Source organism: Phaenicophaeus curvirostris, chromosome 17, assembly GCF_032191515.1.
Source record: "Phaenicophaeus curvirostris isolate KB17595 chromosome 17, BPBGC_Pcur_1.0, whole genome shotgun sequence".
In the NCBI taxonomy this organism is placed as follows: Eukaryota; Metazoa; Chordata; class Aves; order Cuculiformes; family Cuculidae; genus Phaenicophaeus; species Phaenicophaeus curvirostris.
In genome coordinates this window covers 6,953,628-7,097,806 of record NC_091408.1, presented here as the reverse complement: position 1 = coordinate 7,097,806, position 144,179 = coordinate 6,953,628, and the positions used below count along the sequence as shown (strand labels likewise).

At 46.5% G+C, this 144,179-nt stretch overlaps 1 protein-coding gene across 5 annotated transcripts; it reads right to left on the bottom strand.

Annotated features, from left to right (window-relative positions):
* Positions 1-28,840: 28,840 nt before the first annotated feature.
* Positions 28,841-112,438, bottom strand: TBX5 (T-box transcription factor 5). 5 transcript variants are annotated; one of them, XM_069870942.1, is made up of 9 exons: positions 112,333-112,438; positions 65,761-65,936; positions 64,077-64,171; positions 61,481-61,600; positions 60,420-60,567; positions 57,917-58,069; positions 49,796-49,887; positions 38,807-39,033; positions 28,841-30,257 (listed from the first exon to the last, which is right to left on the bottom strand). In XM_069870942.1, exons 2-9 carry the CDS (start codon positions 65,905-65,907, stop codon positions 29,674-29,676), a joined length of 1,566 nt encoding a protein of 521 aa, XP_069727043.1. In that variant the 5' UTR covers positions 65,908-65,936; positions 112,333-112,438; the 3' UTR covers positions 28,841-29,673. The 5 variants fall into 5 exon arrangements, with proteins under 5 accessions (XP_069727043.1, XP_069727039.1, XP_069727042.1 ...); XM_069870938.1 differs by lacking the exon at positions 112,333-112,438 and adding an exon at positions 73,926-74,036; XM_069870941.1 differs by lacking the exon at positions 112,333-112,438 and adding an exon at positions 70,677-70,909.
* Positions 112,439-144,179: the final 31,741 nt, after the last annotated feature.

Below are 144,179 nucleotides of genomic sequence, written 5' to 3'. Positions count from 1 at the left end.
ACAGTTCTTGGGAAGAAAAAGTAAAAATCATAGAATCATTTGGATGGAAAAGACCTTAGATCTGTGAGTCCAACTGCATCTATCCACAAAAATACCAAGAAGCAGATCAGATCTAGCTCTCAGAGCTACCTTGAGGATACAGGACATATTCCCTTACCATATGAAGGCCAAGCTGTGTTGCTCTGAAAGATTGGAAGCCCTTCTGTGAGCTGCCTACAGGATGAGGAACCAGAGGTAGACCTCTGTCTCCCATGCCTCAGGGTACCTCAGGTGAATGAGGGCTCATCCCAGCAAGTTCTTGCTAACCCTGGTTTGGGCAGAGACAAACAGGAGGTGGGTGAGGTTGGTCTTCAAAGCAAGTGCAAGCTCTCACCTTAAGGTAAGGTCCTAACCAGAAATTATTTTCCCAGCAGAGTTCTCTGACAGAGCCAGCCATTCCTCCACGGCCCGTGAGTAATAAACCCAAGCCTATGCCTGTTTTCACAAGGAAGCTCTTCCAGACCTATCCATAAGCACAGAATCAGTGGGCAGGCTCAAAACACAACTGCAGTGCAGAGCAGAATTGCTCCTCAAGCCATTGCAGATTCACAGGGAAGCATAAGTCATAGGAAAAGCATCCATTACCCTGACCTTTCTCCTTAAACAAAAGAGACCACAGCAGTCTGCAAAGATGGATAAACCTTTCCTGCTAACTGCGCTGGGGGAAAGAAAACAGATGGACAGCTCTGTATAAACCAGACCTACCAAAGAACATGCCATCAGGCAGCTGAGAGCTGAAGGATCCTGAATTACCAGTGTCTCTTCAAGATCTTGCCATAAACTAGTCATATGTATTCCCCACACTTGGTATGATGCTCCTGTTGCTGTAGACATAGTACATGAATGTTATTATGTAGACTTTATCCATGCTGGCAATCTTATCCAAATTCAAGGCTTTTATTATAATTGAAGGCTATTCTGATCTATGGTTAGGTTTTTAAACAACACATAATTAAGTGGTAGAACTCATTGTCATAGGACATTGTAGAAGCCAAAAGCATGAATGGGTTCAAATAACAATTAAAGACATTGAAAGATCCATTAAGGGCAATTTTACACAAGGGTGTGGATATGATCCCATAGCTCAGGAAGTCCTTCAGCTGCAAATTGCCATGAGTTGGAAGAGTCATATGAAGTATCACCAGGGGCTTGCAGCAGTCTTATATTGCCCTAAGCGTTTGCTACTGGCTCATTAGAGACAGGATACTGGGCTGGATGCATCTTTGATCTGAGCAAATCCACCTCTTCTGATGTCTACACAGCATGACCTCTAACAGATCCACTCTTTCCAAAAGGCACTAGGCCAGGGCAAGCCTAGATTGTGGTTTAGGCTCAAAAGATGCAGAACTATCTTACAAGCTGTATCTTCTCCATCTAGAAGACAGAGCCAGAACCTCAGGTCAGGAGACTGACACATCTTCCAAGCTCCAGTCTCAAAAAGTCCTTCAAAAGGGAGGTTTCATTGAAGGAATTTTCTCTAACTGGGAAGAAAACCTTGAAAAACAAATGTTGCGATGTTTTCTACAGTTTTCTGATTGCTTAAGTTGGCAATGCTTTAAAAAATAAGTATCAGGGGAAAACATCATATCATCCTAGTTCACAAAACATGCAGCTGAGTTTCCTGCAATTATGGTGACGGCAGGGACCAGCATAGCCAAAGTGCGAGAGATAAGCTTCAGCCTGGGGAAACAGCTTAATGTAGTGTTTAAGCTGAAAGAGGGGAGATTTAGATGAGATATTAGGAAGAAACGTTTTCCTGTGAGGGTGGGGAGGCCCTGGCCCAGGTTACCCTGAGAAGTCACGGCTGCCCCATCCCTGGAGGTGTTCAAGGCCAGGTTAGATGGGGTTTTGAGTAGCCTGATCCGGTGGGAAGTGCTCCTGCCCATGGCAGGGGGTTGGAACTACGTGGGCTTTAAGGTTCCTTCCAACTCAAACCCTTCTTCAATTTTACAATACTAACATTACAGGCATGGCAGAAAGTTGCATTGTTTTTGCAGGAGCATGGGATACCAGATATCACAGGTGACCTAAAGCACCATCACCACAAGTAGCAAAGAGTCATTCCAAAGGATGGTAAAGAAAAAAGGACTAAGAATTATTCTCAAAGCAAAGCTCTACTTCATAGTACTTCATTATGTCAAGGAGATCAAATCTTTATAGGGAAACAAGCATTTCAAATGGATCCACATTACCACAAAAGTGATATATCCATGCAACAACTAGGAGCCTGCTGAGACCAACCTTGACACGATACCTGGTTGGAGCTGGGTGGCAGGGAGCGAAGATCCACCTCACATTAAGATTATACATTTAGGCAGAGCTGACAACTATCTTTAATCTGAAGGAACCAGCTGTTTGCACTCAAAGATGCTTTAGATGAGCCTCAAATATATTTGAGCAACCTGGAACGTCATCTGCTTGAAATAAATGGCTAGAAAATGAGGTGGATTCCTCAGTAGTCACATTTGATTGGGTTAATATTTGTGTTGGTGCAGGAGATCACACAGATCTCTTGATGGCTTCTTGATATGGCACAAACCTGATGGTGAACTTCCAGCAGCAGCTAGAGAACAACACATCTGGAATTTCCCAGACCACAGCTCAGGGAATTCTCCATCCATTACAGGTACTCAGTTGTGTAATAAAAAAAGGGCTAACATGAAGCAAGCTGGGTACAAACCTAATGGTATTTAGGCATCTAACTCTCTGTCATTGGTGAAAATTAGGTGCCTTTGAGATCTTTGGCAAGATCTCTTCAGCCACACAGAGGCTGCGTGGGAGAATGGATTGTGAAAATGAATATATTTACAGGCATTATTCAGAGTTGTAAATGATGGCATCAAATAAAATACAAAGAACAATCTGGCCCTAAGATTTAGGCCTATGCCTTTTAGTGGGGGAGTATTTTGCAAGACCAGAGAGATGTCATAATCAAAATTAGCTCTTTAACTTATTCTTAAACGGAAATCAAAGGGACCATCATCTGAGAAGTCATTTAGACTATGAGGATTTTCCACCCACTGAATTTTTGGCCGTCCAGGGCCTAGAGAGAACTTCCCTGCAGTGTCTTGTACCGGCTCAAGAAAGCCTTAGCAATTAATAAATGTCAAGCTTGTGGGCATGGAGGGGCTGGATTACACAGCACCTCCCTGTCATAAGCCTGGGAGCATCCACAGTTGCATTAGGCAACAGCCCTGCAGCAGCCACAGCAGAGTAGCAGGGGAAGCTGGATGATCTGGAGGGTAGACAACAGCTATGGCCAAAGTGGAGCATCTTGCCAGAGCTTAGGCAGGGGGGAAATGGCACCTGAATTACACTGCAAAGAGCAGGGCTGCTACGTGGGACGGAAAACGCTCAGGAGCAGGCTGGTGGAATGTCTCACTCTGGTTTAGCAGCAACCAGAGTAGTAAGTCTTGGCACAGCCTGTTGATTTAATAAAGCCCTTAAGATCTCCCCAGGAGGGCCAAGCAGGTTCAGGACACTGAACAGACCTGAGAATCCCTACATGGTACAAGACACCTCCCTTGAATTAGCTTCCTAAATCCCTGCACCTCCCTGCTCCACTGCTGATTCTCCATCGCATCTTCACCTTCTATATGTCCAGGTGGGGCAGGGACACTTTTCCTCTGCTAAGGACATTGCTCCAGCCTGACCACAGCTGAGAACCCATATCATGAAGGTCCCCTCAGCCCACTGCAGCCACTAATCCACACTCATCTCTCCATCCCAAAAAAAACTACCTCCTTCTGTCCAAACCCCCTCCAGCACACCTGGGCAAATAACATGCCCTTATTTTTAAGCCAGGTATAGCCTGGATGGCCAGGTACTGCTGTAAGAACACAGCTGTCGTGGAATCATTTGGTTAGAAAAGATCTTCGAGATCATCAAGTCTAACAATACCTGTCCATCACTAAACCATATCCCTGAGCACCTACATCACCAACCCATTTTTTAAATCCCTCCAGCGATGGTGCTGTGTCCTAGCACAACACACCAAATACAGGAAACATATTGCCCTTTTGCCAGGGAGATTTTAAGAGGCCAGTTTTGTCAGCAGCTGCCAGATAGAAGCACAGACTAGAGAACAAACCTTTTGGCAAGTGAATGAACGTGGCACATAGCTGGAAAATAAGGTATTCCGGAGAAAGAAATATTTTAGGCTCAAGAGAGGGCGGGATTCTTTTCAGCTTTCCAGACAGACTATATTGGCCAGTTCATGTACCAGTTATCACCCTTCCCTAGCAATTTACAACCTGCATGGTTTGGTCTTTTTGTTGCTTTTTTTAGCCCAACAAAATGCTCTTGGCTTTGCACGCCCTGTTTGGATGAAGTCTTCAGGCTGGCACAGGTCAAACTGCTTTCTGCCCACATAGAAGTGTTTATGTAGCAGGACACTAATTACAACCAATTTGCTTAGGTAAATGAGCCAGCTAAGATTTCTTATTGCTGTCCATCCCAGGAAACAAGTGCTTTTATAGTCACAGCTTCAAAGCAGCTCCTGGATGACAAATCCCTGTTCTGAGAAGGAACAGGGGAGTTGGTTTTGTTTGTATGGTAATTTCCTTTTCTATTTGTGATTTGACTTAATGTGGGAGCATGTTCGGGTTGTAGGAGGCGACTTACTTAACCGTCAAAAGACTTCTTCAAAGGCACAGCCTTTCCTCCAAGCAGCCAAGCTGTGAATTTACCCACTCCTCTTCAGAAATCGATTGTACAGCCAGATCCCTTCAACCAAGAATGCAGACCTGTCAAATCTCAGGCACTGAGCAGGAGACACACAATCTGCTCTGACCCTCTGCTCCCTTCCAGCACAGCCCAGCAATCCCCTGCTCCCTGACCCCAGGTGCCAGACACGGCCCCACTTCTGTTTGGCAGAGCACCCATGCCTGGTGCTGGGGGTGGTCACGGTCCTGGAGAGAAGCTGGGAGCCTGCATCTTGCTGCTGGAGGACGCCCAGTGCTCAGATGTTTCAATAGCCATAGCTGTCCTCCGGCTCTCCCCTGGTGCCTTTTCCCTCTCTGCTGCATGACCAAGCACAGCATTATCTTCCATGTCAGTGATGGAGAAACCAGAGAATGGTCCATCTCCACTTTGTAAGAGCTTCCATCCTGGCTCGCGCAGGGTATCCCAAAAGAATGCAGCCATCTCAGTCCAGGATCACTTTTGTAAAGCAGGAGAGAAGATAAACTCTTTTGCCTGCTTTTTCCTGATTTATATTTTCATTGCCTAATGGCTTGTCCACAAACATCCCAGCTTGGTTGAATCTTTGACATGTAAAGCGTTTCCAGAAATTCTTGCTGCCATCCAACAAGAAAAATGGGCAGGTCTTGGCTTTTTTTTTTTTTTAAGAAAAAAAAATAAAAGAGACTCCTCACTTTTCTTCTGTTTTCTTCTTTCTAGTGTGACTTCGTCTCTGGCTTTCCCAAAGCAACGCGCTCATTTATCAGGCTTGCGAGTTCTTACGCATTGGCAGACTCCGCGGCTTTCTGCTTGGCTCAGAGCTTTCAGCCACCATATGGAATGAGTTGCACGTTTTCACTCCTTATCGGAGTTTAAGATGGAAATATTTCCTTGGTTCTTCTCAGGGTATTTCTGCAATTGCACACATGCTGGGAGTATTTAACCCTGACATTGCTGATGAGTAGCTATTACTGTTAAAATGCCATCAAAGATTGAACTGAAAATCTTTTACAGTGAACTATGCCAGCAGTTTGATTCTGTTCATAGTTACAAATAGTTCCTTTAATAGCTTTGGAGTTACATGCATATAACAGAGAAGAATCTGGCTAGCTGTCTATTTGTCTGTCTGCTTGTCTCTCTAAAGAGACAACTTTTTCTCCCTCTCTGCATATTGATCCACTTTTGCTTTAGTGCTGTTGTAGCTGCAAGAGTCTAAAGAGGTAAGAAAAGCTATTCCCTCTCCATCCTGCCTCTCTTATGTTAGATGACAGCTGAAGACAGACAATTTTTCAGGCAGAGCTCTTCTATACATGAGTTTACCACTGCTGTGCTGAGGAATTTTCTCTCTTCCATACAAAGACACACATCATACTCAGGTTTATTCAAGCCCCCTTTGTTAGCATAAGCTACCAGTTAGCACAGTTATGGTAAGCTGAGTATGAGCCCACCAAAGTGAGGCTCTCTAGGTTAGTGGTAGCAGAATTGAAAGCAGAATTGCCCTCCAAGATCACCTGTAGCCTGGGAAGTTCAGGACACGTAAGACTGGTTTGAACTCTTGCTCTGCCTTCCTCCCTCAGGTCACATCAACACACCAGTAACTACGCTGGGATGCAGCTTTCCTGCATTTCCAAGACACTTCAGGAGATAAAAAAGCCAAAGCTGATCCTGGTGCCGAGATCAGGAACAGCCTCCCCAAGCCCTGATTCACCTGTCCATAGCTCTGCTGAGGACCTCCAATGAGCAAGAACCTCAAAGCTCAGCAGGTGCAAAGGTCTGGCTGCCCCAGCACAGGTGAGGGGAAACAAGTAGGGTAAAAATCTTTCCTGCTCCTCCCCTGTGCTCTGCACAGCAGCAGTTACAATTTCTGTTCAAGCTGTCACTTCCAGCACTACAACCAAGGCATTGGTGTTTCCTCATTAGACATTCAAGCCTAAAAACTCTTGGATGGTATCAGTGATGATGGGTGCATGTATTTTTCTTTTACAAGTTAGGACATAATAATTTACACATCCTCAGTAAGCTGAGAATGAAAGATAAAGTCCTTAAATCCACTTGCAGAGAAGAATTGAGGCAAAATTTAGAGGGTAAATGTAATGCAAGACCTGGGTCTTAGACCTCAGTGTCTCTTCCTTAGGGTCTCTTTCAAGGAGGTGGGGAACTTCCATAATTTCCCACAACAAAGGCTAGAGTCTGTATCGATTCAGTCTTCATTGCATTTGACATTTTGTGGCAGCTCAAATACATCACTGGACACTGTAAAAATAGACTTGACACACTGGTCAATTCTTCTTTTCTCACTGTGCATGGTTTCTGGACATATTAAGGCCCATCCTCTGTTATCCCAAAACTTAGTCCGCAGTGGCAGAATATGTGGGTCTTCAGTGTGGGGGGAACAGAATACAACATTTAGGCTAAGAAATGCTGGAAGAAGGTTGTAAAGTGATATTTTTATAAAGAGAAAATAGGGTTTTATGTCCATATATCTAAGATTGGACATTAGCCCTCCATTTGATTGGTTTTGGTTAACTTTAATGTTTTGTTTCATATTGGCTTTACCTTATTTGTGTGGTTGGCCTTAGAACATTTCACTGCAAGCCACACTGTTTTCTACGTTAGATCCACTGGTTTCAGCATTAACTCAGTGAATTCCAGCACTAACTCCAGCTTCCAGAACTTCATCTTCAGTGAACATACATCATCAGTCTCCCGAATTGTTAAAAAACTCCATGGTTTCCATAGAAATCACTGTTGATACTAGTCTAAACGTCTGCTTGCTTGCTTTCTGTGCCTATAGTTAACAGAGCAGCAAAAGAAACATTTGAAGCCCTATTCTGCAAAATTTCTCTCTTTGTAATGGAAAAACAAGTATGCCTAAAAGATTGAGAAGAGGAAGGGAGTTTGATTTCCATGTCCAAGGTCCAAAGAAGCTGGCTGTCAGAATTTGAAGCCATACTGATGCTATAGCCTGGGCAGGAAGGTGCTGGTCCCCTGCGCCTCCTGCCTTTCGTGAGTGAGACAGGACAGTGGTTGCACAGCATTCATTTATCCATCCATGTTTTCATTAGTCTGGAGGCAAGGGAGCTAGTCAGAAACACATCGTCTGCAGTACGAGGTGGAAGATCTACCTGTGGTCAAAGAGAGACACTGAAGTTGCTGGCAGAGGATGGCTTGGGTAGGAATTATGTAGATACACTGAAGGACTAGAAAGCAAGAGCCCACTTGTACCATCCAACAGAGCACATGCACCACCTATGGTAGGTGTGACTGCTCAGCCTTCCTCTTTGGCTGCGAGTCTCAGCCAGCCTTTTCTACCAACAGCCAAACTGAGACAGCCAAAGAATTTTCCTTCTTTTTCCTTCTAGTGAACCTGTGAGAACACTACAACCAAAGACCTCTTTGGACACTTGGGCAAAGCAATACGAAAAAAAAATACAAAACCATTTACCAACTTTAACCTCCATTACAGGATGGCCAAAAATCTTCATGCGGCTTCCCACGTGCTTGTCTCCTCCCACACCAGCCTGTTCAATACAGAGAGACATGACCCAAGGGAAAGTTTGGGTTGAGTTCCTAGCAAGAAAATGACATTTCCCCACTGTGGTAAGCCTGGAAAGGCACCATGTTGACACTTTCCTAGTCAATTTTTTCCTTATGTTCAAAGGAAACCCTAGATATGTTTTCTAATTGCTTTCCAGTCCTTTCAGTGAGCAGGAGGCTTTGAAAACACATTCTGAAATCCTCTCCATGTCGATGCATCTGTTCTTTTTCTTCTCCATCTGGGCAGCAGCACAGGTACACAGACTAAACCCTGGCCTTTGGCCGACATGATCTTTCCAAGTAATTTTTGGACATGAAATGAAAAATCAGTCCAAAGCTTACTCCGCAAAGGGCTTTTATTTCCATTTGAGTCCACTTCAAGGGGCTGCAACAGGCTTAAGTTTTGATATTTTTCTTCCCCTTTCCAAAATAATAACCGACAGATCCAAAGTTTGGATTTAGAGAATTATTGGGCTGTTGCTGAAAAAGCAAATAGCAGAAGCTGCATCGCTTCGCTTGTATCTCTAGAGCCGAGTCTCCACCGCTAATTGTACATGAGATTAAGTCCTTGCTGTCATTCTCTAATTCAAGATCAGACTCCTGGACTGACTTCAGACAGTCACAATAGGCAGAAGTAAGGGCTGACACAGCCAAGCAATACAGTTATTCATCCTGCAGGAAAAGCAGAGCTCTGGAAGTGACATTGGCTGGTAGAGAGCAGGCACCTCTTGGAGGCAAGAGGTGACTGCTGGCTGTGAGATGGCACGCTCGTGGAGCCAGGACAGAGGGTTCAAGCTGAGACATCTGTCATAGGTAATCTACTGCCAATTCTGCAGTGAAAATGCAGCAAGGGGAGGGGTGGGGAGAGAGACATTGGCTAAGAGAAAGAAGAGATAACTAATGAGGCTGTGCGCCAGATGCTTCAGGAGAGAGACACAGAATCACATGTACCTGCAATATTTAAAAAATAATACCATGCCAGGAGGAGCATCTCTGCCAACTTCCCTCAAGGATCTGAGTTCACAGAGCAGGTGTTTTGGCTTCACACAAAGCACTTTGGAAACTCCTGGAAGCAGTGAGCAAGGCGAAGTGTGGGAAACCAAAGAAGCCAAAGCTTTGCAGCAGGGCAGCACCACAACAAGTTTGAGAAGAGGAAACCAGCTTCCAGCTTCACCCTCCTCTGCCAGGAGCTTCGCTGCCAACAGGTGACAGTGACACTGTGCTCTAGGGAGGGCCAGGGCACAGCTCCTCTTCCTCCCTGGAATGCTGGCCAGAAAGGCACAAAAGAAGAGGGAAGTGAAGCACATCCATGCACAGATGAGAAATTTGGAGCTTGCTTTTCCAAAATAAATGCTTGGCTTCCAGAGCCTGACATCCTGCCTCCTCAGGCAGACAGGACATGATTCCTCACATGTAACGAGCCACCCTTTCCATGCACAAAAACGCTTCTCTTTCTCCCTTTTCAGGGCCAGATGGGAGGAAGCCTTTAGTGCTGAATTAGAAATGGCCAATGGCTTTTCCATTTGTGGTAGATTCTATCGCTTCCTTGTGCGGAACACACAGCCCCTGCCATGACCTAGAATTAGACAAGAATTTCCTCTTTGAAGACTTTTTTCAACCACTTCCTTTTATTTTGTTCCCCCCTTCTTTGAGCTGGAAAGGGGTAGAAGAGGAGGGACGAGGTTAGGATTTTAGCAGAGATTAGCAAGCTCAGATCCAGACTGAATTAACTTTGATCAAACACCAGTTGTCTATTTGGTGAGTGAAAAGCTGGACATGAGCTGACAATGTGCACTTACAGCCCAGAAAGCCAACTGTGCCGTGGGCTGATCAAAACCAGCAGGGCCAGCAGGTCGAGGGAGACGATTCTAGCCTTCTAGTCTACTCTGGTGAGACCCTACCTTAAGCACTGGGTCCAGCTCTGGAGTCCTCAGCACAAGAGGGACACAGACCTGTTGGAGCACATGCAGAGGAGGCCCACAAAGATTATCAGAGAGACAGAACACCTCTCCTATGAGGACAGACCATGATAGTCCGGGTTGTTCAGCCTGGAGAAGAGAAGGCTCCAGGGACATCATATAGCAGGTTTCCAGTAACTATAAGGGGCCTACAAGAAACCTGGAGAGGGACCTTTTAAAAGGGCATGCAGTCATAGGATAGGGGGTAGTGGATTTAACAAGAAAGAAGTTAAATTTAGATTAGATATAAGGAAAAGTTCTTTACTAAGAAAGCAATGAGGCACTGGAAAATGTTGCCCAGAAGTCGTTGCTGTCCCATCCCTAGAAGTGTTGAAGGTCAGGTTGGATGGGCCTTTAAGCAACCTGGTCCAGTGGGAGGTGTCCTGTTCATGGGAGAGATGTTGGAATTTGATGATTTTTTTGAAGTATCCTCCAACCCGAACCATTCTATGCTTCTATGATTCCACTTGTTTGTCTGTCCAACAGTGATAAACCCCTATTCCCTGTCCCACAGTATGTGGCCCATTTTGTAGAGCAGCGGTTCATGCATGACTCTTGTTGACATCCAGGCTGCAAACCAGTGATTAATCCTAGCGCCGCAAGATTTTAGCCAAGTCCTAGAAAGCTTTTTTTGTGGTTTCTACAGACAGCCATTCCTCTTTCCCTCATGGATTGCCTTTCATGTTCATCTCTGAACTCAAGAAAAAACAAAAACATTTCGCTTTTTTTACTCTAAAGCAATGTTTTCTTTCTCTCAATTCACTTGGGTCAGCAAGAAAGTTTCCACAGATTTTCCCAGGTCTCTTTAAGAACAGAGCAAAATTATTCATGGAAAGCAGTCCTCACCTTTCTGCTTGCTGAAATGCTTGCTTTGGAGGGTAGAAGAATATATGTGTCAGTGGGGTGAAAAATGAGAATACCTAATTCTCATGCAGGTATCAATCTCTCTGTGAAATAGTTGAGCAGGTGCATAATTACCTAAAATGTAAATGCACAGTGAGCTTGTGCTGAATGAAGGACAACAATGCTGGTGGAGACGCAGTAGCCTGAGTTCAGCACGTGCCCAGCATCAGGCTTGGTTTGTAATTTGTGCAAGTGTGGTGGTCTTCACTGAGCTTGTGGATGACCTCTAGAGATCAATGGATCTAAACTAACAGTCAGTGTTAAGTATTAGGTGTTTTTTACTGGTCTGAGGCTTGGTGAAATATAGATGCTCCCTAAGGCTAGTCCTTAGGCAGAATTCTTGGCTTTATAGAAGCCTTCTCTGTCTCCTGCACACCTCATCAAGTACAGGGAAACCAGGGGATCCACCACTCTCCATTGGTCTTGCAAGCTCAAGCCCACATCTGCTGGAAAAGTTCCTCACTCCATCACCTAGCACGTTTGTCAGTCTCTGTAGATGTTGGTTTAGAAGGGATTTGCCATCTGTGGGAAAAACAGCAAGAAAAAAGCAACAGACTCAGTGAAGAACTGTAGGAGCCCAAGAGGGGCCAGATCTGATGAACCACAAGCTGCACAAAGCTCCTCTTTTCCAAACAGGAAGGAATTGTCTTCTATTTTATCATTGTACTTTGGTGATCCATGGAACTTTCTGCTAAAGAATCCATCATTTTTCTAACACTCAGAAGTCCACAGCTACCTTATACCTAAAGTGAAAAGGAGGTCCTAGACCAAAGGGCTTCAGCCAAAGCATGGTTGTGTCAGTGGTCTATGTTCCATTCACCTCGCTGATGCCTCAATCTCAGCATCTTTGGTTAGAGCAGAGATATTTCAGTTTTGGCTAGCAGATTAACTTACTGTCCATCAAAGAGAAAGGAAAAGTTGTCCTTGATTTGCAATATTGCATTGGGCTCCAGGGTGTTGAACCACAAAGTCAGCCCTGGGGAAAGCCTCAAGCCAGTCGGCTTCCTTTTGTAGGGCTGTATCTCTCTTTCTATTTCTAGTGCACTTCAAAGTACAGGAGGTTGTGTGCTTCTTATCGCTTCCAAGCAGTGCTATAACACAAGCAGCAAGCAGCAGACAGTCTGTGCCAAAGCATGAGCTAGGAAACAGGTCTAGTGGGGATTTTTCTGTTGTTGCTGCTGCGATTATTATAGTTTGTTGTTGACTTTGTCTCCGCTTTGCAAGAATATAAACACCAAGAGCAAATACCAGAATAGAAGCTGCATTTCTGTTGATCCAGCCACTGTTTCTTATTTCTGTTTATCTTTCTGTCTAGTCATACAAGAGGCTTGGAGCAGAATTCTGACTCTGTGCCAACACCATGTCCTCACCCAAAGGCAGAGCACCACCTCTCACGGCTGGGCCATCCCTGCAACCATGTGCTTTACCTGCCATACTGACCTGCAGCATCTCTAGGAGCCAAAGGACACGTGTGTTTCTTGAAGAAAAGCCTGGATGAATATCTTGGATTTGATGCCTAAGTTTTCAGTTGCTAAAATTAGATGATGAGGACACCCAGCCCTGACTTCAAGATCTCCTGATCTCTCTGGGAGGTAGAGTCTTCTCCCACAAGGAAAGCACACACAGCGGTTGGGTTACACTGCCAGCAATTCCACACTGCCCTGGAAGTGTGGTAGGTGCTGCTCTTGTCAGGATATTGCACATGCTGGTACAGTATATGCAAGGTGAATGTTCCCAAATACACTTTGGCAATTTAATTTTTTTTTTTCTCCAGCAGGTTGATGATTACAGCACTTGTAGGAACATTCTTCAGCTGGACACAAGTACAAGATGCAGCTCATGGGCTCATTCCCCCAGAAAACCGCATGGGCCCTGCTCCATTTGGATCTGCTCTACCCAGATCTTGGCTCAAGGCAGCCTCACGCACAGCAAGCCAGAGTGGGAGTTTGTTGGAAAAGCCCCTTTCTGGTAGGCATTAGACAGGTCAGGACACAGATCACAGAAGACAACCATACAGAGAGTTCTCAAGAAGGGCTGAGAGCCCCAAACACACCCCTGTTACAGCTTGTTGCACCTCACCCCTCTCCCCATTTTCTTTCACTCCCTTCCCTCTGAGCTCCGCATTCAGTTCTTTTTCTATTAAAATATCTAGCTGGGTTTTAAAAGCACATGAGGCCCTCATGGCCTTCTTGGCAACTGCCTCCATTTCACTGCCCTGTCAGGGAGACTTAGCCTGGAATTCCATTCTTACTAATAACCAAACAGTGACCCCACTGACTTTGAGCCTCCTCCCCAAGACCAGTACAAGACATTTACCCTGCTCAGTCCCTTCCTAATTTGGAAAACCTCAGTTTGGAGGTCGTCCTCTGCCCCAAAGGGTATGCTTTGAACCTGAGCTCATTCTGATTGCTCCAGTCCATAGGACAGTAACATCCTTCTTTCTGACCACAAGCAGAAGAATCATTGTTTTTAAGTATGATCCCTCCCACAGAGTGATGCCACAACTGTATCTTGTCTAAGTTTCCAGCTGATTCCTTACTAAAATGAACCCTAGTGTCCTATATCTTTTTCTGGCTGCGTTTTTTACCCCATCGTAGCTTTAGAGCTGAAGGCATCAAAAGATTTCTACGATTTATGAGAAGGCTTTATATGCCTTCCTCCTTTCCCTTTTGTTCTAGTCGTCTGGCCTCTCCATATGACCTTGCAAGTATTCTGACGTCTCATCGTATGGTTTCAGAAGTGTACATACTTGTGCCAAGAGTGATTATTGACCAGGAATTAAAGTGATCTTGTTGTTTGGACCCTAGAGAGCAGAGCAGAAAGAAGCTCCTTGGTGCCTTGTCTCATGTAAGAGCAGAAGCAAAGTCTATAAAGCTGTCTGTGTCTCTGCCTTACTCCCTTTTGGACGCATCTTTCAAAGCTTCACCTCCAAATCTGAAATTCCAAAAGTTACAACCTTATCAAAGGAGAGGGAACACAGCCCAGTCATTGTCATTCCCTAGAGAATTAAAAATTATATAAAAACAAATCAACACAAAAATTACATCATGAAAAATTCTACTGGCATATTTGAAAAATGATATATATATAGGGCTGCATATTCCAGCCCCTTGAGCTTTGCAAGCTCCAGGGATACTGAAATTCCTTCATTTTGAAAAAGTTAATAAGGCATATCTTGAGGTCATTGTTCACACCAAAAACCAAAGCTATCCGACTTCTCTTATCTGCTCGCCTGTCCTTATCCAGCTGGAAAGCACTGTGTATTCATTTAGCCATCTTTCAGACACAGTCTAGTTATTCAATTAGATCCCAAAATGGAGGCTCCAGTGCCTTGAACAGAATGTTAAGCAGTTGAAAGGAGAGGGATGGATTTATCCGAGCTGTGGCTTTCCACTTGTGGCCATCATTCCTTGGGGACTCTGTGGCTTACCTTCAAAGGGAAGGGCTGGTGCCAGTGGACTTGATGCTCACCCCCTGCATAGGAAACTTTTCAGAGATTCCAGACAGACAGCTGATCAAAATGATGGTTGTGAAGAGAAAAACAAAGGGGTGGAAGCCCCTCAGGAGGTGGAGGAGCAGAGTTGGGATGAGAGTACAGCCTAGATGTATTTTCTTTTGCTTCCAGTGTGATTTCTGCCACTGCATTTACTCCAAGGGGAATCAGCCTAGGTGTGCACCAGAGGAGACCGACAAAGTCAAGATGGACTAGAGGAGAGAGGAACTGAACTCGCTGGAGTTCAGGCCCCCAGGTCACACCCAACTTCATTACACAATTCCCAGCCTACATGCCCAATTCCCAGAGCACAAAGGGCTACTCACCAGCTGCTGTATCTCAAAACACCGTCCTCCTGCTTACAGCTTGAGCAGCCAACACACAGGACAGCAGTCCCTCTCCTTGCATGAGAAAACTCAAGCCTAAAGGGGCATCTTGGGAGTCCCTGAAATAATCTTCCCCCAGATGAAGCAGCCATCCCTCCACCACACCAAATTGCTCCCAGCTGCCAGGAAGGAGGAGCAGAAGTGAATGATGTTAACTGAGTAAATAGCTTGATGGACAGGCAGACAGAGATTTATATCTATGTACACATATATATACACTTATATATTCATAAATTTTGAGTTGAATGGATAAAGAGAATTGCAGCTTCTTGAGGCATGTTTCTACTCCACAGCTTATTTGCCCTCATATTCTGTTTCTCCCTTGCTAAGCTAATAATCTCACTTCTGGAAACTTATCAAGTTATGTTTGACAATCTAGTAACTATATTGCATCCAGCAGTTTTTTGTCCTGCTCCATAGCAGCAATATCTCCAAAGAACTCCTACTAAAGCCAGGACCACTCCTCATAAATCACACACACATATTGGCCGTCTCTTAATCAATCTTCCCCGGGTGTTCCCTCACTCAACCTTACCACGATCATCTTGAGGCTTTTCCTGGCAACCCTTTCCCTCCCCCCCCCCCAAAAAAAAGAAGCTGTCTGACCATGCTAAGGGTCTTTGGCTTTTGTGTTTTCTCCCTGGTAACATCCTGCTACCACTTTTCTTTCTGTGGAAGTCTCAATGGTATCAATAGATACCTTCTTCAAATGCCTGAAGAGGTTTAAACTCCCACAAAGATATTACGCTGGCATCTCTACTTTAGTGTTTTCTTGCCCACCAATCAAGCAGATTAAAAATGTTTTATAGAAACCTTACATATACTTTATATATACATATAAATCAGCCCCCTTCACTCCTTTTCCCTGTTACCACAGAATGAAGCTACAAATCTCCAGGAGCCCTTCGCTGGTACCCAGAGAAAGCCTGTCCTCTTAATATCTACTTTTCAAGAGGAAAATGTAACTTTTCAACAGAATGATAATTTTTATCTTGAATTACCCAATATACCTGAAGGCAGTTGACAAATCAAGGCCAGGTTGGATGGGGACTTGAGCACCCTGATCCTGTGGAAGGTGTTCCTATCCATGGCAGGAGTGTTGGAACTAGATGATCATTAAGGTCCCTTCCAACCCAAACCGTTCTATGATTAAAAAAGTGAAACACTTCTCTGCATTGAATCATCTTGTAATGAAAAAAGATTAATTTCGCCATAGCTTCATTTTTGGACAACTATTTTTTGGCTTTCATCTGAGTCTCACACGAAAAACCTGCTGTTTGCTAGTAAAACAGCTACAACTTCTAATTTATAAAAAAAATCATTTTCAAAAGCAATGAATTTATTTTCAATTCCTATTTTTGGTAACAGCTCAGGCTGAGCACCATCCTGACAAAGCTACATGCCTTCCAATGCCAAGCTGGCTGACATCCAGCCAGCTGAGGGCATGAGCAGTGAAGGTCACATCTGCTTGCAAAAGACCAAACAGATGTCTCCTGAAATTCCTCACAGGTTCTCTGCTTAAATGCACAAGCTGGCATCAAAAAATCTCCACCCCTGAGATAGCTTTGATAGTCTTTCACAAACAGAAGCTAAGAATTAGTCCAGGGCTACCTCCTCTCCATCCCTGGCTTTTCCCTACCTCCCATCGAGGTCATGGAGAACGCTTGCAGTGGTGAGATGCTCTGTGTGACACCACCAGGTAGGGGCATCATTGTCAGTGCATCTGAAGCAGCACAGAGCTAGTTTAAACTGCCTCTCTCAGCCAGAACACAGGTTCCCAGACCAGAGGGCACAGAGCTGCTCTGGGTACATAGGCCACTTCACAGTGGTATTTGAAGTGCTTGAACGCAGCCCAGAGAGCTAAGTGCCTTCTCCAGTGCAGCATGTGGTCCCTGTGCAGAGTGGGAGCTGCCGCCACTGTTGGCTGCTGCTTCCGACATGCACACAAGAAGCTTGCCAAATGTCTGTGCTGAGCTGGGGATCAAACATGTCCTTTACTGGCTGCAGTTTGGGGCTGGATAAAGCACAAATGTCACAACTCTGGGTAGAAAAGGTTTTCCAAGTAGTATTTCTCTACTGCTGCTCTGAAGCCCTCTGGGTCAAAAAAAAAAAATACAGAAAACTAGCATGTCTCAGCTTGATTTTTTTTTTTCCTTGCTGATAATAAAAGCATGATGTGCATAAAATTGCATCCTATTCTCCTTCTCCCGGGACCACTTATGTGAGATGCCTGCTCTGAACCATCACTGGAGATGCCCAAAAACCTTGGGTTGCCTCAGACATCTGAGTCAATTTGGGATGTTGGAACACAAAGGATTTCCTAGAGGAAAAAAAAAAAATGCTGTTTCTAAGCAACTTTAATGTATAGCCAAGGGAGACCAGTTCCTCTGAAATTGAGCCTGTTGTGTCTGAAGTGTTAGCCACTTGAGATAGCACAGAAGAGTCACAGTCCCTGCCCTTTTTATATCTATTGCCTAGTTCTGGAAACCATCCTCTGAGTAGTCACTTGGACTTTAATAGGATGAATCATTGTTAAATCCATCATGTGCTTATAAATGTTTACATGAGTGGGCCCTAAATAGAGATACCCTGGAGGGAAAAACCTATAAGCTGCAGCCAGAGCTGAAAGACACTTGTCTGGAGGCTTTCAAATCTGCTCTTTCTTGATTTGAAATCAAACTATCCCCCCAGGTACAGAATTACTAACCCCATGACTTGGGAGATGCCTAGAATTTCTTCTGCTAATAAACACCACCCATGAAAGTAGTGCCCAATACAGAGGTATTAGCAACACTAAAGAGGCAAATAATTCAAGTTAATAAATATCTCCTGGCACTGGGAGCCTCAGGACTATTCATGTTTTGGAATTGTCTCATGGAAGAGTCTAAACCTACAATAAGAAGTCAATGTTCATCGAAAAGAGGTCATAGAAAAGCAGCAAAGAGCAGCAGAGAAAGGACAACCTGACAGTGCCTTTCCCCTGAAAAGTATCCAAACCACACGTGCATACGCATATTTACTCCAGAGAATGATGCTGCCCTCAGCCATCTACCTTTATAAGAAATTCCTAACACATCATCCCCTCAGACATTAGTTTACTGTGTTTTTCTTGGTTTATCCTTTATTCAAGATATCACATTGTATATGTAAGATCAATTCTAGTCTTAGACCGAAGTTTAGGAAACTTTGAGACTGTTTCTTCCAGCCACATGTGTTGTTTCTAAATAACACGTACACACTGAATGCTAATACTGTCAGATAGGCAGGGTGCATTTAAAGGCATAGTTTAAAAAAAAAAAAAATCTCCTCTGGGTTAGTAGTAAGATTCTCACCAACTTCAGCAGCTTTCAGATCAAACCCCCTATGAGATAAACCTTAGGCGCTTACCAGACTTCTCTGGCATGGGATCTAGGAGGTTTGTCTTTGGCTTTGAGACTTTGAATCAGGGCCAAATGATTGCAGCTCCTGGTTTAAGGGAAAAGGAAACAGAAAGGAACTATGGGCTTAAAGGATTAGAAGGAAGAGCTAAAAATAAAGTAGCAATGCCAGACCCTAAACTTTTACAGCTTTTGTTGCAAAGAGAATGGGTTTTCCTGTTGTTTTACTGGGGAATCAGCCTCCTGCACAACTTAGAAGAGCAGGACATTGATGGAAATTTTGGTGATATTATTCTCCAAGGGCAGAGTTGTTCTGTTGTTCTTCCTACTTCCCGAGACTCATCCTCTGCGTAAACATTAAGAGCAACAAATATTTCAGCCTCTTCCTGGTGAGCATTTCTCAGAACTTCATCTGATTTTAATGAAGAATTACAGCCCATCAGCGTCAAAAGATAACACAAAAGACACTGGGCATTTCTACTCATGCAGCCTCCAACAGGGACCTAGGAACAGAGAAATATCCCTGCCTTTACTTCATCTTCTGTTACCATCCATCTCTTGCCTTTTCCTTCATGTCTATGTTATCCCTTTTATATCACCCAGACAGAGATGGGACTGAGGAAATAAGCGTGGAGAAGAAGTTGTGGGATTAATAAACAGGTAGATACCAAGCTGATTGGAAGGGTTGTGTGGTAGGAGGATAAAGAGGGAAGAGCTGCATAGATGCTGCTGCGCTTGAGATGGGGAAAGGCAGTCTCACAGGTACCTTGGGCTGGAGGTATTGCTGTCACTTACAAACTGGAAACTAGACATGATTTCAGCTGCAGAGTCAGGCAGGCTCCAAAATCACAGTAAGCCCAGCTCCTGCGTGAGCATCAGCCCAGTCATGGGATGTTAGCAGAGCATCTACTGCACTTTTGAGCTTCACTTGCTGCTGACATCCAAATCCGGTGCTGTGTGAGGCCGGGCTCACGGCTAGGATTACCAAAAATCCCACCAGAGCCTTTGGACCAAAAAAAAAAAATCACAGTTTTCAGTCTAGTTGGATCCTGCCTTGGGGCCTGGATGGCCTTTTGGGGTCCTTCAGATTGTGTCTCTGACTAGTCCCCTTGCAGGTCTCCCCACCACAGATGAACAAGAACAAAAGCAGGTGCCACCAGAAGACTGCTCAGCCAATTAAGGCTCAAGGAGGGATTTTTCTGAGAATGAAAGAATCGCACAGAACCACATTCAAACTTTTCCTGAGCAGACCGTTCAATCTTGAGAAGGAGCCCAACACTTGGACCTAAAAAAACTATACGCACACAGATACGTTACATATTTATTCAAGGCAGAAATTGGCCAGGAAATGGCTATAAAACACACATTTTGACTAAAAGGAGGGAGATTTATGGCTCTTTTGCGAATCTGAGTCATATCTTTCTGCATCCCCCAGGCAGGAATACCCTAATCACTAACATACCCCAAACATGTACACACAGTGGGCTGAGAATTGCTTCCTTCTGGCCGTAGCTCCAGCTAAAGACGTGATATGGATTGAGCTACTTTATCTGACAGTTGGTAAATGAATTGCCAATTCATTCTGAGCTCGGAGGGGGATTTTTTCCCCTTTAAAAAAAAAAAAAAAGAGGTTCTTTTATATACTTCTTTGATCAGTCAGGGCCTTGACAAATTATTTTCCAAGGAATTTCTTGAGCCCTAATGCCACAAGGAGGAAAAAAAAAAAAGCTTTTCGTTGAGAGCAAATCCATTTATGTCTCAAAAATTACAACAATGTAAGGGGTTTTCCTCCATTTCCCTTCATCTCCTCCACTTCAAGAAATGGAGGCAGGTAGCCTGAAGATTTTTCCATCCCACCTAAAGCTGGAAGGTGGATGGGGAGGAAGCACTCCCAGATCTCCCAGCCTGATTCCTCCCCAGCATGGGGGAGCACCGTGAACTCTAGCACAGACTGAACGGAAAGGTCATGGTCATCAATGACACTAATAAAGAGGCCCTTCAGCACTAGCATGAGCAATGGGAGCAGAGAACAGCTCAGGGTTGTGTCACTATGGAGCTACTTGCTTGCCGCAAACAGCAGCACTAAGCACTTGAGAAGGGTTGAGATACAAGGGAGCATCTCCCCACCGGCACTGCCGGCTGCTGGGGTTATTCCCAAGTGTGAGAATAAAGCAATGTTTAGTTGCCTTTGAACTAGAGTCTGGGCCAGGGGGGAGTTTTCTGGGTTTGCCCCTCTACTCTTTTTATCTTATCATTTAATCCCTCTTCTCCAACCAAGTATCCTGTCCTTGATTGAATCCCAAGCAGTGCAGACAATGAGCTGCACAAGCCAGCTCTGGGCAACAACTGCACTTTCTATCATCATTAATACACAAATAGCTAATCCCCCAGTTACTCCACTCATCTGTCCTGTGGGAGGACAGACTTCCAACCACACAGGATTCAATTAATACACTTCCAACTACACTTAACTTCACCAGGATGCCTCATGTTCAAAAAACAAATCACCACAAGACCTTATTTCCAGCCTAACCCTATATGCGCACATAAGTAACCTTCCTACAAGAATATTCCTACTGGAATCCCAATAGCAGTAGCACAAGACCAATGGATAAAACCCTTTGGTTAGGGTCCAAGGAGTACGTTATAGCTTAATTTCCTAAAGAAATGAGCCTAATCAAATAACTGCAGCTGTCTTTTGGGAGCTTTTCACCTTCATGAGTGAAATTCAACACCATTCAACAAAAAGAAAGAATTAACGATTTCAGGTTGAATATTGTTGAGGGTCCTCAGGAAGCAGACATTGAGCTTGAAGAGTTTTTTGAGCTAATTCGCTCTTTAAGTAGCACCTGTTAAACTTTTCCTGGCTCACAAAGCTTTCAGATTTGGCTTCAGATTAAGTCCTAATTTAGGTTCTATATAGCTACAATTACATCTCAGCTAGCTGCACTTCTCAGACATAGGATCACCTCTCCTGCTCTTGGAAGTCAGTCCTCTTGGAAACAGCAGCAACCAACCAGCAGGAATAGAGGACAGCGTTACAGACTGGACCCACCAATGGAACTGAAGGGGTTCTTGCCTCATCCATCAATAACCATTCAAACTGTTAAAGTTGTCCTAAAAGCTGCCACAATCAGATGAGAAAGGAGATATACAGAGCTTTCCTGTACTTCATTAACAGCTGCGTAAATACAAGTAAAATCCAAGCAAACCAACATTGAAAATAATCCCGTATAAGGATCAGCAATACCCTGTGATGGTGATAATCCTACTCAGGCCAAGAGCTCACTTCCGTACAGGCAAAAGTCTTCAAATGTCGATATAGACTGAACCACGATGTCTGGAATACAGACATTAGGAAAACAATTAAGACTGGTTTAGATTTTTTTTTTTTTTTAATGCTATAGCACAGCTAGGAATGAAGTGTCCCTCTTGCTTCCCAGTCCCGATTTTGCCATATTTCATTTCTTATTTTGAATAGCGATAAAAGCTTAACAACATTCAAGATGATAGGGTGGCACCAGACGAGAGTTCTCTTTTCCCCCCTCACCACCAATAAAGCAGACTAGATATAATTAGATCAGATTTTAACAAAACAGTTCAGCTACTGCTGTGAGAACTATCCTCATCTGCCATCCCAGCAATTTTTTTATGTCAAAGCTTAAGCAGCTTTGATGTTTCCAATTCTAGGAGATGTTTCACATAGAAACTCACTTCATTGTTTCATGAAATTTGTTTAAAAATTGAGGGTAAAGTATAATTGTTTCTTTCTAAGCTAACCATGTCATTCAAGCCTGAGCAGCGTTTCGGTGCTGATTAAATACACAGCCGAAAAAACCATTTCTCCACATTGGTCCAATAGTGGTATTTAATTTCCTTTGCAAACTGTTTTTGGAGGCTTTGAAGGTCAACCTAGCAGCATAAGGTTGCCTCATCTGTGGCCCATGACCCTGGCTCTGTGCAGAGCTGCCTCCTTCCCTTGCTACACAACCTTAGCGTAGGACACTTGGAAATGAACCAAAACAGAGTTTTATTATTTGCTACCCACACAGGCAAGTGCTGCAGTCACTGCCAAGCTGGGTTTGTCATCATCACCTTGGCTGGCGCTGACCCAAAAGTAACATTGGTGTCTGTCATTCAGTGAGGCTGTTAAAGTGTCTGTGCACAGGCACATGCTCTCATAATTCACTGACCAGCTCCAGACTGCTTACAGCATCATAGACCATCCGTGGTCCATTGTCCCTCCGCCTTAAATTAAAAGATCTTCAAGTCTGGAATTACCTCTCCTTCCCTGCCTAAGCACGCTGAATGCCAAGCTCAGGCAGGGTAGTCAACCCTACTTGAACAGCAGCAAATACATCATGCTAGCCTAGTTTTTCAACTAGGCTTCACCTAGACGTGCTTTCCCCAGATATGTGCCCCATAAAAATATCCTGCATTTTAGTGGGCTGCAATGTTTCTAATTAAAAACACTTTGATGAACAAGGTGCATGCAAATGTCCTCATGCCTACAGTGACCTTGAAATGAACAATGTCAGGGGACATTCCCAGCAAGTTTCCGATGAACATTAGGACTTGCAACTGCCTTAGACAGCCTCCCATAGTGTTCTCCAACTCCAAATTGATGAGGTACGGATTGGATAAATGGTCAACAAGGTGGGGGGGAAATTGGCTAGACCACCAGGAGCAAAGGGTGATCATTAGCAACAAAAAGTCCAGCTGCTGGTTGGATACTAACAGCATCCTTCAAGGGTCAGTATTGACGCCAATGCTCTTTGATAACTTAATATGTGAACAACCAGTATGCTGGGACAGAGCACGCCCTCACGAGATTCGTAGATGGTACTAAACTAGGAGATCTGCTACTCAGAGGGATCCCAGCAAGCTGGAGAAATGAGATGGCAGGAACCTCACAAAGTTCAAAGGTTCAAAAGCAAAGCCCCACCTCTGGCATGGGCAACCCCATGCAGAAAAGCAGAAAAAGAGCTGGGGGTTCTGGTGAACAACTAGTTGAACAGGAGCCAGCCATGCAGCTTTGCAGCAAAGGTCAACTGCAGCCTAGGCTGTACAAGCAGAAACATAGACAGCAGGTCCAGGGATGTGATCATAAAACATGTATTAGAAATCCAAACATCAAGAGCAGGAAAAGAGGAAATAATAGTCCATCGAGACCATCTCATTACCTTTTGATGAGAATGTTCCCCTGAAAACCCTAAGGACAACAAACAAATTTCTGATTCATCAGAGCCCAGGTCCTAAGTAAAAGCTGAAGTGAAATATTGATGACTCTGGGATCCTTGGAGCTAACTATGGGGATATCACAACAGCACAAAGCCCCACAGCACTACAGACACGCATTAGCACTGATGTTCTCCACATGCCAGATCACACAAAGCAGAGGAAGAGCAACAGTATATTAGTATTATCATCATCATCATAAAAGCAGTAACATACTTGTTTGGCTTTACACAACAGAAACATCTCAACACCAGCATTTATACATGTAAGTACTACCAGAGCCCTTGGTCCTTGCTATTAAAAAGCTCGCTATGTGCTGCAGTAGGTTTCTACCCCCTCCCTCCTCCAATTTAGCGATGTACTTTCTGTTCATAATTCAAGCAGCAGTTTCTTGCCTGGAGGCAGATTACAACTCATTTGTTATGTCTTAAGTAGAGAACAACCCCCTCCCATCTTGTAACATATTACACAGCCCTGGGACCACTAGCACAGGTTACACAGGAACCCATTCACAGGCGCTACTTTCCATCTTCGCATCACATCCTTATTCTTGACTTACTTGTGCTTAAATGTGCTCCCCAAGCAGCTTCGTGAGCTGACAGCATCACTACAAACTGCTGAAGTAAAAACTTCATGGTAAACCCTAACCCTCTTCTTGTCTCTGCCTTTAATCCCTGTGGTGGGAAGGCACACCCAGGTGGAAATGATGCTGGTGGGAAGCTCCTGGGAGTGTCCACAGCTGCTGCTGCTGCTGCCCAATTCAGGGCAGCTCCAGACTCCAGGGGACTCTCCTGCTGCTGATGAGCAACAACGGGCAATACCTGAGTATTCCCAGGAGAAAAGCAAAACTAATAACTGGCCAGTATGCTCAAACAACCAGCATTGCCCTGCTATCAACCCTTTTTATTGACATGAGGAGCTATCACACCTAAATGTATTTCTTTATCATGTAGAGTAATAATGGTATACACTTGTTGACTTTTAGCTACACTTTACTGCATCTGAGTCCTCTCGGAGGCAGGATAAAGGCTGCAAAACCCAGAGCAAAGCTCAGTTAGGTCCAGCCACTGAGGCTGTAAGATTTGTTTCATCCAAACAAAGTAAGTAGAAGACAGCAGAGCTGCCAGGTGTGGTGGGTTCCAAGTGAAACACATCAGCATTCCAGTCTGAAATTACTTCGAGTTGAAAATTTTCCTTTGAAATTTCAAAAGAGTAAAATCTTCTAAACATAAAGAAGATATTTCTCCTTTTTGAGGGTGAGAATTTATTCAAGCCACTTTCTGAACATTTTCCATTCACTTAAAGCTTTGATATTTTTATTACTCAAAAAAAAGGCAGAAAAAGCTTTCACTTTTCCATCAAAAACTCAAAAAAAAAAGGCAAAATATTTTTTCATAGAATGGTTTGGGTTACAAGTGACCTTAAGATCCATCCAGTTCCACCCCTGCCATAAGCCGGAACACCTTCGCTGGATCAGGTTGCTCCAAGCCCCATCCAACCTGGCCTTGAACACCTCCAGGGATGGGGCAGCCACCACTGCTCTGGACAACCTGGACCCACAGCAGAATATTTCTTCCTAAAATCTCATGTCAATTTTTTCAGACTTTTTCAGCTGAAAACCATTCCCCCTCATCCTATCCCTGCACTCCCTGATCAAGAGCCCCTCCCCAGATTTCCTGGAGCCCCTTTCAGTGCTGGAAGCTGCTCTAAGGTTTCCCCGTAGCCTTCTCTTCTCCAGGCTGAACAACCCCAACTCTCTCAGCCTGTCCTTGTATGCGAGGTGCTCCAGTCCTCAGATCATCTCTGTGGCCTCCTCTTTTGTTTGGTGGTGAGTTCTAGTCCCACCTCCAGCAAGTTTTGGGGTTTTTTTTCCTGCCTCACTTTCCTTGTCAGTAAAATTCGCAACTTCATTATACATTCTAAAATGCAGCAAAGAAAAGACGCATGGGAGGAGACTCAAAATCCCTTGAGATTCTCATGTAATCGTGGAACTCCAGGAACTGGAAACTTCAAGAGAGGAAAAAAAAAAAAGCAAAACACTTTTCTAATTCACATGAGACCCATCATAAAAATTGTCAGAGTTGGCAGCACCATAAAATCTATGATATTGTGGTCTGGATTTATGAGCAAAAATCCTGAGGCTTTGGGATATTATTTTCCCTCAGCCCTCGACGCACAAAGGCAGTTTCAGCCCTGGGAAGCAGGGAAGAAGGATGGCTCTGCCCTGGGAGCAGATCCTGGAGGAGGATTGAACAGGAGAGGGGTGACAAGTGTCTTTGTACCTAAGAAAATATCTCATCAATGCAGGTTTGGGAGCCACCAACCCCACACTGGGGAGAAGCCTCCTCCAAAAACCATCCAGCATTCTGGCTGGTGGAAACTGAAATGCGGAGGTGAGCTGATAGGGGCAGACAAAGAGCCCTCTGTGCACCCACTCAGAGCATCTGCAGTCTCCCCAGGTACGAGCTATGGTAACTGCAGGGAGTATTTTAGCCCAGAGAGGCAGCTGAAAAAACAGCAATGTGACCGCAGCCCGGGAACTTGCGTTTGCTCTTTGAAAGATGTTTTTAGCAGAGGTTGGGTTTCTTTCTCTTTTCCTCCACCTGAAGGAATTGCGCAGCCTCTACTTATTTATTATAGGTCATACATAAAGCCCTGTTTTCCTTCTACCTGGTGATGTTTCATGGCTATTTTCCATGCTGCCAGAGCAGTGAGCCTGCTCCAATGCTGTCACCAAAAGGGAGAGGTTTATTGTGAGGAAAGTCCTCTGCCCACTAGGAAGATGATTGGCCACCATTGCCTTCTCCACCCTCTACACCAGCCCTCCTCCTGCACCAGCTTTGCAAGGCTACCCTCGGTGCCCAGGCTCCCTCCTTGCCTGGGAGCATGGTTCGCACTCCAGGTCACATCCCGGGAAGTGAAACTGGAAAATTTAGCTCTCCAGACTCTTCCACCATCCCTGTTCACAGGCCCATGGCAGAAGCACCATGTCCAGCCCATCCCCGCAGCACCCTCAGTGGTGCCTATGGTGCTGGGAAGCCAGCAGATGATCCTGAGGATTGTATTACGGCTTCTGGGACTTGTAGCCAAGAGGGAAATGGGCCTTTGAACACGTCACCTTTTTCTTTCATGTCTTATCTAACTCCTCACAGTCCTACTTGTTCATATGGAAAAGCTCACATGGCACAACTGGGCTCCATCAAGGCTGAAGCCCAGAAACACCATATGGAAGAACAGGGCAGGTAGGAATGGTTGGACTCGATGATCTAAGAGGTCTTTTCCAACCTGATGATTCTATGATTCTGTGGTTCTATGATTGCATCCTCCCACCCACCTTTGCCTTCATCCCAGATTTCGCTGGTGTGACAGGTCCATCCTCACGCCACTGATGCTCTCCTTGCTCATCACGTCAACATGGTCCCACAAGGCTGCATCCCTGTGGAGCTACCTGGCTTTTCAGCAGCCAAAAACCCTGTGATCAGAGCCCATCGTGGCATCACAAACTCCACGTGAGGAGTTCAGAGGAAATTAGGTAAATTGAAAGCTTGAGAAATAGTTCACCATGTGTGTTTAGTTTTCTTAACACTCTTTGAGATGTATGGCACACATTTCTGGTAAGATCTCTTTACTTACGGAGTAACCTCTGGCCATTTAATTACATGTAAATTACCATAGAGTGATAAGATGATTACATGATTAGCAGAGGGATAACGAAGCCTGGAAAGTACAATGTAATTGACAGCTAAATACAGTGCAGTTTTTTATTCCTTAACTCAGAATGCAGTTTACTCTGTCATTTACTCTGTCTGTCCCCAGTGCCTGGCCAAGCAGCTCCCTGGGGTGGCTGTGGCTCACCAGCCACGCAGATAAGACTTTCCTCCTGCTGGGCTTCTCAGAAGCAATCTCTTTATTTCTCTGGATATGTTTTTTTCCCATCTCATTTCCAATCCACAAAGCATCGAGCATCCTCCCCTCCTTCGCTGAGGCTGGGACACAGCCCCACACCTCCCTGGGGACAGACATCCCCCACCAACCTCGTCTGCATGGGAGCAGGGGGCAGCTCCACATCTATGAAGGCTTCCCAGCCCCACCTCAGCACCCACCTGGATTCCCAAGGTCACTTCTAAACCTGCCTTGACAGGTAAGTGACCCCAAGAGAGCATCTCCCTTGGGAATGTTTTGGATGGGAAGGACCTAGGGGTCCTAGAGAGTTCTTTAGAAGAGAAACGTGCAGCCCCAGGCACAGTAATTTCAAGCTCAGCCCATCACTGCCTAACAGCCTTCCTCATTGGGATGTTGTACCTCTTCTGGTAGGCCAGAAATAAATAAAAATCAAATTTACAGGCATTGAGCAGAAAAAAAAACCCAAACCAAAACAAAAAAACACTCCAAAACAAACAACAGAAAAATAATAAAAAAAAAAGGTGGGCAGGTCCCTTGCATTGCAGAGCATGAGGTATTTATTAGAATAAACTGGCAGACACAAATAGGAAAGCCTAGCTAGGTAGGGACTATTACTTTCTTCTTAGCTAGATGCCTTTGGGTACCTGTCTGTGATCCCTCCCACGTGCATTCCAGAGCTCCCACACACTCATACCCACCCTCCCAGCTGCTGACACACAGGTATGGCTCTTTAGTTCATTAGAATTATTTTTAATTAAAAATATATGTAAATTATATAGAGTGTGCACAGCTTGGAGAAAAAAAATAAAAGAAGGAAAGAAAGCAAACTTCCATTTCAATAAAAATTTTAACTTCTTTGAATCAGCTGCTTTGCTGGCTTTCTGACATATTATGAGTTATTTGAACTCCCACGTATAAATAAATAGTACCAGGAAATTTTACACCTGACAAATTTTGCAGTAGACATTTTTACTTACACACATTTGCTGTTTCTTCTCTTCTTGCCTCCCCCACTCCCAGCCTCTCATGGTCATTTTCTGCTCCTTTTAAGCACTATCTCACTTAACATACCCACAGCAGTATCCTTTTTCTTTTTTTTTTAGAGGAAGAAAAAGAACGCAAAATAATATGAAAGTCCAGGGTTGCAAGCAAGCATCATCATCATTTTTATAAACAAATTTTTTTCCTTTCACTGTCTGCAATCTCTCTCCCCACCACCCCCCCTCCTCCCAGCTGGCTCAGAGCCTCCCTTTCCACATGCTGGTAGAAATGCAGCAGGAGACAAGCTGTGGATGTTTTCGAGTTTGTAAGATGCCTTGCGCTTCCGTCAGGACCAGCTGATGGACCAGGAAAGACTGGGAGATGGGAAGGAAAGAAAAGAAGTGGGAAAGGAGATGAGTTTACAGGGCTGGTTCCTGCAGAGAGGTGTTTGGGGACTTTTGTAAGAAAACACAGCACCCTGCAGGGAGTGATTTCACTCACAGTACAGCGTAGCGAGGTAGGTACCTGCTTTTCTTATTTGTGGGTTTGTAAAAGCTCTTTCTGTTGAAAAGTAACAATGATAACACTGATGAGAATTAAAAAAAGAAACACCACTCCAAAATCCATCCTTTGTAAAAAGGGCCGGTGTCTTTTTTTTTGAGGAAATTGAAAGAAAAAAATATATATATTATTATTTATTATATAACATCGTCAACATCAACACCACAAAAAAAAAAAAAGTAACATCCTAGTTGTTTTCGTTCAAGCACTCTGACTGTGTTGAGAAAGGCAGCAGGAGTTTGGTGGCCCTTGAAGAACAAAAAGAGCAGGAGAGCAGAGGCGGGAGACGGGGACACGGGGCTGGTGGTGGCAGCAACACAAACTGGGTGGGGACAGTGGCAGGGGAGAAGTGTGCCGAACTGTTGATTTCTTTCTTTTGAAACAAAAAAAAAAAAAAAAAAGGAGGGGGGCAAGTCACACCAAGGCCGATGACTACTTCATCTGTGGTTTCAATCAGTGTCCGTCCCTCTCGAGTGCTATCGGTGAACATTCAGTTAAAGGAGTCTTGCAAAATATTCTCACTTTTATTATCAACAGGGTATTTTTTTTTTTCCTTTTTCTTTCCCCATTTCTTAGTTTTCCGTGGCTAACGCTCTTGCACTTCCCTGACCGCCTCGTTAGCTGTTCTCGCTCCACTCTGGCACCATGCCCACGCCGTGGACCGAGTGGTACTGGTGGGGCGAGAGGGTTCGAGGCACGCCGTGGGAATACAGGAACTCTGCGGGCTGTAAGCTGCTGGGGGGGGACTGGATGCTGGTTTGAGGTCCACACTGCCGGACGATGGGTTGGTGAGAAACCGAGGTTTGGTGCTGAAACATGCTATGGGTATCTCCTATTTGCGGGGAGGTGTGGTTGCCCACGCTGCTGAGCCGGGGCATCAGCGGCCCCGAGGTGAAGTGAGCAGAGAAATGCTGGTAGGGTAACCTGTCCATCGGCTGCATGGCAGACACGGTGCAACTGCTGTAGGAGGGCACGCTCGGCCACGTGTTACAGCTAATGTCTTCCAGGCTGGGCACAGGGTCCGTGGGGGGAGCAGAGCTGGCATACATACATGCTTGACGCTGGGCTGATTCAGTCCTGTATGAAGTGTTCAGTCCCTGTTGCTGGGGGTAGCTGGACCTGTAGAAAGGATCCTCTTCTGCTGGAGAAGTTTCCATGTATGGTTTCTTGTAGGGATGCTCGGCGGTGGAACATTCCTCATCTGTTGGAAGAGAAAACTCCTGGTAGCAAACAACAATACTGTGCCCTCGGCTGAACCTCCCTCTCCACACTCCTCATTTTAACAAGGACACAGTCTGCATAGAGCTGATCCAGATTCTTCTCTCAGTTATGTCAGTGTAAGTCCAGATCCTTTCCTCAGAATCTGAATCCATCCTGCTGAAACAAGTCTTGCACATGGCCCTTGCACTTGGGAAGGGATTAACTAGGAAGTTTTGGAGGAAAATCAAGGTTTTAAGATGCTGGAGGCATCCTGATAAACGATACACACCCCCAGGATCCTCACCTCCTTTCTGGTGCCAGCACATTTACCAAAGGAATGACATCTGCCTGCGGATACAGTGCACCTAACAGAGGTCCCCACTCCCAACTGAGAGGCTCAGAGCTGATGCTGTTAACTAAAAGCCTTTATAATGATATATTTTTGTAATAAATGAGACAAAAATGGAGATCACAGTAAAAATCCCCCAGGAGAGCATCAGCGATGACACAGTTGAGACAATCAGATTTGGAGTTTTACAGCCCTGGTCTTTAGCTGTGCCAGGCCTGGGCACATAAATCCATGCAGAGCTGTGTGCTGTGTGGCAGAGCCAAGCGTAACAAAAAAGAAAAGTAAATTTCACAGCTAAAAACAAGGCACAGCTTTCAAAGCCCTTTGTTTCCTGCAGCATCCTGGGCCAACAGAGGGAAGGAGATAAACAATTTAGGTGAAATCTCTAGGGTGAAGCAATATTGAATAAATGAATGTGCACTTATTTATCCATTCTCAGGGTCATCAAATGAAATCCAGCTCTGCTGGAATGGATGGCAAAGTTCCCAGGGACAAGCACTTCACCAAGAGATTTTAAGGACAGCAAGGCAAGGGAAGGGGAGCTTATTCTGACCCAGAGTAACTTTGCTGCTGCCTCAAGAACAAGATTTTGGTGCAGGCAGAAAAATACCCCAGTTGACTTTAAGCCCTTTTGGCTGCATCCTTTCAACAGGGGTAAAACCTGAAAGAATACTACAACAAAGACTGAAAGAAAGGGTTCGTCACTGACAGAGTGATGAAGCACTGGACCAGGCTGCCCAGGGAAGTGGTGGAGTCACCATCCCTGAGGGTGTTCAAAAAACATGTAGATGTGATGCTTCAGGACATGGCTTAGCAGGCATGGTGGTGTTGGGTTGAGAGTTGGACTTGATGATCTTAGAGGCCTTTTCCAACCTTAATGATTCTGTGATTCTAAGAAATAGCCCTTTTCAAATTTTTCAGCCAATGTGTTTTGAGCTGCAATTCTTTTCACTACCAAAATACAAAGAAAAAACCCAAATTTCCACATTAAAAAAAAATTTTAACTCAGAGCATTTGACCCCAGAACTTGCCAAAACACAGGTGTGGCCGCTGGGCTGCTCCAATACGAATGGCCACGTCTCACTTCAAGGACGTGGAGATGGGCAGTGCAGGCACCTTTGTTTCTCATGAACATGTACATACACACACCCCTTTATTGCTATAAACAGCCATGTGTTTTCTCCTGGAAGCTGCACCCACCCTGCTTGTAAAATAATCCATTACTCCCACTCAGGTGTCTACTAAGTCCAGCTGGAACAACTGCTGCTGTTACTCTTCTTAGCCTGACAACCCGAGAAAATGTCAGGTACTGAGGTACACACCATGGAGACTTTCCCTTTGGCATCCTTTGACTTTGTAATAGCAGCTGCCATAAATTCAGCTGGAAAACCACAGTCTCATTTCACGCTTTCTTCCTGACAGCAACAAAACTTGGCTCCTTAGTCCCAGCAAGGCAGAGCCCTGATAACCAAATTATCTGCCTCCTCTGCCTTCTCTTAAACAGGGACAGAAAGTAGGATGGGATAAGCAAGGAATGCAATCACATCTTTAAAATAGCTGAAACAGCAAACAGAGAGATGTAAAAGTGCATCAGTCTCCTGAAACCTGATGAGGTAACGTTGGGGTTGTCCTGTGCAGGGAGAGGATTGGGACTCTATGATCCTCGTGGGTCCCTTCCAACTTAGGACATTCTATGATTCTCTACAGGAGTGGTAGAGAGGATGCAGTCCCCTGAAAAACAAAAGCTGGAAGCACAGGTCTAAGCTCCCTCTATTGCAGGAGGTACATCTGGAAGCCTGAGCTCTAGCTTTTACAGACAGCCTTAGAGTTTTGGATCCCTAACCCACCACTGAGTAATAAGAACACTAGAGTGGAAAAACAATGTCTTGTAAAATGAAGCATTGTTCTGCTAATAAAGTTCTCAGCATCAAACCACATTGCTCTGCTGGCATTAGAAATCATTGGCCTGGGGTTTGACTGTTTATTTTATTTTTATTTTTTTAAATATACAACACAAAACAGTCAAAGTCTGTTTTCTGTTGTGTAAAAATGTGCCTGACTTACAACCTGGGGTTGCTGATTTTTCCATTTAGTCCAGACGTTTTGCTGCCTGCCACAGCCCATCCAGGCAGAGTCACAGTTAGGGATTCGCTTCCAGAATTCATTACAGGTGAAGAAAGAAAAACAAAACCAACCAGCATTGCAATGGAAATCCTATAGGTATCTTCTCCTATAAGCTTTCACAATCTCTCTGATGGCCTCTCTAGAGCCAGGCTTGCTAATGCCGTATGTGGAAAGGGCATCATCACTCCACATTTTAACGTGTAAGGACACTGTACCTATCTCCGAAGAGGACACAACACCTCATGAAGGATTACAGCCTACCCTAATGGCTCTTGCCTGCCCTCTGGCCCCTCTTCCTGCTGATTTTCCTTTCTATGTAACCTCAAAGTGCTACAGAGGGAAGAGAACAGTCCATCTTCATCATCAGCTGGGATGATGCAGAACAGAGATCCTCAGCTGGTGCCAGCTGATGAATTTGCACTGGTCCAGGCTCTCTAGCCTGATCTGGCATTGTCCCACTGCTTCTCACAGAAGAGACCAGAGCAGATGAAGTGGAGCTCCACGGCATGTGGAACAGATCTGGGGGTGGAAAGAGGACATCTTCAAGTAAAAGAACAGCAAAAGGAGGACAAGTCGAACAGAGCTCTTATGCAATGCTGAAGGCTGCAGTTTAGAGTCCTTCCCACCTGCTCTGGAGCCTGCACAGTGTCCCCCATGGCTATAATCCTCTTTCTGAAGGTCCTCTCACCTCCTCAGAATCATTGTAAGCAGGGCATAGGTGAGAACTGTCTGGTCTGCTCTGGGTTTGTCTCTTGATGTTTGTTCTCTGATAGCACTTCATTGTCCTTCTGTTGCCACTGAACCCTAGGAGGTGCTGGGCACCTCTGGGAGATGCTGACTATCCTCTACTTTTACTGCTATTCTTGGAAGCCATGGGTGGCAATCAGCTCTTGAGACCAGACCCTTGATACTGTGCAAACCTCAAAAAGCAAGAGAGTCTGCCAAGCCGGAGAAGCTGCCAGCGTTTAGGAGAAGCTGCACCAAAGTGGATCCAAGGAAAACAGAGCTTGCAGAATGGGGTGGAAACTGGCTCCCTCACAAGGAATTTCATGATCTATCTAATGAAGGAGCTTGAGCGAGAGCATAAGCTGTTCCAAGATTTCCGGTATTTACTACTTCCAGCTGGGTTGTAAATACCGCACAAATGGCTTTTTAAATGGAATTTTCCCATTCCAAGATTAGGGTGATCCAGAATGAAATACAAACACGTAAAATCTCTGGACTTCAGGGTGCCCTGGGCCCACCTCTTCCCCTAGTATAAAATCAGGAGAGCTCCCCTCCAATTCATGACAATCAGCTCCCTGGGATAGAAGACAATGAAGAATGGGACCCAACTGTTTTAATTTTTAAAGCTCACCCACACTTCCAAGACATTACAGTAGGTTCATCCCAGCTTTTTGAGGGAGACACAATGGGTGATTATCACTAACACTGTTGTTTTATCCAGTCTGGTTTCTAGTATGGATCTAGCAAGAGCCTGTACAGCCAATACCACTGTGCAAGACTGACAAGGGTTGTGAAAGAAGAAAAGTTAAAGACAGATTAAATCAAAACGGGCACCCCTAAAGGCCAAACAAGACATACATCCTAGGACATGAGACCTTAGATAGGTAACTTGTTTCAGCAATCACACAGTTTGCAATGTGGCTGTGTTGCATTGCAAGGGAACACAACTGAAATGCTTGTGGGGTAGAGTCAATCCAACACCAAAAGCTGGAGCTTCTTTCGGAAGCAGTGAGTTGCCAACACTGCCTGCAGAGGCACAGGAGGCACCTCCTGATAGAAGAAAGAGATGCTTACAGGAAGCTGCTGAAACTACAGTGCCACAAGCAATGTGGGTGCACAGCAAAAGCTGGGTGCACACCACCCGCTGAATATCTCCCCGCTGCGCAGGGAGGCTCTTCTTCACCCTTGGTGCCCCAGTAGCCGCCTTGGTCTGGGCTCTGCTGCACCTCCTCAAGCTGCAAACATCTCCAGCTGCAGCGTAGCTCAAGCCTTGGCCAAATCCTTACATCTCCTAACATCAGCAGGATGAGCAGCATGTCCTCCAAGAAGACATCCCATACTTGACTGTTGTCCTACAGATTCCCTGAGTGAAAGAAAAGCTAGGTGGTAGGGGGGAGAAATCAGTTCAATCAAATAAAGAGATCTATCCACCCTAGCAGCATCTGTTCTTGGTGAGAAGAGGGAAAGGCATTGTTGTATCTTCACCAACCTCAGCAGAGCAGACAGGAGATGAAAGATATATTCTTGCCCGCAGGCAGGGTCATGTCCAAGATAGGTGGCTGAAGGATACAGTCCTCACTGGCTGAAGCCAGTGGATTCCGCCACATCCCTCTTCTCCCTCAGGGTGCCAACATGACAACTTTCATAACCTCCCCAGGGAGAGGCTGTTCCAGTCGCCTCCTGTTCAGCATCACAAGCATCCCAGAAATCTGCCAAGTGGTTGAGATTGTGTAAGGCTGGGAGGGAGCAGAGGTTTAGGGAGACGGCTTTTTCGTTCACAGGAAGTCTGAGGGTGAGGATAACACAAGAGAAAATAAGGCCCGATGCCCTAATTGCAGCGTGGGGCTAAAATGAAAGACAGAAAGCAAGCTGCCTGCTGCTAAGCCCTTTTGGATTTCTCCAAGCACAACAATGAGAGCATGGAGAGGTGGAGAACAACCAGAAAAAAGACAAAGCCCTAGCTGGTCTTCATTGGAGCCTAAAAATCCATATCAAGAACTGAGACCACTCCCTGGTAGGATACAGGATTTAAGTTAATCCATCCTCTCTAGGCCGGTATCTTTGAGAAATGCCACAAGCAATCTCATTGTGGAGCTGGGATACAACACAGGCTGATTCTCACCTTGAGGACTGCTATTCCCCAGCCTCCGGCAGGTTCAGAAGGTGCCTGGAGCAGCAACTCCATTACATCACGCTGGGTTCATTCCCAATGCTCTGACCCCACACTCCCACCCGCACACCAGGAATTGCCAGATTTGGGGCTCTGGGATGTGTCCTGAGGATTTCTTCCTCACCCAGAAGAGCATCAGCTCCCTGAAACAGCGGAGCCTTCAGAGATAACAACCCCTCACAGCCCTGCTGATCTCCCCTAATGTAACTCCATATCAGATCTCCAGAGTGAATCCATCTTGACCTGACAGCTAAGAACAACACTGTCAACCACAGAGCTGAGTCTTTGTCTTAGGTCACCAAGGAAGTAGAACAAGTTCCTCAATACAGACTTATTCTTAACCAAGCCTAAACCAAGGCTTGACTTCTTGATTAAAAAGGATGCAGAGAAGCATCATGAGATGTCAAAGCTGGAGGGAGTAGTATCTAAGAGACTATCTTGGAAAACAGTGGTGGTATTTGTTACAGAAAATACAGACACCAGCTGGTCTCAACCCCAGTCAAATTGCCCTCTGCCCCTGTGAGCCCTTATCCATAGCTGCAGCCTTGAGGAAAGGAAATAATCCGCTTGAGATAAATCATAAACTGACTGAGGAGGAGTCAATGTTTGAGGAGTTGATGATCCAATGAAATCAATAAAACTTCCAGTCCAGAAAACAGGGGGAGGCATTAGGAGTCAACACGCTCTTGCTTTTGTTCTTAGGTGGTGAGGCTTGTTCGAAGTTACGCAGAAAAAGATTTAAGTAGGAAAGCAGGAGAACTGTGAGGGAAAGCTTATTATGTCATTTAGAAATGAGAGGTTGGAAAAGGAAGAAGAGGAATATTATAGGTAAGGTTATTTTCTAGAGTTTGATAAAGATCCTTGCCCAGTGCTAGAGGAAAACTCCTCGCTCAGTCTGAGTTTGGGACGAAACCTTTGATCACGTTCTGATTTATCCAAACAGAATTGCTCATCTCTAGTGCCTTTTTTTTTTTAATTAATGTCATTTTACAAATAGCTGCTTGGCAGCTTATGTTGCCCCTCTGTTTCCCATTAACTTTGTGTTTCTTTTCTGTAAGCACTTGTGGCTGTTTTCGATTTACTAGATGAATGGGGAGGGGGGAAAAAGGCACAGGGAGGAAAGAAGAGACTCAGGCTCCTGAGTCGTACAGCTTCACGGAAGAAGCCGGTGGTATCGGACAGGACACTGCTTCTCTTTGATTAAAGCATTTGGTGGCTTTGATAAAAAAGCCTTTAACTGCTTGTGCCACTCAAACCATCGTAGAGATAATGAGGGGCCATCAGCCATACAGACAAGGACTGGCTTTGCCAGTCTCCTGTACTTTCGCAAGGGCCACACAGGCCAAAAGGGGATGGGGAGCTTATTACAGGGCAGATAGTCGTCTCTTTTGTGACAATAAGAGGAAGTGAGATAATTGGGGGATTGAGGGAAACCACCCATGGAGACACCACTTAGCGGGAATCCCAAAACTGGAAGGAAACCTCTGTTGATTCCTTATCACGTCACAATGTGGAGGCGAATGATGAATTGCCCTGTGGTGCAGAGACAGGCAGCAGTCAGAGATTGTTGAAAGGGTTTGTTGCCTTTTGGGCCAGCCTGTTTTGGTTAGTTTTTGCAAAGGGGAAAAGGAGCGGTGAAAGCTCAGCTCTCAGGGCAAAGGAGCTCTGAGGATGGATCGCGGGCTGGAGGACATCAACATGACCTGCCTTTCAATCACCACCAGAGGGGCTTTGCAGCAACCCAGCTGTGTCCCAAAGCCTCACACCAGCACTGGGGTAGCAAGAGCCACACAACCCACCTCTGACCTTAGAGGACACTCTGACGGTCCACTGAAACTCCTCATTCCCTACCTTAAGTCCAGAGTCACCATTTCCAATCACAGCTTTGGTATACTCTATAAGAGCACAAAGGCGACCTGGTCAGCTGGAGGGGTCAGAAAATTATGCCTCTCTTTTCCACTGTATGGCTCAATCTCACATAAGGAAAACACTAAGGTTGATCAACTTTATGTATGTATATATATTTATACACCACACACATGCTCTTACAACATTCAGGAGATTCACCAAGGATGTGAGACATATTTCCACTACCCTCCTACTGCCTCATCTGCCAGCACTTCCCAGCATCCGCTACCTTAGACTGTGTGTCTACACTGCACATCCCAGTGCCCCAGGGGTTACGTTACTAAAAATAATGACATGTGGCTGACTGATAGGACCGTGCAGGGAAGCAGGAAGGGATCTGCTATGGGGAGAGGCCACCAAGCTGAAGAAATTCTTGGTGCATTCAAATGCCATGGTGCATGCTGACTTCTGTTAGCTTTTTCTGTGCAGTGTAGGCTAAATCCTGAGAAAGGGAGTAGGCAATAACAATCTTTTGCCCACCCCATAGATTGCATTCAGGCCTGGAAATTCCCTATTTCCTTCTGAATGTCTGGGGCAGAGCTGACCTGGCATCTGAGTCCTGCACCTAAGCATTACCATCGCTTTGGGAGAGGAAGGGAGAGACTGCAAACCACTCACTCCTGCCTGAGAACAATTATCCCATCGATATCATGGGGTTCTTCACGCCAGGACGAGCAGAGCAGCCAGTGTAAAGCCCTCACAGTTTGACTCCTCAAGCTCTGTCAAAGCAGGTCAGTCGTGCCAGAGGGGAATGAACATGGATATCATGATTTTTCAATCCTACACCCCATTCATTAGACTGGGCATTTAAGCGGAATTGCTTTCTGCATATGGACAACTGTCTCCCAATTGTGATACTCTTAGTTGAAAACTGTGCAAAATCCAAGCTGTCAAGGTATCTCTGCCTAGAGATTAACCCCGTCTGAGGGGCTATGGAGACAGATAAGTCATCTTTATCTCCGGCACCAGCTATCTTACTGAATGTGGATTCAACATGGGTGAAGGGTACTGTAACTCCTCCAAACAGCTCACTCCCAGCCCATCAGCAGAGATGGGGTTTTAGGCTAACACCACGGAGAGGAGTTTCCCAGCCCAGCCTGGGGGAGCTGCCCACGTCCCAACACACGACCTTCATCCCTTGTTCATCCTGAAGTGACACCACAAAGCAGGCTGGGGCTGTCCAGCCTGCGGGCAAGGAGAAACATCAGAAAACAACGCTGACAGTCATGTTAGGAAAGGGAAAGTGCCGAGTGAGGAGCAGTCAAGGTCTGACCTTTTCTCTTGGTGCAGTGGTAGATCTGGTTGTGCTCCTGGGAGATCGGGTAGGGGTTGGCAGGTGGTAGCAGGTCCTGGGAGGTGCTTGACACCCCGTTCTCACACTGGTACTGGGAGCCCAGGTTGGAGGAGGCAGAAAGAACCCTGGTCTCGCCACTGAAGGGACTGTGATTCGAGGACACTTTTTGTCTCACTGTGCTCCTGGGAACAACCGGGTACTCTTTACTAAAAGCAAAGAAATGAAACAACAAGGCAGAAAACCAATCAATTAGTAAATACATCAGTGGATTAATAAGTGAAAGCAGCTCATTAGTGTCATGGTGTTTGCTTAGACTTCCAAGGAAATAGACACATCCCTCCCCAAAGACTGCAGCCCTGTCAGGCTTTATCCATGCAGGTCTCTGCTGTTTCACTTTCCTTTTAGTATCTTTCCCTTTAGATTTGTGCCTCTTCCACCATAACTGCTATTTCACACTCATGCATCGAACAGATATATGCAGTTATAGCAAAATACACAAGATTTATATTTACATATTATGATAGCATTTATAAATTATATACTACTTGCATTGTATTTGTAGATGTGCACATGTGTGTAAATAAAAACCTTAGTTCTGCCAAGCAGGGTTGGAGATGGATTAAATATTTAGGTTTACTTTTCCCCCTTACGGTCGTTGTCCCTATTCCTTTTCCCCAAGGTCTGCCAGCCTGGTTGTCCTGAATGGGAGGTCCCTGGACCAGAGAACAAGCTCCACTCCAGAGCACTCAGAAAAGAGAAATAAATAAATCACCAAGGCCTGATGCATGCCAGAGCCACAAGCCTCAGCAGAGCCAGGCTAAGAGGGTGAGCACTGATGGAAAGTCAGGTTTGTTCCCTTACTCTGGAATCCGGTTTGATGCAGGGCTGCTTTGCCAACCCTGGCTGGAAATCCCGTCTCCTACAAGAACCTACAGTGTTTTGGAGACATTTCTCCAAGCACGTCAGTAACATGGCTGGACAAGCTTATTTCTGCTCTGCAGGGGGCAGAACTGAAGCTGACTAGGGGGTCTCAGAGACTTCAGGTGAGGTGCAAGCCTCCTCTTGGGCTGTCTCCAAGACAGCTGAATACTCTCTGAACCCAAGAACTTCCTAAAATGTGTGAAGATCAGGTAGTACAGCAGCACCTCACAAAGTGCCACAAGGCTCAGAGCAGCCACAAACCAAACTAGAACCTAGTTTCCAACACAAGCTTTCTTCTTTGAGGCTAAAACCATTAGATCGAGGTGGCTCATTTGCCCAAAATCATTATGGTGGAGCAAGGACAGGTCCTTAAATGCCATCAACAGACTCACCTGAACACTTCCATGTGGAGAAGGAGCACTGAATCTCCAATTACGTCCCTTAGAGAGGGTCTATCACTGTAGCAACTCAGAACTTATTGACGAAATTTAACAATACCAATTATATAAACCTACTCACAGCAGGGAGCTTTCATCCAAACCACTGCTGTGGTGGCTGCCAGAAACATCAGCAAGCAAGCTGTAATGGAGGGGAAATTCACCCAGGAGCTCAAAACCAAATAAATGTGTCTCTCATTGTGCCATGAAAGCTTTCCAAACCCTGGGCACTGGTGGCTTGCAAAGCAGAGCCTGTTCCAAATCCAAAGGTGGGGTTTCTTCCCCTGGAAGCCCAGCAGCTCCTCCCCATAGGGCCGGCAGAGGGATGGCTCGCCACCCACTTGGGCTGGCTGGCCGACCAGGTAGCATTTTCCCAGAACTGAATTCTAGAAGCAGCAACTGATCCCTTATTCTTCAGATATGCAGGACAGCAATAGATGCCAGGGACTGCAGTGGGCTTCAGAGGATCTCTTTGCCTATGGACACCCAGCCACTAGTATTTCCATCCCAGGAACATTTGCCAGAGGGCAGCTTTGGTGGTTTTTCAGCAAGGCCAAGTACGGCCTTCAGTCCTTCTTGGTTCTTGGGGGTCTCTCAATCCTACCAGGTCATGGTTTTGAGCTGCCTGCTCCTGTCATGCTCCACCTTCACACACTAACTTATGGGCACAGTACTAGCATGACCCTCTAAAGCTGCATCCCACCATGTTTCCTTTCCAAGGAGACAAGACATAGAAAAGTAATGCATGGACCCTGCCTTTACCACCCCTCCCCAAAAAGAAGCTGCTGCATGGAGTGGCTGGTTCCTTCTTCTTCAACTCCAACACCACCACCCTCTATCCCTACACCAAGAACATACAGAGCCTCTTTTTTCCTCCAGCAGGATGCTTATAAGGTACGGTGGAGGAGGAGGAGGGGTGTACCATAACATGATGCCACATCATATTCTTTGTGGCTCTTCTGGAGGACATATAGATGCCTGCTGCCACAGTTTCTCCTGGCATTGGTGGGGAAGAATTGGATGTCTCTTTAGGAGTGCCTTCTCCTCCCCATTCACACATGGGATGAGATCTGCATGGAGGTTTCTTACAGTAAATTCTCAGGGTAGCTCACAGGGACCCCATCAACATCAGACCTTCAAAGTGCAAAGAACCATGCAAACACAAAGAAGCCATCCCCCTCCCAAATACTTCTCACTTAAAGGGGAACACTGACAACATAATTCTGTTTTCTTGATTAAAAAATGCTTCCTTTCAGTAAAGGATCTCTATGCCTGAAACAGCAATATCTTTACCCTGAAATTCCAGCATAGGTGATGTCAGGATCCCACACTGGGGACCAAATTCCTTTCAAACTGTATTTCCCATGGGACACAACAGCCTCCGTGGCTGTAAGACAGGAACTTTGGTGCTCTGCAGGAGACCTGGTGGGAGCTGGAGAGAGAACAGGTTGAAGACACCAAGTTTCCCAACAGCGCTTCCCAGGAGGTATCGCTATGACTTTTCTCCAGACTGAAATCTTTCCATTTCAGTCAAAACATGCTGGGTGCTATTTTTGCCAAAAAATGAACTACTTGAGTAGGGAAAGGAAGGAAAATATTTTCTAATGAAATATCTAATATGTCTTTTTTCTTTCACTTTGCCATTTTTCTCTGCACAAAGGCATTCATTTCTATATTTCTACCTTTTTCTTCCTATCAGAGCTGTGCTCTAATAAGGAGATCTATTCGGTACCTTGTAAAGCAACAATCATCTTTAAACATTTATACCATTTCCTGAGCCCACTTGATATGCAGTGTGCAGAGCTACCATTGTGGTTAAAAATGTATTGGTCTCCTTTTTTTATTTTGGGTTCCTAAAAGTCACTATTCCCAAAATAGCTGGTTGTAATCATGGGCCATAGTTTAATGGAATGAAAGGTTTTGTTCACCGCTGGCACAAAATGACCGTTGTGTCCAGAAATTTTGCTGTCCAAAATAATCATAACAAAGTAGGAAAGGGGGAAAAAAGGCATTAAAACTTGACTTACACAGGCAATATAAGAAATTGTCCACATGGCAAGGAAGAGACTGCCGTTCCTGGGCCAGAATGTGAGCTAGTTTTACATCAGGGTGTTAATGGGCTATGGTTTTTTTGCATTAAAAATTGTAAAATTAGAAAGAAAAAAAAAAAAAGTTAGTTGGGGAAAGAATTTACAAGGAAGGAAGCTGTCACTGGTCTATTTAAAGTCTGTTGGAGGTTAACGATGAATATTCAGTTACCATAGTTGGTGTATTACAATAGCAGAGGGGAATAAGGAGGAAGGGGGAACCACATTGTGCAAGGTGCTGCGCAGTCTCTGCACCACCAGGCTTCCAGCTGAAGGGCCACCAGCAGAGGTTATTACTTTGATTTTCATTCAAGCTTGGGGGGAAGAAAGCACAGATGAGATCTAAGTCTACAGTGAAGGCACTTGGTCCCAAAGCCTGGACTCCATTCTTAACTCCCACCTGGCTAGATGTTTCCCAGACCCGTAGGACCAGACACCAGCTCCGCATAACCATTTCCTAACAGCACACACATTCCTCTTTAGAGTTCATCATGTAACCCCCATCCTACAGAGCGAGCTAACAAGAGAATCCTTCCTGCGTTTCCCAAGCACTTTTACCCAAATCAGATCTCTTCCGGCTGGAATTAGCAAACTTGGTCTCTTTTTCTCTTATAACATCTTCCCCCAGCCCTGGCCAAATGATGCCCTCACCATGACAGACTCAGGAGCTCCATAAGATGCCACAAATCTAGCAAAGAATTCAAATGAGCAAATGCAAGAAGGTTTTGCAATCTCAGAGCTGGAAATCTTGTTGGCTGCCACAAACTAATAAAAGCTGTGGAAATCTTATAAATACAGACCTCCACAGAGCAACTTCCAGTCCACTTTCTTGCTTATCACTACACTGTAAGAGAGTAATAATTTTCAACATATCTTCGCTTGCAGACTTGAAGTTTCCTGATGTACCAACCAACACATAGTAAATGTGGCTGCCAGACAAAAGTCTTGTTAAAAAATCACTTTGAAGACCCGTGGTTTGTAACCAGGAAAGTTGTGTGCCGAAGCACTCAGTCTCTGCTGGCCCTAAGCAAATCATTTTAGAAGATGCTTCTGATATTTCTGCAACAAAGCATTATAGAACAAGGCTCTCAGAGCTGCTGTAGCTCATGGGACAAGACTCCAAAAGACTTATTAAATGTCAGCTCTCAAGGATCGTGCTGATACCTGAGGTCAAGTTGAGGCATGGTGTAGAAGAGGATTTCCTCATGGTTAGCTGCTGCTATGTTCTTGCAGCATCCTTTAGAGCCCCTGAGCTGGGCACTGTCCAGATCTTGTTCACAGTGGCAATCCCTAACCTAAAACCTGACCAAACAGTGGCCAAACGCAGTGATTCCCCTCCACCTTTTCCAAACTGCCAGGAGATATTGACTCCTCTTGCTCAGCCATTACCATAGGACAGTCAGTTCTATCCTATCAGTTCTGTTCCCTCCACCCACCCAGCACCTGCGGATACAGTGGTGCAGAACGAGACCCCAATTCCAGATGTGAAAATAGAACTCAAACTCATTTGGATTTATATTCCCAGGCCACTCGTCGTTGTCCTTCCTGCTGAGACTTGAGAGTGGGAAAGAACTGGAAGTCAGCCATAACAGATATAGAAAGAGGAAGAGGTAAAAAAAATGAATGGAATAAATATATCATCTCCCAGAAAAAAAGAAGTAAACAAGAAAATAGCTGTCAATTGTCAATGTGCATTCATTTCAGCTTATTCCCAGCATACTGAAATAAAACTGAACCACTCTCAAGGGACTATCTGGAGAGCCTGAAGGGAAGTAGGAGAAGAACTACCGAGTACTTCCTTCAGTCTTACCTCAGATCAAGTATGAGCTCTTTCTGCATGGGGATTGCAGCCCCACTGCAAACAACATTCTAAACTGGAAGGCTAGCAATACAAGTCAAACAGTCTACTGAGAAATAAGGGAGGTTGTTAAATGCAGCATGCTCCACCAACGTATCAAATATTCTTGCCAGAATATAAGGGTCCAATAATACTGGTTTGTGTGCTCGCATGGCATCGTAACAATTCCAGTGCTTCCATCACTCATGGAAGCACTTCCATCACTCAAGATCACTGCAACAAGCCCAACATCCAGCAGTGAAAAGAATCAGCTAGAGATCTAGAGGCATCGCTATCATGAAAATAAAAAGCTAGATTCCCACAGACAAATACTGCTGTTTGTATTGGAGTTAAAGGAACGTGAGAGGAGATGGAGAAAGGATACTGGCCAACAGAAACAGCATCAGCATCCATCCATGCTGGGCCAACCCTCTGCAGGTCAGCTCCTGCTGAACAGAACCCCTGGAGAAGGGGCAGTAGAGGAAACTACAGCCACCCTGTGTTTCTTGAGCTGACTTTCTCACGTTAAAAGAGCTGTGGATATCCTCTAGTGAAGTCTGCAGTGTCTTATTTTGGATTTCATCGGAATTCCTTTAAAATCTATAGAACACCGTTCAAGCCTGCAGTTTCCACTGGGGCTTTGACCAGGAAAATTTCCTTGGAGACATTTGTTAGAGGAAAGCATCATCTCTCCAACAGATGTTTTAACTCTAATTCTCACGCTGAAAATGTTTCATACACCATGTGGCTATTGGGAGATTTCAGTGACAGAACAAGGGAAATGAAAGCTGCTGTAAAGATGCAATGAGAAGATGCAAGGAGAGCGAGGTCATTTGCAGTGCATTGAGACCTACTTGCATTCATCGGATCGGTGCCTATTAGCCCAACATGATGCTGGCATACCAGGGCAGACAACCTTTTTGGAGCCTAGAGACTCATTTATTCTACTGGCACCCACAATGCACCATCCTCTCTGTTATGCGCACTCTGAATTATGTACGGATTTTATGTCCCTTCTGTCTGGCCCATTTTCTGTTCTTGGTTACACCAGGAAATCTTTGGAATAATTCCTTTTGAGCCAGGAATATTACTGTGGATTAATGCCAAAGGCAGCAAACTGGCTCATGATCTATGACAGAGAAACTGTATATATAACATCAAACTACGCTGCTACTCATTGTAGAGTGGATCATTCTGAATCTCTGTCTCACTTTGAAAGGGCTCAGGATATCCTTCAAGGGAACTAAGAGCCACCCTTTCACATAATCATCTTTCTTCTTTCCCAATAAGAAGCTTCAAGGGCTAATTGCATTATGCTAAGAGAGCAGCAAATGGAGCCTAAGACTTCCAGAAGCTCTTCAGCACACGTACCAACTGCTGAAGACAATGGGAGTAGCAAATGATCAGTTAAAATTGGTTAAAGGGTTTAACAGAATTGCTCCTTGCAGTGATTTACCCCAGACCCACAAACACTTCTCCCCTGCTGTCTTTTGGCAGTCAGATTAAGAAAAAAGACTAAAAGCTATGACTTGCATGCAACCCCCAAATCACCCAATAGCTCTGGTTTACTAGTACAGCTCCACCGACTCTCGTGCAAAGGGAATTTTAAGGGCCAAGTCCTACACTGGCATCTGTAACATAGATCTCAGTATCTCTCTACATAAACCTCACCCTTTGCAGATTTCTACATGTTCTGCTCTTAGCCTCCACACCAAATTCTCTTAGGCATCAGCAGAAGTTCTAAGCAGGGACAAAATGAAGTTTTACATACAGTGGGACAAACGATCTGAATGGAAGAATTTGCCTAAAATTCCCAGCATCACAACTACAGAATTTTTAGCTGATTGGTATTTTTCAATTGCAGCATGACCACAGGGTACAGATACAGAACAACTCACATCCCTCTACATATTTTCCTCTACTCCGTTTTCTTTTTTCTTTCTTAATTTTTTTTTTTTAACTCAAGAACATTAAAAACTTGGTCTGATGCTCAGAAACTTCAAAACTAAAAAAAAAAAGCTGTTCTCCCAGAGCACTCATCCTGTCAAAGAAATGGCCAAAGGGGTCCCATGTGTCTCAGGAAGAAAGGCCGTGCTGGATAAAATAAACATGTACCAGAAGTCTGTGTTCACTGGAATTCAGATCTCTCTGGAGCTCATAGTTGTTCTTCTTGAATGAAATCATCTGCTGCCGAAAGGCTTAATGTCTCTACTGAATGAGGCGTTCTACCTGGACAGACGTATTAACTTTTCTTCTGGGAAACAGAAGGAGAAAAACTAACATGGAGGCCACGCAAAGGATAAAGCCACGGAGAGGGATGGGCTTGCAAAGACATCCTTGCCCACCCTGCAACACTCCTGTCCCCAGAGGCCCCTTGAGCCAACGTGTTGCACTTGCTTGGCCAGAGCTCATGGAGACAAGCAGAGATGGAGGGAGAGTCCTCGAAGAGGCACATGAGACCTAGCTCTGAGCTCACTCTTGGCACTGGAAGTTGTCTTTCTTCCCTCCTTTTTTTTCCTTTCTCTCAGTCCCTACCATTTGCCAAGGTTAGGTGTTCAGTGGATGAATCATCAGGCCAGGTCTCCATCAACACCTAGACCTACTTCTACTTCTTTCCACTGCAAGACCTGCTCTGAGGCGAGTGAAATCAATTTGGACCCAGCAAACAGGTCGCCCTCCCATTCCCCGACAATCTAAGGTGCAAGAGCTGGCCAGGTGGCAATTCTTTCCATGAGAATGGACTTCATCTCATGTAATTTTAGCTATTTAAAAGACAGGCCTTTACTCTAAGCAAATCATTTAGACCCTGTAGGTGAGACAGGCAGAGGGAGGGATCCTCATCCACCCTGCCCTCTGTGGTGTGAGCTCTCAAAGGAAAGCTTTGCTTTCTGAAAGTGTCCATCATGCTCTAGTTTGCTCAGAGGGAGCTTAGACATCAGCCCAGCTTGGGAACAGCTCGGGTTAGGACTGCCTGTCCATCTCATCTGCTGGGGTTTGCTTCTCCCAGGGCTGCTTTCAGCTAGGAGATGCCTCTCTGTAATAGCTCTACGCAGGGAATTAAGAAAAGTTTGAGATTTAAATAAAGAACACAGAGGCGCTGGGGCTTTCCTCAGCATGAAAAATTCATTCCCTTCGTTGCTATACCCCTTAATGAGATGATCAGTGACCTGATGAATGTCAGGTCACCAGTTTCCAGTACAAAAGGCTGTGCATTGTTTTTAAAAAGTGTGGGTTTTCCAGCTATTTTTGTTCTATAATGAAGAAGCAGCACTAAAAATACTTCCCATCATATTGTCCAAGGCAGACATCACTCCAATGAAGCCAAGATAGACATACCTGTACCTGCTAGCTGGGGAGTGTGTCCATCACTGGGACACAGCTTCACTACATATGCACACGCACATATACAGTTATATATTAAAATATATTTTATACTTATTTAATTATATTTTAATATATCTTTCTGTATGGAACCTTTATAAACCCACAAAGGTAGGTCATACTTCCTTAACATACTCAGTCCTGAATGATTCTTTATCTTAAATATGCACAGTTTTTTATATATATATGATGTATTTTATGTATGTTTCCATATATTTACATGTGGATTTTTTATGTATTCAGATTATACATGGAAAACCCAGAGGTGGGCACACATTTCTCTAATATTGTCAACATTCAATGGGTCTTTATTTTACTGCAATAATCTTATCATTCTCTCCCTTAAAAAAAACATCTTTCTAACATTACAAAGTCATTTCTATGCTACCAGTACAGAGGATAAGTTATTAAGGAAGTAAGCATCAGAAATTATCCTTTAAAGTTAATGCTGTGGATTTTAACCCTTTCAGCCCTAGCAGGTCTGAGCGGGCGTATTTATATATTCCAAGTGTTTCTGTTCACTGTATCATCAAATATGACCGCAAGCCCACACAGTAATACCAAGCAGTTTTTAGCATATGTGCAGCATGGCGAGATGCCATGCTCTTCATATGGCATGAAGACCTTCTAATAGTCCTCACTGTTTTACCTCCTCCCTCCCATTCCAAAAAAACCCACGATGAACGTAAACCTTCAAATCTTTCCATTGACCATAATGAAAGGATAGTTTAACAGCAAAAAATATGTGGGGGACATCATTGCTCAAGTTCCAGTAGAGGTTGGGAGGTTGGCACAGGAGGGAGGAGAGGGAGGGAAGCTATTTCAAGTGGTAGTCCACCCATAAATAAATAAATATTGACATATTATGCCAGGATCCGTGCTGTCATTGGAAAGGGCAGGCAGGCAGGGAACACAGAGTACATTCAGAAGACCACAGAGATGATTTAGATTGAGAAAAGTGTTATATATATATTTATATATGCCTGTGTGTTTATTTTCATACATATATTTATTGTTTTTTCTGGGCTTGAGCCTGAAAATGTTTGTATACAGAGCACATTTGCCCATTTGAGCAGGATTTCAGGCATTATTTTTTGCCCACCAGTAAGATATGCACAACTAGAGAGAGCCATGCCCAGGTGGCCAACGATGGCAACCAGAAGGGACTTGTGCATCTGCACTGGCATCTACACTCCAGCCTACAGTGACCACGTACAGCCACATTCTATGTGGGCGGTGAGGAGACCCCCCCCAGCAGAAGGTCAGAACGCAGGTCCCTACAGCTACTGAGAGCCAGCTCTGCTGGTCCCAGAGAATGAGGGATTTGAGTCACTCCTACCCTCCTGGATGGAAAATGCTATATTGAACGCCTACATGTGTCTCAGGTATAATCATGGGTATGGCAGGGTTCCTGCAAAACATTTGCACCAGGAAGCAGCTTGACACATAGACAAAGTTCCAAGTGAAGTGAAAGGCACGAAGTTAATTACTGGCAGGACCTGACATTTAGAAAAGGACTTCAAACAGGATTTTTAAACAGGATTTAGGGTTGATTTTCAGTTTAAATACTTACATCCAAAACTGAGATCTAAAAAGACCTCTTCAGCCACCTGGCCCTGGAGATTCCAACAATTTCTAATACCTTCCTTCTTCAACCTTAAACCTCCACTTCTACACTCCAGTTCTGCACGTCCAGAACTAACCTGGCAAACACTTCCCTCCTGCCAAGGGCCCTCAGAAAGTCAGAAACCAGCACAACATGTGTCTCCACACCAAGGTCTCCAGAGGCATCTGGAGCATCCCTAACAAACCTGCTCCTAGAACAGGGCTGAGAGCTTTGTCTATAAAGCTCTGCCACCTGGGGAAAAAAGTAGCCAACAGCTCTTCTGCAGTAGCTTGATGACCAGAGCTTCTCAGAGCTAGTCCAAGCCTCTTGTTGCTTTAAACAGATTTACGCCCACATGCAGCCGCAGAGACACTTGTTTAGCACAAAGCAAGAGGTTGTTGTAGATGAGGACATGTCAGAAAAAAAATACAAAGTTCCTGCAGCCAAGAGGACAACCCATAAGTGAGATCCCGCCTTTGTAACCCAGCCCTTAAGACATTCACCTCAGTGGGAAGTCCTGGATTATCACCCCACATCTTGATGATATTTCAACAGCTTGATGTAAAATGCACAAGTAGGTGCCGGAGAAGGGACCATTGCTGAGTTCTGGCTTAGTTCAAACCATGTGTGACATGCAAAGCAAAGCCCAGGCAGGTCTCACAAGCCTGAGAGGGTCCCAGCAATGGAAGCATATGTTACCTCTGCATCCTGGACATCCTGTGGAGCTCCATGTCGTCACTGCCACGGAAACCTTTCGCAAAGGGGTTGTTCTCAATCTTTAACTGGGTGATCTGAAAGGGAGGAAATGCAATGGGTTCATCGCAAGTCCAAGGCATGGCCTGGGAGAGAAGGGACATTCTTTATTAAACTCAAGCCAATAGAAACCTCAGGGAAAACATCTTTAAGGAACTCAAGTCATCCTTCAGCTCAGGCATTGATCCCTCCAGACCGAGCCTTCCTCTAGATCTCTCCAGTGGAAAAATACCTCTTGTCAACAACCTCTCGCTTCTCTCAGGCTCATTCCATAACTAACACATGGGACTGCACACAGATAAACATTTCTTAATGGAAGAAACCTGCTTTCTTAGAGTTACTTACTTTCTTTTTGCTGTGGGGGCAGAAGGGCCTGCACTGACCAGAGGACCAGGGATGAGAGTTATACTGCCCGAACAAACACCACAGACACCAACAAGTATTTTCCTGTCCATGTGCAGCCATGACCCAAACCTTATCTCTCAGACCTCAGATCCTCTTACTCAGATGGATAAGGCTCACACATTCTGTATTTCAGACCAGCTAAATGTACTCCAGGTGCTCTGCATCTGACGCCTGCCCCAAGCAGCCCCACACCTGTAAGCAGTGCATGGACTAACCACCTAAGGTTCTTGGAGGGCAGCTCCACCTCTGACCATCATGCCCCAGAAGAATATCAGCCTCCTCGTTAATTCTAGAAGGAATTAAGAAGGACTAGTTTGCTTGCCTAGATTAGTTACCTTCAGCATCTAAAGTTTGCTGGGGTTAACCCCCTCAGACTTCTAACTTTGGTCCTCTTACAACATCTAAGTTGTCCTTCCTTCCTATTGAAATTTGGTGAGCGGGAAAGAAAGAGCTCAAGATTAGTGGTGGTAGAACAGAGAGAGGTTCATGTTCACCAAGCCAAGCACATACAACTGCACCTACCTCTTTGCCAAAATTCAAAGAGAAATATCTGGCTCGGCTTGTGTCAATAGCAAACCCTGCCAGATGTCTGCACAACCAGATTATTTTGCTGTTTTCTCATCTTATAGTCATTTTTTTCTAAAGGCCATTTATTTATTTCGCCCAGTTCGTCCCCAAATCACACATAAAGACCCCATCACCCCTACAGTGGTCCTCATGAACGTTCCCATTAAATCTGGACCTAATTTAACACATAAATGGAGCATTGCTTTTTTTTTTTTTGGTCACACATTTCAGATTTAAAAAAAAGAGTTGAACAAACAATCTGTTTGATCCAATTTGCTACTTGAGCTGTTCTGAAACAGTTAAACAGGGGTATATTTTATAGTTAAAAGCCCTGAAGAATCAGACAACCAGCTGTGTATTTGGCAAAGAAACTGCCTATCAGTTTCCACTGGAGAGGTGGTGGCATTTCTATAATGAATAATAGGCATTATTCAACATTTCTATGAAATTTGCATTCTGAAGCACACTAAATGTACGGGTTGTCCTCACTCGCCGACCCCAATGGCAATATTTGCTCGCATAAGTGAAGCCCTTCACTGAGCAAGGATTTATAGCATTGGCACCAGCACACAAATGTACAAAGGGCCGGATTCATCCCAACCTAACCGACAGCATTTTAAGCAAGGTACTAGAGAACCTCATCTCCTGACATTCTTGCTAGAATCAATGGAGAGATATGAGGACTGCCAGAGGGCACTGGGGCTCTGACGTGGGTAGAGTTACCCTCACAGGTCCCCAATGCTCTCCATTTCCATCAACAAGCTAGCCCCTAATTTAAGGACCTCAGCTGAATGCCCTCTTTGATGAATCAAGCCTTTAAACACCCACAAAATGCTGGACAAAATATCATATGGGACCTCAGCCTTGCAAATACGTTGCTTTATGAGTAGAGAAGTCCCCTAACCCTCATCAGAAAGTCTCTTACAACAACGTCTCTTACAGCAACAGTATCAGCATATGTATTGACAGCAAAAGACTCATGTGAAGCACAGCTCGCTTCAGCCTCCTTAAAACTAAAGATCTGCTGGATTGAAGGCATCTAGGAACCAGGAACTAAAGAAGGCTGTAAACTAGGGTCTCAGCTCTCTGGTGTACTTCAGACGGATTTCAGCAGGAGCTTTAAGAACAGTTTCCCTATATGAAAGCCTAAGGGCATACAAGAAAGCTGGAGAGGTGCTCTGGATCAGGGAGCACAGGGATAGGATGAGGGAGAATGGTTTTAAGCTGAAAGAGGATAAATTTAGATTAGATAGTAGGAAGAAATGTTTTCCTCTGAGGGTCATGGCCCAGAGAAGCAGTGGCTGCCCCATCCCTGGAGGTGTTCAAGGCCAGGTTGGATGGGGCTTTGAGCACCCTGATCCAGTGGGAGATGTCACTTCCCACTGCAGGGGGTTGGAACTGGACTGGCTTTGAGGTCCCTAATGACCCAAACCATTCTATGATTCTGTGATAACTGATGGCATCAGCTCTAGCACTAACCCAGAAGAGCCCAAGCCAGATTTAACAACACCATACACAATAAAAGAGAAAGAGTTAGTGAGATATTTTGTTTGGCCAGTTTTCGTCTGACTAACAAATTATTTCAGAGGTGGAAAGGCAAACAAATGAGTGGAAATAACCACCTTCTGGATCAACTTTACCATAGCAAACCCCTGCTTAATTGACTGAAACTTATTGCAGGGGGGGAAGGAAAAGCTGTCAGAAAGTCAAATGACAATTACATCATGAAAAATAAAAATATACAACACTCTGCAAGTTCATTAAGACAAAGTGCCCAAAGCTAAGTTCTACAGCACAGATTGAACAAAACTGTAGAGCTCTGTTTATGTATTTGTTCCTGAAAGGAACTGATGGCAAAGTTCGTTTCTGACCACCAATTTCTAAAGCTGCTGCAGATCCTTTGAGACAAGAGCTTTCCAGGGTGAAGCTCCCAGATTTACACTTTTCAGAGCTCATCTGACCTATGGGTTATCTTCATTCTAGCAGGAAGTGACAGTTCCCAATGAAATCTCAGCACCGCTCCTCTGTGCTCCTTTCTCTGGGCTAACTGACCACCAGGCACTTCTGCCAAGACATTTCCCACGGCATCTTTAGCTCCTGCATGATAATATTAGTCACATCGAGGAAAGATCCTTTACTTTTTCATTTATTTCTTTTGGGTATATGTGTCTACATGCTCTTGAATACTGTTATGGCTGGAATCAAAACTGCCAGTAATACTTAGTATTACTTCTTGTCAAGCATTTGCCATAAGACGATTTTTTTCAACTGCTTCTAACTTTACAAACTTTTGCTAGAGCTGAAATATTCCACACTGGATATATGCCCTGGACTCCTTTTCATTTACTTATTTAACTATCAACCAGTCCCCACTGTTTTGAGCACTTCAGCTAAAGGAAAACAAAGCACTCTGAGGCTTTTCTGCAAAGCATCTTAAAGGCTGGGCATTTGGAAAAGGGACTTCATGTTCGGCAACAGGAGATCTTAGTTTATGAGTTCTCTTCCTGTGAAAATCTGCTCCACTTGAACAACTTAAAAGCCTGAGTGGGGAAAAGAAATCACCATTCAGGTTGCCCCATTTAGTGATGAAGACATCCGGGTGATTGACCTTGAGCTGAGCACACATGGACCTCCCCATGTTGTTGGGACACAGGCTGTACCCACCCTGCAGGTGACCGTGGTCTTGCTTGGCATGGCAGAGACAGGCAAGGAGCATCCCTGCCACCAGTGCCACCAGCTGTTCTGGGAGAAACTGAAAGGCTGGGCTTCGGCATTGAAAGCACAGAGCCTTTTTCTTTTGCACTCTCACATACCCCAGGTGGAAACCAAGTCAGCAAGGAGGAGGAAAGCAAACCAGAGAAGTGGGAAGGGAAGGAAGGGAAGGAAAGAAACAGATGAAGGCAAGGTGCCTGCTGAGACTGTGTACATCTGGCTGGGTCAAACAGAGGAGCTGGATGGGGAGCTGGGACTCAGAATATAAGGTAAAGGCCAGGGAAAGGGAGGGCTGCTGGCTGGAGGAGAAGATGCTGAACCCAGAAGCCAGTAAAGGAAATGGGAGGGACTGAGAGCCAGTAGCTTGTCAGAGGTACTGGTGAGAGACAGAGGGGCTCATTGAGAAGGCTGTTGGCTGAACTGGGAGACAAGAAGGGAGGATGAGAAGAGACAGACCTTGCACAGTATTGAGTTGGACAGGGAGAAGGCCGGTCGGGAGATGGGAGTGAGGCAGCACGTCCAGCAGCAGCTACACCTACACAACCCTGCGAGATGCCTTGACAGAGTGTCAAAAGCCCATGTGCTCACAGGAAAGCCACATAGGCAGCTCCCCAAAATTCAGCAGGACAGAGCACCAGATGACTTGGCCAACTTACCTGCACTCTTTTAGTTCAGGGGTCTTGCTGAGGGTGGGATGAACCTATATATTCTGAAAGCCCACCAGCACGTTCCTCTATTCCCATCGGCTATTTGGAGCAGATTAACCTCAAGCCAAGCCCTTCTCTCGCTCTCCACATGGATATGGTGCACATAACATTTCTGGGTGCTTATAGCATTCCAGCTGGGGCTAACATTTCCTCGGAGGAATTTGGGCTACCAAGACTGTTAAATAACTTAAGGGTGGGGGGAACTCAAATCAGCATAAAAACAGGTATCCTGAGGGGGGGAAATCAATATAAAGCCCAAGTCCACCTAACGGGGAAAGTAGGTTGTAAAAATTAATGAGAATAATTGTTGTGAATTCTTGCTTTTGAAAGAACCCTCATGAGGGCAGAACCTTAATTATTTCTGTCTATTAGGGTTCATTTCCTGGACCTAAGCAGCGAGCTAGTACCTAATAAATACAAGCCAGTAACACAATGATTTAAGCTACAGCAAAATGGTGCTTAACTGCAGGGGAAGTTAATACTTGGGAATCAACCTGATTGCAAGCACCCATTGTGTAAATGGCAAGGAAATGAAATGTGCATGTGACCTATTTTAACACCTCAATATTTCTGGGGGTTTTTTTCAGGGTTTCGGAGACGGGGGAGGGTGCTCAACTGAGCTGCTGACAAGCACACTGAAAACTTTACCAAAACTTTCTTCGTACCTTAAGCCTTTTGGGGAGAAGGGTTGGGGAAAGGGAGATCCCAATATGCTTAAATATCTTTTCAGGCTGTCTAAAATATCAGGGGAAATAAGCACAAGCCCTCCCCACTGGGTTTGCAGCTGTGCTATTGAAATAAACTGATGGATCAGAACTCAAGCAGCTATTTCTATAAGCTGTGTAAGCATAGACTTAAATGCTCTTCTAGGCAAATCATACAATTAATCATAGAATTATAGAATGGTTTGGGTTGGAGATGACCTCAAAGCCCACCCAGTTCCAACCTCCTGTCATGGGCAGGGACACCTCCCACTGCATCACGTTGCTCAAAGCCTCATCCAGCCTAGCCTCGAACATCTCCAGGGATGGGGCAGCCACCACTTCTCTGGGCAACCTGGGCCACTGCGTCTCCACCTTTACAGGAAAACATTTCTTTCTAAGATCTCATCTCAATCTCCCCTCTTTCAGCTGAAAACCATCAAAACCATTATTATATTAATACTGTAATATAATTCACTTACAACATAGCTCTTGAAACCTAAATTTGTTTGTATAGATGCGTGTAAAATACACAGATGTATATAAACTGTGTGTGATTGCATGGAAAGGAAAGTTGGCATGAAGGATACGCTGTAGGTGATGGGTGGAAGTGGGAGCGAGATGGTTGTAAATGGGAAAATAGGTAGCACATTGACAAGGAGACAAGGAGATGGACAGACAGATTCTCCTTGGGGACCTCAATGCAGACAACAGGCAATACAGAATGAATTGCAACATGAAAATACATTTTGCCAAGCAACATCTCAAAAAAAGCTAAACTCTGGTTTCTGCCTGTGGAAAGGCCCCACCTGCCATTCAATTCAGCTGCATCGGCAACAGCATCAGCTGCATGTTGCCTCAGCCTTGGCATTATTCTCCATCTGCACTGGGGCAAGCTACAAGTTTTATTCCCTTCCCTGGAGGGAGATGCCATTAAGGGTAGATCATTCCCTGGTTTATTTTTATGGCTCTATCTCTCTCAGTTGGGTCTTTATCTTGGGGCTACAGCAACTCTTTATTTGTTCCCCCAACGATTCACTGCAGCAAGAGGAGGAACGGGTGTGTCAGGGGGCAGGGGGATGCCAGTGCACGTAAAACGTGTAGGGGGGGGTGTAAAATATGTAGTGGTGTCTGGGTGCGGGTGACTGCTGGGATGCGAGCTCGTGTGTGTCTGTAGGGATTCCTGCATTTGTCAGAGCGTGTGTTTTGACAGAGACAGATACACAGATGTCATTTCTTATCAACCAGATGTTGTTGATTTACAATCAAATATTCCTGCTCCTCCTAATATGGCAGTTTTCCCAAACTACTGTACTTACATGTTTCTGCTTTGGTTTTGTTTTATTTGCATGATCATTTTTTTTCAATAAAACAGTCCTATTTTTCTTCAAAGGAAAGCAGTTAAATTCAGGTCTGTTTTCTCATAGGGAAATGTCTTTAAAGTGAGCAGCGTGTCCTGTATTATTAACTCCCAGTTCTATTAACATTATATTCTTTCTCCAAATCTATCATGCAGAAGTTAAACTTGATTTTATAGCATCCACAGTGGAGTTATAATTTAAGGCATAATTTGGCGAGGACTCAGTTTGGATTCAGTTTGCTTGTTCTGGTTGTGCCAACAGCTCCTATTTTAAAGGGCAGGGAAGTGTTTTCTTTTCTCCCTAGTTACAGGGAAACACTCTTTACTTCTCCAGCCTGACTCTGCTCTCTGCATCTCCCTTGCTAACTGATGGATGGAGAAAACGCAATCATTTCACGCAGGTTTAGGAGCTTCCTACTTACATCTCCAGGAAAGCATCCAGGATTTATCCAGGGTGTTAAATGACCTTTCGCCATTTGAAACAAGCACACGATTTCACTCTGTCAAGCGCAAAGGAGCCATCCTACCTGCCCGTAAGTACCAGTTAGAGCTTGTAGTAACTGCTTTCTGTGCAATTTGGGGAGGAATCAGCTTTTTCCCCAAAGGAAAATTGGCTTTTGATGGGGCTTTGTCTTCGAGAGGGGCTACTGGGGTCTGTGGGCAGTGGTGAGGGATGCTCAGTGGAAGGCATTGCTAAACAGGTCTGCTGATAATTACCCCAGCTCTGAGTGCTAAACTGCATCTGCTGAGAACTACCCCAGCCCTGAGCCTTCTTCCAGCTCCTTCCTTGATGAATGGGGAAGCCTAAAGCCAAGTAGGGGAAGGAAGGGGGACAGCAGCCCCGCGGAGGGTTCCCCCCGGGCGGCCAGGCAGAGGGGACCAGCAGCAGGGACCCATGCATGTCCCACAGGAGCACCCCAAGAAAAGCTTACTTGCTTTTTCCCCCTCCCGCTTTGTTTTGCTTGGGCAGGCAGGAGCTGATTTCAGGCGCAGAGCCTCCCTTTCCTTCCAGGGCCTCCTGGCTGCCAAGCCCGCAGCCCCCCGCCGACCTCCCCACAGGGCTGGGGAAGGAGTCCTTCCCAAACAAAGGGCTGGAGCGCGGGCAGCCCGGGTTATCAGCGCCCCGACTGTGGCGGGGAGCGCCGGGCTCCCTCTGCCAGATTAGGGGGCTTTGAGCGATGCGGGGGAAAGAAGATAAAGCCAACTTCCTCTGCTGGTCGTCTCCTCTCCAAGCAAACCGTCCTGTTGAGCTCATTCCCCCTTGGCTCGCCCTAAGCCCCATCTTTAGGCGCTTTGTCTGTGTCGCCAGGAATAACAGAGCAGATGGGATGGGAGTGGGGTGAGGGGAAAGGGAGAAAAAGAGGGGACAGGGAGAAGGAGAGGGAAGAAGCAGGGGAAAAAGAAGAATGGGGGTAAAGCAGAAGAAGTATTGGGGGTAGAGAAAAGGAGGAAGAAATAGTGGGGGAAAGAAGAAGGAGGAGGTTGGGGAAAGAAGGAGGAGGTAGGAGAAAAAGAGGGTGTGTGGAAGTAGGGGAAGGGAGAGCCAAGGCCCTTGGGAGGAGGAGCGCAAGGAAGAAAGGAGAGAGGATGAGGTTTTGCCTGCTCAGTCCCTCACCTTGTGGTTTTGGTAGGAGGTGACGGCGATGAAGGCGGTCTCCGGGAAGACATGGGTGCAAAAGGCGGTGTTCTTGGAGCCAAAGCCATTGTTTTCGTCTGCTTTCACGATGTGGAGCCGGGGCTGGTATTTGTGCATGGAGTTCAGGATGATCTGGACAAGGGGAGAAGGAGAAGATATCCCATGGGAATGGAGGGAGCACAGAGTGGCACAGCCCTGACTGGGAACAGGGAGAGGAGGAGAGAAGCCACAGGTCTTCTCACCCCCATCCACATAAGCTTCACCCTCTTCAGGAGAGACCTCATTGCTCTGTACAACTACCTGAAAGGAGGTTGTGGAGAGGAGGGAGCTGGGCTCTTCTCCCAGGTGACAGGAGACAGAATGAGAGGGAACGGCCTCAAGCTCCACTAGGGGAGGTTTAGGCTGAGCATTAGGAAAAAATTTTCACAGAAAGGGTCATTGAGCACTGGAACAGTGCAGGCTGTAAATTGGAAGGGGGAATATTTAAGCTAGACATTAGGAAGAAATTCTTCGTGATGAGGGTGAGGAGGCATTGAAACAGGTTACTCGGGGAAGTTGTGGGTGCCCCATCCCTGGAGGTGTTCAAAGCCAGGCTGGATGGGGCTTGGAGCAACCTGATCCAGTGGAAAGTGTCCGTGTCCCCTGCAGGGGGGTGGACCTGGATGGGCTTTAAGGTCCTTTCCAGCGCAAACCATTCCACAATTCTATATGTGAACCTGCGGCTGGGGGGCATCTCTCCACCTTTCCAGGCTCTTCATAACCCCCAAAGCCCCACCTAGCTCACCAACACCACCACGGCCCCAAAGGAGGGCAAAGAGGCAAAAAGGGGGGAAGGAAGAGAAAGGATGGGGGGGAAAGGGGGGTTGTTAGTGTTCCCTCCCCACAGAGGATGGGAGAGGAGGGTGGCGGGGGGACGCGCTGTGCTCAAGATAAAAAGCGGTCCCTGCTCGGTCCCGGGTCAATCTCGGGGGGGTCAGGGGGCGGCGGGGGGTCGCTTGGTCCCGATAATGACTGCCGGACCCTTGGCGACAGCGAGACGCAGCGCGCCCCGCCGCCGCCTCCCCCATCCCGAGGGCTTAAGCGAATTGCTTTGACATCCAGAAAAGTCGTAGACATCAACGGTGAACGATCTAATGGTTTTTAATTTCATTACAGCGACTCTAATTGAGAGACTCCCGGTGCAGCTCCTCCTCTGAAGTCCCTTATTGTCCCCTTCGGTCTGTTTAGAGGGACTTTTTCCCCAGAGCCGCCTGGTCGCAGCGGGGGATGCTCGGCCCCGTCCCCCCGGGCCGGATCCGTGCTCCCCAAAATCACCCGGGGAGTGGGAGATGCTCCCCCGGCTGCGCTGCTGCGGAGTCCCCGCTCTCCTCTCCCTCTTCCCGAGGGAACGTCCTGATCCCTGGAAAGCAGCGCTTGCCAACCGCGTTGTCCCCAGCTCAAAACAAAAATGAAATAAAATTAAAAAAAAAAAATAATAATAAAAAAGAATTCACCCACCCACCTCCAGCTCGAGGTGAGGAGGAGCGCTCATAAAAAGCTGCTCAACACTGAGGAGGGTTTGGAGCTTGTCTGGCCATTTGCCCCAGCAGCCCCTTCCACTTCTTAGCGACCACATGGGCGAGGATTTAATAACACCAGATTTATCATTAAAAAGAGAAGTAAAACAAAAAAAAAAAAAAAAAAAGAACTTGGAAGAAAAAAATAAAACTGAAGTGTTGAAACGAGGCTGGAGAAAAATACACCCTTGGAAAGGGATGGCGGGATCTGGATTCCCATACCCGCTTAAGTAATTATATATATATTTTTATAGATATATATATTATTCATACATGCACATATATATTTGCTCAGAGGAACAAGCATCTTTGGAGACCTTCGAAGGAGGGCTGGTTCTGGCTGCAGAATTCACACAAGCTTTGACGGCCCCACGAGCCTAGCAAAGACCTTTTTACATCCAAGAAGCTCTAGCGGGATTTCAATTTCTTTTTTATTGTCTTAATTCTTGTTACTTTTTTTTTTTTTTGGATGGAGGGATCCACATGGGTTTGGGTCCTATTTCCTCCAATAATTATGCCTGATTAATGTTACCTGTTTGCCAGATCCTCGGAGGTAACGAGCAGATTTTAAAGCTCCAAGACTCTCCATGAGGTTAAAACCAGTTAGCTAAAGAGTCAATTAAGCCAGGAGCGTTTTGCCCACTCGTGGACTCGAAACTCAGGGGGTCTGTAAGCAATTCCCACGCAACGTCGTGAAATAACCCGTTTTTAACGTTTATGCTTCCATCGTGGGGATGGGGGTGGGATGGGGGTGGGATGGGGGTGGAGGGAAGGAATTGGGTTCTTCATTGGGGTTAATCCCACCTTCTCAGGGAAGAAAAGAGCACCCCTGCCAACACAATGGGTGTAGGGATAGGTGACATTGCCCTGATCGTGGTGGGGAGGCTACACGTCGTGGTGCCCCTTCTCCCACCCCCGGTACTTACATGTCCGAAGGGATCGAGGTGGTTGTTGGTGAGTTTGAGCTTCTGGAAGGAAACCAGCTGCCTCATCCAGTGGGCACCGGTGGCTGGGGAGTCAGGATGCACGTACAGCCTCCCGGGCATGGCCGGCTCTGCCTTCCCCGTCACCGACCTGCGTGGGGACACGGGCACTGAGCTCCGGGCAGGGGAAAGTCTCCCGTGGGCTCTTTGCACCCTTTCCATCCCCTCCGGTGGGATCCTTCCCATGGGCTCCTGCTCCCCAACCACCCTCTCCAGTGGATTTCCTCCCTTGGGCTCCTGCTTTCCATCCATCCCCTCCGACGGGATCCTTCCTATAGGCTTCTGCACCCCTTCTGGAGGGACCCTCCCGTGGCTGCCTGCTCCCTTTTTATCCCCTCCGGTGGGATCCTTCCCAGGGGCTCCTGGTCCCCGTTCTTCCCCCCGCCCCGCTGGGGTCCTTCCAGTGGGATTCTGCACCCCATCCTTTCCCGTGGGTCCCTCCCCACCAGGTGCCCCTGCCGGCGGGGGGCACTGGGGTGCCGGGCGGTCACGCCGGGCTTGGGGAGAAAAAGCATTTGCAAACACTACTCCGGGAATTAATTGAGCTCTTTGGCACCTTTCCCGGCGGAGATGGCTCTCGCTGTTTCCCCGTTTAACCCCATCCTTCCCTGCCCCCTCTAATCACCGGCACCAGGTGCAAAGCACGGACCGTGTACCGATCCTCAAAGATTTTCTTGCCTAGAGATTTATTCCTTAATATAATTAAACTATTATCTCCACGATAGGCAATAATCTCATAGCCAAACAAGCCTACCGCTATCACTAACTCGTTGCGACAGGTTTCTCCCTTTCTGTTTTGGTGCATTTCCCCCGCCAAAGACTGTGGGAGCATCCCAGGAGGCTCAGGTGAAGCCCCTGGAGCCCAACAACTCTCCTTTGCAGGGGAAAAAAAGGATGAGCGGTTGACTCAAGGGCATCTTCCAAACTTTGCTGTCCGAGTTGGGCCAGCCCGGAAAGGCTGACACAGAGATCTCCTCCCTCCCCTTTCCCCTACGCGTGCATACCATTTATTATCTGCGAATTTGTATCTGTGGTCATCCGCTGGTACAATATCCATCAACAGTATGTACTTGGTTTTTGGATTAAGGCCAGTGACCTTCACTTTGTAACTGGGGAACATACGCCTATTAAAAACAAACAAATAAAAAAAAATTAAAAGCAAAGAAGAGAAAGTTTCCCGAGTTACTTTTGGTCTGGGTGTCCCCTTCCCCTGGGCTGTGGGAGATGTTTGGGTCCCGCTCCAGCTCCCAGCTAAGGCGAAAATTACGTTATCAAGGCAGAATCGTAATTATGAGACTGGTGGAGTTATTTATTCACCTATTCGTTCCTATGATTGCCTATTCATATTTTTTTCCTAATTATTTGTTTCTCCGGGAGTTCTACTCTCCCTTCTTTGAACAAATCTGCTCGTGAGAACTTTTGGAAGCAAGTTACTTCCCTCTGTACACGAACCGCTGGAAGAGGAGGGGATACTTGCCAAAAACAAAAAAAAAGAAGAAGAAGAAAAAAAAGCAAGAAAAAAGGCAAATACATGTTTTTATAGAAATATATATATTTAAAATACCCCTATTTCTATCAACGGTTCATTGTGCAGATATGAAAAAAAAAAACCTGCTCACATTCAGGTGTGACACCAAATCTGTGCACAGCATACAGAGACATCAGCAAACACACCTGACAAATACTTGGAAACGCTCGATACACAGTGAAGACAGGGGCTCTTCGAAATATTTTCCATTACTGCAAGGCAGGGACTTAAAACACTGGTGTTATTTTAGTTCGAGCTTTCCAAATATTTAAAAATAAAGCAGATGAAAACGTATCCCTTGGACTTTAAACGCGCATTAACAAAAACCCCCACGCCTCTATAAATACGGTGCTCTTATCGCTGCCACGGGGCATCTGGGCTGGGCTCTAATTCCGATATAAAAAATCGAGGGAGGGGGAAAGCTACCAAGGAAGAAAGCAGGGATTTGGCTTGAATATTTTAAGAGAGAATTAACCAAATTCTACCTGAAGAATGATCCCTAACTTCATCGAAAACACCTGAGCAGCAAGAACACGGACTTCTCCAACAATAAACACGGGGAATTGTATAAATAAGGGAAGCTATCCCATACCTCCCCTAAAGCCCCTGCACTGTAAATATCGACTTTATTGCCCTCCAGATGAGCTTTCTGTCCTCTGCAATATTTGTTTGAAATCTCGGCAAGGTGGTTTATGTCTCTCTCCTTGCGTTGCTTTTTTTTCGGGGAACTGGTTGGATTTTTTTTTTTTTTCCGGACGGTCCCTCAGCTCCCCCCGGGTCCCAACACCAGGCTGGGGGGTCAGCGGCATCCCAGCCCCCAGCAGCTTCCACCCCTCTCCTCTTTGTACCCCTTGGACACAAAATTCTTCTTTAAATCCGAGGTTCAAGGGGAAGACGAGCCGTGAGACGGATCTATTCGCTAAAACTTTATACAACCAGCTCGGTATTTTTTTTTCCCCTCCCTCTTCAGGCAAATTTTGGGAGACCACAACAAATACTAGATGACAGAACAAAATGAAAGTTTGACTCCACATTGTTTATGGTGCCCTTGCAATCTAAAGCTACTACTATTTCTACTCGTGGAAAGTTTCCTCCTCCCTTCCTCCGAGGATTTTAATCTAAGACCACAACGAAAAGAGTCTCTCTGCTCCTAGTTTGCTGATGGGACTGGAGAGACTATTTTACTGGATCTCGCTGGCTTAGGCACTCTTCGATTTAACAGTCCTCCAACGTATTAATATTAAAGATAAAGTTAAACAGCCTCAAATATACACGCATAAATATCTACAGATCAAGTTTACTAAGGCGGTCATGGAATCGATTACGCTGGTCCCAATAAAATTGGATTTGCGAGGCTGTATATTTTTCTACACACCCGCACAAACGCGCACACGTCGAGAAATGTGTATCTGGGCGCAGTTAGATCCTCATGCTCTTTATTTACGGGCGCATCTCTCTCTGCATCTAAGCAGCCTTCGCTATCAGTATAAAAACAGTAGCTTAAGACCACATGTACTTTTAAATAGGGTGGCGTACGTGTTCTGGATATATTCGCCTCAGTGTGCACATAATAAATAAGAAACTTCTGTAAACAGCACAAGGCGTTGCAAAACTGCAGCAGGGACGAGCTTTGCCTTTAATTAAAAAATAATAAAAATTAAAAAAAAAAAATTAAAAATAACGAAACGGCCCAGCGAGTTGCTCTAAACAAAATTAGGGTTTGGCCAAGCGGTTGCAGCTCGCCTTCGCCTGGAAAACTTCCAAAGGCCTGAAAGTGGGATTTCACGATCCAACTGGTCTGGTTAAAGAAAGAAGCCAGAAGAAACAATCCCTCCGGTCTCCATCCTCGCAGAGAGGGCTCCGCACCGGCTGCTGGGGCTGAGACAACCGCACAGGGCAGGGGGATCGTCAGGAGAGACGAAACCGGAGCGATGTGAGGGAGAGGGGGGACACGGACACGGATCCCCACGCACAGGGATGAGCGAACACGCGTAGGTCCCCCCTCCCCGCAGGCGATTCCCCCCGCAAACACGCACAGGGGGATGCTCCCCCCTCCCCGCCTTCTCTCTTACCTCCCAGCCTTTGTTATGATCATCTCCGTCCCCACTTCGTGGAACTTCAGCCACAGCTCCCGCTCGTGCAAAAACACCTTTATCCCCTCCATGCCCTGCGGAGGAGGAGGAGGAGGAAGGGACAAGGCGTCAGCCCCGAGCCGGGGAGGGGGCGGCAGGACCCCGCACAGCCCCGCCGGGAGCCTCGGGGGGGAAAGGATGCGCGATGGGGGCATTCCCGAGAAAATCCAAGCGTTTGCGCCTTGGCAAAGACGGAGAGAATGGGATTTCAGGCCGGAGCCCGCGATGCCGGTCGAGGAGAGGGGCTGGGGTGGAATCCTGCCGGCCTCGGTGCTCCCGAGGAGGGGAGAGAAGAGCAGGAGCTCCCGGAGCCGGCTCCAGCCCCCGTCCTCCCAGCCCAGCCGCTCAAGAGCTCAGCCGGAGGAGATTTACACCCCTTCCCGGAGCGATTTACATCCGTCGGGTCCCCGGGTGCGGGCTGGAGCGGTGTGGGGTGCCATGTCTGCTCCCCTTGCCATCTCTGTTTCCCCCTCCATCTCATTTTCTTCACCCCCCAGCCCACTCTCCAAAAAGGGGCTGTTCCCCAAGAGCCTCACACTTGGCACCACGGGGACAACGCATCCCCCCAAGACGGGGTGGGAGCCGCAGCGGACACCCCCAAACCAAGCACATATTCCCCCCCACTGGAACCGAAGGACTTTGCCAAAGGCACCGAGGGGGGGCGGTTTCCAAATGCCCCTGGTGGCCCCAGGACAGGCAGCACAGCCCGGTGGCAGCGGCCACAGGGGGTGGATGTTTCCCCCCCCCAGGATATACCCACCAGGGCACAAGGATGCTCTCTGGAGGGGCTCCACAGCTGCTGGAAGTGAAGCGATCTGGGTGGAAAAGCCCCTGTTCCCTGCCTCCCCCAATCCGGATGGTGCTGAGCACCGTGGGACTGCTCCCCAGCACCTCCCGACAGCAGGGGAGGAGAAGCTGAGGGGTGTCCCAGCCCTTTGCCACCTTGGCTTGCTCTTCTCAGCACCATGAAGCTCCTCCGGGAGCTTCATGTCCTGCGTGGGAGCCCACGCATGTCCCTGAAACACGGGCGTGGGGGGCAAAGGGTGATGGAGGCTTTGAGGGGCACCCCAGGCTGCACTTGGCCCCTGGGTCCCTACAGGGGTGCCCACGCGTGACATCCTCACCCTGCCCTCACAGCACGTCGTGTGTGCACACCAGCGCAGCTCTGTCTGCGCGTGCAAGGGGTGCAGAGACGTATAGGTTTGTCTCCCACACAAACACACACTAATAGAGCAAATATAACCACACACACACTGCCTGTACGCGTTTGCACCTTTCTCTGCACACTCACACACGGGTGTGCAGATGCCTCTGTGCAAGCGGGTGTCTTTGGTATTTTGGGTGGCTTTCCATGCGTGCCCCTCCACGCGCCTCAATTTTCACGCGTGCACTTCCCCGCAGGTTTAGCACTTGAACACAACCCCAAATCGCGCTAAAGCAGGATGAGGCCCACAGCTCTGACAACCAGGTGAGACTTTTCAACCCTGTGGGGCCTAAAACAACTCATCATCACCAGCGCAGGAGCAGCCACCCAGCTGAGGTTATATTTAAGGGGGGAAAACACAGAGAAAAGGGGGGTAAAAAAAGGAGTGAGAGGGAGTAAAAGAGGAGAGTAGGTCTTTACCTGCTGCGTGAAAGCTGCCTGGGGTGAGGTGGGGGACTTGCTGGTGGCCCCCAGCTGAGTGTCCTGTTTGGCTTCAGCCTGGAGCTCCTTGGCCTCCGAGTCAGCCGGCGTGGTCGGGAGCCCAAAGCCTTCCTCGCTATCCGCCATGTTACGAGCTTCCTTCGCTGAATCCCCCACTGCAGGCACACATCAGGGAAAGAGCAGAGATAAGAGACGCATAAGTCAACGCTGACGTTTAATAAAATATATCTCTATATACGTATGCGATGGGGAGCGAGCCGGAGCGCTCGGCAGGGCTGCCCAGACAAACCGTTGCTGCCCGCAACTCACTTCCAGCTGCCCAGGAAGGGAACAAGGCCCTTTAACTTTGGGAGAGGGAGAAATAAAGACTTTTATTTATTATCGCAGCCCGCAAGGGATGATAGGATTTGGGGAGGGTGGGAGGGAGGGGAAGGGGGAGGCGGTATTATTAAATGCATCTTTTGGAAGAGGTAAACAGCGCACTTGAGGTCTGGCTGGCAGGATGCTGGGAGCGAGGCACAAGGGGGCCATGGGCCGGCCAGCTGATCACACAAGTGACTCTGGAGGTCAGGGGTCTGAGGCTGGGGACAAGCAGATCCTCCCCTGAGCCTTGAACACCTCCAGTTCCCCCAGGTTTGCTGTGGTCTTTCAGCCTCCACTGTCCTCCCAGAGAAGTGGAAGCTTTCACCCCCACTTCAGTTTTGACCAGGCAAACGCGACTGTCACGCGAGACCCTTTCTATAACCCCGTTTTCCAAGAAAATTCAACTTCTTGCACCCCTACAGGACAGCGGGGGGAAAAAAACAACCAAAACGAGCCTTTCCTTCCCCAACCCATCCAGCTGCAAGGAAAGGAAAGGGTAGATGAGATAATTAAAATATAGAAGTGCAAATAAATCAGTCGGTCAAGACAATGAGCAAGGTAACGTGCACTCAGGCTGGTGAAGGGGGGTGGAATTGGAGCTGAAGTGAATTAAGCCATAACATTTAAAATAAAACTGCACGAGTAGAGAAAACAAGCTTAAAAAAAATACGTGGTTTATATCTGATATGAGTTACTATGGTAAGTTTTAAAAGCAGTATTTTGACATAGTTTTAAAGGCTCTATCAGCAATAGCAAAAGTTCCAGAGAAGCACCCAAAAAAAAAAAAAGAAAGAAAAGATAAAAGCAATTGAATTATCTGTTAGTTTTTTGTTCTTAAAGAGTTTCGAGTTTTAGTAGCTTTAAAAAAAATATCTCTCCCATGTTTCAAAGAAGGGGATTAATTTTTGAAAGGCCAGCCATATGGAGGCAATATTGGTTTTAAGTACATGAGAATGTTTTGAAATGTGTTCTCTTTCTCCCTGCAACAATATTTAAAAGCCGTTTAAAAGAAAATGAGGGGGGAAAAGGCAATTCTCCTTTAAATGCAGAGGAAAACTGGGAGTGGAAAGGAGGGGGGGAGAAAAAGATCTTCTCTGCTAGTGGTGGGAAATATATTCATATATATATATAATTTAAAAGGACAAAAAGTGAAAGGACTGCAGCTCCACACCTCTAGAGCTGAGGAGCCTGGACAGAAACGGCCCGTGTTCCCTCCCTCCCTTCCCAAAGGCTCTTTTCCCACCGCACACCAGCCAAGAGACCGAAGGGCAAAGCAAAACGGCTACGAGCGCGGAAAGTGCGCGGGGGCCGCTGCCCCGAGGCCGGCACAGCCCGCGGGCAGAGCCGCAGCTCCAGGGACCATTTAAGGCTTTTCTTTTCTCCTCCTCCACTTTCTTTTTTTTTCCCTTTTTTTTTTGTGGTTTTGGTTTGTTGGTTTTTTTTTTATTTTTTTTTTTTTCCCTGCAGCTTGGGAAGTGTCCGTTATCCATTTTTTAATCGATTTCTCTCCAGCCTGGAGCTGTTATTCCCCTTGAGCTGGCAAAGTTAAGGATGAGGACGAGAGGAGGGGTGTGGAAATAAAGCGTGTTTATTAAAACAAAGGGAGCCCCGGCCATGGCTCCAGCGAGCCTCCGCGATGCTCTCTGCATCCAGATATAATTAAGCAGATATAAAAATAATAATTATTTAAAAAGAAGAGCGGGATGACGGCAAAAATTAACCCAACAGTAAGGAGGAATCGGCGATCCGTGGCTTCTAATTCTTTTTTTTCCCCTTAAAAGAGCTTCTGAGAAGAAATGGAGCTTGACAGAACCAGGCCGCGGTGGCCATATGAAAAATGCATCTCGCCTTGCTAAAGTAGCACCAAGTGGGTGTGCGAGAGAGGGAAAAAAAAAGGGGAGAAAGAAAAAAAATAACCCACCCTCTGCTTTTTGTTGCAGCTTCGCCCCGGCTCCCCCAGCCCCATGGGGAGAGCAGCCCCACAGCTTCTCCTGCAGCCCAAGGATCCCGAGGCCTCGCAGCTCCTCGGCAAAGCCAGTTTGTGCTTCACAATGCCCCCAGCCAGCCACTTTCTCTCTCCCTCAGTCACACACACACACAGAGATTACAGACACCGACGGACACACATGGCAATGGAAGAGCTGTTACCTTGCTCGTTGAATTCCATGCAATCAATGCATCTCCATATATATAATGTATGTGTCTGTTTTCCCCCTTTGCAATGGAAATTACACTGCGATCAGGCTTCTCGTGTGCATATTTCCTTTTATTTATTTATTTGCTGATCAGCATGTGAAAACCCAGCCTGAAAGAAAAAAATCTATCCAATGCAAGCCTGCTTGCCTTCTTCTCTCTCTCTCTCTCTCTCTCCTCTGCTCTCTCCAAACACTTCCAGGTTGTCAGACGCACTAGGAAGGATCCTGAGAGCAAGATAAAGCCCCCACCCCCACCCCTTTTCTCAGCCTGATCTGGAAGATACAGTTTTTTTCCCCCACCCCGCTCTTTCTACTCTCCACCTAAAAATAATAATTAAAAAAACAATCGCCACAAAAAAGTGGGAGAGGACTAAAGAGAGGAAAAATAAAACAGCACCCCCTTGGAAAAAAAAAAAAATAATAAAAGGAAGAAAAAAAAAAGTTTCGAGCGGGCTGGCAGCCGCCGCTCCTCCGGGCAGGTTCGCGGCGCTGCCGCCGTGGATCCGCGGAACGGAGCGCGGAGCGGAGCGCGGAGGTGACGTGGGCTCGTCCAGCTCCCTTCGCCAAGTGCCGGGACCCACTGCCCAGCCAGCCAGGATCCTGCTCCGGAGAGACTCACTCTCACACAGCCCTCCCTCCCGCCCCCTCCCCCCGCAAAGCTCCTTTTTCCAGCCTATTTTTCTGGCCGGCAAACAAGAACAAGGCACAAAGACAATCATCAAACTCTCCAGCAACCCTCCCCCTCCTCTTCTTTACCCCCTTCTCCGCTCCCTCCCTCCCTCCTCCATCCATCTCTCCCAAGCAAAGAGAAAAATTCAGCGTCCAGGAATATTTCCCCCCCCACTTCTCCTCCCTTACCCCTTTAAATAATTCGCTGGCTCCGCTAACCTTGCACCACCCCTGCCCCCCCCTGCCCTCAAAGCAGCTCCAGGTGTGGATTTAAACCCAGTTCTATATTTGCTTGTGCTCACTGAGGCCTTTTAGTGGAGAGGGGTGTGGGGACACCCCCCCCCCCAAAAAAAAAAAATATTGACTCGCTTAACGGGTATAACCTGGGGAAAAAAAGGGGATGAAACACGGCGGACTGGGACTAAAACCCAGCGAAGGTGAATCCCGGGGGGTGTGCGTGGGGTTGTGGCCCTTGTTCCCACTTCTGGAAGCATCCAGGATCCTTCCCTTGCCCTTCTCCATCCTCTTCCTCACCCCTCGCAGCGCTGCCCGGCTCTTCGCCCCGTGCTCAAATAATCAAACCGTCAGCGAGGAGCAGGGATGTGGGTTTATCTGCATCTTCCCTTCGCTCCCTTTCTCTTTTTTTTTTTTTTTTTTAATGTATTATTTGGAGGGTAAAGTTGAATAGGTCAGCGCAGGGTAAACAGCCTCCCTGTCGCATTCTGCAGGCTGAAGAGAACCAGATTGGCGAGGCGGATTTTTGATAAGACTCGGAATAAATGGGATGGTTTAGATTTGCTCTGCTCCCCCTCCTCCTCTGCCCCAACTCGTCGGGGTGTGTGTGTCCCCTAATTCCCAAATCTGTCCCTCTTTTCTGCCTCTCAGCCATTTCTTTTGCATTTCGTGGAAGTTTTCAACCAATCCACCCTCGCAGGGCGCGATAACACCGGAGCCCTCTGAAAGTTTGAGGTGGGGAAGGGAAAAGTCTGGGGGTGAGCGGCTGTTGGGAAGGGGGGTGCGTGTGTGAGTGGAGTTTGGCATCCCCCAAGCCCTTCCCATGTGCACAACAGCTACTTGAGAAGAAACAGCCAACAGTAAACGGCTTGCAAATAAGAATAATAAAATAAATGCACTTGTAGCCGCAGAGAATAAGCCAGAGAACGCTACTTAAACAAACAGAACAAAGCCTGTCCCATATTTCATTATTTTTAGAGGGGAAAGGAGCCGTGGAGCCCTTCCAAACACAAACAAACGAAAGAGCAAAGCGGGCGTCCTTCCCCCGGGAAAGGCGGTGGGAGCAGCCCCGGAGCTCCAGCAAAGCCCTTCCCATCGCACTCTGAAAGGTGAACATCTAGCGGGGGAAAAAAATAAAGGGGGAATAAAAAATAAAGGAGGTGATCCCGGTGCTGGCGGTGGGGAAATGCCAAGGAAGAACCGCAGCCGCCCGTGTGCTTGGGAGCATCCCCCAAGGCACCCAGCTCGCCCGAAATAAGAGGTTTTCTCTTAAAAAACACGAACGCAAATAGCGAGGAGGAAGGTTCCTCGCAGCTGGTAGCGAGAGAGAACACGAGCTTCCCTCCCCTCGCCGGAAAGAAAAGCAAAAAGTGATAATCCCTGAAGTTTGTAAGAGCAAACCCGAGCCCGGCCGCTGCCTGGGGAAGCACTCACCTCTCCAATGCCAAACTAGGTCCCAAACACCTTGAGGACAAGTTGAAAACGATGCAAATAAATCGAATTTATTTCCGTCTGCAGGTTGGGGGGGTGAAAAAGGAAGGAAGAAAAAAAAAAAAAAAAAAGCAGCTGGGAAAAGGACAGCAAGTCCAGGCTCTTAGGACTGTAACGTCAAGGTAAAGGAGCCTTCCAGCTAGCAGCCGATTAGTGGTCTCAGACAAATTAAATATTACTGTTTATTACCAGCCATACTCCAATAAAATAAAGAGAGTTCAAGGCGATAGCTGCTATCTCACGAGCTTTGCTCCTATAGGACACGGAGACGTCACCAACCACGCAACTGGCCTATTCTGTCATGGTTGACTGCAGCAGTAATGGAAGGTTAATTTGTATTATTCTCCTCTTTTTAAAGTCCTATCAGTGAGATCCCTGGATTATTATTTTTTTCCCCAAAGAAATCCATTCACTGCAATGCAAAAGGCAGGGAGGCTCTGTGTGTGCAACCTCTATAGATGGATACATGTGTAAATATACGTATAAATATATACTGACATGCCGAGATGCACAACACAGACATACATATGCGGGTGTGAGGGGGTATATATCATAAATCAGTGTGTATCACCCAAGCAGACAAGGAGTAGCTGAAAACTCAAGGAAAACCCACTTTTTCTTGGAAATAAAAGGGGGGGAAATAGTAGCAAAGCTCCCACTACACCAGGAGTAGCCTAGTTAATCCAACAGTATTAGCATTATTCATCTTAATTAATTTTCTTTTAAAAATTATTATTATAGAGAGCAGGAAACTTGTCAATGGATGCTCAGGCACCTCTGGAAGCGAGCACGCTGGGATACATATAGTAAAACATAATCTGGTTATTTGCAGATTCGAGCGTGTTTTGGGAACGAATTAATTACTCTCATTAAAAATAAAAATTAAACAATTGAAAAAGAAAAAGAAAAGGAAGAAATAAAAAAAAAGAAACTAGTAAATTGAAGTGATAATTTGCCAAAAGAGACTGACAAAAGGGAATTAAAAAAAAAACAACCACACACCCACCAGCCAAACCCCCCAAAGTCCAGTGGCCGCAGAGGAGCTGCCGGCGTTTCCCAGCTCTCCACCAGCATTTTGGGATGTACTCGGAGCCGCTTAAAAGATTCCGATTGAAAAAAAAAACGGTGCTAAAACGTTGTTTCCTCCAGCAGAAAAAGAGAGGAGGAAGAGGAGGAGGAGAAATAGGGAGAGAGAAAATAAAGCGCAACACCTAAGGAAAAGCAAGAAGTTCCTGCAGGAGCTGGAAACTGCAGAGGGTGAGTGTTCCCAGGCAGGGACCTCCAGCCCTGCTCCGGCCGAGGGGGCTGCAGCATCCCCCTCCCGGCAGGAGAAATCCTGTCTGGATTTAAACGGTTTGGCCAGGCCGAGCTGTCCCCATGGCCACCAAGCTCTGCGGACACCGGGGGAGGGCAGGGCCCGAGCAAAAAGGACCAGCGAGGTGGTAGAGAAAAGGGGAGAAAAGCCTCCTTGCCCCAGTTTGCCCCAGGGCAGCGTTTCACAGCTCGAGGTCCCCCCAGATAATTGGAATAGGGGGGGAAAAAAATCTCCTCGGGGGATGATGCTGCACTTTGCAAAGCCTTCTCCAGGCTGGCACTGCCTGCCCAGAGCAGGATAGGACCTTCCTGCCAAAGGCGCACCCCGGATCAGAAATAAACCCCTCTCCTCGCATCCTGCACCCCCCTCCCCGTAATCCCCCCCCACCGCGAAGCGGCTGCAGCCGGGGATGCGCTTCCCTGTGCCCGCTCCGCATCCCGCTCGGCTTCCGAGCTCAGGACCGGGGCTGGAGCGGGGGTCCCGGTGCTGCTGGACCCCAAACACACCCCGGCACGGGGGAAAAATGGACTGCAGGGAGGCGAGCACACGTCTGTGTGTCTGTACACGTGTGCACACACGTGTGAGTCTGGAGACACACACAGTGTGCAAATACACGCACATACGACGCCTTCTCGCTCAGCTCCTTAAGCGCATTTTATATCTTTAGGCTGAACGTACCTTGGGGGGAGAGATACGCGTGAATATCCGCGCCTGCTCGCGTAGGTACCCACACACAAACACACACGCACATCGACAAATCGTACGTGCGTGGAGCTGGGGAGGATGAGACCGTTCTGCACGCTCACACAAGCGCATCAGTGCAAGCTCAAGCCTCCCGTGCCCCATCCATCACCCGTACGCGTGAATATTTACATTACACCTATGGTTTACACGCAGGTTTTGGGTGCACACAAGCATCAGGCTGCTGCCTTTCTCCACATAGCTCGGTGCGAGCGTCTGAAAATTTGCACAACCCCGAAACCCGGGCGAGAGGATAAATATGTGCATGCTACGTATTTTCCATACTCCATATATATATATATATACACACACACACACATATATATAGAGATAGACGGATGGATGGATGGATGGATAGATAGATAGATAGATAGATAGATAGATAGATAGATAGATAGATAGATAGATAGATAGATATAAGCTCCCACATGCATAGAAATAAAGGTCATCCATCCATCAACAGCCACGGACCCAAACCCCCACACCCTGGGCACTTACCTAGGTGGGCGAGGGGTGCGTGGCTGGGCAAGGGGGGGACCCCGAGCTCTCTCGCTGTTGCTTAGCTCCTCGCTGCAGTCAGGAGAGCAGGATCAGGCCCGGGCACCCCCCGTTTTTGGGGAGCACATGGCCGGAGCCTGGCGCAGCGTCTCTACCCTATTGCTACCTTTGGAGGGTGCCACTCGCCCTGCAGGTTTCTCCTCTCGGATTTTACCCTGGAGAGGTGGAGGAAGGAGCGGGGGGGGGTGGCGGGGTGGCTAGGGTGCTGGCTTGCAGTGGGGTCGAGGTGTCAGCAGAAAGAAATAGTGCCGAGCATGAACTCACTCCCCACCCCAACCCCCAAACACACACCCTTTAAAATCTCCTTGGGGCGGCTGAACCAAACCGAGAAGCCAGGGACGGGGAGCTGCTGGCCCTCCCGGCTTATAAAACAGACACACTTCGGCGTTTGGGGCTTTTTAACTCGCTTTTTTTCTTCCCTACCCCCCCATCCCCAAGAGATTTAACTCCCCCATAGCAGGGATTATTTTTTCTTTTCCCTTCCATTTTTAGGTACTTCGCTCCCCCGACCACTTCCCTCTCCTTTTATTTCTAACTCCCTTTTCTTGGCCACATAGCCGCTTAGGCAAAATACACACCTGGGAGAAAGCAAGTATTTAAAATAATCATCCTCTCTGGAAGCATTTCTGTCCATTCACTTGTTTTGGGTTGGGATTTTTTTTTCTTTTCCTAAATTACGGTAGCAGTGACTGACTGCATTGATTTTAGGGTTTATCACCAAGAGGTTTGTGTCAAAGAAACTCCAATACAGCTCTCCCCGTGTCATTATTTCCATTACAAACCCGTACATTTAGTGGTCTAGAATTTGTATACTTAGACGAGCCTTCGGGGGTAGATACCTGCATGGGTCTTTTTTTTTTTTTTAAAAAATTATTTTGTTGTAATTACAGGTGAACAGCATTTATTTTTTAAAGTTTGTGGTTTCGTGTCCTTTTTTTCCCGCCCTTCTGGCTACGTGGAAAAAAAAAAAAAAATTCTTGCGATTAAAACCCGTCCCCCCTCCTCCTTTCAATCCATTCATTTCCCAGGCGAACTCCAGGCTTCAAAACAGTGACAAAAATGAAAAAGCAGCAGCCGGACAGGGGCAGAGCTGCACGACACTGTCCTTCAGAGCCTCCTACACGTGTCCGTGGGATGGAGGCCACTTTTCCTCCCACATGGCAAGCAGAGATGGGGCGAGAGGGTCCCAAAGTCAAGCTAGGAGCATCCCTGGAGCAAGAGGGATCACTCTCTGCCCCCTAAAAGGCATCTCCCCGAGAATTAACTGCAGCTCAGGGGAGAAGAGGCTCCCCAAATTTTCCTGTGGGCACAGAGACAAGGAGAAATTAGGCTGCATTTTTCTTCCTGCCCCCTCTCAGGGAGCCAAGCGAGCGATTTTTTGGCTCATGGTGCTCATGGGATCCCCCTCCCTGCCCCGATCAGTGAGTGATGCTCCCGGTGGAGAGGGAAAGGCTAATCTGCTCTTGCCAAACAGGGTGTCAGTCAGGGCTGTTATCTCGACCCGAAGGAGAAAATAAAAGCAGATAAGGCCTTCGCTCTCGCCCTGGGAAGAAAGCTAATGGGGGAAAGAGGGGGAAAGTCCTCAGCGCCCCTGCCTTTCCCTGAAAATGATCTTGCAATGACCTTGAAGGGGGATGGGGGGGCGGGATGGATGGAGGTGGGGGGGAGTAAGGAAAGGAGCCCAAACTGTAAAGCTTTGAATCAGTCGCTGGAAAAAAAGGCCGCATAAAAGACACCTGTAATTGTCCTGTGTGTCTCCCCTCGATGGATGGGACCTGGCCACCCCGCGTAGGCGAGCCCTTAGAAGAGAGGGAGCAGCCAGAGGCACCCGCACCGCTCCCTAATCCCACCAAAATTCTTCCTCCTTTTCTTTCCAACTCATTTTTATTTCACTCTTTCCTCCTTCCCAATCCGTCTGGCTTTCTTCCTTTTTTTTCCTTTCCGTTCTCCCCTCATTTTCTCGCCCCCGTTCGCTTTCTTCCCCCTGCCCTAAATAACACAGAGTGAACGCGCAGCCGAGCCCGGCCGAGCAGCTCTGACCATATTATTCCTTATATTAAACAGGATACCCACAAATTTCAGGAGCCGGAGACTCTCCCAGGGAGGCAGGGGGGCGGCTGTGCCCCCCAGCCCCACTCCAAGGATGGGAACAGCCTTAACTCGGGTTCGTGTGGGTGCCACAGGCATCCCAAAAAAATATCAGGGGGGAATACAGATTACATACATCACCTAAACAGCTCCTTTCTGTTATCTTCAAAAACTGTTAAGTGCAAAAATATATCCAAGAGAGGAAGAGAAATGCAAAACCAGAGTATTTTTCGCTACCCCTGGCCCCCACATACGGAGTTGCCCCTGTAAATCTCAGAGTCCTGCACGCTCCACGGCCACAAGCGCAGCAGAAATTCTGTTTCAGAGGGGCAGAAACCCACGGGTGTGCGGGGAAATACCAGCGATATTTGCGAGCAATTGGCCTCGGCCGAATCCTGCTGCCCGTCTCCGATTCTGGGGGTTGCAGGTGGTTTTCCAGGGGAGTTTTTGCACTCAAACAAAGGTGGGGGACGGGGCTGAGCATCTGCGTGCGAGTAGATGCTGGTGTTGGCATTCGCTTTGGTGGATCCGATTTTCTATGGGCGCCTCCAGAAAAAGATTTGTAAACCAGATTTATACCTGCTCCACGTATATTAAGCGTTTGTGCTGGGTACGAGCTTGTGTGTTTTGATTTAGGTGAGTAAACGGTTGTAGGCACAGAAAATTCTACTTTTACACACTGAAGAAATTACTAGGAGCTCATTTTGTGCCTGGCTGGGATATATTTTTTGGAGACAAACTTGTTACCTGCAGGCTGCCAGCACAGGGGCTGTGGGTGCCTTTGCGAGCACGTTTTGGGTGCTGTCCCCTTGAAAATCGTTCATTCCCAACGAATAATTATTTTCAGGGGATAGGAGCGCTCAAATCTCCACGCAAAAGCCTCTCTCGGCGGAGCCGGTAGCTCGGATGGTACCTGCAGAGCTGAGCCTGGTTCTTGCACCGGTTGCAGGAGCTGCAAACCACCCCGTTCCAGGGGCCGAAGCAGCCGCTGTTGAAGACAATGCCTATTTTCTGTCATTAATAACTCCTTTCTTTAAAAAAAAAAAAAATCTCCTTTGGATCCAAGATTGTTTTTTATGATTCAGTTGGACAAGACGGAACACATGTTAGTTTAAGCAGGTTCATGAAATAGCTGTAAATCAAATAAAGTTTACGAGTTTAGCAGGAAATACTGAAAAGATGAAGAAAAAAAAAAAAAATCCACCGAGGCAGAGACCAGCGGGCTAAAATAGTTGGTGGAGTTTTGTCCTGCTCTGTGTTTCTCTCTGTTCTCTTGTGCATCTTGCCGATTAAAGGCCTCGAGACCCCGTGTTGGCGCCAAGTGGCATGTTATTAATCAGTTATCCCTAGGTTCAGTCCACATAAGAGAGAAATTTAATCACCAGAAACCAGACCCGACATAAAAGAGAAATCTAAAATCAATTCCCTCCCGCCGTCCCCCCCTTCCCCACCTCCGAAACTATCAGAACGAGCAGAAGCAATCAAGATCTCGCTCCCTCTCCCTCTTAATTGCAGCGGGAGAACTGCAACGTTTGCTGAGCTTTGCCCCGAAGAGAATTTGGAAGGAAAAAAAAAAATTCATTAAATAAAAAAGAAAAGAAAAAAAACATACAAGCACAACGCAACAAGTTTCTCCTTGATCTCGCTATAAAAACATGATGGGGGAGAAATATCCCAGGAGGAGCTTTTAATAATGGAAAAGGGAGAGGAGGGGGGGTGTCGCATTTATCGCTGTTAAAATGATTTTTGAAGGCTCCCGGTGGGGGGTGCTTGGGGAGATCTCCTGTCGGGGTATCCAGCCCCTGGGGCTCTGCCTCCTTTCTCCAATCCCTGGTTCTATTCGGGAATGGCAATATGGGGGGGCATCTCTCCTAAACGGTGTGTGCCCCATCACCACGGGAGCTTCTTGACCCCCCTCCACTTTTCCTCCGAGATAGTTTGAGTGGGAATGTCCAGGTTTGGGATCAGGGTGGGAGGAGAAATCCTTGGCTCTCCTCACTGGGAGCAGTGGGGAAGGTCCTTTTGGAAGGGGCTAGAGGTGACAGAAGGAAAGAACACACCCAAACATCTCAATCCTTTCCCCAAAAGCCTCCTTTAAACCAGGGAAAAGCGAAGGGGCAGCGGCGAGGGTCACTCGGGGTGGGACCCGCGGCTTCCACGCGTGTTTTTCGTGGGAGCATCGCCCCGGCCGGGTTTCCTCCTGGTTTCTGGGCATGGTGGGGCGGGGGGGCACAAAGAGGGGTCGCAGTTGTCCCTGGGCTGCGGCTCGAAGCCGTGAAGGGCACACAGGGGAGGCGGGAGGCCGCCCCGGGGCTATATTTGGAAAAGAATTTGGAAACCCTTCCAACAAATCTGTGCGAAAGGTACCGGCCCCGAGAGGAGAGGCTGTCCCGGGGGCTGCCTCTTCCCCTGAACCCCCCACCCCCCCCGAGGGTCACCCCATGCTCCGGGGACACCCCCTGGCAGCGTCTTGCTCCCCACCCGCGTGTTTGTTCCTCGAAAGAGAAGCGGAGCAAGAAAAAAATCCAGTGCAAGCCTTTCCCTTCTCGAGCACGAAGAGAGGTGATTTCTCCCTGGTCCATCCCCACCACGGCAGCCAAGGTTTAGCGAATGCCCTCATCCAGGGTTAAGGCTTCGTAGAGAGGCTCTAACTTCGTGCCAGACAGATTTCCTTGTTCTACTTTACAAAAAAAAAAAAAAAATAGCGGGGGTGTAGGGGAAACCTGAGGACCTCGACCTTGGGAGGACAAGGAGCGAGGGACAGACAGACGCTGCCTCTCCACGTTGCTCCCTCCCCGACGTCCCACCTGAGCAAACCTGCTTGAGGTATTTTAACGAAAATCGTATTTTCCCCCACATTTTTCCTCACCATCAACACCCCCCAAAAACCCTAGAAAACATTGACTTGATTTGGGCTGCCTGATAGGGTTTCCCCCGCTCCCTCTCTACTCTATCTGATTGTTTTCCTACAACCCAAATAGACTGGAAACCACAGGGAAAATAATCAAAGTGCAGCATGTTTTCCCACAGTAGGAATGCATGTTAGCACTCTCTCTACGTCTTGATCCTCTGTTTGCGTGTGGGCATCCAGGCGGAGATGCCTTCAGGAGCAGATGAACAGATGCAGAACGCGTTTGGGGGGGCCAGAAAACACCCGGGACCCACGAACGCGTCAGCCCACGGCCATGGGCTGAGGAAGGCTGCGTGGATTTAAATATTTCGATATAAACACGGGAATATACGTGCTCGTGTGGGCATAGAGCCGGCTCCTACCCACCCGCATCGGGGTATTTGTCTGCTGTGCTAGCAGAGTGGTGGGCACAGCACCCACCCGAGCTCCTGGCTGCGTTGCCTTAATAAATCTGCTTCTCTGCCACCGGGAAAAGGGTGAAAAATAAAAAGAAAAGGCAAGAGATTAGGAACGAGCTGAGCCCTGCGGGTGGAGGGCTCCCCCCGCCCCGCGCAGGCTGCTGCAAGGGGAGCGGGTGTGCTCCGAGGGGAAGAGAGGAGAAAGCTCCTTCTCCAGCAGAAAATGATTTTCCAGAACCCCCTCGCTGTCAAGCACATCCCCAACTCCTCCTCTGCCTGCGGAGCGGCTCCGCTCCCCCCTCCCCGCTCCCGCAGCTGGGCGGCGTAGGTAGCTCCAGATAAGTGAAAGTGGTATTTTTATAGGCTGATAAAAGAGACTTATCTCGGCTTTCCCGAATCTGACAAAGATTCCCTAATTGGTCATTTGCCCACAGCAGCCTCCCCAGCCTGGGGCCCGGCAGACGCTATTTTCAGCCTCCAAAAGGGGTGACACCCCCCCAACCCCGGGCTCCAGCTCCACTCTTGCTCCCCAGGCTGTTCCCTTCCCAAATCCTCCCAGACCGCTTCTCATTCCCAGCCACCCGCACACGCCGAGGCTGAGGTAGACAGGGAAGCCCTGCATCTCCAGACAAGTACAGAGGTGCTGAGGGACCCACCACAGCTCCACATACCCCTGGGGCGACTCTCCGGGGCAAAATTTCCCAACTCCATCTTCCCCAAAGGAATCACCCACCGAGGAGGGCTTGCCCCTGCAGCCCAGTCCTACAAACTGTGTCTTGGCTGAGAGCAGCCACAAACTGTTTATTATGTCTTTTTGCGACGCCAAATACATTTTATCAGCTGAAAAAATCCTTCCCATCCCGTACAAATGCACATTCAACCAAGGTGAAAACTCTCTTCTACAGATTAACAGATAACAAGCAGAGATGCACACAGTTTTGCACCAAGCGTGCCTCCTCCGCCAAACCAGATGCTGAGATAAAATAGAGATCATAGAATCATAGAATCACCAGGTTGGAAGAGACCCACCGGATCATCGAGTCCAACCATAATCCAATCCCCGAGATTAAATACAAACAACAAAGCAACATCACCTCATTTCTTCCACGGCTTTCTGGGGAGTCTGAGTTCCCCTGCAAAGTGCCACAACCATCTTACTGCCAGTCTTAACTCTCTCACTAGCTGAGATTTTTTTCCCTCCAATGCATTTTAGTCACCAGGCTACCAAAAAAAAAAAAAAGGAAAAAAAAAAATCACAGAGGAAACGTATTTCTGAACATCCAGACCTCGCAGCCAGTTCACATCACAAGCCTTGAATCAAGCCGGGAAGTCACACGCTAAACTTATTTCTCATTTTCCTTTTTTTTTTTTACCGAGGGAAGGCACTTGGGATTAACAGCCCATCTGACCTACCAGTGGTGTATGCACATGAATCAAACACAATCAAAGGCCCCAGTGTCAACATTAGCTTGACCCCTAAGACTGGCTCGGGTCTCAGTGTGCAGCAAGGCCTGTTCTGGCCAGAGCAGCACAAACCTTCCCTGGGTTATTAATGCCTGGGGAGGGCTCTGCCCAGCCCGTCAGGTTGGGGTTACAGCCACCTCAGCTGCCCTGGGGTGCAGGGCCTGTGGGGATGGACCTGGCTCTGCCCTGCAACACCGGCAGGATGGCCCCACTTCATTAAGCAAAACCAGGTCTCAACCTGTTTTCTCAACCTAAACCATCCACTCAAAATCATGGAGAACAGGAAGGGAGTTTGGGTTTTATACTTCTTGTTGTGGGGTTGGATTTTTTTGGGGTTTTTTTGATTTTTTTGTTTTGTTGCATTTTTTTCCCCCCTTGTGTTCGTATCTTTTGCCTTTCCACAACTTCTTTTGGCATGATTTCAAGTGGGTTTGGAAGGAGAAGCAGCCCTTTACATCCCATCGGACCCTTTGCAGCCAGCAGTGTGGGACAAGGCCAAGCCCCAAGGGAACAGGCAAAGTCCCAGCCCCATCATGCAGTGATTTGGGACCCACATCCCAATAAACGTGCTCCAGATCTGGCCCTGGGGCTCAGCAGGTGCTGAAGCACGGTGGAACTGAGCTTTATTGAAGTCCAGACTAATGCCCCGTGGCATAAAGAAACACGAGTGACTCCCGAGCACATCTTTTAATATCCTTTTTCCTCACAGAGAGGAACAAAGAGGAGCACAACTGTTAGTTCCCAAATCAAATCTCCAGCAGGAGAGTAGATTTCTGTAGGAGCTAATTTTGATGTAAGCATTTCAGAAAATATTCCATGATCCCTCTTTTCTGTGAACTTTTCACACACCCAAAATGAGCGCACAAATTAACAAGTGATCATTGGGAGGAAAAACCATGCTGCCCTGGCTCTGCAGGAGCATCTCTGAAGGAGGTATACAGAGTCCTGTCAAAGTTTCAACCTCACCCTCCATTTAAATGTCATTTTTTAATGGAAATAACACAATCTCCTCTTCTCCCCACCTAGTCCAACCTGGGCTATTTTTATTTCTTTCATGCACGCTTTAACTTAACGCTGACCTTCGCTTTTAACCTGCTCCTTCTAAATATATATAAATAAAATCATCCTATTAAAAAAACCAGATTCCAACAGTCTCTCTCAGCAATGCTTGCCTCTTCAACCTTAACAGGTTAACTGTCATTAAATCTTTATTTTTTGCAATAACTGGATGAGTGAGGGTTTGCATGGGAAACCTGGGAGCTGGGAAGGGGTTTGGAAAGTGTGAGGGCTGGCACCCAGCTCTGAGCATGGACTGCACGCCTCCTCCTCACCAGTTCTGAGATGGGAGCCTGCAGCAAAGGTTCCCATCAAACCCAAGCTTCTGGGGAGTCCAGCATGTTCAGATACCTACCTGAGCTTCCCAAGAATGAAATCAGAGGGGACTGGCCCCAGATGTCCACCCAGAGTAAATTCAGAGCCAGGAAGATGCATGAATCTTCAAGAGTGGCTGCTTAAACCAATTGCCCTGTTTTGGATCATTATGGCAATCAGCCAGGCACGCTGGAAACACCAGAAACCACCAGATTTCAGAGGAGCAGCACGTTGCTGAATTCCAAACAGCAGGCACTGCCCAGGCTGCCTGCGAGCCACCCTCCTGGGGCCAGAGACGTTCCTCAGCACAGCCAAAACAGAGACAAGGTCACCAGAATGGAGCAGGGAAGACAGATCCGCTGATGGCAAACACCAAGGCTGCAGGGCTAAGACCTCATCCTACAGAAGACTCAGTCTGGTGTCCCATGGCTGCACCTGGGAGCACTCTGCAGCACTCATGGAGCTGGAAATATTAGTCTCTTGCGTGCACCACCGTTGTCACAACACAATCATGGGACCAGATCACAAGAGTTAGTTGCCCACTTCAATTTCAGTGGGATGCAAATGCCTGCATTCCTGACAGCTTTTTGAAACCCTGATAGTAGGAGTTGTTGCTCATCCTGTTTGGTAGTTTTTGAGCTGGTTTGGTGGCGTCTATAGAGACATGAGTGTCTTTATTACGCTGTGCAGTCTCAGGGCCAGCAGCACGTACCATGCTCACAGAAGGTCCTAGTCCCTGAAAAGAGTGGTCATGTCAGCTCTGATTCCTCCATCCCATAAAAGCAACATCTCTGCATCTCAGACACTGGGTAGAAACACGGAAAGTCCAAGACCTCTGTGCAACTTTGGACCATTTTTTGAAAAATTGTGAGCCTATCTGTAAAACAGCAGAGTACTTTGATATCTTTCACAATGTCATTACCTAGTAAGACAAATACTTTGAGATCCCGTGGTGGGCTCCTCCACTGTGGAAATGGGGGGCTTCAGCATCACACAGCTTTGTAAAAGTATTTAAGACCAAGTGAGTGCCTATTCAGTCCCTCCCAGCCCCTTTCTTAATTCTATCCAGAGAGCTAGTAAGGCTAGAAACTCAGCAGCCCTCTAGTCTGGATAGGTCTTACTAGCAAAAGCTCTAAAATCCATCTGCTTCTACAGACACAGTTCAAGTGCAGCCTTGATAGCTCTCACTGCAATTACTGCCTTAACGAGAACAGAAAGTCGAATCAAAAGGAACAGAGATGGAAAAGAGAGAGACTGGATTGGGACTGCAGGAAACAGAAGCAAATTTGCCTTAAGAACAAGTCCTTCTGTATCCTTCAGCTGGATTTAAGTGGTACTTAGGACTTTTACAAGCCCTTTGCATCAGGGAGAATTTCATCGGAGGCAGAGAGTAGCTGCATTGTGCTAAATCAGCCACGATAGATGTACCAACCCATAGCAAGGCTCCTCAGACCAGGACCTTGAGTAAACCCACCAAAAAGCTTTGTCATGCTTTCGAAAGACTGAGATTGATTATAAGGAATATGTCCAATATATCACAGCTGTCTGGGGACTGAGAAGGAGAAAAAAAAAAGCGTCTCCAGCTGGGTAATGCCTCTTTTCCTAAGAAACCTGGGGTATCTACAGATAGACCTCCACCTAGCACCAGTCAGGTTACGGTGGGATGGAAGTACCTTACTCATTGCAGCATTTCTGTAGCTTTTCCATTTCTCCTTCTGCGGGAAGTCCTTAGCACACATTTGGCGTGTTTACAGGATGATGATGACAACGTGTTTCTCCTAAATAAAATCCATTTTTAAAGAGTACATGTGCAATTACTTTGAGTTTTGGCCTCTATTCAGGAAAGAATTTCCCCTCGGGTCAGTTTTGGCAGGGACTGGTAAGGTTTTCTTCTTTTCCTCCGTAGGGTGGGCCATGGTCCACTTCCTAAGATCATCTGGACATTTTCACCTAACAATTTCCCTGCTACTGCCGGGACCCGGGACACTGGCAATGCCCTTGATCTCTCCTGCATGTTGGAGCTTTTGTGGCTTTTGGTCTTTTGTACTAACGGTCTTAAATTTGTTATAGGGTGTTGGGAAGTGTTTTACGGCCTGCAGCGTATGCAGTGGATGTTCTGGGGACCTCTCTGGATTAAGCGGCTATTTACATGGTCACCTGTAATTGTGAGCGCCTGTACTCAATGAGGCAGGTGGTCCCTCTCCATGGTCTGTCACCCCTCCCTTATCTTCCAGTAGCAGGGCACTGACATCCAACTACGAGGCAATTACACTCCCAGCGTAATCACGTGTAACATCTCCCTTTTCTCCTATTTGGAGTGTGGCGCTTATAAGCCAAGTTGATGGGGAATATTCGGATAATAAACAAGGTGGAAGTCCTGGAACTGGGAAATTATGAAAGCTGGGCTCTGCTCCTGTCTTGCTACAAACCGCTTGCATGGGAGCCTTCCTTCTTGCACATCCTTCAATTCAACATTTAGACCGTGCTGGTTATCCCAGGCTCCTTTTGAAGTTAAAAGTAAGGTGTTTTGTCTAGTCCTAAGACACTTCCTTGCAACAGCAAGATCGACTCGCCCTTACCCATCCACCAATAACAAAGACAGTGGGAACAACCAGCTTAATGCAAGTATCTACTTTTTAGATCTCTTAGCCCTAGGGAATATGTGCAATGAGCTTAACGCTGTGAGTCTGACCTTGGCGGGGTCTCCAGCCCTCCTGCAGAACAGGTAACACGGACAGATTCATCCACGTTAAGTACAAGACCTTTGAAACCAAACAGGGCAAGAAGCGGTGCAGCATGATGCCTCCCACTCTGCAACACATGTATGAGTTTCATCCCTGGTTATGTTATTAAGGTCTCTATGCAGATAGAGAAGGACAGAAGCTGCTGTCACCCTCGTCATTTCCAAGAGGGGAAGGTAACAGAGATTAGAGACATAGCAACTCAGTTCTAGATCGCTAAATTTCAGCGTAGGCAAAACCAATGCCTGCAGGTCAGATATACTTTATGGATGTGCCATCATCCTGAAGCTTGTATCTGGGTGCTTCTGCAGCTCATATCTCACCCACCTCTGAGTGACAGCAGCAATTTTGTTTAGACCATGCCACGCTCCTTTAGACTCCTGCACATCCCCATCTGGACAGTGCACAGTGTCAAGATCACCTCCAGAAACACAAAATATCCAGTGGAGAGAATTGGTGGTACTAGGGCTTGCTCGGGATCACAGCATCTGTGTGCTGCTCAAGCCCTCAGCCATGACCTGAGCTCCACTTCTACAAATGTGCTCTTCATAGCTGGGAAAACTGGCTCGAAATTGGCAACGGAAACACCCCCCTCCGCTACCAGATCCAATGTGCAGCACAAAGAGATTTCCCCCTAATTCTCTAAAGAGAAAAACAAAAAAAGCATACAAATACCAAAACATTAATTACTGCCCAGACTACTGCTAATTAGTATAAATTTACAGCAGCTGCACTACTGGAAAGTGAGCTCAGCCTTTAAGCGCTGGAAATTACTAGGGAGTATAATTTTTCTACAGTTTTTCTGAACTTCTAGAAATCTACAGGAATGTTCCAGTATACTAACTAACTTCATCAACATTTCTAAGCCTTCTTTATTCTGCCTATACTGGGGTAACCATGAAGCTCACAGGCATGAAATCCACAAATGCATTCCCTCTCAAAGACTCCTGTACACAACGAGTTCAGCGATGTCTGTCCAGAGAACCACATAGGAGAGGGTGTGGAGCTCTCTAGCCTGCTCTCTTACACCTCATTCATCAGCTCTTACTGATCAGCACAGATCAATGTGGAGGGCTTTGGAGGTGTTCATCTTGTTTGGATTTCGTTTCTTGCTTTCCTGGTGGAATTACTGAGCAGTGATTTTCTGCGTGCATTATGAAGGCTAGGTCTCAGCAGAATACGATGCAACGCATTTTGCTGGCAGGACAGGCTCCAGATCTGTTTATCACTGTTCTTTAGAGAGGTGGGAATTCGCTCTGGGTAATGCTAGCCTTGAGTACCAGTCTGAGTCTGCAGCATCCGTTAGGCTCCACCATCTTTCACCTGCCTTAGCATCTATATTGCTCACCAAGACTGCAGAGCTTCTCCAGTAAGTAAAATATAACAATTAATCTAATACAACACTGACTGGCAAATTATTTAGCTACATTAAATCTATTACAACCCATCAGATTTTCCTCCCTCGGTAATTCTCACTCATTTAAATCCCGGTTCCTGCTCCAGAACTGGCAATAAGATCATAAACAGCTTATGTGTGCTTAAAGAATTGATACCACGGTAACAGCAGGTAGGCAGACAGGTAGACAGACAGACAGACATGATGATAAGCCATACATCTGGCATGTAAGTATCATGGCAGTGGAATTACCATTCCCCAGCCAAGTTTCACGCTTTAGGGAGTTGTTTTGACATGCTGTCAATGCCGCACCAGAATAACCTGATTTATTTCCCTTGTTCTCTTTGAAAAGGTCTATTTGGTGCCATTTATTTTGCACTCACTTACTCGCCATCCTATCAGGAGGCGGGAGGTCAGCAAGGTCACTCCTAAGAGAGTATCACGTTCTGTACAAAATAGAGAAAACGCTCTAAGTTGGCGGGAAGGGAAGAATTCATGCTGGGGCCTCCTTTCAGCCTTCGCTCTCCCACAGTGGACTCATATACCTCTTCCCTTCCCACATACTTGCTCTTCCTTTCAAATGGAAAAGCCAGTGCCACTTTTGCCTCTATCCCACCAGCAGCCATCCCTCCCCCCACGAAGAGCTTGCTTCGGGTTAGTTTCATTTGCGCCTCCGCTGAGCCTTGGCTGGGAATTCTCAGGACTCCCATCTCAATCCATCCTCCCTGTATCGCACAATAAAATCGTTTAGTCTTTTCTGTCTTGATACATAAAATAGATGTTAAGTCCCAAAGGGCCACGAGAGTAACTGAAGGCACAGCAGCAGACAGAGGAGAGATGCATTGCTCATTTCAGACAGGGATTTTTACAAAGGACCGAGGCGTTTTTAGGCATAAAATATACAGTGAATACCCATATTGGCATATATGCCTGTAAACACAACATTCGTGCCTCATGCCCAATTCACATGTCAGCCGCCACGCTGTTCTTTCCCTGAGATAGAAAACTTCACATCCCTCCAAGCCAACCTCAGCCAAGCAAGAGAGACAGTTTGGCAAGAGCTACCCAGGCAGGGACAACCGCTTCTGCCCCATGGAAGGAAAAAATTGTTATGATAAGAGATCTGCTACCAAACCCACAAACTATTGCAGTAAAAGTGCACTTCGTGATCAAAATGCAGTCGTTTCAAAGGCAAAGAGCGCAAGAGAGAAATCATGAGCACGTGACCTTTTTCTTCTTGTGGAATGTGACATGGCTGGGCAAGGCTGGCACAAGAGTTGAAATAGAGTCAGAGTTTGACTCTCCTCAGTAGCAGGAGGAGCAGTCCCGGGAAGCAGAGAGCACAGGCAACTGTCCAAGCCACTTGACTTCAACAGCAGAAGCTCAGACCTGCTAAGAAACAAGGCAGGATTCTCCTTCCTGCTGAATAACAACCTATTTTATCACTGCCTCCTGCACACAACCACCTTTTACACTCTTTTCTTGACAGTTACATCAGTCAGGAGTATTGCCTACATATCTTAGGAGCACAGCCAAGGCTCTAACAGAACAATCTTAAGGAGAGACTCTTCAGCTGGCACCTTTGCTTTGTTTAGTTCATTAATTGGGCAACATCTAAGCTCAGTACTACCGAGTGACTGGCCTGGGAAATAGCTCATGGAATAACACGAGCTCCATGTGCAGCTGAGAGCCGGCACTTGACACCTGCCTTCTTCCATCTTCACAGCCTGGTACTTCTGCTGCCCCAGCCTCCAGGCTTCCATTCAGTTAATCACCCTCATACTTGATAGCTGCTGCCTGCCCAGCTGTCCTGATGTTTCCAAACACAGGAACCCAGTCCCCTGGTCCTCTACACAGAGGAATGAGCGTTGCATTCACCACATCGTGTGTGTCTCAGAAATCAGTCGAACATTGGAAGAATTATGTATGGTTGAGATAAGCATAGAAGTATAGGCATTTATGCAAAGTTCTCCTTCCCCCCAGGCTCAGCCAGCAGCATAAGAAAAGAGGTAACTTTGTTGAATCAATAATAATAATAATAATAATAATAATAGCAGCTATCAGGGAAAAATAGAAAGCAAATACCTCTAGGACTAATAATAGCACCCCAGAAGTAGCAATCAAAGAATCCAGAATTGTGACCTAAGGTAATGTAAAAATAGCCATGAGGTCCAAGGGAAAAGGGGAAGATATTTCTAGCACAGACACGGCAAAATTCCCTCTGGAAATGCAGACAGGTTTGCTTCATTTCCTCTTAAGCTTTTGCTGAAATATCAAGCAGCACAAAAGCCCCTGATTTGCACTAAGAATACAAACTGTTGAGTGCATAAGCTCTCTCCAAATCACACTAGGTACATTGCCATTCAGCAACCATCCTCCTTCAACTCCCATTCCTGTTTCAAAAAAGAGAGAAATCTGAACCGATGAGCTAGTTTTAACAGTTCTTTATTTGCAAATCTACTTGTCTTTCAAAGGCATTTTAGTCATGAAACTTCACCAAATGACAAAATGAAACTCTTACCAATTCCTGCATCTGTGGAGAGCAAGGTCTTCCCCAGAGGAAGAACCAAGCTCATCAAGGAGGCTCTCTCCTTCTGTTCCCTTCTGACATGCCCTCTTTTCCCTTTCCCACTATTCAGTCTGAGCTCTTCCACATCCTTGTTATTTAAAATCCAGCTGCTCTTCCAGCCTCTACTACCCAGATCTGTCTCCTCTTCCACTCACAGAAGGCTTCTCCCAGAGCTGCACAAGGACCATTTCCTATTCCACGTGTTCCTCTTAAATTAATGTAGTAGCTAGAAACAAAAAAAGGAGGAAGAAAAGCAGATGAGCGTTTGGGCCATAAATTGAAAGCCAAGACTGACAACCAATGCTGTAAAAGAAAGAAGGGCCAAGGGAGAGGTAGTCAGCCTTTCTCAGACCTAGGAGGAGGAGAGGATGATAGCCGCATCATGGTAAACGGGCTGGTTGAGATCCCCAGACCAGGCTCGTGGAAATGAAAATTGAATAAATACTTGAATATCCTTCTTAATTACTCTTTTTACTGCCATGTTTTAGTTACCTCAAATGGAGTGCGCGAAGGGATTAGTAAATAACACTTTCCTTTGTTAAGCTTTCTGTCTGCTTTTTGCTGCTTTGCCAAGATCTGACACCCTCCAAAACAAACAGAAAATACGCGAATAAATAAAGACTTCATCAGCTCCACAAGGTGTTGAAATAGGAGCAGTGCAAAGAGACTCAATCGTGTTAGCTTGATGGAGAGAACATCCCCAGAATTCCCATTACAGGATCTTTTATGGTAGCAAACGATACTGTGGGACTAAGAGAGCTGCAAGATCTTTCCATGTGTGATTTTGCACGATTTTCTGCAGCTCAGAGGCTGTGCCCTGGTTCTTACAGTACAGAAGGGCTGATAAAGCTCTCAGAGGGACTGTAAGTGTAATGCTGCTAGCAATGCTCCAACTATTTACCTTGGACCATTTGGGATCCACAGAGAACATCCTAGTAGTCTGAGCAGGGGTGCCTGGCCTGCTACCTTGTTTTAAGCCTCAGTGCCACATGCCAACATGTGTAATCTGTGGAATCAGAAGCTCCTAGGCTGCTTTCCTGATGTATTTATATGAAAGCAAAGACATCGTGGGGACATCACAGCCCCAGGTACAGAAGGAGGTGGTGTGCGAGGTCACTTATGGCTGAGAAGTTGTCTTCAAGACAACCTTACCCATTAAATTGTGGGTCAATGAAGAAGCAGTGACAATGATCAGAAGGGTGATGGTATGAGCATGGGCCAGCCCCTGGGTCCTGTGACAAGAGAAGGATCTGCTGGATGTTTGTCTACCCTCCTGCAGGTTGACAGCAGCTCCCACGAACACAGAAGTGTGCTGGATGCACAGTATATCTTGGTCCTGTCAATGAGAAGATGCCTGCGCTCCATCTGGCCTCTGGGAAAAGTGGAGAGGCTCCTGCCATGAGTCTTCAGCCTCTTGGTGGCATCTCAGGCTGCTTTACCCTCAGGCTTTGCCTACCTCCACCCCCCCAGGTCCAGCAGAGCACGAGCCCCTGCTGCAGGGTGCACTGCTGGGAAGCCAGGACAGCACCATGAACAACTCACCCGGGGCTTTTTTACTTCTTCTCTCTACTCTGTCTTTCCATCACAGCCCTCTTTCTTGCCAACTTGCTTTACCCTGCTGAGAGGGAAATGGGGAAGAGAGAATCTCAGTGCCCAGACCCCAAGATCCTTCTGAGAGTTTTCTCCTGCTGCAGAAAGTCCCTTCATCATCCCTAAGATTAACGTAAAAATGGTTGAGGTCAATATCAGAGAAGCCAAACTATAAACTGAGAATTACATTTTAGCCTAAATAAATCATTGCTTTCGAAGCTGGGTCTGTGGTTGGGCAGGGAGAGGAGGGACGAAAGCTCTAGGGAGCGCTGGGACCCCTTGAGGAGTTGAGTACCTGAAGCCCTTATCCTGTTCCCTGGGACCAGCCTCTTTGGTGCTAGCTAAGGGAATCTGCCCTGCTTTCTAGGGGCTCCTGGAAAGACTCTAGTCTTCAGCAGACCCAAGGCATTTGGCAGATCCTCCCCCCAACCCCAGGGCTGCTTCCTCTCTCCCCGCGGGAAATGCCCCTCTAATGATTCCCCTGCCTCCCTGCTCTGCAGTTTGTCAGGCCGGCTGACTTCAAGCCATCCTGCATCTGTTTTGCCTATAGAGCCGCGCTCGCCTACATTTTAATAAACCCTATAATTTACACATTTCCCTCATACCCTGTAATTTCACCACCCCAAGACACGACGAAGGGAGAAAGCGCAGAGCTGGGAGCACTCATGGAAAGCGCTGCCAGAGAATCAAGAAATAAGTAGAGGGCTTAAATCTGCAGCAGTAAAATAATCCAGGGGAGGGAGCCAACAATGACTGAAAAATAAACATCTCCCCCTGCAAAAGCCTGCAGCCAGCCCCACTCCTCGCAGGCTGGCGCTGCCAAGAGAGCGGGTGCACTGGGAAAAGCGCCTGGGGACTCTTGGAAAAAAAAAAAAATTGATGTGGATTATATGGACCCCTTTTATAAGGCAACTGTTAGCTGCAACTAAGTTTAAATTTATATGTTCAATAAAGTCTCTTCCATCCCTCCCCTTCAGTGCCAGAACCACTTGAGGAAGCCGACACACGCTTCCCATTTGAAAATGTGTTATTTGACCATTTTTATTCTCCGCTTTTGTTCTCCGGGCTGCAGCCCCTCCAAAGGTGAGGGGGGGCATTTCTGCGCCGAGATCAAAGCGGTCCTGTGTATACACACACTCGCACAAATTATGTATTTGTGATCAAGTAACGCAGCATCAGGAAAAGCTAGGCGGGCATGTGGGAGAGTGAGATATTTACACAGGCCTGGCTAGAGGCAGAGAAATTATTTTAAGTGTTTTTCGCTGGTGCCAAGTCATCTGTTCACATATACGTGTGCACGCGTAAAGATGATGAAGAGACCGGCTCAACAGAGCCAGGAAATTCAGCATTAACCCCCCCAATTCCTCAACGTATCCTGTCCAGGCTCCTACCACCCTCCAAACTCGCATGTCCCCCCACTCCACTAGTATTGGGGTGATGGTGCTGTTCAGGGTCCCTATCGCAGTAGATCATGATCATGCACGAGCCAGGACTGCTCTACAATACAGTCCCTCTGGCTTCCCCAGCGCAGCTTTATAGCCCACATAAAGGAATATGTGTATTTCCCCTATAAAGACACAACTCAACCGAAGGATCTCAGGTTCTTCATCACTGGGAGGAATAAAAAAAAAAAAAAAAAAAGTGAAAAAGAAAAGAAATTTGGGCTGTGCTGTGGTCTCCCCAAACGGGAAACAAAATGCTGCTGCAGCTGCTGGGCAGGAATGGTAAAATGCAGGGGGTGAGGAGGCAGGATCATAGAATCATAGAACAACCAGGTTGGAAGAGACCCACTGGATCATTGAGTCCAACAATTCCCATCAAACACTAAACCATGTCCCTCAGCACCTCGTGCCCCCGTCCCTTAAACACCTCCAGGGAAGGTGACTCAACCACCTCCCTGGGCAACCTCCCAGGATGGAGGGATGGGGGATCCACTGGGATGCTAAGACCTCCGTGTCTGGGGAATCATTCCCTCCTGCTCCCCCCAGGAGCCAAGAGCACCCATCCCATCCCTTGCATACACGGTGGGAGCCCATCCCCAGGCAGCCCAGGGAAGCTGGCATCCGAAAGAGGAATAAGAGAGAAGCTGGCAGCGTGTTTATGATGTAAAATCGCGATAAAACTTACACCGAAATTATTTCACAACCTAACCAAGGAGGAAAAGATGCTCAAAATGGCTCAAAATGTCCTTTCTAGGCGGGTGGCCACAAGTCGGCTGGGGGAGAGCGTGGGATGGTGAGCTGGTAAAGGTCCCCCGGGGATCTGTAAGGCAGGGAGTCTCTCTCCTCTCAGCCAGCACAAAGCCTGGGAGGCGCAGACACGGTGGAGCAGCTCCAAAATAGGGCGCAAAACTGCAGCGCTCCGGAGCCTTGGGAAACGAGAAGAAAACCTCCACCAGGGCAAGGAGGGAGTTCCTGGGGTGGAGAAGGGGACCCCCGACCCGCGGTTGTCCCCCACGCTCTTCCTTTGCAGCCCCCGGCATCCCAGAGCATCCTCAGCCACTCTGCATCCCCAGCCCGGCCGGCTACGAGGCTTCTCCTCTCCTCCCCTCTGTTTCCCCCTTCTCCTTCCACTCAATCTGCATTATTATTAGCAGTATTTTATCCTAGGAAAAACAAACGTCTCCCTCCCTTCCCACCACACACTCCGGGGGGGGTAAGGGGTGGCAGACCCAGATAACAAAGCAGCTGGTGTGGAACGAAGTTGTAAGGAAATAATTGATATGTAATAAGGCTGAGTGAATCTATCCCAAAGAAAATATTGCGTAAGCGGTCATGATTGAACATGCCCAGGCGAAAGGCGCTCTCATAAAGGAGTAATGGAGCTAAGGAAACAAATGATCATTGGGAATGTTAAACACAGAGGGGCATTTCATCACACAAACATAAATTCATCTTGAAAGAGACTTAAGGGGGGGGAAAAAAAGGAAAAAAAAGCGAAAAAAAACCCTCTCTTTCCCCCTAGCTACCCTCAGGTTGTGCGATGGACGCCGTTTGAAGATGCTGGCAGTGGGGAGGGGGTGGCTGGGGACGCTGCTGGCAACGGAGGGCCCGATCCTGCCTCACGGCGATAGAGATGGAGCAGCCCCGAGCTCCATCCCGGGGCTCCGAGCCGTGGAGCGGGGTCGGATCCTTCCTCCCGCAGCGTTGCCTTCCATCCCCTGCTACACGATTTCCACCCCGCCACGAAGTGATAATCCCGACCGTGCAGGGTATCGCCTACCAAATCATCCTTGGGTTTTCCCTAGTTTAACTAACAACCAAAAAAAAAAAATTAAAAATTTAAAAAAATTTTTTAAAAATCCGATGCTACCCCAAATAAACGAAAGAAAAGTAAACAAGTTGCCAGAACCTCTTTTCCTCTTAACACCGCTCCCCTTTCCCGGATAAATCCCGTTTCTAAGCCAGGGAGCGCGTTCACACGGAGGGAAAAGTCGCATCGCTTATTCCATGGCCAAATCTCCACCGCTTTGACTCGTATCGAGCTGGCGGCTTTACAGGCGGCAACGTGCTCTTGGCTGAAGCCCTCGCCATCAGGCAGGGGAATCTGGGCTAGAAAATTCATTAGGAGGGAAATAATTTGCTCCCCTGACCGCTCTTGGGTGATTTTGGCTCAGAGGATCCGGGATCAGCTCCGGTCCCACCTGGCTGCAAACCCGGGCGGCGTGCCGGCTCCTTATTAAGCATTTTAACCAATTTAAAACATCCTTCTCATTTCCACCTCCTCTAAAAGGATCCGAAGGGGGTGTTTGCACCCACTTGGGGCTGCAGGACCGGCTCTGCCATTGCCCCCAGCCCGGGCTGTTTGCGGGGCTGCGGGAGCCTGTTTTCGTTTGAATTAAATCCCGGGGGGGGGGAGAGGAGGGAGATATTTGTCTTACAACTTGAAATAATTTACCCCAGAAAAAGGAAATCTGGGCAAGAGTTTATCAGGCAGTTCCCTTTGCCAGCATGTTAAAAATGTATAAGTAATTTTAAAGTGTGTCTTCACTTAATATATTTTCCCCTTTCTCCTTCAGATGACAAGAAAGACCAGTGATTGCAAGATGTCTACAGATAGCGCCCTTTAAGAGTTTCCACATTGTATGGTCGGGGGGGGGGGGAAGCGTTTGTGGTCGTCCCTGCCGACAACTTTCTTCCAGTCTCCCTTTACGGTTCCTATTGTTCAGGCTGCGCACGGAGGCTTTGAAATTACACTGGGTTCCCTCGGGGGAAGGAGAAATTCAGGGGTTCCTCTTGGTGGCTAAGGGATGAGAAAAGGATTTCCTCTAAAAAAAAAATATTATTTCCTCTAGAAATTTCTTATTAAAAATAAGAAATCCAGGTTAAATCGTGGCTTTGGGTTAGATTTGATGCGGCATTTCGGGGAAGAATCACTGAAACTTTGGGTTTTTTTGGGGAAATATAGCAGTTTGGGGGTGATATTAGCGAGGCACCCATTTTCTTGTCAGATACAGGGTCAGGCTGCAAGGGGAAGGAGCGACCTGTGCTCCGGCAAAGCCTGGATACCTTTAGGTTCGGGATTAAAACCATCATCGTGATCGCTACGGAATCAGAGCCGCTCGAGTAATAAATTAGAACGGCTTCAACATGAAAGCATAAAGTACCTTTTTTTTTTTTTCATTTGGAAAAAAGGAGACTATTTCCCTGTTTTCCGGACAGAAAACATTTCTCTTTTACTTTCCCCGTAATTTAAAACACGAATCTCTCGCTTCGGAGAGCTCTCGCCATGCACTTGCTGGAGCAAACACAGGGAGAGCTCCAGGGCGGCTGTGAGGGTCTGAAGAGCTTTCACAGGACTTGCTCCATCTCGAAGGGAAGATGTTTTATTCCTGATTTCCTCCCTGCCTCTTTTAAAGCGGTGCGGAGAGCCCCTCTCCCACCATCCTGTTCTCAAACCAACGCTTTGAAACAACCTTTAAAGCCGAAGGAAGAATGAGCCGGTTCAGTCATTCGGCTCCGTGGTAAATATTAAGTTTGGCTGGACAAATTAGCCGGGGTTTCTGCAGAATGGAGCAACCTCGCAAAGAGAAGGATGGAGGAAATTGTTCTGGGCTCCAGAAAAATGTTTTCTTGGAGCAGGCGGCAATAACAGCCAACAAATTGTTTGTGCACAAGCACCTACAGCAGGATCAGGCAAGAAAAATAACATTTTTGCAAATAACTGCACAGAGAAGCGTTTACTCACAGGTTTCTCAAGGCATCAAAACGAGCCGTGAAACCGATCGCAGAATCGGGCTCTTGGAGAGCCAGGTATATAGTTAATTTTGTTTGTTTTAGGAGCGGAGATCGATTAGGATCCTGAATCCATTTTACTCCGACATGGTTGAATGCGAGCCAGAAGTTACTCAGATTTTAGGCTTCTATAAAACCCCATCCTAAAACCAGCCCCCACCGTCGCGCACCAAACTCGATGTTAATTCTAAAATCAGAGATTTACTCCAAATCACCCCCCGTGCAAACACCTTCTCTTCCCCCGTGTAAGGAGCTACCCCAGCTTTTCGATTCACGAATTTGCGAATGGGTAGGGGGGCACCTTCGAGTTCTCGGGCAACAAGGAAATCATCGAAATGTGCTTTTCCCTGCAGATAATATTTAAAAAAAAAAAAAAAAAGGAAAGTAGGGAAGGAAATGCCCTTTATTGGTGCCCGTGTCTCCGTGGTTCGTTTCTGCAGCCTTGGGGCAGCAGCTCAGACCCCACAAACCCCATTCAGCTGCAATTCGTGCCTTATTTCTTAACTGATTGCAAAATTGACGCAGGGATCACGGAGCGGCCAGGCCATGGTTCGTACAAATAATGTTTTTCATTATTTTCCAGCCTGGGAGGGAGGCGGAAATGGGAAAGAAATATATATTTTTATGTTGAGCTACTTCTTGGACACGAGCAGCGGCAAAGATGCAGGACAGAGGCTCGAAAAAAGGGCCAGGAGATGCTCTGTAGCAGCTCTCCAAAGCCAGGAGGGTTTCCTGCCTGCCCTCCGCGGAGATTGCGCGCTCCCCCCTCCGCAGCCGCGGAGCCGCAGCCGGGGCTGCAGCTCCCTCATCTCTCCCAGCCTCATCCCTCTTCCAGGAGGGAAGAGCCAGCCCCTCACTCTCCCTGTCAAGCTGGTAACTCACATCGCCAAACAGCGCCTTTGAAAACAAAAACGGACCCAAAAAAATATCATAACAACCCCTGCAAACACAAAGCTTTGTGCCATCTACAATCAGGGGGTGCTGGATCCCCCGGACAGAGCAGGAAAGGGGAGGCGGGGAAAGGGGGTGGGTTTTTCTTTGATGAATTCCTAAACAATTCCTATTATTATTCTCTTCACCAACCAAGGGTGAATACAGGGTCCAAATGGCAAGATTTACCTTTCAAAGAGTATCATGAAATCAGAACACCTGTTATACATTAGCTCTCTCTCACTTCCACCTCCCCTGTAAATGAAATCATTTAAATAAAGAAAGGAAAAATATGAGAGAGAATAAGCGTATTGTTTTTCTGCCCTGACATGTGGGATCGGAGCTGGAGAACTAGGCATCGCTTCAGGTGAATAAATTAATAATAAAGCATTCGGGAAGTGACCAGGCAAGTTCTACCAGAGCATCTTTAGGCACATTCACATCGAAAACCCAACAGAGGGGACCCAACAGGACCTACCCCCAAAACCCTCTGCTGGGTACAGACACCCAGAGGCAACCATCAAATGCTCCCAGCCCCAGCCAGCACACCCCAAACCCTCCACACCCATGGGTGGGGCCCCCAAAAACACACCCCACAGCCAGCACGTGTCTGCCCCATGCGTGCCAGGTCAACTCCACTCATGCCAACCCACTCAGGTATTTCCCCCCCACGCTTCCCCACTCATGCCCACCCCAGGCACAGCCCTGCAGCCCAGAGCAGGGGAGCTGAAGAGCAGCCCCCAGGCAGAGGCAGCCAGGGGGAGCTTCGGGGAGCCCCCCTTTACCTTGGTGGTAGGCAGGGGCTTGGCAGAGGTCTCATGGATGCCCCTGGCAGCAGGCTCAGCTGGCTACCGGCCCTATTTCCGCTTGTAACTATGAGGGGACCCAATGCCTCTCCTCGATAAGGTATCACAGTGTCTCTGCAGTCGGCGGTCAGCACCTTAGCTCGGAGATCCACGGCACCACTGGCAGCCGTGCCGGGACAGCGGGGAGATGTCGAGGCATTTCTGGGAATAATCACATCACACAAGTGCTTACATTCCGGCTTCCCTTCTCTTTATCCCTACCACCAAGTTTGAAGTCACACCTTCTACCGGATTGTTTAAGGTCTCTGGGTTGGAGTGGGGGTGGGTGGCAGTGAAGGAGAGTGTGTGTGTGTTGAGGGGGGGGTTGCTGGTTGTTAATCTATAGGGTTCCTCTAGGCCAATAAAACCAACATGGTCAGAAATTTCTTCTTTTCAATAGAAACGTCTCCCTCTCCCCCCACCCCAACCCTTAACCTTTTCTGTTTGTTTTTTTCCTGGACTTAAGGGTCTGCAAGGAGTGCTGCAAGGCTGGGAGTCCTGAAAGCTGCTTGGATGGAGCAGCAAAGTAACAAAAAGGCTTTGTTTTCCCTATATAGTCATGTAGGAGTTCTACTATATGCGTACACATTGAGGAAAACGCACCTGGAAAGTCAACTATATAAAAGTACCTGATACACAGGCACATGCACTAGGGTAGGTCTCCCAAAATGCAACTGAAGGTCTTAAACCCACAGAGACCAGGAGGCTCAGTATATGTGTGGGTATGAAAATAATCCACAGTAAACATCTGTGGGTATGTGTGCACACAAATACCTCTTTACACATCCAATAGACACAGGCATTTATCTTAATTATCTTTAGTTCTTAAAAGCCTGAAAGGCGGGATTTTGACTTGGAGCTAGGTGCTCTGGAACTCCACATTTTTCCTGCGGACAAATCACTCACCAGAGTCTTTTCCATTGGGTATTTTGCTATATTCCTTCTCTGCTCTCCCTTCAGATTACCTACGGCTTTGTGCTACCATCTACTGTACGCTCTGCTTACCTCTTCATCCCTCCATTTGAGCAGCAACTGGAGATCTACTCGGAAATCTTAAAATAAACCTGAATATTCATCAGAGTAACAAGTCGGCAGAAACAAGCACTGATGCAAAGTGCTGGTGGCTCAGATAAATCCCCTCTGCCTACGTTTTCTATCAGACATTCAGCTTGTCCTCTGAGCAGTAGCAGTCCAGAAGACAGACTGGTTTATTTCTTTTCCTTTTTTTTCCCCTTCCTAAGATACTGAATTTTACAAAAACAGTAATTTGGCACAGTGGAAGCTGGTTGTGAGGTATCCAGCACTTGCACACTTTAAAGGGGAAGGTAGAATCAAGCAGATGGAGACAAGTGCTATCAGACTGAGATGCATCATGGACTATTGTGTGGCTACTGTCAGAGGGCAAAGCCTTTGACAGTGCCCTTGGTCTCTCTGTCACCCTTCCCATCCTTCACTCAGGTAATTCTTTTTCATACGATAACCACCCTGGGACCAGGAATTGTCTCTCTTCTTCATGCAGCTCTTTGCCAAAACCAGGACCCCCATCACACTGTGACTCTGCTGTTTCCTAATAAATAATCAGAGCATATGTGCACCATGCCTATCACCGCAAAACCCAGGGTTTGGCTTGGATTTCTAGTTATCGCCTAGTGCCAATAATAATAACAATAATAATAATAATATGAACATTGCTTTGTGGATTCAAACCTGCCAGAAAGGCAGTAAGCCAAGTATTACACTTGTGGGAGGTATCTCGCAGAGTACTCCAAGGATCTTTTGTTAGGTCTGGCCTTACTTAATATTTTCATTAATGACCCTGTAAATGGATTACACAGCCCATTAATAAAATTGGCAGATGCTACCCAGTTAGAGGAATTCATGAAAAGCAAGAGAGGGTTAAAAAGGGGGAAAAAGATGACAGAGAAAGAGCACAAAATTATTTGTGTGGATCAAACTTAGGGGAAAGTGGCTGGAGGTTTATTCAAAACTCAGATTTTTCAACTGTGGTTTTATCCAAACCCCAGTAAAAAAAAAAAAAAAAAATTATTAGTCTCAAAGAGCGCATGGGGCAGAAAGTTAGCTCCAAGTTTGTAGTAAGGAGTGCTGGGAGGGCAGGTACCGCAGCAGGAGCTCTGCTCGCACACAGAGATGGGATACGAGGGACGTGAACCCTATTGATGGGCAATCCCCTCGAAAGGCACCGAAAGTTTAAGGACAAAAAAAAAATCATGATGAAAGCAGCAGAAAAGACCTTCTGTTTGAGACCAGGAATCATGAGCTGCTACACATAGCTAGCACAAAAATGGTCCCGTATCTTTTGGGGTTCCCTATGCTTCTCCCATGTATCATCAAATCGATCTGTTACACTCATGGTTTGTGAGAGTGATGCAGGGGATACAAGACCACAGTAGGTAAGATAGAGACTGCTAATTTCAGACCTTGGCTGCCCACCTTTCCCTCTCAGCTCTGGCATGGGCATCTTGTGCACCATCTGGAAACAGCACTTCCTCACCATGAGAATGAGCATAAAGATGGTGCACACAGAGAAAACACACTTGCTCTCCCTCAGGAGAATATCTGGGATCCCGTGACTGTTGTTCACTTCTTGGCTCATCCCCCAGGACAGTGGTCAGGTGCTGGTAAGAACCACACAGTTCTGCTGTGCTCCTCCCCGCTGGGCGAATAAGAACCTAGCAGAAAGCATCCCAGGAAAGATGAGGAGACATAATGAAGAACAAGGAAATTTAGGGTGAATGAGCAGGAAGAAATCTCCTCAGCCCAGTAGAGCTTGTGGGAAGGGTAGAAGGTGTTGCAATTCTCCACTGATCAGAGGCTTAAAATGAGACAGAAGCTTGTGAATAAAAATCAATCAAGTACAAAGTGGAAACAAGAAGAAAAAAGGACAAACAATATGGCCCAACAGGTGTTTCTACCTCTTCCACCTCTGAGAGCCATTTCAGGATGTGTAGATGGTGGCAAAGCACAAGCAGCGTGGGCTTTCTGAGCAGTTACACCCAAGCTAGGAGAAGAGCTTAGACACTGAACAAATGTCCTGGGTTCTTTGAAGCCCATCTGTCAGACCAGGTCTGTGGGTTTGAACAGAACCAAGGACACCACATGAGCACAAAGCACCAGAGGTTCCACTGCTGGAAATCCACATGGAGCCAATGATACCAGGAAACTTACAGCAACATAGGATAGGCTGAGGGTCTAGTGCATTATATACTCAAAGGCTGTGGACTTAAGCATGTGTCCTGCGTACAGAAACAGACAGGCTAACACGGACAAAGTTCTCCTACCTTAAGCTTTTACAGGTACTGGACACTTAACTTTTGAGGATCTGTTATACTAAGGACTGCGGCTTGACTGAAATCTGCTTCCAGTTGTCTCACTTTTGATACCGAATAATAATGATACCATTACTTTCAAAAGGCAAATAAGGAAAAAGGAAAAACAAACACTGGACTCAGTTCACTATTACGTTACACCTGTTTTATATCACACACCAGAAATTAATTATCCCAGCATAAAAGTTACTCATATCAAAGAATCAACCCTCTATTCCAATCCTGATCAATTCATTGGCATACAAATCCTAAAAAAACCCAAACAAACAATCAAATATTTTAATATTTTCTTTTTCAGCACTTGATGCTTAGTTGATTGCTTTTTTCTTTTTACACAGGGTCACCATTACAAAAATCCTAGCCAACCTATATGAAGCTATGAATATGATTAGGGCTCACTAATACAAACAGGCAGGAAGGGTTAAAAGAGAGTGTGTGTGTGTCTGTGTGTGAGAGAGAGAGGGATCCAGATCCAGTTTATAAACATCCATCTCCAGTAATGAGTCCTCTAGGAAGAAATGAAAAATAGCCCAGGCCCGGTAAAGTCAATTAAGTTGCTTTTAAATAAGAGGTTACCCAGAGAGGCCAAGAGTTAACATGTAAAGGCTTATTGCCAGTCCTGTAAAAAAATAAAAGGAGGCTTGAATATTTGAAGACATTTGGTTGCTATTATAAACAAGTGGACCTAATAGTGTGGGTACATTCATAGACTAACTGTAGAAGTTGGGCATCTTATAAGGACACATTGAAAGGAAAAACTGCAAGGTTCCCTGGCTAAATAATTCCAAATGGGTCATTATAAAACCACTGATACAACACGTGTGGTTAGGACACAGGGCATTTATAAGAAAAGCTTTTCAGACCAACCAATAATGAGCAGCTAACAACAAGAGCGCAGCCAAAGGTGTATGTAATCTGCAGAGAACACATGGCAAAGCTTTACAGTGCAAATTCTTATAATGACCTGGAGAGCAGATGGCCCCGACACCAGTTCAAGCCATTTGGAAAAATCAGCTAAGGTTTATCACATTCCTGAGATTCGGAATTGGGAAAATGAGCTTAGTGACAGCACCTTCCAGGGAGGAAAGGGCTGTATTTCAAAAGACAGGAAAAGAAATGAAAGTTAAGACAAAGGAAGAACAAAGATGTTCCTCTTTCATGCTGGAAAGCCCAATTTTTTCTCCTCAAAAACTCATTTTTGTATGGGTTTCAAGGGGAATCTGGGCACAAACCTGTAATTCCTGCAAAGACATGTAACTTGGAGGTGGAAAGGCATCATAAGCCGCTCAGGCACCAAACCACCTCCTCACAGAGGTCACTGCTGACCCACACACCCTTTTCCAATGCAGGGAAGTTTCCCAAGACACTGTGGGCTGTGAATTCTTCCCAGTGGAAACGATAGCAGTGCTGCTTTCTGCTCCAACAACTCTGAGATCTTATTCATTCCCACAGCACCCCGTGGCACCTTGTGAGATGTAACACATCCTTTCATGACAATGGAGCTGTGTCTGCAAGACTTGCTAGTTTTTCAAGGGAAAATCGTCGCTGTTTTCCTGGTATAATTGACAAAGTCACAGCATTCCTTCCCAATGGGAGAATCAAAACATCTGGCGGAAGTTTTTGACCGCCAGCGACCCTACCTGCCATAGCTTGATGAGAAGCTCAAAGCTGGCCACTGACCTGACCTATTCATCCCCGCACACTTCATATTAAAATATCTGAGCCTCTCCTCATCCTTCACACATTCATCTTTGCATCACACAAGAGAAGGACTGTAGATGGGAAAATGAGATCCAAAGAAACAATAGAGGTCGTGGTTATGATCATAAAGAGGAAGGTGGACAACAAGGGTGTTTTCAGAAGCATAAAAAAAAATTTGAGTTAAGCTTTAAGCTGCTCCTGACTATTCAACAGCAGCAATTTGCCTCTATCTGTGTTAGATCCAGAGGTGAAAATGCCTCAGGTGAAGCTAAAAATGTGAATTCCCAGGAGGTTCAGCATACCCACACAGGATGCATCTTCAGGATAACAAAGGGGAATCTGGGAGCAGGATTCCCATTTTGAAAATAAAATCCAAAGAACAAATCTCTCAGCACGGATGAATAAGTTGCTGCTTCCAGTCTGGAGACCAGTACGGATTTCCTGCGTGCGCTGTAAGCAGCAGGATGGTGGGAGCACGTGCCCTGCTTTCTCTGAGCCTCCTGCCTGCCTGCCTCCTTCACACCCGCCTGTCAGCTGCAAGGGAACACGAGATCAGCCAACAAGGGGTCAAGCGAATTAACGTCACCAGAAAGGAAATGGGGTCAGAGTTAAACAGCGTTCCCCTGCATTGACCGCAGGCTGAGAGTGTGGATGAGGACAATTAACTCAGCAGGTTGATGAGGAGACTACATCTTCAGTCCCCTTTTCCTTCAGAGGGAGGAGAAGGAAAGCGTAGTCACCAGAAATCATCGCTGCCTTATAACACCCACCTGAAGGACCATTCAGGAGCACAGCCCCATCGTACCCGGCAGCAGGCAGAAATCAAGCCATCTGATAGCAAAGGTGGCTGTTGCCCTGGCTGGCCTCTGGAGCACAGCGTGGAATGGCAGAGGGCATGGCAGAAGTGCAAATCTACCTCTATTTGTTTAAGTCACCGGTAAATTAGTGCTGCAAATCTGCCAGGCTGACCTTGCGGTTTCAGCGAGATTTTTTCTGGCTTTCTGGTCTGGGGTATTATACACACAGGTTTCCTTTCTAGCCATTGATAAACATTTCTGACCAACTACTCTGGAGGAACAGGGTGAGGGGAATATTCCCAAATCCCAGTGCGAAAACCCCAATGCCTCCCCCTCATGTAAACACTTGCTGTTGTCACAGGAGCCCTACACATGGATCCCAGTGAGGGGAATATCTCTCCCAGCCACACTACCTGCTGCACAGGAAGGGTCAGGCTGGGTACCACAGTGTGTACCACACATGGGGGTGAAGAAGACTCAGGTCTGGGGACATACCAAGGGGTCTCTCTAAATTCCTTAAAACATGGATCCAGAAATTGTGCAAAGCCCAACTCCTGGCCTCTGGAGACTCCACTAGCACCTCAAGCCAGCAGGGAAAGTGGGAGCAGACATGGCTTGGGCAACACTCTCCATCCCTGCCAGCCATGAGCTAAGTGGGCACTTGTTCTAAAGCTTCGGCCTGGAGCAAACATCCAGAAAAAGGAATTTAATAAAGCCTTCTTGAAACTATTTTATGAGAGAAAATTCCCTGTTTTAGGCATGTGCTTAGTGTTACAGCACCCAGTGCTATAGATCATAAGACCCAGGGTCATTCCCAAGGGCTCCAGCTTGGAGTGATTGTCTGTAGAACAAGACCTCAGTGCTTGGTCTATTTCCCTAAGGAAAGGAGATGAGCAGTGCATACCTCTACCTGCCTCTGTTAGTTCATTTGTCTCTCTTGCCTCCATTCACAGTTGTTGAGTATTTGGTCCCATTTCCATCACCTTTCACTGTCACTCTTACAGAAACAAAGCTCCCATGCAACGCGGAAGAAGTCATTGTCCTCTCAGAGACAACTGTATGACTTCAGCCATGCCGTTGGACATCAGAGAATCCACAAACAAGAGCATCATTAGAGAAGTGACGCAAGCAACAAGAAATTCACTGGACTAGACAGCAGAAAAATCACTCCCTAAGAACACTTTGGCAACTGAGTTTCTTGAGTTTTACTACTTGTTTGTCCTTTTCAAACATGCTCTTAACGTCTCCTACTGCACAGGAGATCACCGGGGAAAGGGGGTTCACACCATGGCAAGGCTGGTCCACCATTTACCCGTGCTAACCGTAGTCTTTCTGCTTCTCAGGGAGGAACGACAAGTTAAGCTGTTCTCCAAGAGTGTGGGATAACATATTGTGCAGCATAACTTTGTTTGCTGGGAGAGACCCAGTGGCACTGCAAGGTGAGGTCTAATCGATGGGCAGGGAATGTTCTTGGACTAATGGACAATGGATGAGGAGAGGGTGTGGAAACATCAGCATCACGTGCAACGCAGAGGGCTGGCTCTGGGCGTACACAATTCAGCAGGTGCCTTGGCAACAAACTGCTATATATAATCAAAGAGCTGTCATTGGTGCCAGATCCCTGGGAAGCCAGGCTGGCTGCTGCTGCTGTGGAGAGCAAAGGGCTGTCACATCATCCTGAAAAGCTCCCCCAGCAGAAAACCCCAAGTCCTCCAGCAGCAGCAAGCCAAGCCCGGGTGGACTCCTTGGCAAGTCTCTTCCTGATGCTTTTCCTTCCCATGGCACAGGCAGCCCAGCCCCAGCCTCTCTGAAGTGACTGGCAAATTCAGTTTGTTCTGCAGCACTGAAAAGCGTTGACCCCATGCTGGCTGTGCTCCTCCCAGGTAATACCTGTCACACATGTAAACCTCATTACATGCACCTCATCCCTTCTTCCCATCACACAGCGTCTCTCCTAAATCCCCCTTGTGCTAAAATACAAGGACAGGAAAGAGAAAAGGAAGAGAAACGTGTGATTGAGTTATGATTTCACTGCCAGGTGGGGCTAAGTCAGGTCCTGCAGCTGGAAGGAACTGGATGGTCCCATAAATCCTTGGATTCTGTACCTGCATAGTAGGAAGGACCAGGAGTTGATCTGTGTCTGTACGAAAATCAGCCTTGTGCTAGCACTTGGCTTTGCATGCTAAAGTGGTGCACAGGGACCTGAACTGCTCAGCCTAGGATACAGAGCAACAGGTTGGCTCTTAAACACCCCATCCCTGTCCTTTGCTTTTGTGTGTCTCATTTACCCCATCTGCAAAAGGAAGATCATGACTTTTCATACGGGAAAAAAACCCTCTTGTATCAGCCAGAGGACAAAATCCACTTAGTATTGCATCAAAAAAAGGAAAAGTGCCCCTAGAGGGAGATCAGTCAGCACGGGGCTGTCCTATGCCCCAGCTTCGATTAGATCCTCCACCATGGAATAAACAACTTTCACCCTGCCGTGACCCCAGGGAGTCCTGCGGCCGCCTACACGGCAAAGCTGCCAGCACCCCCATGCAGAGCTGAGGAAGAGCAGAGCCACCCATCTGCAAGGGATGACTGGGCAGCGTGGCCAGAGCCAAGCCTGGCAAGGACCCACGCCTGCCCGACCATGGTGTGCAGGACACCTAAATCACAGAGCAACGGCAGCCTCTAGCTGAAAGAAGGCAGCTAAGCATTTGGGAAAGAGCAGAGTTTTATTGTGCTTCACATGTCTATAAATAAAATAATCATACTTCTTTGGGATGAAATATATATTAAATATATGATGTACTGTGCTCCATAGCTGAAATACATGTATACAGTCTGCCTGTATATTACTTCTCTACTACTTGTCAGGCATCTTCCCCAAGCTGAGGGGGGGAATCCATCTGAGCTACCAATTAAAGCCCAGCTCTAGTTAAAGGCACCATTGTAGGGAAAGCAAAAAAAAAAAGAAAAAGATAATTCTGTCAGCACAGATGTCTCCTACGCCGAGGGGTCTGCAAAGAAGTAAAACCTGAGCAGCTATTATACCATTTGCAAAGTTATAGACTGTAAATAAACAGACCAGAACAGTTCCTCAGCCTATAAGATACGGCAAGTCAGTGGACAGCACTGACAAGCCCGAGTCTTGCTGTAACTGGCTTATCTTTCTAATCCTCTGGATTATTAATAGTAGTAGGGCTGTGATAGAGTCCAGAGGCCACACTGTGACAGACACCACCATGTGAAGCATCCTAAAATCACACGGGGGGAGGCCAGTTCTGCCTCTCTGGAGTTTGTGAGGGGAAAGGATGGGAGCAAATCAGGCACCGAGATATTAGGTGACGTGCGTGAGTCCACAAGGCATACTAGTAGTGGAGAAAATTAATCTGCTTTGCTTATCTTGCCAAGTTCAGAGCAGGACTCTCATTGATCCCATCTCCTACTTTCCTTTCCACAGTCCTGTGGCAACACAGTCAAAGTATTGGCAGTAGCCTCCCTTGTCTTGATTGTACAACAAAGCCACACCAAAGACAGCAAGAAGATCAGGACCCAGCTATAAAGTGGTCAGCTCAGTACCTGAGCACAAAAAATCCAAATCTTTTGCCATATTTAAGGGGGTTAATCTACCATCGGCCCAAGTAGCTGGACCTTTTCACCCCACAGCCAGCCCCTGCTTGATCTGCTGCAAAGGATGCGTCAGCAGCTGAAGAAATGGAGGCAAGGGGATGCAGGGATTAGCCTACCCCTCTCCACAGTGGCTGCCTGACACTAGAGCTGAGCTAGGACATTAAAACAGCTACAAACCTAATGAGGAAAAACAATGAACCAAGTTTCATTCAGCTGTTTCTACCCACAGCATAGACGGGGAATCACTGCTCCACTGGTGTTTTCTGATTTGTCTCCTCCCAAAATACCCCAAATTTGTGACGATCATATACTGGAATATAGACATAAGGAGCAACGGCGCTGCAGAGCATCTGCTGGAAGACCAAGTACGTGAGTCCCTGTCAGACAGTGCATGCAGGGAAGAGTCAGCACTCCGTGCGGTGGTGGTTCAGCCCACCTGTGAGACTGGCCCCAAGGAAGGGCTGCAGCATCTCCTTGCTGAAACCAGAAACAGGAGTGAGATGGCCTAGGGAGCACAGAGTCTAGGATAGGATTTCTAGGGTTTGGGTTTTTTTTTTCTTTTATTCAAGGTTTAGTTAGTTGATTTTTTTTTTTTTTAAAGAAAAATCAGTGTTTACTAAGGACCTGGGCTAAAGACAGCTGGAGGAGGAGGTTGTTCTTGCCTCTCCAGCCTCACTGAGACCTTCCAGCAGGTTCCCAACGAGCTCCTAGATGTCCAAAAGGAGAGTCTAAAGTCAGACAGGAGCTCACAGCAATGTCAAACCCACAGTCTCTGCCTGCCTCCTGCCCCACCTCATACTTTCACTCCCTGCCTTAGAGGGAATTCTCTTGCTCCTAGCTCTGCCCATACTTCTAGTACAACATGGAGCTGGGTGAATAAGACAACTCTTTTCTCTCAGACAGCTCTCTTAAGCCACCCGCAGCCCTCAGCCAAGTCACCAGCCTGATTACTGTCACAACGCCAAACGCTTTGAGCACCCCTACTGCCATTGCTAAAATTCCACATCATCCTCTTCCTGCATCCTCCTACCCGAAGCTGAGCCCCTGCTCCAGGAGGCTCCAAAATAGGCTGTCCTTGAGAGCATTCCCCCTGCCTCTTGCTCATTTAATTTGGCTCCTGCCTGGATGCCCACAAAGCCTTGAATTTCCTGCTAGCTCAGGACTGCTCAAGCTCAGCCTCGTTTCCTCCAGAGGCAAATGGGTGCATTCACTGTAGCAATAAAAACCAAGCGGTGTTCTGGGCACAGGGCCTAATCCAACTCGCAGTGAGGTGGAGGAGGGTTACTCCACTAAAGGGGAGAGGGCTCAGCAGGGAAGGCAGGAGGAGGGTCTGGGTTGCAGGGATGGGACAGTGACATAGCCAGCATGGGGACCTCTTCCAAGGTCACCGCTGGGAAGGCAGCGAAGTGGTAAATACCTTCTCCATTGCATGGATGCCCCCTTGTTCTTATTCATGTTTTCTCAGTGCTACCTTGTGCTTCTTAAGCAAGCCATAAATTCAGTCATATGGGTTTTCTCTGTCCTCTTTTTTTTTTTTTCTGACATCCATTTAATGACTTTTCTCTTTAATATATGGCAGGCATTTTCCTTCTAAAATACCTGAGGTTTAGGACAGGTAGTAAATGGAGACCTCTCACAGAACCACTGGCCCAGAACCCAGCCTTATTGGCGCTCAGAAAAGGAGATCCATTTTTCCTCTCCACTCTTCAATTAGCTGTAATGTTTGCCTTTAAAACATAAAATTAGAAGCCTTTTTGGAGGCACAAAGCAATATTATACTGCAAAACACATTTTTATTCTCCCCTCCCTGCTACCAGTTTAGCACAGCAGATATATTAGACAGCTGGTTTCTAGGCACTGCTCTCTTCTGAAGATTTAGGATCCGACTTTCAGTTCCTGTGAAAATAATGACCTCCCTTGCTCTTTGTAGGCCTGTGCTTGATCGTACTCATATTAGCAGGACGTTTCAGGTCGAATACTACAGGATTTAGTGCTGGAAAGCAGAGGTATTGAGCAGACAAACATCTCAAAGTCCATCCGACTCAGCCATTCACTGGATATAAGGGTCACAAGTTCCTGCTCAGTGCTGTCAGGCCTTCTCGCATACCTGAGAGCTACTTAAGAAAAGGTGCAACACATTCATTCTCACCCAGCTAGACATATTTTTATAGAGGAATCAAAGAGGAGGAGTGGGGAAGACTCTGGATGTGGGTCACTAGCAGGACATGGTGGCTGGAATTCCAGATATTCATCTTTGAAGGAAGTTGTGCTGAATGTGAGACTGGGTCTAGCACCAGCCTCTTCAGCCCTAACTCCTGGACCAGCTTACCTGTGGTAAACCCACCATGACAACGCCCTGGAGCCACAGCCAAAGTGCTAGAGAGCCTCATGCAGCTCATGAATTGCAGTCGGCTTCTCCTGGTTAAAAAGACCACGCCAAAACTTAGTGTGTCTGCTGAACCTGATTGCACACAACACCCTTCAAACTCCAACCATAGAATCATAGAATAACCAGGTTGGAAGAGACCCACCAGATCATCGAGTCCAACCATTCCTATCAATCCCCCAGAGATCCTTTTTGCATCCAGTTTGAAGTGGCTTTGAATCCATCACTACTGCAGGTAGACAGGTTGAGCTCAAATTATAACACTTGACGCTCTTGGGTCTGCAGGTCTCTGCTTTGATCACTGTGAGACTGTCCAACACAGCCACGGCTTCCCATATTTTCATGAATCTTTAGATGGGTGGGATTACAAAGGTGAAGCTAACCAAACCCAGTGGAACAACTCAACTGGTTGTATTTAGTGGGAATATCCAGCTGGTCCATGCCATTCTCTTCCTGGCATTAGCCTTACTGTTGCAAAATAAACAAACACATTCTAGAGACAAAAAGGAGCTAACATTCATATTTTCTTAAAGTGGTTCAAATCACCCACAACATATGAGAATGAAAAATGTCCCAGGATGGGAGCTATTGATCTCAAGAGGCACTGAATTGTGCTCCATTTTGGATCAAAGGGGAGTACAAAGCAGAGAAGAGTCACTTTCTCCATCACACACCAATGATTTTCCAGATGTCTTTTACGGGAAATAGTGGCACTCAGTGCACTTTTAACAAAAAGCAGCCAAATCACAGGGAAGGGAGTCTTGACTCTTTTATCTCACTAGTGTTAGTCATCCATCTCTAGAGCTAGCTGATAGCAGAGTGATTGATTCTGAAACTACAGGAAAAGGGGAAAAAAAGTCAATAAAATGACTGAGACATACTAGCAGATGTACCTGCCCCAGTAATTCTCTCTGTAGCCTTAATTCCCATTTGCCTTCGTTATCTGTTAGGACACAGGACACATGTTTGATGACACCAGTCACCAAAAAGAGAGGATGATGGACAGGTCAGTGGAGCTTCAGCTGTTACATCAGAACCCCAGTATTTCTTGACAAGACCTAGAAATGCCCATGAGAAATCACAACATATGTTGTCTTGACGCTTGCCAGCTCCAAGTAATGGGAAAATCCCTCTTTCCCTTCCCAAAAGAATTTCCCAGCAGGCACAAAGAAGCTGATTTTTTGCTTTCTCCTCATTTTTGCCAGAAATTTTGTTTACCCCCTCCAAGTTCCTGAAACAACAGGAGGGGAAGCTTCCAAGACAAAACACCAAACCAAAATACAGAAAACACCTGCGTGCATTCAAAACATCCCAGCCCAAGATCTGGCAATGACACAAGCCCTTAAGGTCCCTTACTTTGTTCCTGGGGTTCTCCACCACTTGGCAGCTGGTTGGTCTCCCCCATCATCCCTCGAGTGTTTGTTCTAGGCGGGGGGAGAATTTTTGTGCTGTGGATGCTTTGGGAACCCTTCTGGGGCGCATTACAGTATTGTCCAGGAATGCAGGGCTGAGTGGTCAAGGTGGTTCCTCTAGACCATCTATATATCTAACTTAACACAGGTACTATCGCTCTCAAGTCTTTTGAAGTTCACCAAGTACTTCAAGACCCTTACTTTGCTGAATACAGAAGTACTTTTCCTGCTTCTCCAGGTATTCTCTAAGAGGAAATGATAAAGGCAGCTGAACACAACAGCCAGTTCAAGTGTCTAATGTCACATGTGGACAGCAAGAAAAAAGGGACTAGGTTTTATGGGTGCTGAACCAGAGCTGTCCTCCTTGTCTTCGCCTAGATTTGTGAGGGTTCAGCACTTCTGAGAACGGCTCCATTTCTATTTAGGTGCCTAAAATTGGCTGGAGATGCATAAATTTAGGTTTGCCCCTCCAAAGCCTTAGTGCAGAGCTTGACATTCAAGAGCTCATTGAAAAAACATGGGATATTTTGCGTGTGTGTGAACTCTGTTCATTGACATGTCTGAGGAGCTCCAAGTTTTCCACTCCCTCTGAGTTGTTTTAAAACTATGCGTTTTCACCAAAAATATTCACCCAAACCAAAACAAAACAAGTGGACTGTTTTCTGTCAAAGTTTCAAAAACACCAACCCGCTTACGAGACGCAGTTTACGAATCCCCCAATTAATAAAAATGTTAAATCGGAGGGAAAAGAAAAATCTTCAGGAAAACCGAAGAGAAGTTAAAAACAACTCCTACAGGAAAGAGAATTTTAATTAAAAATAATATCCTGGTGGATAATTTATGTTTCTATGTAAGTTTTTAAATTGCAGAAGAAGCAAAGGAGGGGTTTTTTTAATGCCATCAGCATCCAAGAGTGGAAAACACCAGATTTCAAATTCATACATTCCATATTTGAACATCTTGTTTCTATTTCATAGGAAAGGGCTTCTTTCTCTGCTTTTTTCTTTTTTCCCTCCTCTCTTTTTTTGCCTTTTTTTTTTTTAAAAAAAAACACATATAATTCATCCTAATATATTACAAATGGCACACTAAAAGAACATGCCCGGAAAATATTAATAATTGAATTCAAACGAGTTTTTCCTAAGAGCTGCTAGAATCTAGGGGAGAAATTCCTAGTGTATTTGTGAGAGAGGGAAAAAAAAAAAATCGAGACAGAAGGATTTTTTTCCAGGCGCTCTGTGTGCTGCGTGGAGTTTCTCCGAGCATGACAGAAAAGGGATTAAAGCAGGTGACACTTTGAACTTAGCTTAGATAAGTGACCCTCAAAATCAACAGTCCAAAAGTTTAGTACACAGATTCCCTGGACACGTCTAGTCGGGTCTTCGTCAAAACCTTCCCGACTTCACTAAGTCAAATTAAAATAAAGAAGACAGGTTGCTCGGGTTATCTTCTAATATTGTTTTAGCCACTTATTAGCGCTAATGGACAATTAGTGGGCAGCGCGGATATTTTCTGTAATACAAAGCAGAGGGTGAAAATTCTTTATTTGCTTCTGTGTGCGGGGGAACCTCTTCTGCGGTTAAATGTATAAAAATAGCAGCCAGAAAAGAAGTGCGAAAGACAGTGGTTAAACAGTCCAATTTCCAAAGAAGAATATAGTTGAAAACAGACCCTTCTGCAGAGTTAAGAAATCCTCCTGATGCACTTGAAGCATAAGGAAGTCTGCACTTTATAAACAACCAAATATATGCCCAGGATAAAAGGCGAGGCTTTTTGAACTCCTCGCTGGCGTGTTAGGAAGACCTTTAATGACATTAGCAGTTCTTCAAAACCAGAAAGGCCACATTATTTCTGATCCTATATGGTCACCACATGTAGCTTTATAAAGAGGGGAGGGGGGAAGAAATCCTCTCTTCGTGCCAATAAATAACTTGCCAGAAGAGAAAATATTTACCGCCGCTTTTCAAAATTCTTTACGCGTGCAGTAAAGAAGAAAATGAGAAAATGAGCCCGTAAAGAAACCCGAGGCGCTCCCCTCCAGCTCTACCGGCGGTGCGGGGGCTCCGCGCCCGCGGATTTGCTCCTCTCGTTATCACCTCGGGGCTGATGCGCTTCCCAGAGCTGGGATGCGCGGAGAGGATCCAGCCCCGGGGGATGTAATCGAGATAACAGTAATAACGATAATACCTGAGAAGCTGCGCGCTTCGCCTCCGCCGCCCGGCTCCGCGGCCGCGCTGCTGGCCGTGCCCACGATATTAATGGAGTTTTAATTGAGGGCTAACAGGCGCCTTCAGCCACCTTGGGCGCTGGGCAAAGGCTCGATCGCTTCCTTAAGGGGTAAAATTAAGTCGGGGCTTAAAGAGAGAGCAGCCTGCGGGTTCCTCCCCCGCCGAGCCGAGGTTTAGGGAGTGAAAAATGTCCTTTCCCTGGCTCGGAGCAGCGAGGGAGAACACCCACCCAGCCCTGCGCCCCGGCTCCTCGTCTCTCAGGGAGGTGGATGGTTAAAACCAACACCCCCCCTGCAGCATCTCTACCCCCCGACCCAGGCTCCGCTCCCCTCCGATCCTCCTCTCGCTCCCAGGGCTTTTGAACAGCCCCGTGCAGTCACAGAGAACCGGGATCGAACACCTTCCCCCAGCCTCTCACCTCCCTATTTCCCTTTCTTTTCCTTTCCCCTTCTTTTCCTTTCCCCTTCTTTTCCTTTCCCCTTCTTTTCCACGTTTTCTATTAACCTCCCACGTTCCTACTTCGATTTTCCCCTCCTAAACGGGGCAAATCTGCTTTTATATTTTTTTAATTACCAGAAAAAAAAAAAAAAATGACCCGGAGGATCCCAGCCTAAAAAACTCCAACATTTTAACCCACGCATCGCAGCTTCGCCCGAGCGGTGAAGCACTGAGGGGTTTTTTCACTCGCTGCCGCCGCACCAGAAGATCAAGAAAGTGGTTTGTGCAAGAAAGAAAACGGTATTCAACCCCTCCGAGCAGGCAGAAAATTTTATCCTGGAGAGGAGGCTGTTTTCTATCTGGTAATTCACGGGATGGTCTTGATAGAAAGCGGAAAAAAATAAATATACATAACGAATTGAAGAAAATTGTAAGGCAAACTATGAGATTTTTGTCCCTGCAAATAAACATGGAAAGCAAGAGAGGGTAACAGCTCGAGCAGAGGGACTGGGTATCCCTGTGAGCTCTCAAAAAATTGCAGTTCTCCCTGCTGTATCCAGCTCTAGAGACTCTGCTCCGGCCCCGGAGCAGAGTCTCTAGAGCTGGATACAGCAGGGAAAGCAGCTCGGAAAGGGCAGAACCAGCTCCTCGGCCCGGAGAGGAGGCACACTGGCACCCTCGGTGGGCGACAGCACCCAGGAGCACGAACAAAATCTTAATTTTCTAGATAATTTGGCTTTTTTTTTTTTTTTAATTCCTCCCGCCCGCCCCGCACTCCACTCCTCTCAATTCGGAGCCGCTCTCCTCACGGCTGGCTGGATACGGATTTAGTTTTAACCTGCGTGCTCCTGGCTCCGCCGTTCCTATAAAACACGGAGCCCAATTTATTATTCTTCGTCCCCTGACAAAGGCGCGGAGCCCTCCGTGTGTCCGGCCGAGGCAGGAGCACCCCCTGCTCCATCACCTACAGCTTCCCACGGCGGAATCTGCTCTTACTGGGCCATTTACAAACTAAAAGTAACCTTGTGCCTTGCTTTTTTCTTTTTTTTTTTTTGTTTGATATCAACTCGAACAAGCTTAAAGAGAGGGATGCCCCAATGCTTTAGAAGTGTTGGACTCTCTAAAGCCGCTTGCAGAAGAGCTAAATTCCTCTAATAACATATATATATTATCCTCACGGTGTTCCTTTATGTCTAATTTTTTTTTTTTTTGAGGGATGTTTCTATCAATTTTTCGGTGGGGTGAAGGGGAACCATGGCCAGCCTGGAGCTCTAGGGCTGGGAAACGTTCATAGACCCAGAGTCTTTTTCCTTCTTCCCCAACACCCGACCCCCTGTTCTGCTCGGCAAATTCTCCAGCTCCTTTCCAGGAACAGGAGGGAGAAAAAGCTCTTTGCCAAACCATTCGCAAGAGCACTTCAAAAATAAATTAGTTGCCTACTAAAACTTAATGTTATACAAGATGTCCATTTGTCTACATTAGATTTTAAGCAGCTGTTCGTATGCTCGAATCCACACAGACACCCTCCCGCGAATTTCAAGGAGAGGGGGAAGCAAAGAGATAAAACAGAGCATTGTTTATTTGCCCGGCTCCTCGCGGAGCCCTGGAGCGGAGCCTCCGCGCTCGCTCAGCCTGCGCGGAGCAGCCGGCTCTGCAAAAACAACGTCCCGTTCGTTAGGACGGGACTTCTGATTTCCCCAGAGCTGGCTTTAAATTGTTTCTTTGTTCCCTGAAAAAAAAAAAATAAAAAAATATTTCTCTGCTGAGAGTCGGGAGATGGAGGGAAACGAGACAAAAGAGAAGCGCGGGGGTCCGCGTTCCCCCCTCGTGACCGGCCTTATCGGAGCCCAGCGCTGAGAGGAGATAATTTGGACCGTGAGGTGGGGTGTTTGGGGTGGTTTTGTTCGGTTTGGGTTTCTTTTTTTCTTCCCTCAAGCGCTGGAACCCCCCACTCTTCTGCCTCCACAGGGCAGCCGCTGCCCGCACCGCCGGGCTGGGGGGACACCCCCTGCCCCATAGACGGGGTCCAAGGCCCACCAAGGAGAAAAAAACCGAAAACGAATGTATTAGAAACGAGTTTTCATCGTTAGAAAAGCCAGGGCTTGCCAGGCAGCCGCAGCGGGCGCGGGTCAGGGACAGCGACTCCCCCCTACCCCAAGAGCCCCCCCCCACCTCGACCCCATCCTCATCACAACAGTCCTTTCTCAGCCCTTTTCCTCCTTCCCCGTCTCTTTCCGTGCCCCTGGGAAGCGCCCAGCTCGCAGATCCAGGCTCCAGCATCACTCGCACAGGATCAGCTCAAGGGATCCGTGCTCCATACATCCCACCCCACCCGTGCACACACACACTCTTCCCGCCGCCTTGAGCTGCTCCACTACGATTTACTCCGCTCTTTCTGCATCCTTCATTAATCTCCTTTGCCAATTTAAACCGTTTCCCTTCTGTTGCACGGATTTTAAATGTATTTTTTTAGGGAAGGGGGTATTTTCTAAGCTGCTTGTAGACAGGACCCGATGTTGCCTCTCCCATCCCCTCCAGTTTTTCGCCCTAAAATTCTTTCCCCGCATTGTTCTGCAATCAGAGAGCCGAGATCTTTAGGGAGAGGTAATAAGATTTTTTTTTTTTTTTTAATTAAACCAACTGACATGTTGGGCTGGGGAGATAAACTTGTTCACACGCAAGCCCTTCTTCGAGGTTTAAATGTTTGCTAGCAGCCAAAATTCGTTACTCTACTAGTAAAAAAAAAAAAAAATAGAAAACAAAACCAAACAACCAACAACCCCAAGCCCTACAAGCTGGAGGTTAACAGCTTAAATGAGAGAGACTCGGGCACGGAATGCAGGATCGGCTCCCTCCCCCCATTAATAGCCTTAAACGACTTTACATTTTTATACCCGGAGTTGAGTACTCAAGAACTCTGAGCCTGTTTGTAAGACTAGAAAGATCTATTGAGAGACTTTCTTTTTTTTTTTTTTAATAGCGCATTAATGTTTCCCAAGACTTCGTATTAACTCAAGAATCACTGAAGGTCGATTTGTAAGTGTCTGGACACTATAAAAGTGTTTGTAAAGCAAAGTCAGTTGCGTGCATTAAAATAAGGAGGTTCCTTTGTGAGATTTCATGCCAGGCTAGGAGCCCCTTTAAATGCTATTCAACTGCCTCATTAGAAGGAGCTAACAGGAGTCAGGCCTCCTCTTTAACCCCCCTCCCCCCGTGTCCTCCCCTCAAATCAGCCCTTTAATACATAGAGTGGCAGATTAGGGGCTTTTAAAAGCTGGGTCTGTCCCGGACAGCCGGTTTCCTATCCTGCTATTGTGACAGCTCTTCCCTGCTATCAATTACATCCCACCCCGAGCTAAACACACCTCCCGCCCTCCTCTGAGCATCATCACCGGCTCCTCCGAGGGGAGCGAGCCCCGGCTCTCAGCCTCTTCTCCCCCCCCTCCATGGAGAGACATCAACAGCCTTCCCTTTCCCCTCCCTGAGTCAGAAAAAAAAAAAAAATAGTATGCGTGGACCTGAAAATCCGTTTCCGAATAGATTAACAACCTCTCCTGTGTTAACACCAGCTCTGTTCTTTTTCTTATTAGACCAAAGAGATGAATGGGGCGGTGGGGGGAGAAGGTTGGTCACCATTATCTGCGCTCCACATGTTCTCTGTGGGTATATATAAAATATAGGAATGGAGTCCCCTTTAAGTAGTTCTTTTATGACTTGTTTTAACAGAAAACACAGAATAAGCCAATGTTTGATATTACAATATAAAACACATTTGTGGTATGCTAGGGGCTGGCTTGTTCCTCCCTCCTTCCCCCAAATTCTGTTCCTCACCCAAAACTGGTCCAGACCCCACCCTTCTTCATCGAGAGGGCACAGACCTTCCACCCCCTAATATGGAGCGTCCTCCCCGGTCTGCAACCACGCAGACGTTCAGTCCCATAAAAGAATTCGGGCTTGCAGTTCATGAATATGAACGTCCAGATCTTTATTATTATTGCTACTAGGCATAATGTTAGAATCATAATTCTCCATTTCTATGGGGGTCTGGATTCAAAAAGCCTATTGGGGCCTGATAGAACAGAACAACTTATAAATCTGAAATCAAAGCCAAACGTGTCCTAATAAAAAACAACCCGATGCAAAGATCTGGTGGAAAAACAGCGAACTCGTTCTCATTCCCATACACCAAGACCCCAGTCCACAACTATATAATAATAATTAAAAAGAATCCCAAGCCTTCAAGCTGTCCACAAACACAGTCCTAAATGCCACGCACAGCCTTGAATGTGTGGGCAGAAATTACAAGTGTCAAGAGAAAAAGCACAGTGGAGAATCCGCTCCCGGCACTTACTTTTGCAAAGGCTCACAGGGCTGTTACCCAGGAGCAGAAGCAGCCTTTGTGCCCAGGCTGAGGTCTCGCATCTACTCTAAACCCAAACTCAGCCTCCCTTGGAAAGTCTGCACACTTCTAATTTTAATCAGAATCACAAGGTTTCCTCTTATGCTGGGACAAGCCTGGGAGGAAACAATTAGAGCCAATTGCAAGGCATCACCTTGTCACCAAAATGAAACAAGTTTGACACCATTCTCTGGGGATAGAGCAAGGAACATCTTCAACCAGGGCAGGAGAATTGCTGAAGACTGATCCCATGAGGAAGCACTGGGTGGTTCAGACTCCGTAGAGATATGACAAAGGATATCAAGACAAAATGAAGCAGCATTTGCAATGATTCAGCCTTCAATCTGCATTATTACTGCACTAATTCAAGCTTAAATATGGGTTATTACAGCAGTGAAAAGGGATCTCGATGCAGGTAAAATGTTACAGGGCATGACATGCCATAACTGACCATCATTTACGATTGATGACTGCCTTAGAAAAGTAGCCCCTTCCCTACTACTCCCTGTCCTCACAGGAAGGAGATACAGTTCCTGACTTTCAGAGCCAAATATTCCTTCCTATTCATATAAGCCCAGCTACTGAGCCCTGACAACCATTGTGTCTTAGCCTAGAAGTCTCCAGTGCAGAAATGTACCCCATCAAACCACTTCACCACCTGCTTAACTTTGGGGCTGGATTAAATTGGCCTCCAGAACATGCTTTCAATTTATTAATAGTTTAAAGCAGCAGGAACAGATTGCAGGAGGTGGGATTTAAAAAAACATGTTACATTGGGATCTCTGTAGGGGGAAAGCAACCTCAAAATAAAAAATAATTATTTAGGTGAAAAAAAAAAAGTAAAAAGGAGAAAAGGTAAAAAGGATTAAAGTCTCCTCAGATATATTTTAAAAGAAATGCCTCTGCCCGCCCCCTCCCCCTGCTAGCATATTTCAAGCACTTCGGATGTTTGTGTCTGTCTTCCTTTCAAGGAACCCTGAGCACATGAATGGGCAGAGCAGCAGAATGAATGGGACACTTCAAAGAAAATGAAAACCATTACTGGGAAATCTGTTTATAGAGAGGATGAATGATTATGAGAGAAGATGCCAGCAGAGATGCCTCACAAGTGAGGGTGCTCTCTGCACAATGCACAGCATAACTCGGAGGGTTTCAGACCTTTCCTTAGAGGTACACCCTTGTATAAGTTTTGGGTGAAAAGCACCCTCCCTCTCATCTTTCCAGTAAGCCCAGAGCCCCCTCCGATGCCATGGGAATGGTAGCGTTCCCTGTGAACCCCATGCACCTGCTCCTGAGCCCCTGGTGGGGTCAGTCCCCCCCCTCCCTCCTGATGTCAAGATGGGATATTAAAAGAAATTATTTCTATTGCCTGGTGTAGATGAGAAATGGATAAACAGCGTGTCACTCACGTTCCAAGTGGGTAAACTCCATTTACCCTCAACACCACCACATTGAGACCCTGCCCTGAGAACTGCGGATTTTATCTGAACCTCACAACATTCCCACAGAGTCTCATCCATCTCCACTATTGCCTTGTGCTAAGTTTGCAGAAGGCTCTGCGTTGCGTGTGAGCTGCCCAGGGACTAGAAAACTTGTACTAGTTCATTCCTCTGGACCCAGACGCAACCCATCCTGAATCCATCCAACTGCTGGAAGCCAAAACTTTCTCTTTGGGGGAAGAGATGGGGAAAAAAAAGAGGTTGACAAATATTCCCCTCTTGGCACCAATTGTACAGCAAATCCAATCTTCTGTACAGGGACCGTAAGAGATTTCCATGCCTCCATTCATCATCTAAAGCATCTAGACAGATCTACCAATGCAGAACAAATGGCCCCTTGTCATCCCCACCCTCATCAGCCTTGTTCAGCAGAGCATACATGCCCAGGCACATGGCAGATAACCAGTGCGTTTGTCTATCCCCTTAATCAGTAGTTGAATTTTGCTTGCTGCCAGATAGAGAAGAGAGAAAGGCAAGCGGTACAGACCACGGTAACAATGCCCTAGTTAAGGACCACAGCCTCACACCAGAGCAAGGAGGTGGCAGTAGAAAGTAGCCCTCAACTACCCTTGTTGGTTTTGGCACGAGTAAGCAGAAAATACTTGTGCTTCTTTAAATACTAAGAATATTTGTACTGTGACCACTGTGGTCTTCACAGAGGTCTCAGGAGATGCCACAGGATGAATGCTGACATCTCAGGGGCTGGGCCAGTGGCATGTGATATACTAGCATTACAGTCCTCCGAGAACCCAAGGAGTGATGTTAATGCAACATCATTCAGAACACTAGCTGATGGAGCCACTAGTGTTTCCCTTGCCACTGCCTTCTTCAGGAGGGAAGAAGTGCTTTCTAGAAGTGTCAGGCTAGCAGAAGACATCAAGGAAGTTTGATGCCTTCACACTAGAATGGCCCATATACTCCAGGGTCCATTTAGTAAGACAAGAGTGGAACCGAGACCACACTATTGCCTCAGTAATACTCCAAAACCTCCAACGAGAACATCATGCTCAAAGAAAAGCAACAACTGGTGGGTCACTAGCAAATGTAGCTGAGAAGCTGCCTGCTGAAGTCCTTCCTCAGAGCCTCTACTGACTTGGCATCTGCCCATTCCTCCCGTCTTCATAGGAGCTCACTACCTACCACATTGGAAGAGAGTCAGCTCCACTTCCTACACAGCTTTCTTGGTGGAGCCCTACACTGCCTTTCATGTAGGTGGGCACCATCAGCTCCCCGTCACTCTAATCATCTCCCATTACAATTTGGACTTCAATAATCAAAAGTGAAACATGAAAGCGGGCTGAGCTCCAGCAGAGCGTGAAGGCAGCAGCTGTGCCAACTAGCTTTCAGTGGTTCATTTCATCTCCTCCTCTCAAGGGAGGGACAGGGAGCACAAGTCAGTGCTGGATTGGCTCAGCATCAACAACCCAACGTAGATACCCGCTTGCAGTGCTCATCTCTCCCATATAATCCTCCCAGCATCCTGTAATTTGACCCATGCGTACAGAGGTTCTCACCTATTCTTATCCATTTAAGTAGCTGATTTAAGTTTCTCATTTTACAGATCAAGCAGATAGAAGAGACATTTTATATCTCTGTGCCTGGATACACTCAGGCAACAAGGAAAGCCCTGAAACAGCACAATCACCCAGCTGCCTCTTCTGATCTTGGGTCCACAGTGCTCTGAGCAGATTCGTGCTGTGTGCTAACTGCCACAATCCTCAACACCTGTTCCAGGAAGCATCTCCAGCTTCTTACAAAGAGATCCTCCAGGTGAACCAACAACCAGCTGGTAACATAGTGTGAACGCCAGCCTACAGGTTCTACTGGGAAAGAAGAGGAAAACACAAGCACCTCCCCACCAGCTTCATTCAACTTGGACAACCGCACAATTGCATAGAAAGCTGCCAGGCTCCTGCTTGCACTGCAGCTGAGCAACAGCATCAGAAAGTACTCAGATCTCACTCCCATGGTTTACCATGATGTCACCAAAGCCCTCCATCCGTGTATTTATCTAACAAGAACAAATGATAGGGAACCACAAATTATGAAATTGTAAATATGTCTGGAGAGGTGACATCATAACAAATGAGACAAGAACAAAGCTCCAGTGACTTATGATGTCATCACAACCCCTGGGTGTATGCATATCCTTGGATACCGTTCTGCAGCTTTATTTTGTTGAGGGTGATTGTGTGTCTCTTTTTATTTTAAATACAGAATACGAGACTTAGATCTTATTTCTTTTCATGCTTGCTCTCCTACCTAAGACCAGCTCCCATGTTTACCATCTTCTCTTACTTTCATAGGTACCAAATCTCAGCCTAATATGACTATAATCTCAAAAGAAAGAAGCAATTCAAGCTAGATGAATAAAGGTTGACTGAAAGCCAGAAAAAGGTATCAGGGCATGACAAAGATCTCGGGTTTGCTTCTAGGCAGTTTTTGAAGAGGGTTATAGAGAACAAGGAAAAAGGAAAGAAATCAGAATGTTAACATGTCAGTATTTTATTTTGAACCTGACTTAGAGGGAGGCTGAGTAACTCCTCATTCATCCCATTTTCTAGAAATGCCAGGCAGTCCAGGATTGCAGGCCACCCTTAAAGCAAGGATTGAAGGAAAAAATTCTCAAAAACCCAAGCCTATGACTTAGGTATCAAAGAACTACTGGAGGAAAAAGAAATCAGTGGAATTCAGGCTTTGATGTCACTTTAATTCCTGCACATCTTACATTTACATCCAAACTTGCCGAGGTATGCGGCTAATGCTAAGGTCTCAGGTCAGAAGGTTTCAGAATAGCAAACATCCACATTACAGCAAAGCTCAGCAGGACTTGGAACACCAAAATCGATTCTGCTTCCTTTGAAACACCAGTCTGAAGTTGGGTGACTAAACTGGAACCACCACTGGAAAGGACCCCACTCCGGGTGGGGGCAGAGGCTGGAATACCTGGTGTTTCTGCAAGAACTATGCATCAGTGTTTAGGGCTGGCATGTTCTAGCACCACGTGAGCTGACCACACTGCCCATGGTCCAAGGATGGGGGCTGAGCAGCCTCACAAGGTCACCCACATCCCTGTTAGTAGCTTCCTCCCATCACAACACCAAACCTGCAAGATCTGGGTTTATTACCCACAGAGCTAAGGTGCAAGTGGGGCAACTCCTGAGCAACAGACAGCTTAACTGCCCTAACGAAGACCTGCACTAAACCTATGAAAGCTTCTCTCTTGCTTGACTCTCAGCTGGTATTTCCCCAGGACACCATACTGGGTTGGCTTGTCACCTCTGGGGTTTCTTCCCCTTGCTCCACATGCAGACCTACCATAAACAGCAACATCCCCAGGTGGAAACTAAAACCAAACCCCTCTCCCCTCCACAGCTGTAGAAAGACTGGTGTGGGATGCAGGAATTGGCCCACTGGGTAAAGTGGAAGGTTGAAAGGCTTTGCCCCAAGCTTTGCAGGGCTCTGAGTCAAAAGAATACAGCTGGGTCCACATCAATGCAGGAAAGTGGATTTACTGACAACAGCTTTGCTTTTCTTCAGAGTTTTTTTTCAGTCCACAGAGCCAGTTCTGCAAGCCACATGCTGGCTTGATTCTTGGGAGGCCAAATCAGTATTTCCTTCCCCCTGTACAGACTTCCTATATGACACTGGTATATCCTTTAGCACCTCTGTCCAGGTAGGGGGCTGTGGCACAAGGTAGACATACTGCAGGGATAACAACAGTTTTGAGAGCAAGCAGTCTACATGCATGAAAACTTGGGGAGCTACAGCTGAAATTTTGCAGGGGGGCTCTTATTCCTATAACCAGATGGCACCAAACTTCATCTCAAATCCTTGCAAAGGGGGGTTTTCCAGACCCTGAAACCCATCATTGCTTCTGATACAAACCAAAGTTTCAATTCCCTCCAAACTACAGCAAAGCTTTGCTCCGGGATCCAAGCTCTAGGGCTTGGATTTTAATGGTGTATTTACTGATGAGGTGAAATATGAATCTGGTTTTGACTTTAAAAAGCCAATTGTATTTTGGGGGTGGAGGGAGGGGGAAGGGGTGCTCTGACCTGACCCGCTAATCTCTTTTTCTTCCTTTAAAGTTGTCTTCTAAATCTGAACATTAAAGGTGATTAGATACCTAAGGGACTTCCCATGTCATTAGTTAATACTTTAGAGCTTGTTTTGGTTCCAGCTAGCAGTAACGCAGAGCCCTTTTGATAATACATCACCCCGCTCAAATGTGCCTGCACAGTCTCCAGATGATATACCCCACCAGTGTCTGCCTCTATACAGCTCGCAGATTGGAAGGGTCAGAGACGAGTTTAATTTAAAGATGAGCCGCCCTTGGGCTGCCAAAGGAAATGGCGTGTCAGCTACGTCAAAAATAGATACTGTTGTGCAGATATATGGAGGGAGAGATGGACGCTGCCAGTGCTATCAATTACCTGGATTGCCTTTAAATGTCAAAGCAAATCCTTACCCATTCCTTCTCCAAAATCTAAATCACCGAGAGAGACAAGGTCAACCCAAGCAGGCTGGAATTCTGGGAGAAGAAAACTTGTACATAATGTTGCATGTGTAAGGGAATAATTTGTGTACACACACACACACACTGAAGGAGCATTAAAAGCATATCAACTCATGGATTCAAATTCTGAGCTAGCCTTGCTGAGTTTTCAGGTGTCAAACACATCAGTCCCCAAAGGAAGATCCTTTCCAAGTCAATATATTAGACTAAATATGTTTGAAATTCTCACTCTGCTCCTATTTCGCCTTATTTCAGGGCTTTTTTTCCTGTGACGATATAGATGCTCTTGACAGATTCAAAAGAAAGCACACAAATCTAAACTGCCTTTGGAAGAGACCAGAGCAAGCCTTCTACGGATATATTTTTTCCCTCTCACTGCAGAGCAAATAATACAAGCATAACATATGTGCACCTACGTATCAGCATCCTTCAAGGCAGACCTCCTGGGAAAACAGCATGAAACGATCCCTTGGGGAAGGGCCCCAGTCCTTTTGGGAACAGGATATGGGGAAATTGAAGAGTCAGGGGGAAAAAAGGGGAAATAATCAATTCCTACAGGTGGGTAAATAAAAAGAGACAAAGTCTATTACAATAGAGAGGCACACATAAGGTTTAAACTTGGTCTCTGAAGAAATGAAGTTTAGGCAATCATTCTGCACGTGGGATACATACATAAAACATAAATAAAATAAACATACTTATCTCCCCCGTCTCCTATAATTTTCAGATATGTTGGCCAACTACAACCCAGCTTGGTGGAGGGGGGCAGAGGTCTTACAGTTCCTCCAAGTTTTATGAAAATAGGGCCCTCTCCTGTATCCCGAGACCTATTAATGCCCACACTGAAAGAAATTGTTGAGCTCACATTGCAGCTTATTAGTAATATTATTAGACACTGGAGAATCCACAGGGGAGAGAGAAATATTAAGAACACCCCAACGGCAGGAAAAGCTTCAGTTGGAGTTTGCACCTTCTTAGACACTAGAGGATCCAACCACAAGACATCAACTGGTTGAAACCCCCATTTCATTGCATCTCCTGCTAATAACTGCTTTTACATAAAGATATTTTGTGTATTCCGAGCCTGGCCCCACAGCAAACTCGCGCCAGCCAATTAAGCAGAGCTGTAATTTACAGCTCCCTGCTTCCTTTGCCTTCTTCCTAGGAGGGATTAGTTAGCGATGCCAAGACGCACAGAAGAGGAATGTAATCACAGGGGTACATTTATCACCTACATTTTCACTGAGGCCACTGGCCTGATTTCTGTACTCTTCTTCCTTCAACAGGATCATCTCCTCTAGATAACTCCGCACCAGGCCAGCAACCAGATGTACACTAAGCACTGATTTCAGCGCAGGGCACCCGAGAGCCCAGCCGCTTCCCATGCTCGGGATAGGGGGTAAAAATGTAAAGAATTTCAGATAAACACATTTGGAAAGCCACTTAGGGCTACTGGACAGATGAAGGCAAGGAAGGCAGGGGAATATTTTTGCAATGAACAGGCAAAGAGAGACACAGATCATCTTTTGTGAAACGCGTTGAAGAGCTGCTCTCCAATTGTAGACACTTTGAATTTTGGCTGGACAGGAGATCTTCAAGGGCCGGAGACTTTAAAAAAGAAGCTCCGTAAGAGCAGAAAGGCCACAGGGGAGGTGGAGGATGTGGGTCAGATCTATGTTAAGGCTTGCTTGACATCTGTCCCTGGTTTAGTTCCAGTGGTTTTCCAAACTGGGGAGAATATTCAACATAAGTGGGTATAAGACTGCCTTAGCGTAGTGCCACACAGACACTGAACAGAGGAACAAGAGCTTTTGCTACTATACATATACAAGGGTGTCCCAAGACAAAGAAAATACACCTAGAACTTGCCTCCTCTTGGTTTCTAGAGGAAAACTAACAAAATAGCTGCAGGCTTTTAGATGACAATCATATGGCACCAAAACAGGGCACAGCTCTGACCTGTTCCCAACCCTACAAACCTGCCTACAGCATCACCAGGCATCTGCTCACAACATTGCAGACTAATTGTCCCCTTTCCTATGCATCCCCACAACATGGTGATGAAATGCTTTGTCCAGTTGCATACAACAGGCTAGGGATTTTTAGGTGGTTTCAGTGCAAAGTAAGAGACCATTTTAAGTTCCATATGCCTCTCTGCCAGCTGAGAGTCAAGATGATGCAGGTGACTGTAGGAACAAGCCACAGAATCAGCAATGGCCTGAAATAGAGCATGCAGAAGCTGCTTAACAGTGGTCTTTTACTCCTCTTCCCCCAAAGTGGAGGATCAAGGAAATTACAAGGAAAAACTTGTTGCTACACCAAAGCATTAAGTCAAGTGTTCCTCTGGGAGCCTGGATGCCACTGATATCAGCAAGGCTGGGATCTGTCCTTCCCTCTTTTGCCAGCTTATTTTGAAAAGTCTAGAAGCAGCCACAGCCCACCAGCTCTGCAGAGCAAATGCTGCAAACGCTGGTCAAAACCACCTGCCCTGAACACCCTGGGCCCCATTCCAGCTTCCAGAAACCAGGTTTGGGTCAATGGGAAGTTCATGTTGACCCTCAGGAGAGGGGAACTTACCCATCCAATTAACAGCTAAAACACTGCTGCTTCTTATAAGTGCAGACTCCCAGTGGTGTCGGGGTCTATATGAATAATTGATGGCCAGATGGAGCTGTGGTTATCAGTATGACTGCAATACTGTGCTGGCAAGAAATTTTCAGACCATAAGGAGAAGAAAGTGCCTCCTTCCCTCCTCACACAGGAACATCATGACCCTCTATCATGCTCTTGTTGCTCATTCAAACCTGCTTTCACTGCTTTCATGTGCCAGACAGACTTCCATGATTGTCCGCAAGCCTTCTGCCAGGTACGGGCCCGATTCTGCTGTCTCAAAGTTGCAATTTCCCCAAGAATGCCTGGAATTTCCCCCTTTATGCAACACACGTTTGGCAGGTTCCTGCTTCGATGAGTGAATATCTTCATTTACCAGGGGAAGTATTCCCACACACATGCTATCTCTTTGAACAACTGAAGCCATCAGCTTAAACCCAAGGCAGATGAGTTATTCCTCCTTGTTTGGGCCTCTAAAGCCCCCGAGATGTTTTTGAAGGGTGCTGTTTTGATTTAAACCTCACAGCGCTCTGTCTTTTCTTCAATTGCTTGTTTACCACTTTGCAGAAAGCTCTGGGGTTTGCCAACTGTAAAAAAATTCCATTTTTTAGTATTATTAGGTTATCAAATGTTCACTGGGAATCTGTACTTTGCAAGCGAGATACCGATTTCTCAGTTTACTAGCTGGTGTGTTGCGTTAACTTTACGCTATTTGATAAAGAACTAAATCAAAAAGAATTTGCAAACTGGGAACTGGAGAGTCATACTTCAGAAAAAAGACCTCTGCAGAGTGTATCTGTCCTTTGTGGTTTAGTTCAGCTCAAGAGCCTGAAGAAACTACATGGAGTAGCGTATTTTTATTGGAATAAACTGTTTCATTTAAAGATGAATAGTTGGGATAACCGACAAAGTCAAGACATTTCTCTCCAGTGACAGCCTCCCCTGCTCAAAACCCATTAGGAAGATGTGAGCATGCATTGCAGGGATCTCTTCCCCGTAAGACCTAGCGCTCTCCTGTGGTTTGCTCATATTAGGGCAGTTTGATCTGAAAGATCTGAGGATGAAATTGGGAAATCGACTTGATCAAGCAAAATCTCTGGGTCAGATGCCCAACTCGTTCCAGCCAGCTGAGCCATGCCAGGCTGCATCCAGTGACGGGGCCCTCATTTTTGGGTGGAGAAGGAAGGAAGAGAAGAGCTTGTGAGCCCAGGGCTACAAAAAGCAATTCTGTTGTTTCCAAAAGCTCAATGGTGGTATGCCAACAAACCACCCATTTCAGCCTCAAAATCTTATGGAAAAAAAATACCGGTTTTATCATAGAATCACCAGGTCGGAAAAGACCCACCGGATCATCGAGTCCAACCATTCCCCTCAATCGCTAAACCATACCCCTCAGCGCCTCGTCCATCCGTCCCTTAAACCCCTCCAGGGAAGGTGACTCAACCACCTCCCTGAGCAGCCTGTTTATGCAAGTCGTTTCTTCCCCTTAAAGGTTTATCCTGCACCATATCTGAATCCCCAAGCATATTCAGGTCACTTCTCTGCTGGGGTCCCTCTGTGCAGCACGATTAGAAGTCAGAGCACTGCCATCAGCAGGGGAAGGAGGAGAACTGCTGGGATCTGGCAGGGATTTGGGTTCTGTAACACCACAATTCTGGCTTTCGCTATTTAACAATCTCTAAGCTGCTATTTTGCTTGGAGGGCTCCCCATTTTGGTGCAGCTTGCAATATGCTTCATACTTAGATCAAAAATACTGCCTCTCTGCTTGCAAATTCTCAGCAACGTCCTTGTTCCATCCCCAGATCATGGGCTCTTTTTCCAAGAAAAAAAAAATATACCAGATGTAATACTGTTCAAGAGACTTCCCACCTGCAGAACTCTGTGTGGATCAGTGTTCAATGGGGGCTCAAATCTGAATCTTAGTTTTTCTTGGCCTTAATACTAAATGCCAACCAGAGGATGAAGTGAGAGACTACATGGAAATGAGTTTCTGCATAGAAAAGCCATCATCCCAGTTCAACACCAGCAAAATCAGAAAGCCAGTGTCAGGAAGAGATCAGTAAACAGGATTTTGTCTGCAAAAGAGACGCCAGGGAGTCGATTTACTCTTGATTGCAGATTGAAAGAAAAATAAAGGTCAAGAACTTGAGACATTTTCCAGAATGGTAATTTTGAAATATTCCAAGATTATTATTTAATTTAGTGTGATCCAGAACTCAAAACAAAACTGAGTCAGAATAAAACCAAGATCAAAGTGAAAGGTGAAATTGAAATGCTTATTTTCCAGCTGTTTCTGAATTTTCTCTGAAGCTCAGTTGAAGCAGAACCTGTACCCACAGCACCTTCCTCTGTAGGCAAGACAGCTACTTAGAGAAACCTGTCCCTGTCCCCATTTTGGGCCAAGAAACTAAGCATCCCCTATTTGAAATAAAATCAGAGAAACCAGACAGAAGTTACAGCATCACAATTGGGACAAAATACTACTGAATCCTGTAGCTGGAGAGGATAAAGATCCTTTTGAATTTGTCTCCCCTGTATGTCCTTTTGTCATAATTAAGGGCCCTCAGTCTGCAGTCAGGGTACAGAAACCAGAATGCTTCCTTGAACATTTGCACTACTGCAGCTTAATAGAATTCCCAGATGCACTGAAGGAAGAAGTTTCTTTACTGAAAGTATCTTTACTGGAAGAGCTGTGAAGAGCTGGCAGAGGCTGCTCAGGATAGCAGTGGAGCCTCCATCCCTGGAGGGGTTCAAAAGATACGTAGATGCAGCTCCTTGGGACACTGTTTAGTAAGCACGGTGGCATTGTGCTGATGGTTGGACTTTATGATCTTGGAGGTCTTTTCCAACCTTAATGATTTCATGATTCTAGAAGATGAGCCAGAAAAATAAATCCATGTACAAAAGAAAATCAGAACTAGGCACTGATGTTGGGTTTGCCTTTCCGATCCTCTTTCAAGCTCCAGTGTGCTGATTCGTGTTAAAAGAGAGGAGGAGAAGGACCTGGGGGTGTTGGTTGACAGCGACTGAACATGAGCCAGCAGTGGCCCAGGTGGCCAAGAAGGCCAATGGCATCTTGGCTTGTATCAGAAATGGAATAGCCAGTAGGTCCAGGGAGGTTCTTCTCCCTCTGGACTCGGCACTGGTGAGACCGCTCCTCGAATCCTGTGTTCAGTTCTGGGCCTCTCACCACAAGAAGGATGTTGAGGCCCTGGAGCGAGTCCAGAGAAGAGCAACGAAGCTGGGGAAGGGGCTGGAGAGCAGGTCTTACGAGGAGCAGCTGAGAGAGCTGGGGGTGTTCAGCCTGGAGAAGAGGAGGCTGAGGGGAGACCTCATTGCTCTCTACAACTACCTGAAAGGAGGTTGTGGAGAGGAGGGAGCTGGGCTCTTCTCCCAAGTGACAGGGGACAGAATAAGAGGGAATGGCCTCAAGCTCCACCAGGGGAGGTTTAGGCTGAGCATTAGGAAAAAAATATTTCACAGAAAGTGTCATTGGTCCCTGGCAGAGGCTGCTCAGGGAGGGGGTGGAGTCACCTTCCCTGGAGGTGTTTAAGGGACAGGTGGATGAGGTGCTGAGGGGCATGGTTTAGTGATTGATAGGAATGGTTGGACTCGATGATCCGGTGGGTCTTTTCCAACCTGGTGATTCTATAAAAGAGGCGAGGTGGGGGGTGTCGGAATCCTTTTCCTGGGAATCCGGCCCCGGGATGGGTTGGGACAGCCGAGATCCGCATCCTTCCAGCGCCCCCTCGTGGCCGCCGCTCCCGCTGCAGCCGCATCGCCCCCGGGGTGCAGAGTCGATTTTCCCGAGGATGTTAGCAGCACCTCCGTGTCGCTGAGGGAAAGCAAGAGCTAGGGCTGGCATCAGGTTCAGCGTGTTTATTTGCACTATTTCTCGTAGAATCGTGCAATCATAACAGTTGGAAAAGATCTCCGAGCTCATCCGTGATGCTAATCCTCAGCCCAACACCACCATCCCTACTAAACACAAAGTGCCACATCTACACGTTTCAGCCCCTTCAGGGGTGGGGACTCCACTTCTACCCTGGGCAGCCTGTTCCAGTGCTTCACTGCTCTTTCAGCAAGGAAATTTTTCTTTGTATCCAATCTAAACCTCCTCGGGCTCTACTTGAGGTCGTTCCCTCTTTTCTCCCAAGTAAAAAGCAATAGGATGAGACCTAGTAGCACCTTGCTACAACCTCCTTTCAGGTGGTTGCAGAGAGTGATAAGGTCTCCTTTCAGCTTCCTCTTCTCCAGACTCAACAGCCCCAGTTCCCTTAGCTGCTCCTCATAAGGCTTGCTCTCCAGACCCTTTACCAGCTTTGCTGTCCTCCTCTGGACACTCTCCAGCAGCTCAATGTCTTTCTTGTGCCAAGGGGCCCAAAACTGAACACCAGGATTCAGGATGCAGCCTTATCAGTGCCAAGTAGAGGGGGCAATCCCTTCCCTACTCCTGACAACCACACCATGGCTGATCCAAGCCAGCATGCTGTTGGAATGTTTATTACTAGATATTCTTTTTATTCATGACAATTGCAAATTATTCTTCAAAAGCAGCTTTAGTCTAATAAATTTAGAAATAGTGCAAGAACTCACACAAGGGTGAGGGGGATGCTCTGTTACAGGTTCAGCTGTCCATCTGTACAACTGAGGCATTTTCATCTTAACCAGGACATTAGCATCTACACTTCCCCCTCAAATCTGTTAAAGGTCCAATCACCTCTCAATTAAGTTTCCAAAAGTATAGTACAAACTGTTATGCAAAACCTTTAGTGTCCTCTTTTAGTAGGATAAGACAGTTACAGGTGATCTTGGGGTCTCTACCTAAGAATGGGACCCTGCCTTTAGTGCTTTCAGCTTACTGTTTTCTGATTTTAAGGAGCGTGATTTTGTAGCCTCCTTCACCTCTCCCTGCCCCTTTTTTTAAGGGGAAAAAAAAAAATCTTTCCCCTTTTAAAAAGTAATTTTTCACTTGCATTATACAGTGTAGCCAAATTTGTTTGGTTGCCTATGGACAAGTGATTTATTAGGACGAGAGAAAGTGGGTTTTTTTCCCTGTCTCCCACATTAAAGCTAAAGGACTGGAAACAGGGGGAGCCGCACCCTGTGCAAAGACCCTAAGGACACACAGAAGGGTGGAAAAACCTCCAGTTCCTTTTGGTTGTTCTCAATTTTGGCTCCTCTAGTAACGGTCAGGGTGAATTTGGATGTGTTGTAGTAGGACAGTTCCTCCTATCTTTCCTCCCTGCAGACGCAACTATTATGCAGCACAGAAGAGGTCAACTCTGCTTTGGGTTCTGCTGAATGGGAGGAAGTACTTCTGCATGTGGAAAAACAGGGACAAAAGGATTATGTTTGGTTTGTGCCATCTGTGTGTCATCTCATGCTCTAGACCAGCAGGGCTGGAAGAAGGAGTAATCTTTGGGGTCTGACTGTTTCAAAGGGAGGAGAAAATAACCACCCCTCTCCTTTAGCTGTCTCAAAGCAAGAAACAAAGGATCATAGCTTTGTCTTTCTTCACTTAGCAACACCTTGCCACTTCAAAACCCTCCACATTCAGCCTGAATTGGGCTATTCTCAGTTACCAGTAGACGGGGTTGGACAACAACCTTGTTCCATCTGACCTGAGTGCAAGACAAGGCAAGACTGAGGTCCAGGGTGTGGGGAAAAATCCAGGCTCTTCACCTCTCAGCCAGGCCTGGAGTTCAGTGCAATCCCACAACTCAAGTTTCCTTTTGAGTAACTTGGGTGGGAGGAAAAAGCTCCTCAACACGAGCCCGTTCACAGCCAGCACTAAAACCACCTGGGGAGGAGTAGGAGTGAGAGCAAGTGCTTTGCAGAGACAGACCTGTAATGCCAGTTATACTGTACCTATGCACAGAGCTGAGCCTAAGGCTACACTCTCACTGCTCTTCAGATTTCCCAGTCTTACGCATTTCTTCCAAACTTTGATGAAGGATCTAATCCTTAGATCCAAATCCCTGCCTGAGGCATCACAGGATGGAGTGAAAGTTCCTTTCCGAGGCTGGATTTCACCGTCTCCAGCCCGTTCGTGCCGTTCCACCCACTTCTCAGCCTTGCCAGGAACAGGGGTTTCTGCAAGCTTGTTCTTGTGCAAGGCAGAGCTTTGGAAATGTCAGAAAATCTGCTTTGTTCTCAAGTTCTGCCTCAGTGAAGGCTGGAGGTGGAATAAGATGACATACCCAGGGAAACCCAGATTCATGCAAACAGCCCTGCTCGTCACCAAACTGCCACGTTCACTGGGCCTCTTCAAGCCATGCAAAATAAAAAGAGAGGAGATGAGGCGCTTCCAGGCACTGCTTTAAGCCATTTCCCTGCTGACACCATGCTGGAGGCAAGAGCAATAAGATACTTTATTTGCAGTTTTAGCTTCCAGCAGGACTGCTGGCCCTCTACACAGGTCTGCTCTTCTCTGCCATAAAACCAGCTACGTGACCTCAGACAAGTCACCAAGCACACAAGAGGCAGAGGATGAAAACAAGCCAAACCCTTCAGGACACAGTTTTGCACCAGGTTTCATTAAGATTTTAAACAACCAAACCTGGGACCACTTATCAGGTATAACCATGCAGTTGGCAAAGCCCTGCAGCAAACCAGCTGGGTGAAGAACACCAGAAGCATCATCCTTTGGTCACTTGGTGAGCCCAGAGTGAAGTGTGACAGGAGCAGATGAGCTCTGTGGCTCCGCGGGGGCTCCCCAGGCACAGCACACAGAGCACGGCTCCGAGGGCTCGCAGCACCCTGCCAGAAAGGCTGCTGGCACAAACAGGCCAAGGTGTTTTCCTTTTGCTCCCTCTCGCTCCACCCAAAGCTGGAAAAGACCAGACACTTCCTTGCAGGCAGCGCAGGGCCCCAGGCAGGGGGGCACGCTGAGCTCACCCACAGCCCTTCCATCTACTCTGCCAGCAGAGACTTCCCAGGTGAGAGATGAAAAGCAGATGCCGTAAACCAGCTTGGAATTCAAGTCCTGTAAAACCAGAGCTCCCCAAAAGGACTTAGTAATGAAAGGGGAAGCCTTAGCAAGAGCCTTGAGAGCAGACACGCTCCCAGCCTCTCCTCAGACCATGCCTCCAGGACACCACCATTCAAGCTGGCTTCTCTCCAACACAACTGTCCTGATTGCCATCTACACTACAAACAACAGTTGCCTTCTGGCAGAGGCTATTTTCTTCATGGCTATTGTGCTCCCTGCAGGCTGAATACACAGTGATGACAAAAGAATGGTCCCAGTAAAAAGTTGCATCTCTGGAAGAAGAAACCAGAGTGGTCACCAAGGAGTTTGAGTCCCAAGACATTACAATTGGGCTCACATACCCAGCTGTTTGAGGCTTCTCTGAACATCCCTGTTCTCCATTACAAGTTTTTCTATACCATTCTATTCTCCCCACACCATGCTGTGACTCACAGCTTGGACTACTAAGCATAGCAGGGATTCCCATAACTGCTGAAGGTATCAGACCACAGTATCAGACCTCCAGCTGCCCACTGGAAGAACAGACCACCTGACTACATGGCAAAGATACAAACACCAGATGTTTCCTTTAAAGGTATGGCTTGAGTTCAACCAGTATTATAATTCATCTCTAAACTGTCTGGGTGACTCAAGTCACATGAGAAAATTCAACTATTAGGGTTCTGAAAGCCCCTCAGAGCTGGGTGAACACCTCACATCTCCAGTACGACCCCAAAAACACAGTAAGCAATAGAATACCCTAGAAGCACATCCACTCATCCTCTTTGCTCACGGTTGCAGTGCTCTTGGGGCACATTCCCATGTCCTGCATCTTACCAGATAAAGAAGATGTCTCACGCATTGATTAGAACCTTGGACGTCTTCCCCAGCCACACTGCTTCAAAGTAAACTAAGAGGCAGAAATCTAAGTTATTTACATTTCAAGCTTCGAAAAGGATACTCTACACAAAAGAGAACACGGTAAGGTGTGTATAAACAGGGAGCATCTGGCCTTTCCCCCAGCAGAACTGAGCCTTGAGAGACACAAGAAAGTTACAAGTAAAGTCAGGTAACAAAAATGATGTCTCAGGGTAGGTACAGTTCTTTGTTAGAGCCCACTAAGTGTTAATCAGCTTCTGACAGAGAGGCAAAGCCCTGCACAGAGCAATATGCACATGGTTCAGCTCGTCGCATTTGTTTCTGGAAAGCAGCTCTTTGTTCTCCAGATCATGCGCTTGGAGGAGGCAGGAGGCAGGCAATCATCTGCTTCTCCAGGGATACGGATACACAGCAAGACACTGCAACTTAATGGAAATGTTCCTCTGGGTCAAGTGGCAGAGCCAACTGCTTTCTTAATGTAGCCATCTTCATTTCAGAGAGTAAGAAAGAATCAATTAACAGCCTCTGAGCAGGGAAGCCTCCTGGTGAGCAGTCATATATACGTTGGAGATCAAGCCCCACACTTGCTTAGAGAGCCCAGCTTTCAGTGCACTTGGGCCAATCCTTCACCCCGTAGCCTGCAATGACAGCACTGCAACTTCTGGCTTCACCCTGGAGGGACCAGCAAGCTTCAAGGTGGAACTGTAGTCCCACAGAAGCATATGCTAAACCAGCAGAAAGAGATAAAGCTGCTGACAGTGATATAATAGATCTGTTAACAAGACTGCACCTATTCAACCAGGATGAGCAACCGAGCATATCCACAAGAGATAAGTTTCTCTTCTCTAGGCAGAGATGCTCTCCCCCTCCGTCGCATCCTTGATGAATACTTTTTAAAAATATTGATATCACAGAAGCTTCACAGCTTCAGTTCTCCAACTCACTCCCCCACAGTTCCCATTTTCACACCTCAGCTACATATAAAGTAGTGAAGAGACTCCTCTGCCCCATAAACTTGGAAATCTCAGGGGCAAAGCTGAACTGCAACCTGACTCTTTCATCTCTAGATGGGCAGTTTGGAAGTATCTCTAAAAATAACTAGGCTCTGATTTCCCTCAAGCCACCTAGAAATTCATATGGTGCCTAATTAACCTCTTCACAAAGCTATAGCAACAAGTCCTTACAACACCAGTAGTGTTACTACCTCATCTCCATCTTAATAACCAGCAATCTGGCCATGTATCTGAAAATTAACCTGTGATTAGCTCCCGCTATCAACTTCTTGTTCCATGTAACTCAGCTCCTCAGGAATCAGTATTTTTAAAAAGCTTTCAGCCCATGTAATTGCCAAACAACACCAAATCACTAATCTCACCAAGCAGGGCTTACTTCGCAATTAAGTCTTAATTTCTGTGGGATAAAGACTCCTCTTGCTATAAGTCAGGAGATCAGAATACAGCCCACAGGGCTGAGAGTTTGGGTAACACCTAGAGAATACCAATATACTCCTGATATCATCCTAATAAATAATAATGAACATGGTACAGGTAAGGAGATTATAGATACAGAGACACTTAGTTACAGGTGTGTTAAGTAGAGCAAACATGTGAGCTATATATTAAGGAATTTAAAGGGCTGTATGGATTGCTGAAAAGCAGTTATCCAGGCAGAGAAGAAGACAGCACCTGCCTGAGAGCAGTTGTAGATGCCGGCCTTTTAAGACAGAAAATGAAGACTTCACCCAATTGAAACCAAAATGTTCTCAATAAATCAAGAGAGGACTGCTAGCCTGAAGCGTGAAAACTGCTAAAGCCTCTTCAGAGGCTCTTCTTCCTCTTCCCACTGAAGCAAATGAACTTCCAGAGAAGCTAAAGGCAACAAACACTAAGACATCACTCATTTAACAGCAAATCATGCCTTATAAGACAACAAGCATTCCTCAGTCTACTCCACTTACACCTTGCTTCTTCCCTGTGCAGTATTAGACAGACTTCAACTGTCACTCAGGGCTCTGGGATTTTTAACAATGGCATCTGGCTGTGGGTGAAAGATTGCTCAAGTCCATTTAAGCCCTTACCTACCAATAGTTCCTGCTGCCAACCTGCGTTGTCATTACACACTTGGCACAACTCATGAGATCTGTGCACACACAAGTTCCTGCTTTCAGGAAGAAGGCTCTGAATTCCTTGAAGCACCTACATCTGACCTCGGCCTCTTGGCAAATAGTCTCACTAATTTACATTAAGAAAATCATCAGACCATGGATGTGATTAGAAATGCTACCAAGCCTCACTTTCACTCTCAATTCCCTCCCTTCCTCCCCACACACGAAAGAGCTGGAAGAACTGCCTTAGTTCAACTTCTATTTTTGTTTAAAATGTACGTAAGTTTTGTTTCTACGAGAAGTGGAAACCCAGACATGAGTTTCAGCACTAAGCAGCATGTAAAGAAATCCACTTCTTGCCAGGACTTAGTGCTTCTTTAATAACTTCAAGAAAAGCAAAAAAAATCTAATGCAGAGCCAAAACTTGGTCTTGGCATGGGATCTGATCCAACATCTAAAGGCATTTGAAATTCCAGGAAGGGAGAGCTTCCTCATTTTTAACAAAAATAAGAAAACATACAGAAGGAATGAATTTGTTTCATTGCAGTCCATTGTGATTTACTCCCATGATCGACATAACTCAAAAGCTATGAAACAGACTGAGTATTCCAAGTGTTCACCTGCAGTCTATGGGAGACAAAGGACACCATTCAATTAAAAGACAGTAAAACATGCTATGTTTGGCATTTGTTTGTTTGAAATTCAAAAGTGTTTTCAGATCTGGCTGCTTAGCCTATGTCCTACAAAAGCCATAAATCTCTTAGCTAAACCAAACCATATTCTTATATTTAAATCATAAGAATGAGCTCCAAGACTAGAGAAATTTGCAAGCCCCAACCTTTTTCTTCCTTCCCAACATACCCCATAGCCCTTAACAAGTCTCTAAAAACCCACATTTCAGAAGCAGAGAGTATCTTTTATTTGGAAACCTTGGTTCTTTGAAAGACACTGCTGTTGGCCTGCTAGTATTTGTACCAGAGCATGCTAGGGCTGAAAAGGATATGTCTTGATCCCATAAACACTATTAAAATGCAGGGGTACATCATTCTTACCTGGCTGATGGACAACATACATCTGAAAGTCACCCTGAATACGCAACTGGGTGGATGAAGAGTTACTGAAACAACCAATATGTGAAGCAGATAACTGACTATCACAGCAAGAAGCACCGAGCTCAGGAAGAACAGAGGAAAAAGGTGACATTCCAGGCAGTTCAAACACAAGAAACAAGCAGCACATACTTCCCCTGAGGATCCTAAACATAATCCACTCTTCCTGGATAAGCACCTTCCCAGTGGCAAAGGTGATCCTGCAATACAGACCCCTGTCTCAGAGGAAAGCCCTCCAAAAAGAAAGTCTATACGCTGCCAAAGGTTTGGTTCTCAAGGAAAGTCAAAGTGGAAAACGAGGGGGCTCAGGAGTGAAGCCAGAAAGTATCCTTCTGCAAAGAGCATGGGGTGGATGCACACAGCTCAACACTGGTGCATCAGGCACCCCACTATACCACAAGGGCACTGAATCCAAGGTCTCATCTTGACAGGAATTAGCTCTGATATTTTGTTGGCATTGCTGACTTATCTTCCAATCTCAGCTTTTACATGAAGGCATCAACAGCCTTTGCCATTTAGACTTTACACACTTTGGAGGAAGATACAGCCTCGTAGATAACTGCAGATGCCAACTAAAAGGACAACAATGCTGTCTCTATGCTAAAAGCAAGCCACTCCAGTTTGCTTCAGCAGAGGATTTAAACCTTCACCATCCTAACACACTACAGTACAGGAGAAGAAGGAATCCAAGAGCAGAAAATTCAGAACAAGGCAAAAAAAAAAAAAAAAAAGCCTGCAAATCTAAACCACTTCTGCAATCCTCAAATATTTTTGCTTCCCTGCGGATCCATCATCCCTCTTCCAGCAGAACTGAGGTGGTCTCCCCCTTCAGAAAGATTTGGACGATAACCAGCACGAACATTATGTTTAAGCTTTGAGGACTGAACATTCCCACAGGATTTGTGGATGGCACTGTTAAGCCAGAAGGATGCGTTTAACAGTTGCTTAAGTTCTTCACCCACACGTATTTCCTTGTAATAAAGCCCAACGCAGGCAGCCTTCGGGTGTTGTGTAAATATTGTCAGAGCTCTGGCACAGCTCCTTCTTCATGATTTGTTTTACACAATCCCCAAGTGTTTCAGAAACACTAATTATGTCTCCTAATGCCTCTAAATGAAGTGCAAGTACTCCATGTAGGAGGAAACTAAGGCAAAGTGAGGATCACTGCTTCCCACCAATGCATTAGCAGAGGTCAGGTGGCTGAAGGAGCTCTACCTCCTCCTATGAATGATGCCACTACCTAACATAACATGATACATTTACAGAAAGTCAGCACTGTGGCCACCTCAAATGTGATTCAAGAGTTCTAGACCAGCAGGGTAGAAGTTCAGTGCTACGAGCTTCTCAATGGCCACATGGTTCAAAGTTTAAGCGACTCTAATGCTGTAAACATCTTCACTTTCTGCATCTTGACACAAGCCACACCATCTGTTGAACTCTTCAAACTGTGTACAGAATTCCTAGACAATGGATCATACCCCAACTCCCTAGTTAGGTCTTGTAGATAACTTCAAAGCAATAACAGTGCCAACCAGTTGTGTCATGGCACAGATATTTCTCCTTTGTATCTTACCCCAGTATGTAACTAAACAGGTTGAAGCTATCACCTGGGTCCATATTTTCTTAAAGGCTGTTCTGTCAATTCTTGTGCACTTGCCAGGGAGATTTTAACGCCAGCAAATATCAAAAGAACCAGGAGTACCACATAAATGAGTCCAGAAGAGTTTCCAGGTGAGTACCATATATGTGCAAAGCTTTTATTTTATGTTCAATGACTTATTTGCAAAATAGCAGCAATAAGGCCCAGCACATGTATCTAGAAGTCACTTCGGTGCAGAGCATTCCTGTTTCCCCACATCTACTACCGATTCTATAGCAACATGTTGTTTTGCAAGGAGTGATGGATGTTAAGATTAACTGAGAGATTAAACTCAAACAATTTACAGAAGATAAAGGAACATGATATACCTGGCAAAGAGAGTCCTCAAGTCTTAACAACATGTTTCCTCATCACCCAGAAGTGGATATTTCAACAGCTGGAGATAAGTGGGACATGTGCAGCTGAGCTCCTTTCCTTCCCCTGGAGCACACAGAAGCAGCAGGGAGCTCTGCAAAACCACATCATAGCATTTCAAAGCCAGTGGAGCATGCTAAGTAGTGGTGTGTTTTCTACATGTTGCAATGAAACCAGCCTTAGAGAGGTTCATAGATGGTTCTGCTAAAAGGAAAATACAGCTATTGATTTTTGCTAAGCCTTGTCAATTCTGCAGCAGTTACCATCCCTAGTTCAGAGAATAAAACAGTATCAAGCTGTCACTGGTGGGGAACACACCCACACCTCACAAGTGAGCTCCAGTGCCAACACTGCTGTGATATTTTAACCCAGTCCACTGAAGAAGGGCTCCCTTCAAACTGAAACACTACCTGGGCATGGAAGATTTTACACTAGCCTGGAGAAAGGCTGAGATGTCACCTGAGCCCTGGTTTTGCACAAAGCCTTCAGCATCTCTTAACCACCATAAAGAGAAGTTAGGCTCATTCAAGCTCTACATCTGAGCTAATTGCTTTAGCTCTGAGGAAAATGCTACGAGATATTAAATTTGCTGCTAACTTTCTCAGTCACTTGCACTCCTGACCCTTTTTCTCTTCCGATCTTGCTGTTACAGTAAGCACTGCTGAAACCTCCCAGCACCTGCAGACAACAAGCTGATGTGGCTGTGCCACTGGGGACGCAAAACAAGCCCGTGCCGCAAAGCCAGCAGTGTGTTAGCAGTGCCTGGGTGGGACAAGTCCAGGGCATTTTGGCAGGAATCATGACAGTCAATATCCCCTCCCATTTACCTGTAAGGTGCCCATTACACAGCAGCTAAACTATAGACAGCAACCCATGGCCTCCGCACCACCCTCAGGTGTGTTTCCCACCAGTTCTGCATCTCAGCCCTCCCTCCTCTTTCCACATAATAGGAAAACCTATGACTGGAGAGAGGAACCTTTATCATTTATGGCCCTGCAATGCCTCTTAGGGACAGGAGTCTGTCACAACAGGCAAGTTCTGCACCATTAACCATGGTTGTGATCATTCCAGAGAAAGGAATTGGCCCCAAAACAGAGGTAAGATGCACTACCTGGAAATGCACCTATTTCAACCAACAGTGATCTACAAATACTCTAAAGCAGATGGTATTTTTTGTAATATAGAGATGAAATGCTATACACTAAATTAGATCTCTACAGAAAGGTCTTATACTGTGAGAAATTCTTTTTACAGGAACACGTTACACCTAAATAAGCTTGTGTGAAATAGCAATACGCAACACTGTTCTTGCTGCAAAGCACAGCTGACAGTCTAATACACAGCCTTAATTTATTTAAGCATCAAAACCCTGCAAACATTTACTGTGCTCTGACATGAAAGCACCAGGTTTTGGAGCATAGGTCATGCTTTTACGATGCTTGGCACAAAAATCCTTCACTTTCAAAAGCATGAGAAAGATAGAACACCAAAAGGCCAGTACAGACTGTTTGCATCTCATAGCACAATGAGAAGCTGAAGATAAAATTTGCAGACCGGATTTCTTAACGTTTGCTTTATGGTCAGTTTGAATGAGCAACACTGGCTCGCTGCTGCTAATACCACTACTCTGGAATAAAGCATCCTGTGCCAACTCAGCAGGCAGGCTTCAGCTTAGTTCAGAAAAACTTGTGCATGCCAGTGTTTTATAATTGAAGTGGTTTATTGCATTGCACCTTACACAAGAATTAGACTCCTAAATTCCTTGCTTAGACAGTTAGCAAGCCTTGCATTACTTATGGCACATATGCATGTCTCCAATCATGCACTTTACACTGTGCCCCAGCATTAACAAGAATTTGGTACTAAAAAAAGGTCCTAAAAGGAAGGAAGCAAACCCTGCAGCATTATACCATAACACTGCGGTACCCAAAAAAGGTCCTCACCTGAGGAAATCACCATACCCAAGTTCTTATCAGTGCAAGCAGCACACAATAAAAGCAATCACAAACTTCTCAGAGGAAGGTACAAGACACTCATTTGTTTCATTCTTTACTAGTATTTAGTACTCACTGCTCTCATGCCAGGCAAGAACATGAGGTAGCTGAGACAACACGACCAGGGCTTGACTCAGACACAGCTGGGAAGGGAGTCCCAGCACTATGGACCCAGAATAAGCCTGCCTACACTGTACAAAACAGCCCAGCTCCACAGAGGAGCAATTCTTTGAAAGCTCTGCATCTCAGGGAGGATGCTTTGCAACCGATATTCCCCTCTCTGGAAATGGAAGTAACTACACAGGTTGTGAGGCAGGACCCCATCTTCAGAGCAATTTGACATGCTCTGTTTTGTCTATCTTTCCTGCAGGACAAAGTGACATGCGGCTTGTGGCATTAAACAGCCTTCAAAAGCTTCCCCACCACTGCAAATTAATCTCAAGGAGGGAAGAGCACACCAAAACAAAAGCCTAAGCAGAAATGCTGCCTCTAGGGAAGGTACTTGCTTGCTTCTCCTGCCTCCTCCATCTTACCCCTTCATAAAACTCAGGTTCAAGTCCCAACAGGCACCACTTTTAATGTTCTGAGATGCACAAAGGAGCAGGGTATGCGTGCTACCGAGCTGCAGTTACACAATTCCCCATCTACTCCCAGTCCCAGTACCTCCTCTTTGCACCTCTGTTCACCCCAGTTTCCAGGACACTAATGAAGACTAATGTGTACCCTCCAAACATGCACTGTATGCTATTTCTGGAAAAGAAGCATTACTCAATTTTAATACTAAAGGATCATTTTGCCCCATGCTGAGCACAGGAAGTTTAAGTACTGCTTAGCAGACAGCACGGTATGCCTGCTCCACTAAGTCATAGAAAACACCCCAAACCCCACTCAAAGCGGCAAAACTGATTCTTTTGCCTTGTTTCCCCCCAAAAAACAGCTGCATGTGCAAGGCTGTTGTAGGTACAATCAGCTGGCCTTATAGAGAGTGCATTAAGAGGACAGAAAGGTAGGAATGACTCTTCATATAGCTCCAGATTATTTGAACAATGTAAACATGCAGCAACTAAAATGATTTATCTTCAACAAGTACTTTGTTGATGACTGGCAGAATCACAAGCCAGGATTCAGATTCTGCTCTAAAGGTGATCAGCACTGCCAAAAACCTCAGGTATTTCTCAACATAAAGAACAAGGGAGAAAAAACGAGACAGGCAAGCTAATTTTTAGCCAAGCAGCATATAACCAAAGGTCTGAAACTCACTCATGGCTAGGAGCGAGCTTAAACTATTCTTGCACTTGTCCCAGAAGCAAAAAAAGCTTAAGTTTCCCTTACTTATGGTCATGCTCAGTTTTTCAGCCTTAAATAGGTCACTACACTGCCCTTACGATTATCCTTCCACTTCAATATCATTTTGGGACTTGCATAGAGTGCAATAACTTGGCCAGTAGGACATCCTAGTCATAACTAGAACAACCTAGCCCTGACACCTCTCACTGACTTCAGCCCATTTCTAACATGCCCAACCTCCCGCTGCACCTTGTACCATGACTAAGTACAGCACTAAAGCACAGTAGATGCATTTCCTAGATTCTTCCTCAAATTACTTACATATCTCCTTTCCTTGAAGATATTTTTCTCTCTGGCCTATAGTCTTTGGCACAGCACTGGAATTAGCTGGTTGATTTTGCCTCTTTCTGCTTGAGGAGGCAAGAATTTGTGCTCTTACACATCTAGGAACAGGAAAAAAAAGCCTTTGCAATCTGTAGCATCCTTATGATTTAAGAGATGAAGCCTTGTTTGACTAAATCATTGCACAGCAGCCTTGAGAGTGCCTTTTGGGAATATGCCAAATTCATATTTCTGTCATTTTCCCCATCTCGCATGTCCATATATCCATTTATACTCATTTCATTAGTAAATCGCCCTATCCATTTACTAAGCTATTTGTCAGTGTAGCTGTCACTTTAATTACCTCTATCTACATGGATTGCTGTTATTTATCTGTCCTGTTTGTTCACCATCCACCAAAATACATCATTCCCTTAAGGATAGACACTGATGTTATCTATGAGCCTGACCCAGGGAGCAATGCTCTTAGAAAGACAAACTGTTCCAAAGCAGATTTGTGAATTACACTGTTTCATTAAAACTAGCGCGGATGACACCCCTGGAAAGCCAGTCATCACCACTCCCCTGAAGAGTAAAGGAGTCTCACACCACCACCACCACTCGCCTCTACAGCTACACAGGGTATGTGGACACTGCAATGGGATCTGGCACAGCTATCCACGCCAGTTGCAACCCACAGACACACACTTGAAACAACATAGACAGTCAAAGCAGTGAAGTTTGGCTAGGTTTGGGGCCATCCCCACCTGCACATACCCTGTTGCTTAGCTTTTCACACATGTGTTTGCAGGATGGAGCAGGGCTGCTTTATTGTGACACTGCAGGGATGTTCCTTTCCTTGGAGATACCCAAATGAAACACTGTCCCTCCATAAAGATCACACCCTGCGCACTGTCTCTGCCTTAACTCTTTCCCTACGTGTTAGAATAGAACATACAGAACACTATGTATTCCGTTCTCTCGAAGATTTAAGAAATCTTACAGGCTATTTTCTTGCTCCACTGCCTTCCCTTTTTCACCAAATGCAAATCAAAGCCAAACACATTTTAATCAACCTAGCTCTCAAATCCAAGATCATTCAACTGGATTCAAGGAGGAGACAAAACAGTTTCCACCAATAAGCAAGCACACAAGCCACTTTGCGTATATCTCCATTCCTCTCTTACCCATCTCTCCTCCTCCTCCTCCTCAATGGCTTCCACGGTAGAAATATGCTAGAAAATGTAGTGGGAATTTACAGGTGATCTTTTGCATGTCTTTGAGTGCATACTTGCAGCCTCAAGCCTGCACGCTTAGATCAGGGTATCAATTATGGGGAAATTCCACTCCCATCTTCAGGGAGGGGACCTCTTATCCCACAGTCATGAGCCTGGAGTGCAGTCCACTTGGTGCAGAAGGTGCCCATCTTCTACACAGCCTGTTCAGCAATATTTGCTCCCCCAGGTATACCATGATCTTGCTGCCCACCTCGGGGTCTTTCCTCTGCCTGCTCGTCACACAAATAAGGATTGACTCAGACCAGCTAGTAATTTGTGGATAAGCAGTAGGAAGAGCCTACTCATTTTCAAGAGACCGTGCCAGCTGTAGTCACTTCATCTCAGCTTCTGCACACAGCTTCCACCCATGAAGATGTACACT

Coding starts and splice junctions, on each gene's coding strand:
- TBX5 (XM_069870938.1), bottom strand. CDS start 73,971: ATGCTTCCAGAGAGGATGATTATTTTAAATACTTGCTTTCTCCCAG. Junction 65,937..73,925: donor AAATACTTGCTTTCTCCCAG/GTGTGTATTTTG, acceptor GTGTGCCTGCAG/TGGGGGATTCAGCGAAGGAA. Junction 58,070..60,419: donor ACCTCGATCCCTTCGGACAT/GTAAGTACCGGG, acceptor CCCCTTGTCCAG/ATCATCCTGAACTCCATGCA.